The 112,372-nt window shown below is 42.3% G+C and overlaps 3 protein-coding genes across 4 annotated transcripts; 2 read left to right on the top strand and 1 right to left on the bottom strand.

The window, feature by feature from the left end:
* Positions 1 to 2,623: 2,623 nt before the first annotated feature.
* Positions 2,624 to 65,268, bottom strand: LOC144599952 (transcription factor SOX-30-like). 2 transcript variants are annotated; one of them, XM_078411231.1, is made up of 6 exons: positions 65,184 to 65,268; positions 36,074 to 36,491; positions 24,878 to 25,117; positions 19,816 to 20,001; positions 9,241 to 9,742; positions 2,624 to 3,386 (listed from the first exon to the last, which is right to left on the bottom strand). In XM_078411231.1, exons 1-6 carry the CDS (start codon positions 65,220 to 65,222, stop codon positions 3,011 to 3,013), a joined length of 1,761 nt encoding a protein of 586 aa, XP_078267357.1. In that variant the 5' UTR covers positions 65,223 to 65,268; the 3' UTR covers positions 2,624 to 3,010. The 2 variants fall into 2 exon arrangements, with proteins under 2 accessions (XP_078267357.1, XP_078267358.1); XM_078411232.1 differs by lacking the exon at positions 19,816 to 20,001.
* A 416-nt stretch (positions 65,269 to 65,684) lies between these two features.
* thg1l (tRNA-histidine guanylyltransferase 1-like) lies at positions 65,685 to 88,602 on the top strand. The gene is made up of 7 exons (XM_078411230.1): positions 65,685 to 65,811; positions 71,887 to 72,127; positions 76,559 to 76,735; positions 79,019 to 79,188; positions 79,813 to 79,901; positions 84,616 to 84,723; positions 86,631 to 88,602. The coding sequence occupies exons 1-7, from the start codon at positions 65,793 to 65,795 to the stop codon at positions 86,787 to 86,789; spliced, it is 963 nt and encodes a 320-aa protein (XP_078267356.1). The 5' UTR covers positions 65,685 to 65,792; the 3' UTR covers positions 86,790 to 88,602.
* A 2,461-nt stretch (positions 88,603 to 91,063) lies between these two features.
* lsm11 (LSM11, U7 small nuclear RNA associated) lies at positions 91,064 to 106,975 on the top strand. The gene is made up of 4 exons (XM_078411233.1): positions 91,064 to 91,533; positions 101,305 to 101,444; positions 105,054 to 105,137; positions 105,435 to 106,975. Exons 1-4 carry the CDS (start codon positions 91,140 to 91,142, stop codon positions 105,798 to 105,800), a joined length of 984 nt encoding a protein of 327 aa, XP_078267359.1. The 5' UTR covers positions 91,064 to 91,139; the 3' UTR covers positions 105,801 to 106,975.
* The last annotated feature ends 5,397 nt before the right edge of the window (positions 106,976 to 112,372 follow it).

Genomic DNA, 112,372 nt, shown 5'->3' with positions numbered 1-112,372 from the left:
GGAAGTAAGAATAGAAAGGCAGATTATTATCTGAATGGTGTCAAGTTAGGAGGAGGGGGAGTTCAACGAGATCTGGGTGTCCTAGTGCATCAGTCAATGAAAGGAAGCATGCAGGTACAGCAGGCAGTGAAGAAAGCCAATGGAATGTTGGCCTTCGTAACAAGAGGAGTTGAGTATAGGAGCAAAGAGGTCCTTCTACAGTTGTACTGGGCCCTGGTGAGACCGCACCTGGAGTACTGTGTGCAGTTTTGGTCTCCAAATTTGAGGAAGGATATTCTTGCTATGGAGGGCATGCAGCGTAGGTTCACTAGGTTAATTCCCGGAATGGCGGGACTGTCGTATGTTGAAAGGCTGGAGCGATTGGGCTTGTATACACTGGAATTTAGAAGGATGAGGGGGGGATCTTATTGAAACATATAAGATAATTAGGGGATTGGACACATTAGAGGCAGGAAACATGTTCCCAATGTTGGGGGAGTCCAGAACAAGGGGCCACAGTTTAAGAATAAGGGGTAGGCCATTTAGAACGGAGATGAGAAATAACTTTTTCAGTCAGAGAGTGGTGAAGGTGTGGAATTCTTTGCCTCAGAAGACAGTGGAGGCCAGTTCGTTGGATGCTTTCAAGAGAGAGCTGGATAGAGCTCTTAAGGATAGCGGAGTGAGGGGGTATGGGGAGAAGGCAGGAACGGGGTACTGATTGAGAGTGATCAGCCATGATCGCATTGAATGGCGGTGCTGGCTCGAAGGGCTGAATGGCCTACTCCTGCACCTATTGTCTATTGTCTATTGTCTCACAATCTTTCACCGGCTGAAGTGAATTGTCCAACCATGATCTTTGGCTCACGATGGCACAAGTGGAAATATCAGAGTGTCAGAGTGAACAGAGCCCCAACAGAAGTGACGGTGCCTCAATGGTGAAATACAAGCCCAAAGAATACACATACCCAAAATTTACCTGCTTATAATAGCCTGTATTATAGCTTATAGCTTATAGCTTATAATAGCTTATAATAGCCTGTATTTCTCCAGACTGGCAAATGGGTTTTTCAAGAAACCTTAAGACAGTAAAAAGGTTACTTTAAGAATAGTAGCAAAAGTAGTAGCCTCCACTATTGAAAACATTTACAAAGTGATTAAACTGATTGAAAGTAGCGGTGAAAACAATATATAAACACTGGTATGCAAAGAAAGAGCTACAAAGTGGGTATATGGAATGAGCTGCCAGAGGAAGCAGTTGAAGCAATTACAATAACAACATTTAAAAGACATTTGGACAGGTGCATGGATTGAAAAGGTTTCGAAGGTTATGGACCACATAAGGTTATGAACCAGGTACAGCAGCAGTAGAGTTGCTGCCTTACAGTGAAAGAGGTTCAAGCCTGACTACTGGTTCTGACCTTATGTAGTTTGTACTTTCTCGCTATGACTGCGTGGGTTTTCTCCGGGTGTTCTGGTTTCCTCCCACACTACGACGTACAGGTTTGTAGGTTAATTAGCTTTGGTAAAAATTGTAAATTGTGCATCGTGTGTAGGATAGTGTTCGTGTGATTGTAGGTCAGTGCAGACACAGTGGGTCGATGGTCATGTTTCCACTCTGCATCTCTAAAGTCTAACATAAAGCCAAACCTTGGGCAAATGGCTATGGCTTAGTTGGTCCTTCTGAGTTAGCATGAACGAGTTGGGATGTAGGGCCTGTTTCCATGCTGTATGACTCTATGAAATAAAAATAGAAATTACAGGACTTGCATAATCGGTCAGTCTGCATCTGGAAAGAGAACAAAGCAGGTTAATATAAGCATGAAAACCACAGCATGACGATAACTCATAGCTTAGAATCCCCAAATCATCTTTAATCAGGCAATAAAAACACATGAGAGGTGGACTGCAATAAATAGAAATATTTATTAAAACAATATATATGAATATGTGATAATGTTACAAATTAGGGATGGCAAATTGATTCCCTTCCCTTGATCACCATCAATTCAGGAATGTTCTGAACTACCACTACTCTTTCAAAAAGATTCAATAAAACAAATTGGTTTATACCACAGAATTTATAATACTGTTAAACTTCCATGCAATATGCTGAATTAAGAAAGCTCCCTCTAATCAAAAATACAGCAATTTGAAGGCTAGGCAGTCCTTGATGGCTTATAATAAATTATGTAACAAAATTAAAAATTGCTGGGATTAAATGAATACAGAAACTAAAATCGGCCTCTTTCGGTAAAATGTCCTCCCTCTCTTTAGACCTCTCTGTCTACCACTCTCCGTGGCACAGGGTTTTGGGGGGGGGGGGTGGAAGGTCACCTCACTGTTTGGGCACTCTGCTAGTTCTACTCTCTAACCTGTTGCTTGGAGTTGTGGAAGAAGAACTCAGGGAGCAATTGGCATCAGACCTCCCGTCTCCCTGCCTCTGATGGAACTGCTTTTGTTGGAAAGGTAACCATGCAGGAGAATCATGAGTCATGGACAGTCATACGACGTGGCATTCTGGGCACATCAAGAAGCATAATGGTATGGGCAGATTTTTAAAATAAGCCATAATGAACTGCAACTTTATCAAACGTGACAAGGGAGCTATTAAGAAAAACAATTGTTTAAAAAAATGTAGGTTTAACGTTAGTTTATTAAAATATAACTCAAAAAGAAACTATAACAATATGAACAACACTTACAGAAGTTGATGTGCAAAAACCAGAATCACGAGCACTAACTAGCAGTTAGGTGTGTTTCAACTGAATTTGGAAACTAAATCATAAGGTTCCTGAAGGTATTTTTAAATGTGTCAATAACAACATGTAACACCAACAATTTTTTCTTTTTTATATTTTTTGTGTGCGAAAGTTATATATCATGCATAGATGTTATAAACATCAATTGCTCCCATGTGGAGACAAAACTGTGAATTCTCAGTTTGGTTTATTATAAATAAAAGAATCATCATTCCATAGAGATACTTTTTATGATGGTAGGTTTAAAACAAATTGAATAGATTTGTTTTTAGCTACAGGCTTTTTAAAACTTTGCCTTCTTGTTCGTCATCACTGTGGACCATCTCCACTCTTTGAGGCTGTGAAGGGGCAGACATTGGGGTTGTGAATACATTCTCCAGTGCTCCAACGTCCAGCTGTGGCACGGAGTTCAGATACTCTTCTCCTCCCAGGCTGTTGGAGTGGGGCCCTTCCTCGATGCTGCTATTGCTCCTGGAGTCTGCATTGCGCTGACAATCATCTGGGTACTCCCTGAAAGGATAGTCTCTATTCAGTGCGGAGAACATTGCCTCGTGCTTCTGGTATCGGTCTTCGTAGTAGCCGAGGCATTCAGACATGCTGTTTGCAAAATCACCGTAGCCATAGGGTGGTCTGCTATACGGACAAGTACTGTTGTGGAAGAACAGATGAAATCAGTTCAGTGTTTGAAAATCGTTTGTGGAAACTGAATATCAGATAACAGACAGTTGGAACAGAGAGTGTGCTCTCAAGGGGCAACGGAGTTTTGGAGTACATTATAAACTGCAAGGGAAAAGCTTAACAGCATCAAATACTCCTACATTTGTAAACTCCAAACCCATCCCACAATTTATGCTCAAGGCTTTCCAGATCTTTTATGTAACGGTTATATAGCATCCGTAGCGCAGATGAGACTTCCTTGTGTTGTTCTATTCTGTTGCAGACCCAGCTTAAGCTTACAGCCAACAACTCATCACATCATGCTATTGCTCTCTGGCCTCTGCCTGCTCTGACTCCAGGAGCAGAGCTGAAAGGGTTGCAGCTGGCATCACATAATTCAATGAAGCCAGAGGGCCAATAGGAGTAGGCCATTCAGCCCTTCGAGCCAGCACCGCCATTTACTGTGATCATGGCTGATCATCCACAATCAGTACCCGCTTCCTGCCTTCTCCCCACATCCCTCGGTCTGCACACAAGTATTTAAACCCATTTTGAATCATTTTCACCTGCCTCTGATTATCAGAAACATTTTTTTTTAAATCTTTTTTTTTAGAGATACAGCGCGGAAACAGGCCCTTCAGCCCACTGGGTCCGCACCGCCCAGCGATCCCCACACATTAACACTATCCTACACACACTAGGGACAATTCTTTTTTTACATTTGCCCAGCCAATTAACCTACATACCTGTACGTCTTTGGAGTGTGGGAGGAAACCGAAGATCTCGGAGAAAACCCACGCAGGTCACGGGGAGAACGTACAAACTCCGTACAGACGGCGCCCGTAGTCAGGATCGAACCTGAGTCTCCGGCGCTGCATTCGCTGTAAGGCAGCAACTCTACTGCTGCGCCAACGTGCCGCCCATTTATAAATAATTGAAAGGATTTCAACAGATGACGACAGCAGCCAGCTGACAAAAGGTCTTCAGTGTGCTCTGGAGAGGAAGTCTCGTGATCTGCTGCATTGTCACCGGTGGTGTCTTGGTTCATATTGTGCTATTAACTATGCAACTCAGTCATCCACATCAATCAATGCCCAAAGATCGCTAAAGGTAAAGGTTCCACCAATGATTACCTGGCCACTGTCATCCAAGCCAAAATGCATCACCTCACATTTGTCTGGATTAAACTCCATCTGCCACTTTTCTCACCTTTTCATCTAAACATCAATATCACTCAGAAGCCTATGACCAGCTTCCAACTCTGCCAATCTTCATGTCCTCCGCAAATGTACAGATCTTGTCTCCCACATCCACAAACAAGTGAAAGGTAGACACAAAACGCTGGAGTAACTCAACGGGCCAGGCAGCATCTCGGGAGAGAAGGAATGGGTGACGTTTCTTCATCAGACTGAAGAAGGTTCTCGACCCAAAACGTCACCCATTCCTTCTCTCCCGAGATGCTGCCTGGCCCGCTGAGTTACTCCAGCATTTTGTGTCTACCTTCGATTTTAACCAGCATCTGCAGTTTTTTTCCTCCCCATACACGTCATTCACCGATGTTACAACAACAAGCATTGCAGCGCCATAATCCTTGTGGGATGTGACTGACACAAGCATTCAAACGCACCAAAAAAATCTATCATTACCCTCTATCTCCCATACCCAGCCAATGTTGGTCCAATCTGCCTTGATCCTTGCAGCCAGTTTCCCATTTGGGCCTACTCAACGGCTTTACTATAGCTATTGTAAACCATATCTACTACCCTGACCTTGTTACCTCTTGAAAGAATACAATCAAATAGGCCCAGCAGGATCGGCCCTTGACCCATGCCATATTGACTATCTCTGATTAACCCTTGGTTTTCCAAGTGATCGTTAATCCTTTCCCTCAGAATATTTTCTTTAGCATTTTCCCTATGATTGATGTTTGGCTCACAAGTCTATGGTTACCAAGATTTTTCCCTGCTGCCCTTTTTGAAAAGGGAGACCATGTTTGCAGCCTCCAGTCATTTGTATCTCACTTGTTTACTTGTATCCAGCAAGGCTTTAAAAATCTCAGCTCGAGCCTCAGTAATCTCTTCCCTTGCCCCCCAAACCCCCTCCCCCCAAGCAGACTGGGATAAATACCTCCCAGTCCTGCAGACTTATGCACCTTTACACCATAGCTAAAATCAAACCATTCCTACAATTTGACGACATTGAAAAAATCATCCACGCATTCATTTCCTCCCGCCTAGACTACTGCAACTCCCTATACACTGGGATCAGCCAATCATCCCTGTCCCACCTGCAATTGGTCCAAAACGCCGCAGCGAGACTCCTGACGGGTTCCCGTAAAAGGGACCACATCACCCCGATTCTGGCCTCTCTCCACTGGCTCCCAGTACAGTATAGAATCAACTTCAAGCTCCTCCTATTCACATACAAAGCCCTAAACGAGCTTGCCCCACCTTATATCAAAAATCTTCTAACCCACCACTCTATCTCCAGGTCCCTCAGGTCGGCTGACTTGGGGGCTACTGACTATCCCGCGGTCTAGGCTTAAGCTCAGGGGTGACCGCACTTTTGCGGTTGCAGCTCGTAGACTGTGGAACAGCATCCCTCTGCTGGCTTTTACTCTTAAAGGAACATATTGGTCTTAAACCTTTGCCAACTTTCCTTGAAAGTTTCCCTCTATGCAGATATATGCTTACCTGCAAATAGGTGCTCCCAAACTACCTTTACCAGGTCCTCCCTTATGTTAATGAAATTGGCCTTACTCTAATTTAAGACCTAACCTGCTGGTATATGTATATCTTTTTCTATATCCACTTTAAAATACACAGACGTATGGACACTATCTCCAAAATCTTTCTCTACTGACACTCCATCCACTTGACTGCCAACATTCCCCAAGATAAGGTCCAGCAATGTTCCTTCACTTAATTGGTCTATCTACTCACTACATCAAAAAACTCTGCTTGACACACCTCAAAATGTCCACCCCTTCGATGCTAAGACAATCTCAGTAAATATTTTGGAAACTGAAAGTCCACAGTATGAGAACGCTATTTTAATTACAACTATCTGATATCTATCTACATAGCTGTTTTTCTTTACCTCCTATTGACTGTTGGGAGACCTTAAATACATTCCAGGCAGCGTCAACACCCTTTTTCAGAGTGAGGCCCAGTGCAAATTTGAGGAACAGCACCTCATATTTCGCTTGGGTTGCTTACACCTCAGTGGAATGAATATTGACTTCTAACTTCAAGAAACCCTTTCTCTCCTCTCGCCATCCCTCCCCCTTCACAGTTCTCCAACCAGTCTGACTGTCCCCCTGATTACATATTATCTCTTTTGCTTTGTTGTCACCTTCTCCTAGCTAATAATGATCTATTCTACATTTTCCTTGATCGCATCTCTTTTGATGTCTCATTTTCACACCTTACCCTTCCTTATCTCTGTGTCTCCCTCTCCCCTGACTCTCAGGCTGAAGAAGGATCTCGATCCGAAACGTCGCCCATTCCTTCTATCCAGAGATGCAGCATGTCCTGCAGAGTTACTCCAGCATTTTGTGTCTTTTTGGTGCAAATCAGCATCTGAAGTTCCTTCCAACCCTTTTTCTTTCAAATCTCTACCCAAATAACCTAATTTGAGGAGCTTTCTGGGATACCTTACCTCAATAGTGAAGTAAAGCAATGTTTGACTAACCTCATCCCCTTTTACTTTACCCTCCCATCTTACCCAAAAATACTTGATCCATTTGTGAAGGTAGACACAAAATGCTGGAGTAACTCAGCGGGACAGGCAGCATCTCTGGAAAGAAGGAATGGGTGACGTTTCGGGTCGAGACTCTGTGACCGCTTGTAGTAACCAACCCAGTTTGACACTGATGAGCTAGGTGCTTGTGATCATCATCACGAGGTGCTATACTGAACTCATGTTATTAGATTCGGGGCAAAAGAGTAAATTAAGGACAGAATAGAGGGCAACAAGATTGATTATGTGTGGAGGCACAACAGATGACTGAGGAGTTATATTAATATTTTTTGTCTACATTTACTGTGGAGAAATATATGGATGCAGGGGATCTCAGGCAAGGCAATAGTGAGCCCAAATTGCATTAGAGAAAGTGTAGGAAGTCTTAAACACATTAAGCTGGATAAAACTTTGGGACCCAATCAAATGTAGCCTAGGACATCATAGGAAGCTAGGGAAGAAATTGCAAGGCCAGTAGCAGAAATATCTGTTTGATTGATAGTCATGGGTGAGATGCCAGAAGATTGAAGGGTAGCTAATGCCACACCTTTATTTAACAAAGGCTGCAAGGAAAAGCATGGTAACCACAGATTGGTGAGCTTAACATCAGTGGTGGTTAAATTATTGATGGGGATTCTGAGAGACAGGATCTACATGCATTTGAAAAGACAACAACTGATTAGGAAGTCGTCAGCATGGCTTTGTGCATGGAAAATTGTGTCTCCCATCTCACCCCACCCCCCACCAAATTTGATTTGTTAGACCAAGAAGGATGATGAGAGCAATGCAGTAGTTGTTGTCTACATGGACCTTCAGCAAAGCTTTGCAGTTCGGCTGGTCTGGAAGGATAGACCCAGGGTGAGCTGGCCAATTGGATACAAAGTTAGCAGTTGTTTTTCAGATTGGAGGCCTGTGACAAATGGCGTACCACAAGGTTCGATACTGGGTCTACTGATGTTCATTGTTTATACTAAATGTAGGTGGCAAGGTGGCACAGTTAGTAAGTTTGCGGATGAGCCTAAATTAATAATTATCTATAATTACAATGGGATCTTGATCAACTGGGCCAATAGGGTGAGGAATGGCAGATGGAGTTTAATTCACATAATACGCAAGGTGTTATTTTTTGGTGGACGAACTAGGGCAGAATTTATGCAGTAAATGGTACGGCTCGAGGAGTGTTCTGGAACCGACAGACCACGGAGTGCAGATACATAGTTCCATGAAGATAGCAAAGCAGGTGGTGAGGAAGGTGTTCAGCATCCTTGCCTTCATTGCTCAGGGTATTGAGTACTGGAGTTAGGATGTCATGTTACAGCTGTACAAGACATTGGCAAGGCCACATTTGGAATACTAGGTCCAGTTCTGGTTGGATTGCTATGAAGTGTTATTAAACTGTAAAGGGAGCAAAAAGGATTTACAAGATGTTACCAGGTCTGGTGGATTTGAGTAATAAGGAGAGACTGGAAAGGTTGGCTCTTTTTTCCCCCCTGGAGCATAGGTGGCTCCAGGGATGACTTTATGGAAGTTTATAAAATCATTAGGGGCATAGATAAGACAGAGCGCCGCAATCATTGCCCCAGTGAAGGTGAGTCAAAAATTAGAGAACACAGGTTTAATGTGAGAATGGAAAGAAAGTTTTGAAAGGGACCCGAGAGGCAGATTTTTCACGGAGAAGGAGGCATAAATGGAATGAGCAGCCAGAGGAAGTGGTACAGGTGGGTACAATTAGGACATTTAACAGACACTATAAGAAAGGTTTGGAAGGATATGAGCCAGATGCAGGCAAGCAGGACAGGCTTGGTTAGGCAACAGTTAACATGATTGAGTGAGCCAAAGTGTTGTTTCAGTGCTGTATGACTCTCAAAAAAACATTTGCAAAAAATAGAAACAGGGTTAACTGTTTCCCTCTCCACAGATCCTGTCTGACTGGTTATTTCCGGCAATATCTCTATTTTTTAAAAAACAATTTGACACTCTTGGCACACTTGGTTATTTCTGACAACAAAGTAAAACAAACGTTTCAAGCTTCTACAATGCAAAATGTTTGCAAATCATATTCTAAGTACAAAGATAATGAAGCTTCCAATCTAATCCCACGTACCTTGAAGGAAAGTAGGGTGGTCCAGGCAAGAAATAAGGGTGGTGAAATGGAAATCGGGCAGCAGCTCCAAACAGATTAGCAGCATGTCCCATCGGTGGATGCTGGTAGGCATGTGGGTGGGGAAGAGTTGCTGAAGGTATTGATGGTGCATTTCTGGGGCAGTTGGGCACTGTGGGGATCTCCTTTTGTGGTTGGACTTCAGGCATTGCACCTCTGTTATGGGTGTTGTTCATTTCGCTGGAAGAATTTCGTTTGCCAACATCCACTGACATTGTAGGTATCCTTTGCTCTGCACAATTTGATACTGCACTGGGACCCGGGACCTCGTGATGCACCTCATTCCTACTGTGTCCTGGAGGACAGGTAACTGGCACAGCGGTGTGGCTGGAAATATTTTGAGTAGGCAGACCAACCTGGACGGGATTTGTTTGTGGATAAAGTATAATTGAATTTGGACGAGGACCTTGAGTAACTGGCATGCGTAAAGTCTGGCTCTGACCTGCTGGAAAACCAGGTTATCACCATTATAGGACAAGGCGTTATTAAGATTCATTCAATTCTAAATATTAACAAACAAACATTCTTTTGAAACAGCATTTATAAGAAAAAATATAAAACACTTAGCATTTCTTGACTTGAATACTTATGCTTTTCAATACCATTCTACTTCATTCACTCATTCACCCAAACTGGTTTTTGCTTAATAGGCTAGTGAAGTTGGAACTTGAGGCAACTTTTACTTTTATTCCATTACAAGTTACATTATCAATTTGAATTTATGGATAACCTCCACTGATCAGCCGGCATGCTGGCCGAAATCCCTTATAAAAGTTAGGTTTTTATTGAAAGGAACTAACCTAACCTTGTTTTGTCAAAGAACATCACAATGCAACATTGGTAAATCAAAAAACTATGCAACATTCAATCGGATCACTGCAGCAGACAGCGACAGAGCAACTAATGAATCACCATGAATTAGTTGCTAATGAATTAGTAGCTAATGAACAGTGTAAAGCTGACACTTCATTATACTCTAATGAAAGATTCACAACATTTACTATTTAGTGTACAATGCCTAAATGTTACTGTTATTATATTAATTAATACCATTGTATCTACATATGCATCTCAATAAAAACACATACTTATGTTTATCTCACTGGCCCCCTCATAAATACTTCCACTTTCTCACCCATTTCAGAGCTTTATTTACATCCTCATGTATATACAGTTTTCCCCATTGAGGTCCATTTACATGAATATCCACATAATCCCTAAATGTGACAAAAGTAAATATCCCACCAAATCACAGATACAGAGGCTGGTAAAACAGCTTCACAACAGGTAAAGTTAGTATATTTGAACACAATCCAGTGTATTGGCTCAGTGAGAGGCTTCAATGTGCTGCTTATAATGGAGGATTTAAAAATACTATTTATTCAGCCTTTCACTTTAGGATGCTGTCTGATCTACAGTGAAATGCAAACATTTTCATAATTTCATTTTTGAATTCTACAATTTGTGATTTTTCAATTCATCACTGCTCCTGCTTTCTTGAAATTTCAAACAGCCTTTCGGAAGTGCAATGCTTTCAAACTACATTTGCCTTAAATAATGAATTGCTATATACACCGATCAGCCAAAACAGTATGACCGTTGACAGGCAAAATGAATAACATTGATTATCTTGTTACAACGGCACCTGTCAAGGGGTGGGATATATTAGGCAGCAAGTGAACAGTCAGTTCTTGAAGTTGATGTGTTGGATTCAGGAGAAATGGGCAGAAGTAAAGACCTGAGCGACTTTGACAAGGGCCAAATTGTTATGGCCAGACGACTGGGACAGAGCATCTCGGAAACGACAAGGCTTGTGGGGTGCTCCCGGTCAGCAGTGGTGAGTACCTACCGACAGTGGTCCGAGGAGGGACAAACCACAAACCGGCAACAGGATGTTGGGCGCCCAAGGCTCATTGACGCGCGAGGGCAACGACAGAAGGTCTACTGTGGCACAAGTCACAGAAAATGTTAATGGTGGTCGCGGGAGGAATGTGTCACAATATACAGTGAATCGCACCCTGCTGCGTATGGGGCTGCACACGGAGGACCAACAGCATATCGGGCAGGTGGTCATAACGTTTTGCCTCATCAGGTCATAATGTTTCGGCTGATCGGTGTATATGCAGGGTGTACTCTGACAAAAATTCTTGATTCTGAAATATTTCTTTGTTTCTCCTTCTGCATATGTTGTCTGGCCCGCTGAGTGTTTCCAGCATTTCCTGTTTTTATTTCAGATCTGCAGCAGCTGAATGTTTTGATTTTCAGTTAATGCAGGAATTTAACTATGACCACTGTTGAAGAAGAATGTCAAGCGCATGTGGTGGTGGTGCTGTGGTATGAAACTAAAGACAAGAGCTCAAATTCCAACAATGGAACTCTTGATTTAGATTCAGTGGCTAGTTTGGATTTTTTTTTAAAGTGTGATTAGTAATGATGAGCACAAAACTACTGGTTTGGCACAAAGCCCGTCATGTTTAATATTGCCCTACCATCCCGACCCACCCTGGCCTTTATGTGACTCCAGACTCAACAATTTGGTTAACTCTCAAATAACCAAGCAACCCACAGTGGATTGGAACCAAATATACTAGAGGAGCAAGATAGACCACTCGACACTAAAAACCGTAGTATGCCATGGTGCCATTTTAGTAGGCAGAAACTTGCAGCAACATTTAAAAAGAAAAACAAAAATCTGTGAATTGATAGATGAGATATATTCTGCATTTTAATGGTATCATCACACATACTGTTCCCCCAAAACACTGATTACACTGCGAGAGGCATAGCGAACGGCGGGTTTTGCCTACTAAAATGGCTCCTTTGCGTACTACACTTCAGCATAGGCGATTTCAACAGTGGTCCATCTTGTTCCTCTAGTATCTTTGATTGGAACAGAAAAGGTAAATTCAGATGTCGTAAAGTCTCTCTTGTCCAAGTCAATTTTGCGAAGTCATTCTCGCAAACACTGGGAGCTTGGTGTCGAAGAGTGGAAAGCTGGCATGCAGGCAAGTCACATTCACTGAATGATACCTTAAGAATTGAATAGGTCTTGGTTTATTATTTTCATGTATATCGACGTCTGTGTGCTATCCAAACAAATCAGGCAACACTGTACATAAATACACTCCAGCCAAATATAAATACACCAGGTAGAGCAAAGAGAAAAAACCCGCTAGAATGCAGAATAGTTTCTCAGCATTGTTGCATAACATTTCCAGAGAAAATATCCAATGCTCGCAAGGTTGGAAAATCGGGACAGTACCCCGGCTAATGGAAGAACCGTTCAGAAACCTGATAACCGAGGAGAAGAAGTTGTTCCTGATTCTGGTGGTATCAACATTGCTGTCCCTGGATACTGTCTCTCCTGTGCACATTCCATCAGAGGGAGTGACAGAAAGGTATACAAGTTGGAGGGAATAGCCCTGGGAATCTTCAGTATGGACTCCAAATTCACTGCTAGCTGAGATGCACAAAGGAAGCAGCTGCCTTATTGGATATGTGGCAGAAAGTGAGTGAGGCAACATGTGGACTACTTAACTTTATTCTCACCAGTGTACACCCGGGATGAGCTCATGACTGTATTGGTTGGTGAATATGTAATCTAGCTATCTGTCTACTCCCCACCATTAGCGGGATGACGGAAAATGTGACTGACAGTGCCTTCGAGCAATTTGTACACCTATTCACAATACCAAACCTCAAAGAAGTAACAACATTAGTCATGAACCACGAAGCTGAATTCCAAAGATGAGGTGAGAGTGACTGGCCTTGACATCAAGGGCATCATTTGACAGAGTGTGGGATCAAGGAGCCCTGGTAATATTGATGTAAATGGACATCAAGGGGGTCCACTGGAGTCCATATTGATGTAAATGGACTCCAGTGGTATTGTGCCATATCTCAAAGAGATAAGTATGATTATTGGAAATCTGTCACCCCATTCTCAGGATATCACTGCAGGAGTTCTTCAAGACCCAACCATTCTTTATCATTAGGTCAGAAATGGGGATGTCTGCTGGAGTTTGCACAATGTTCAACATTTATAGCTCCTCGACACATGAAGCAGGCCACACTTGCATGGAGCATGACCTAGACCACATTCAGACATTGGGCTGAATAGCACCAGTAATGCCATGAAAATGCTAGAGAATGCTAGGCAATTGACTGAGTGCCTACCCCTGACATTGCCAATCTCCTGACTTGCCGACTCTGACAACATCTTTCAAACTCGCAATGTCTGCCACCAGGAAGGAGTGTTTCAGGCGCGAGGATACCACCTCTTTCAGCATCCGTCACATAATCATCCTGACTTGGAAATATATACTATGAAGGGTCTCGACCCATTCCTTCTCTCCAGAGATGCTGCCTGTCCTGCTGAGTTACTCCAGCATTTTGTGTGTATCTTTTCCTTCATTGTTACTTTGTCTAAATCCTGTAACTTGCTTGCCAAACAGAACTATAGAAATACATTCATTAGATTTAAGAAGGTGGCTTGGAACAATAATTCATAAATATTAACGTTCAACGAAAATGAATTCATAAATTAGTAGTACAATAAATGTTAGCCCTGTCAGATTCCAAATAGAAATAAATATAAAACAAGATATACGTACAGGACTACACATGTGCCCTTAAATTGTTTCATAATTATTGCAAATCCATACTTCTTTTGTTCCCATTTTGACAAGATTCATTATCACTGCTCTGCAGAGCACAATAGATACAATGTGATATTTACATTTTTTATAACTAGTTTAATAATGTGGACACAGTTACAAATATTTACGGTTCATATTAACATAATTGCATTATCTTTCTGTATAGCATAGCATTCTTTGAAACATTACAGCTTTCACCACATAATTATATCACTCATCAATATAATTGGATTATAAAGCTTTTTGGAAACATTTTCCTCATGGAAAAATGATAGCAGCAACAGGGACTATTTCAGGAAAGATTGAATATTCTGAGGAATGTTTCTCAAATGAATAGACTAATTGAGATCCTGCAGATTATGGAAGGGTTTGATGGGCAGATGTAAGCAAGGATGTAAGAAAAGCTAAATCATACATGATTCTGATTTGGTAATATCCTCCCTCTCTTTCATCATCGCTGGGTCTAAACCCCAGAGTTCTCCTTCCAAGAATACAGTGGAACTACTTTCACCAAAACGGCTGCACTTGTTTAAGGTTGCAGCTCACCAACACCTTTTCAAGGTTTTTAAAGAGATGGCTAACAACTGTTGGTCCATCCAGTGACTCTATTATGTAAAATGGTTAAGAAAAACATATGACAAAATATGATAATGTGCAGTTTCTGTGAATATTATAAAAGATTTAAGGGGGCCAAGTAACCGTAAGGGGAAAATGAATAAATGATTTTGCTGATGGAATTCATGAAGAACATTGAAATGAGACCATGTGAAACATTATCGACCAACATAGACTTGTTGAGTCATCCCCGGACTATCTTTAATTGGATTTTACTGGCCGTTATCCTGCACTAAATATTATTCCCTTTATCCTGTATCTGTACACTATGGATGGCTTGATTGTAATCATGTATAATCTTTCCGCTGACTGGATTGGATAGCATGCACCAAAAAGCTTTCCACTGTACCTCAGGGCACATGACAATAAACTAAACTAATCAAAACATTGGGTGCTGGGGACTTGACTGTTCTATTGAAGTCCATCAGGTTCGGACAATAAACATCTATTGTGATGCAAACTTACATATATCAAGTCAAGTGAAGGATCCCCCCCCACCCCCTGCTATTGTGAATGGAGCACTCACCCAGGTCTCCTCTGTGTCCCACAGTTCTGCTCTTGCTCCACTTCACCCCAGATGTAACAAGGATATTCTTCCTCTGGCTCTCACCTTTCAACCCACCAGCCTCAGCATGCAACACATCATTCTCTGACATTTCTGCCACCTTCAAAGTGATACCACTACAAGTCACATCTTTCTGGCTCCGTCCATTTCCGTTTTCCATAGAGACCACTCCCGATGCAACTCCTTAGATCACTCATCACATCTCACCCAATATCCCTCCCCAGGCACTTACACCTGCAACTGTAGGAGATGTAATACTTATCCCTACACCTCATCTCACTCCCATCCAGGGACCCCACTTGTTCTTCTATCTCCTACCCAATGGTGACAGGAAGAAGGCAGGCCCCAGACGTTGGGAACCCCTTATGATAGATGTCACATGTCGATGCTTTCATGGAGGGTTGCACCGGTGATCGACTAGGCTGAGTCCACCACGCTTTGCTGCCTCTTGCATTCCTATGTGTCTGAATTACCATATACCAGGCCATAATGCAACCAGATGGGATACCAATCAGGATATGCACATCAGTCTAGAGTATGCACAGCACATTGGCAGACAAAAGGAAGCTTTGCTGTGCTTGCAACACTGAGCAAGTCAACTCATCCATTTCCTAATTCTTCCATAGGCTCTACTTACTCCATTTGAATAAAGGACTCCAAGCGCAGGTTTTCACATATGATGAGCTATTTCACCTTGTTCTACTTCATAACCAGGGGACAATCTTTCAAATTATCATCTTTTTTGGCAGCCCATTTTTGGCAGCAATCTACCTCTCTTCCCCAGAAAACATACCCCTTGTCATGTTCCCTTCCTTCCCCACCACTTTGTACCAACAATTCTGATTGTGTAGGAAAGAACTGCAGAGGCTGGTTTACACTGAAGATAGACACAAAATGCTGGAGTAACTCAGCGGGACAGGCAGCACCTCTGGAGAGAAGCAATGAGTGACATTTCAGGTTGTGACCCTTTTTCAGATTCCACCGAAAATAAGACACAAAATGCTGGAGAAACTCAGTGGGACAGACAGCATCTCTGGAGAGAAGGAATGGGTGACGTTTCGGGTTGAAACCTTTCTTCAAACTCTTCTGATATCCCTTTTGTTGTTCTGCTTGTTGCTCCAGGAAGAGATAATTACTGCGCCATTCCTAAATGACAGGAGTGCTGTTTTGGTGAACAATACTGCCACTGGCCTGCAACCCACAACTGATTTGATGAGGATTAGCAGCAAGGAATTGAAAGAGGACAGGGCACACCTGCAGCCAACTTGCTACTGCAGCCATTGAAACAATAAGTGCCTGGAGCTTTGAGTGAGCTCTGCAGTTGCGCATAGTGCAAAGCAGATTCCCCACCCGAGAGATCGGATTTAATACAAGGCACCTTTGACACAGTTACAAGGGAAGAATGGCTAATAAGGTTTTCCTACATCTTCCTTTCAGTTGTTGCCTTTGTTGTGCTTTCTTGTTTGAAGCAGCATCATAGGCACATAGACAGCACTCAGAACAAAAATCTGGCTGGAGGTCGAGGAAAGACACATGGCTTTAGCAGCAAGTCCTGGTTGGAACATGTATGTACAACAGGAATCACAGAGAGGGAGCAGTGAAAGAGGGTCTCACATAAATCCTATTAAGAGAAATGGAGGAGACTCAATTTTATTGCTCCTGTGCAAAATCTCCTCAAAGTATGCGTACTTTGAAGAACGTGTAGGAAGGAACTGCAGATGCTGGTTTACACAAAATACAGGAGTAACTCAGCGGGACAGGCAGCATCTCTGGATAGAAGGAATGGGTGACATTTTGGGTCGAGACCCTTCTTCAGATCTGAAAGAAGGGTCTCGGCCCGAAACGTCACCCGTTTCTTCTATCCAGGGATTCTGCCTGTCCCGATTCAGAGTTACTCCAGCATTTTGTGTCTATCTTACTTTGAAGAAGTTCTCCTCCTCTCTCCTACCGGTGTTCTGTGAGACCCACTCTCACTGCATCCCCTCTGTGAATCCTTCCACTCTCTACTTGCCCACCTTGTTCTGACCCGCGTTCGCTACTGCAGCCACATGTCTTTCCTCATCAATATCCTGTCACTTATTCCACCTATCTGCTAATCAGACCCTCCCTCACCTGCATCCACTATCACTTGCCAGGCTTTGGCCTACCCTCATCTCTCTTTTCTAGCTTTCTCCTCCCTACTCCAATCAGTGTGAAGAAGGGTTTGGACCCACAACATTGTCTGTCCATTCTCTCCACAGATACTGCCTGACCCAGAGTTCCTCCAGCACTTTTGTGCTTTGCTCAAGATTCTAGCATCTGCAGTTCTTATGTCTCGAACTCAACACATATCTGGACAACAATTCGGTATTCAGAGGTGATGCATTAGACCTTCGCACTATGGTATTGACTTGTCTGGCAAGTGATAGGTGGATACAGATAAGGGGGTGGTTTGGTTAGTAGACAGGTAGAATAAGTGAATAGTGCATGTACCCAATCTTTCTAACTCACATCATTTGAAACAGACAAAATATTGGGATGTTCAGCCATGATCACATTGAATGGCGGTGCTGGCTTGAAGGGCCGAATGGCCTCCTCCTGCACCTATTGTCTATTGTCTATTGTTCAATGTTTGATTTATTTGTTGGATTGAGATGAGAATGGGGGAGAAGAGTGGTTGTGTTTAGACTGTAGAAAGAATGACCAGTAGATATGATTGCTACATTAATCCTCTAGAGTAACTAATCCATACAGCTGAAAATAATTAATGTTCGGACAAGAGCAATAAGATTGGGCGTTACAATGATCACTATGTTCCCATCTCTCCTCACGTGAAAAGAGATGAACACGTTCTTCCTGTTCCACCTCAATCCTTGCTGCATCACATGACACTGATTCTGGAGACCCCAACTGAGGAGAATTAAATGGCGATGCGAGATCCCTAGACCATGTCAACAGTTGGCTGCACATTGACAACCAGCAGCACTTGCAGTCAGTAGTCACCTCTCCTTTCCGAGGTGCAGTCTGACGTTTGTGAGTCTCAGCTGGTGCACAGGACTTCTGAAGTTACTTTCGATTACTGTGTGCTCAAGCAAAAGGTTTGTGGATGAGGCTACATAAATGCACTGTTCACAGAGATTGCAAAATTGTGGGAACCGCACTGGGGCAGATTGAGATTGGTCCCCATGGTGCTTCATCTTATGAATGTTTACATTTCTACTTCATTATTTCGACACATAAAGACCTAGTCATACAGCACAGAAACAGGCTCTTCAGCCAATCTGCCAGCTATCAGGGATCCGTTTCATTCTCCCCACATTTTCATCCATTTGTAAATTTCCCCGGTGTGGGACAAATAAAGGGATCTATTATTATTATATTAATTCTTCCCAGATTCTACCAATCACCAAAAAAAGTGCCTATTAATTATACCAACCTGCACACCTTTGAGATGTGGGAGGAAACTAAAGCACCTTGTAGAACCCCATGTGGTAACTGGTAGAATGTGCAAACTCCACACATAAAACACTGGAGTCAGGATGGAACTCAGTTCATGGAATTTTGAGTCACCTCTATTAGGTGCACCATTGTGCTGCCTGCCCTTGGTGAACTGGCGAACAAGGGGCCCAAAAGGGTTGAAATTGGTCCCATTTATTCAAGATTTCTGTGTTAATAGTAGTAATTGGGAGATCATCATAAAAGACCCATTGTGCAAAACAAATTTAAATTTATACGCAGTGGGAAGTAAGGGAGTGGAAACGGGACCAACATGAAAAAGGGAGAGGAGAGAGAGGCGAGAGAGCAAGGTGCAAAGTGGAAAGTGACAGAGAAGAAAATGGAAAAAGGGGAGGAAAACTGAGAAAAGATGTGGGTGGAAAAGGAGATACAGGGAAAAAGTGGGAAAGGTTGTCAAATGTAGAAGAATGGAGAAGGGACAAAGTGGTATTTCTGGGCTATTTCTCATCCATAGAAAATGATTATTTTGTCCTTCGGAGATTGAGTGGTGAGATAATGGTGGCTGTTGGTTAATTAGTGGTGATTCTATTGAGCACAACACGAAGTGTTGCACAAACTCAGCGGTTTAGGTAGCATGTGGGGAAAGAATGGACGTGATCTTTCCTCACATTTACCGAGTGATTCTGTTGAACGGGGGATGGGAGAGAAGCAGAGAATTGGTAGGTTAGACAGGAAGCTGGGAGCAGAGGTGTGCAGGTTTGAGGCTGGAGTGGGGAATTTTGATTTAGGCTTACAGAGGGAGGGGCGGGGAGTGGGTGTAATGCTAGTTGAAAATGTTTACATCAGCCACAGAAATGCAGATTAATTTTGCCTGGAACTGGAATTCCAGCGATAGCTTGGTGGCTTGAGAACAGCCTGGCAGAAAAGATTCATTTTCTTTACATGCCAATTTTGGCAACTCATATTGCATTCTTGTCTCTGTTTCTTGTGAATGTCTCTGTATCCTCCTCAACTATGAATTTATTGGGGTCCCCACGCATTGATAGTGTAAACTTGGTTTTGAGCTTATGAAAGTGTGTGGAAGACACTATGTAACATAAAGTGTTGATCTTTTACTTTGAACTTGCTCCATTATGTTTAGAATGCCCTTTGCTGCTCTGGAATCATTAAACTCTATAGAGCTATAATACACTAGATCTGTGACACTACACTACCTGACACTATATCATAAATTTCACAACTTACCAATAACTGACGAACGGTTGACATTTGTCTGTAAATTTGGAATAACTACTGAGTAGGTCGCTGGTCGATAGGGATAAATTGTTGCTGGAGTTGTAGAAACAATATTTTGACTGCCAGGAAAGACATTTGAAGGGACACCCAATGCAAATCGTTTTTTTTTCCCTGGTCGTGGCTGGTACACCCAACCTATGGAACCAAATTAACACTGTAAGCGCCGATCCAGTATTAAATATCCACTTACTTAAATGCTAAATAAAATTCTTTTCACCACTGAAAGTAGGTAAAATTAAAAGCCAACCTAAGAGAGTGGTGGAAATGTATAATGTGCTTGGAAAACTGTCACAAGAACCCTCAATCGTGTGAGTTGGCTGTAGAAATAAAGTTTGGAACTGACTGACGCAGTCATCTGGTACGAGCAAGGTGTGTCTCACTCTTATTCGGTGAATATTTGGTTTAGTTTACATATTGGCAACATTTCTTTTTAATATTTTTTATATTACATTTCTTTATACAACATTTCTTTTTAATATTTTTGATGTTCTGAGGCTGCTCTTCTGTTGCTGGTTCCAGAGAGAACACCGACTGGCAATGTATGTAATGCTCTGTCGGAGAATTCAGAAGAGGACTCACCTGCTCAGTTGTGCCATCTGGTGGTTCTCTATGGGATCACCAGCAGGGGAGCAGCACAATCCCACCCAATAACATAAAAATTGAACCAACCAAAAGTAAATCTTCATTAATGAATCAGATAAAGATGCACCGCATTATCCTATACACTCAAAATGGGAGCTTAGGTGTGAGCTAGAAGTTGCTAAATGCACTTTGCATCTGGTTTCTCAGATTTATGGCAAGGCTAGGTGATCCATGTGGTGTGATCCCATTGAAATGAGTAGATAATTGTCTAGTCCTTGTAATTTTAATTAATTTTTCTGAATATAAATATGTTTTTGATCAATATATTAATTCTTCATTTTTTAGTTATTTGAATCTATTTCAACTGTTATAAATTTCTGTGATCGGTAACTATATATAAAAGCATAGGTGGGCTATCAAATGACGATAGTTTTTATCCGCTGCAGGAGAGCTGAGGTCTTGAAGAAGACTGAATATGTTCGGCTGCAGCTAGAAAGTGCGGCTATGGGAATAATGTATGAAATGAGTATTGTGTAATGTGAGGTGTGGATAAAAAGAACTGCAGATGCTGATTTACAAAAAAAGACACAAAGTGCTGGAATGACTCAGCAAGTCAAGCAAAAATCTCTGGAGAACACGGATAGGTGATGTTTCGGGTCAGGATCTTTCTCGACCTGAAACGTCACCTATCCATGTTTTCCAGAGATGCTGCCTGACTCAGTGAGTTACTCCAGCATTCTGTGGGTTTTTTTACAGTGTAAAATTAGCCAGGTTGATCAAGCACAATGCTGTCAACTAAGATGAATCTGTTCCATTCTGGAACTTTCAAGCTTAGCGTTTAAGAGAAACTGTCTAACATATTCCGATTATATATTTTTAATATCTTTGGGAAAATCTCACTTTATTGACTCATCTGCATGGAATGTAAGAGTTACTTGCATTCATAGCGCATCCACAATGCAGGAAAGTGTCCCAAAGTGACTGAACTTGGCACTGCTACCTGAACATTGAACTGCTAACTTGAGTGGGAAAATCTTGATTTGGGGATGGATAAGTTACAAATAGCTATCTTTTACTGGCAACTTTAATGCATCACTAAAGTAGCTATGAGTATTATCTCATAAGAATTGATGCCTAGCCACATAAGGAGGCGAGATGTTCAAAAGCTTGGTTCTAAAGAGACGAGTGCCTTAAAAGAGGCAGGGGGATGAAGAGGCAGGAGACACAGACAAGGAATTTTAGAATTATGACGTAAATGGCAGAAGATATGGCTGGTAACAGTGGAGAAGTGTCATTCACAGATTCACAGATAAAATTAGAATAACCCATACAGGGAATTGAAGATAAGGATAAGAATTTTAAAACTAAGGTGTTGCATGAATAGGAGCCTGCACAGCCACAGAATGCACTAAGGTGAAGGGTGAACTAGTCTTGGTACGAGTTAGAAAATGGACATCAGATTTTTGGTGAACCTCCAGTTTAAGGATTTACAAAGTGGAAACCCAGCAGAGAGTGCAGCGTTGAAATCTAGAGGTAACAAGAGGCATGGGCAGTCAACCTTGTTACAGAGAAGATGGAAACAGAGTGTCTCACAAAACTCAGGGGGCAACATCTCTGGAGAAAAGGAACAGGTGATGTTTCGTTTTGGGTAGGAACCTAACCCGAAATGTCACCCATCCTGTTCATCCTTTTTCTCCAGAGATGCTGCCTGACTCACTGAAAGTAGGGATGGGAGGTTGCGGGGGGGGGGGGGGGGGGGGGGGGGTGGGGGGGGGTGGGAGAGGGAGGAAGGAAAAGGCCTGAACAAATCAGGGCCAACAACAGATGACCAAGGAAGGGTGGTGTCCATAATGGCTCATTATTGGCTGGAGAAGAGGTGATAACAAAAGGATACAGGGACAGTGGAATTAGTAGGATGACTAGGATTGGGGAGGGAGGGGCGGACTTGAAATTAGAGAAATCAATATTCATACTGCTAAGTTGTAAGTTGCCCAAGCAAAATATGAGGTGCTGTTCCTCCAATTTGCATGTGACCGCACTCTGACAGTGGAGGAGGCCCAGGACTGAAAGGTCAGTATGGGAATGGGAAGGGGAGTTAAAATGTTTGGTAACCAGAAGATCACGTAGGGACACGTAGACTAAGTGTAAGTATTCAGCAAAACGATCGCCCAGTCTGTGCTTGTCTCACCGATATACAGCAGCCCACATTGAGAACACCGGATACAGTAGATGAGGTTGGAGGAGGTTCAAGTTAACCTCTGCCTCACCTGAAAGGACTGTTGGGGGTCCCTGGATGGAGTAGGGAGAGGAGAAATAAGGACAAGTGTTGCATCTTCTGCGGTTGCAGGAGGACGTTCCTGGTGGGGGGAGCGGTTTCAGTGGGAGGGATGATTGAACCGTGGAGTTGCGGAGGGAATAGTCTCTGAGGAAAGCTGAAAGGGTTGGAGACGGGAAGATGTGACTGGTGGTTGGAACCCTGTTGGAGGAGGTGAAAATGTTGGAGGACGATATGTTGTATGCGATGGCTGATGGGGTAAAAGGTGAGAACTAGTGGAACTCTGTCCTTGTTGCAACTGGGGGGAGGGGAAGCAAGAGCAGAACTACGGGATACAGAGGAGACACTTGTGAGGGCCTCATCTATGATAGAAGAGGGGAACCCCCATTCCCTAAAGAATGAGGGCATCTTTGATGTCCTGGTACGGAACACCTCATCTTGGGAGCAGATGTGGTGGAGACGGAGGAATTAGGAGAAGGGGATAGAGTCTTTGCAGGAGGTAGGGTAGGAAACATAGAAACATATAAAATAGGTGCAGGAGTAGGCCATTCCTCCCTCAGCCCTCCGAGCCAGCACCATCATTCAATATGATCGTGGCTGATCATCCAAAATCAGTTCCCCGTACTTCTGGGAAGAAATGTAGTTGAGATAGCAGTAGGTTTGTAATAGATGTCAGTTGGTCGTCTATCTCCTGTGATGGAGACGATAAGTTCAAGAAAGGGGAGGGAGGTGAGGAAGATGGTCCAGGTGAATTTGGGTGCGGGGTGGAAATTAGTAGTGAAGTTAATAAAGTCCATGAGTTTGCAAGGGGTGCAGGAGGTAGCCCTGACACAGTTGTCAATGTAGCAGAGATAGAGTTCGGGGACAGGGCCAGTGAACGCCTGGAATAGGGATTGTTCGACGTACCCAACAAAAAGGCAGGCATAGCTGGGACCCATGTGAGTGCCAATGGCTGCATCTTTGACTTGAAGGAAGTGGGAGGCTTTGAAGGAAACATTGTTAAGGGTGGGGACCAGCTCCACTAGACAGAGGAGAGTGCTTATAGAAGGATATTGGTGGGTCTGTGGTCAAAGAAGAAATGGAGGGCTTTAAGGCCTTCCGGGTGGGGGATTGAAGCTTAGAGCAACTGAATGTCCATAGTCATGATGAGGGAATGGAGGCCTGGAAACCGAAAGTCATTGAAGAGTTGAAGGGTGTGTGAGGTGTCTTGGACATAGGTGGGAAGGGATTGGACCAGGGGAGGTAGAATGGAATGGAGGAATGTAGAAATAATTTCAGTGGGGCAGGAGCAGGTGGAAACAATGGGTCTGCTCGGGCAGTTTTTCTTAAGGATTTTGGGGAGAAGATAAAAATGGGTCCTGCGGGACTGGGGGAACGACAAGGCTGGAGGCAATGGACGGCAGACAGCCAGACATGATAAAATCAGAGATGGTCTGCCAGATCATGGCTTGGTGCAACCATGGTATAGAGTTGGTTAGGGCATTCTTAAATACAGCACAAATAACTATGATTAGGCACGACATCACACGTATGAACCATGTTGTTCAGATTCCGACTTCTGCCAGTGCAAGGGATGGTGTCAGTAACTAGAGAATAGATTTTGTGATAAAGACTTTCTTCAGTCTTGCTAATATTTAGTTGGGCGGAATTTTTTGATTGTCCGGAACTGTGCGGCAGACCAAGAAATCACGGAGGAGTCGCGAAAAATAGTGCTGTGTTGAATTCTTCCATGTGAAAGGTGACAAAATGCCCTGGGATGACGTGACTGAGCATGAAGGTGGAGATGAGAAATAGGAAGGGCAGAGGAGAAATTCTGGGAGACAGTGGGGGCAATGGTGTGAACAAGAGAAGAGAAATCATTGTTAGATTTTAAAACTATTTTAAGTCACATCATACAATAAAAACCATACACGGAAATTTCCAGGTGGTATGGCATTTTGTACATTATTGGAGTATTCAGAACCAATGTGGCGATTCTTCATCAAACAGAAATTTTCATTAGGAAAGAAAGGAATGCATTTCCAACTGTACTTTATCCAGACACTGGAAGAACCTTTTTTTTTTTAATGATGAACACTCCTGGAGCTCTGCTTCCGGTTTTGCTCCTTGATATTGAGGAAAATTGATTATCATCCTGAATAGCATTGAACTTACCAGGAAATTCTTCCCTGTGTTTCTCTTTTATCTTTTGTGCCTCATCATAATAAGGTTTCTTCTGTTCTTCAGTCAGTTTATTCCACTCCAGGCCAAGTTGGACACTAATTTCAGCGTTATTAGCATTGGGGTTCGCCTTGGCTAATGATGGTCTATGAATCCGTGCCCAAACCATGAACGCATTCATTGGGCGTTTTATGTGCCCGCTTCTGTCCTTGGAAGGTGGCATATCATTGATTTCTAAAATCAGAACAAAATAAGGACAATCAGGTGAATGTGTAATGGTAAAGAAGATTGAATGAAATAGTATCTTCAGAGTGCTGCAATATATTAAAAGCACTGTGAAAGGTTCCACAGATTTAAGCTGCTAAATTGAAATTAAATTTAGCTCCAAGATTTGAAACAATGACACTGAAATGGAGTGGCAAGGAAAGGTAAATATCCCAATAGATACACTGTATCTAAGGGTAAATATCCCAATAGATACACTGTATCTAAGGGTAAATATCCCAATAGATACACTGTATCTAAGGGTAAATATCCCAATAGATACACTGTATCTAAGGATAAATATCCCAATAGATACTACAGAAAATATAATGCAACAATATATTTTTTAATATTCATGTACCTGTCCAAATGTTTCTCAAACTTTGTAATAGTACCTGCCTCACCAACTCCTCTGGCAGCCCATTCCATATACCTACCATGCTTTGTGTTAAAAAAAAAGTTGCTGCTCAGGTTCCTATTAAATCTTTCCCCTCTCACCTTAAACCTAAGTCCTCTGGTTCTTGATTTTTCGTTCCATTTTCCGATTGAAGAAGATGTTTGAAGAATCTTATCTTTCCAAAGAATATTATTTGCAGGAATAAGTAGAATAGATACACAATCATGTTTACGCAAGAATATTGATCATAATCAGTCTCAATCTTGAAAAAATATATTTAAATCAGTGCTTTTACTGGTTTTCATCACTATCTTGTTAGAAATTACAGCATCTGTTTAGACAGTGGGAAAAAGATAACATTAATCTGGATTTTGAATCCAGTGTTCCAACAATAAAACATTGTTCATTCTTTAACAATTAGAGTTATAGTTGATGATTATATGTTTGGACAAGATAACTGTAGCCAGTCCATCCATCTGGATCCTTACAGGAATTAGATAAAAAGAGACAGGAAAATTGGGAAGGGAACCATTGTTTATAAGGCACAATCTAAAGGTTATATTTATCTATTCATTATTGGCTGGAATCCAGTGACGGAATTCATTACGAGATATTTATCATGACTATAATAACTTGCAATGTTTGCTGACACAATTCTCTCTCTCTTTTACAGAAATAGCTAATAGACAATCGGAAACTAATCAGAGGGGACGTGGGGCAAATGCAGTTTCTAATTCCTTGAAAGAGATGGTATTAGCTATTGGAAAGACTGTTGAGCGGGTAGAAACATTCAATGTAATAACACCCTCCTTCATAATCTTTTTCCCAGCATTTTGCTCACTCATACCTAACTCTTTCCTAATTTACAAACTACATACGATGTACGCATGCATTTCTTCCTCCTTGCAATTTCACCGCAAACCATGCTCCTTTTTCCATCTTAGATGCCCCAAACTGCAACCTGTCCATGGAATGGTGGGAAAACAGGAAGGCAGTGCAGAGACAAGTGCAACTACATTGATTTCACATTCCCAATCAATAGTTCTGATACTGCTGCAGTCTTAGTTTAGAGGACAACACAGGAGGAGGAATGCATTTAGTGAGATGCTGCAGCACGAATGGCCACCCGGAGAAGTGGGAAAAGAACAGTGTAGATGCCAGTTCATTAGAGTGCAAAATAACACTTGGTTTCTTCCGCAGATGACCACGATGTTTCAATGGGGCAAGCTACAGATAAAGATTGACAACCATATGTACCCAAGTGCTTGGTGGGTTGGGAATCCAGCAAGGAAACTGTCAGCGAGAAGCATAGAGTTTAGCACTGCCATTCGGCTCATTGAGTCTAGCTCTTCCTCATACCTAGCCAGCTCTCAAAGCATTCCCACATCTGCCCCCCTCCCCCCAATTTTCCTGCAATCTATTATTTTTCATAAACTCATCAACTCCCTGTATTCTCCTGTCACCAACCTACACTAGGTTAGTTTAGTGGAGGCAATTGACCTATTCTAACAGCTTGTCTTTGGATGGGTGAGGAAACTGAAGCACTCATAGAATTTCTATTGGCTTCACAACAGGAGCGCCCAACATCAGGATGTAATCATTTTTGCTGGAGCTGTGTGGCATCTGTGCTAAATACTGTCCCAATGTGCTACCCATGATGCAGATCTTTAAAGAGGGGAAGGTAAGCTTAAGTGGGAGCAGCCCAGCCTGAAATAAGCAGTGACAGTCCAATATGAAACTATGATATTTCCCAAATCAAGGCAAATCAGCTATATTTATAAACTTTAAATTGCTATCTCTTGTGCAAGGATGAACTGTCTGTCGTCCTACGGTTTGCCTCAGAGCTTAGGCAAAATCTGGGCGTCACTGGCTCTTTGTGAGATGACATTACTTAGTTATTGACTCTTCTGAGCTTGAACCATAATTTAGTAGGTGCCACATAAACTGTAGCTGGCAATTGGTTGGTGAATGTCATGGCATGGCCTATACATCACAAGGCCTTTCCCCGAGCTGCTTTGCGACTTGACAGTTGACAGGATCTTGCCCGAAGTCTCGTCAGATGGCAGGACTGGGAACCCGCCTGAAGGCTCGTTGGGACTCGCCCGAAGGCTCGTTGGGACTCGCCCAAAGGCTCGTTGGTCGGCGGGACCGAGACCCAAAACATCAACCATTCCTTCTCTCCAGATATGCCGCCTGTCCCGCTGAGTTACTCTAGCATGTTTTGTCTATCTTCTGCTTTAGTTCTCTATGTGTCTATTTAAGAATCTGTGAATCCTAGAGTCTCATATGCTTTACAAGTCAAATTCTCAACATGCCATGCCCGTTTCAGTTGAATTCTCTCATAGGATAGCCCACTTATTAAAGTGTAACCCATTGTGAGGAGAAAGGCAGAAGACTGTAATGGGTGTATTGTGGAAACCTGACAGAGATGGAAAGTCAGAAAAATATGACTTCCCAGCTTCAGCAGAGGAAAGGAAAGGTCCAGTGTCCATAGGAAACCGCTAAGATATGTGATGTCAGATAGAGGATGCGTGAAAACACAAAGATGGGAAGCATGGAAAAATGTAGTCAGAATTTTTCATTATTGGTCTGCGATATTTGGAAGCATTTTGAAAACAATAATTGTAATCACTGTGGTGGTTAATGGCTGAACTGGTTTTAATTATACAAATGTATTACATGGAACAGCCAGCACAGAAACGGGCCCTTCAGCCTATAATGTTAGTGCCAAACATGATGTCAAATTAAACTGATCTCATCTGCTTGTCCATGATTCATACCCCTTTATTTCCTGCACTTCCATGTGCTTATCCAAAAGCTTCTTAAATGCCATTATCATATCTACCTCCACCCATACCCTTGGCAATGTGTTTCAGACCCATCACTCTTCTGTGTAAAAAACTAGTTCTGCACATCTCCATTATATTTTCCCCTCCGACCTTACAGTTATGCCCCTAGTGTTGGATATTTCCACCCTGAGAAAAATGTTCTGTCTATCCTCTCTATGCCTCATAATTTTATATACTTCGATCAAGTTCCCCCTCAACTTCCAATGTTCCAGAGAAAACAATCCAAGCCTATCCAACCTCTCCCTGTAGCTGAAACCCTCTAATCCAGGCAGCATTCTGGAAAACCTCCTCTGCACCCTCTCCAAAGCCGCCACATCTTTCCTGTGATTGTCAAAGATTTCAGTGTGGATCTGCGATCTGTTATAATTGAAGCCTATTGTAGGCTGGGTTGTTTAACAAATCCGGCTGTGCACACAACTCTCTGAAATGTTTTGCAGTCTAGGGCAGACCAGTTGCCAAATTGACCAGTGTTGCATCCCGATAGGATACTATCTATGGTGCATCTATAGAAATCGGTAGAAGTCATTTGAGACATGCTAAATTTCTTTAGTCTTTTGAAGCTTTGAACTAATCTGTGCTGGGTCTCCTTTATCAGCTCAAAACTCTCCAAATGCCCATGAATGTTTTCCATGATCATTGTTTTACAAGCTTCCCCACAACTGTGTTAAAGGGGTTGCATGTCTATCCCTGCATTTGTTTTTGCACTGGGGTGTTGCATTTACCATTTTCCAGTCCTCTGGCATCTTCCCTGTAACTAGAGAGTATTAGGCCGAAAAGGCCTGTTTCCGGCTGTATATATATGATATGATATGATATGATAGGCAATTAGGGAGTCAAATGTAGCTCATTACATTCTCACCGATCAGTGGACACCCATCCAAATTAATTCCATCTTCCAGCACTTGGTGCATGGCCTTCAATTCCCAACTGATTCAAGCGCTCATCTAAACAATTCCTAAATGCTGTCAATGACTTTATTACCACCACTCTCTGAGTGAAAAGGCAAAAGTTTGCCTTATAGACTTGATATATATATATATATATATATATATATACATTTATATCTATGTCTCCTCTTGGCTTCCTCCACTCAAGGGGAAGCAGATCAGGCCTTTCCATCCTCTCGTGATTACTGAACTGCTCCATCACAGGAAACATCATAAATGAATTTTCTTTGCACCCTGACAAGTGCTATCATATCCTTCCTCGAGTGTGATGACTGGAACTGCAGGCAGTAAGTACCCCATTGAAGTGTGACCAATGTTTTATAGAACTGGAGCATAACCTCCCTGCTTTTGTACTCAGTGCCTCAACTATTGGAGATTGACTTCTTAACATTTGACTTCCTAACATTTGTCACCCCCAAGCATGTTTGGTTGTACATCAAGCTCTCGCTGTTCCACAATCCTCCCTAAGTCCCGCCATTTATGGTGTTTGTCCGAGCCTCATCAGTATTCCGAAAATTCATCACCTCACAGTTATCACAATTAAAATCCATCTGCCATTTTCCTGCGTATTTCACTAGCACTTCAATAACACCCTGTAGTCCTATGTTTATTCTTCATATGATCGATGGCTCCATCAATTTTCACATCTACTACTTTGCAACCTCAGTACTCATTTCCCACAGCAAACTAGTTTAACTCGATCTGGGCTAGGAGATGTTTATTTTAAGTATGGCTAACCATTTTAGTATCTCTGCTTGTTAGTTTTTACCCCATCCTTCTACAGAGATCATGGCACAATTCTCTTGGCAAAGATTCATACAAAGTAATCATTTCATATTCCAGCTGTGCCTTGTGCTAATTTTATATAGATCACCTTCTTTATCCCTAATTGCTCCCAGCCCTCCTCATACTGAACTACATAAAATGATTTTTTTTAAATGAAATGTGTAAATAAATGTGAAATTCTGTGCGAGATTATCATTGGTATTGACAATCTTAGTGTATAGTGAAAGGATTTTTTTCTACTTTTCAGAAGTCTGCAAAGAAATACAAAGTCTTGTTTGTTCAAATCTTTTTTTTTTAAAACCTAAGTATCTTAAAGATTGAATTTATATATAATTATCCTGCAGGGATCCTTTTCTGCTAACTGTGGGACTTTCAAGTTTCTATGAGCATTTCCCACGAAACAAAATAAACATAAATTCGTAAAATTAACTTAATGTAGCACATTCTTGCAATGGGTCAAAGGTAATGGACATCATTGTGCCTGTCTGTGAGAATCACATGAGTGTTGACATTATTTAGCACTTGAATACAAGGTGTTGGCTTTAAGATTATAGCTATATAAGTGAGGGAATTCTAAAAGTGCTTAAAGCTTTTATTCAAAAGCCAACTGATTTGTAAAATGCTTGTAATTATCTTTTTCCCATTCTGAATAATGGTTTTCAGGTTTTCTCGCACAAGAAACATATGAAATGAATAACTATTGTCTAAAATATTGGAGGATTTTAACTCAAACGCAAACATAATCCATGGTATGGACCTAGCCATAGAATAGTATCTGTTTAGAATGGAAAGTGTGGTGTCCTCAGCTAACTTTACAAAAAGAAACTCTAAGAGATAAAGGCCTCTGTTTGCATTATTCATATTTATTCCTCAAAAACAGCTGAATTTAGGACATAATATAAATCAAGATTTATATTGCCAGCAAGGCTCATAGAATCATATGGTATGGACACAGGTCCTTTGACCAACTGAGACCACGCTAATCATGAAGTATTCATTTACGCTAACTCTAAAATAATCCCATTATTATTATTATTACTACCACATTCAATTCCCCTAAAATTCTACTACTCATCTGCACACTAAGGTGTGATTTACAACATGGGTTGTTTTTAAATGTGCTATACAAATAAAATTGACTTGACTTGACATTGACTAATCAATATCTCAACCAACACATCTTTGGGATGTGGGAAGAAACAGGAGCACCTGGAAAAAACCCTCGAGGTCACAGGAATAATCCGGAAACTTCAGCCAGCACTTAAAGTTCAGGACTGAACCCAGATCACTGGGACTGTGAACCAACAGCTCTGCTTGCTGCCCCACTGTGTCTTCCACTTATTTTGAGTAAATTAAGTAGAAACAAGGTATCAGCACATCTACCTTCAAATGCAGAATTCTAGAAATTGCAGTAAAGTATAACCTTTTTCTTCGCTAAAATTAATCTCTCACTAAAGTCAAAATAAGGATACTTACTTGTATTAACCCAATGAACATACCAGAAAATTTTAGGCATTGAATTTCTAATTGAAAAATTGGTAATTATGGTCATAGATCTTCTCTAGTCTGGAAAATGTAATTCTAACACAGTGGATTCACATTCTTTTAGAAGTTAATAAGCATCAGAGATTTAAAAGGATATAAAAATATGACACATTTTCCTTTCATTTTTCTGATTTTATTTCCCTCCCTTTATTCCTTCCTGTTTTTGTTTACTTTTTACAAGATTTAGGTGTAATTTATACTTTCTGGTTTTGACTGTGAAAACATCAGTGAAAATTCTTCAGTCTGACTAGTTGAAGAAATGCTCTGCATGAGGCATGATTCTGGATAATGGGTCATTGCTTAAAACATGAAAACATCAAGGCAGACATGTACAATGCCACCAACACTCCCTAATTAACGGAGAGTGCTAATGGCTTGAAGAAGGCTGCATCATTTGAAGTTGAATCAGGAGATAAAATTGGCGTGTCAAAAATGTAATGCTACGGTGGTTATGGGAGATTTCAACATGCAGGTAGACTGGGAAAATCAGGTTGGAAATGGACCCCAGGAAAGAGAGTTTGTAGAGTGCCTTCGAGATGGATTCTTAGAACAGCTTGTACTGGAGCCTACCAGGGAGAAGGCAATTCTGGATTTAGTGTTGTGTAATGATCCTGATCTGATAAGGGGACTAGAGGTAAAAGAGCCATTAGGAGGCAGTGATCACAACATGATAAGTTTTACTCTGCAAATGGAAAGGCAGAAGGGAAAATCGGAAGTGTCGGTATTACAGTATAGCAAAGGGGATTACAGAGGCATGAGGCGGGAGCTGGCCAAAATTGACTGGAAGGAGGCCCTAGCAGGGAAGACGGTAGAACAGCAATGGCAGGTATTCCTGGGAATAATGCAGAGGTTGCAGGATCAATTTATTCCAAAGAGGCAGAAAGACTCTAAGGGGAGTAAGAGACACCTGTGGCTGACAAGGGAAGTCAGGGACAGCATAAAAATTAAGGAGAGGAAGTATAACATAGCAAAGAAGAGTGGGAAGACAGAGGATTGGGACTCTTTTAAAGAGCAACAAAAGTTAACTAAAAAGGCAATACGGGGAGAAAAGATGAGGTACGAGGGTAAACTAGCCAATAATATAAAGGAGGATAGCAAAAGTTTTTTTAGGTACGTGAAGAGGAAAAAAATAGACAAGGCAAATGTGGGTCCCTTGAAGACAGAAGCAGGGGAATTTATTATGGGGAACAAAGAAATGGCAGACGAGTTAAACCGTTACTTTGGATCTGTCTTCACTGAGGAAGATACACACAATCTCCCAAATGTTCTAGGGGCCGGAGAACCTAGGGTGATGGAGGAACTGAAGGAAATCCACATTAGGCAGGAAATGGTTTTGGGTAGACTGATGGGACTGAAGGCTGATAAATCCCCAGGGCCTGATGGTCTGCATCCCAGGGTACTTAAGGAGGTGGCTCTAGAAATAGTGGAAGCATTGGAGATCATTTTTCAATGTTCTATAGATTCAGGATCAGTTCCTGTGGATTGGAGGATAGCAAATGTTATCCCACTTTTTAAGAAAGGAGGGAGAGAGAAAACGGGTAATTATAGACCAGTTAGTCTGACATCAGTGGTGGGGGAGATGCTGGAGTCGATTATAAAAGACGAAATTGCTGAGCATTTGGATAGCAGTAACGGGATCATTCCGAGTCAGCATGGATTTACGAAGGGGAAATCATGCTTGACAAATCTACTGGAATTTTTTGAGGATGTAACTAGGAAAATTGACAGGGGAGAGTCGGTGGATGTGGTGTACCTCGACTTTCAGAAAGCCTTCGACAAGGTCCCACATAGGAGATTAGTGGGCAATATTAGGGCACATGGTATTGGGGGTAGGGTACTGACATGGATAGAAAATTGGTTGACAGACAGAAAGCAAAGAGTGGGGATAAATGGGTCCCTTTCGGAATGGCAGGCAGTGACCAGTGGGGTACCGCAAGGTTCGGTGCTGGGACCCCAGCTATTTACGATATACATTAATGACTTAGACGAAGGGATTAAAAGTACCATTAGCAAATTTGCAGATGATACTAAGCTGGGGGGTAGTGTGAATTGTGAGGAAGATGCAATAAGGCTGCAGGGTGACTTGGACAGGTTGTGTGAGTGGGCGGATACATGGCAGATGCAGTTTAATGTAGATAAGTGTGAGGTTATTCACTTTGGAAGTAAGAATAGAAAGGCAGATTATTATCTGAATGGTGTCAAGTTAGGAGGAGGGGGAGTTCAACGAGATCTGGGTGTCCTAGTGCATCAGTCAATGAAAGGAAGCATGCAGGTACAGCGGGCAGTGAAGAAAGCCAATGGAATGTTGGCCTTCGTAACAAGAGGAGTTGAGTATAGGAGCAAAGAGGTCCTTCTACAGTTGTACCGGGCCCTGGTGATCCGCACCTGGAGTACTGTGTGCAGTTTTGGTCTCCAAATTTGAGGAAGGATATTCTTGCTATTGAGGGCGTGCAGCGTAGGTTCACTAGGTTAATTCCCGGAATGGCGGGACTGTCGTATGTTGAAAGGCTGGAGCGATTGGGCTTGTATACACTGGAATTTAGAAGGATGAGGGGGGATCTTATTGAAACGTATAAGATAATTAGGGGATTGGACACATTAGAGGCAGGAAACATGTTCCCAATGTTGGGGGAGTCCAGAACAAGGGGCCACAGTTTAAGAATAAGGGGTAGGCCATTTAGAACGGAGATGAGGAAGAACTTTTTCAGTCAGAGAGTGGTGAAGGTGTGGAATTCTCTGCCTCAGAAGGCAGTGGAGGCCAGTTCGTTGGATGCTTTCAAGAGAGAGCTGGATAGAGCTCTTAAGGATAGCGGAGTGAGGGGGTATGGGGAGAAGGCAGGAACGGGGTACTGATTGAGAGTGATCAGCCATGATCGCATTGAATGGCGGTGCTGGCTCGAAGGGCTGAATGGCATACTCCTGCACCTATTGTCTATTGTCTATTGTCTATTATCATTTCTCCCTCATGAGGGGAGTTCACTCACAGTTTCAGTCAGGACTGTCTTTCACTCAAGGTTTTTCTTTCCCCCCAATACCTTCACAGTGTATCTTAATCAAGATCTTAAACAAACTGCCCCTTCTAACTTGCACATTAATTTTCCCCTTCTTCCATCTTGAGCAAATTATATTGCAAACTGCAGAGCACCATACTCTGTTTGCTGAACACTCCAGGGCAGTGGGAGAAAGCTTATTTCCAGCAGCCCTAATGTGGTCTTCACTAAGGTCCTTGATAGTGGTGAAGTTGTCCTTGAACAGCTGCTCAGTTGGTGAGTTTGGAACTCTGAGCAGAGTAAGCAAGGATAGTATGGTTCATGAAAGGCAAGGGGATCACCATTAATTTGGTGATTTTGCTTGATGTGCCTACGTTTTTTATGACTATTCAGCAAAGGTCATAATTGGACTAAAAAACTAATTAGTTTAGTTAGGGAAGAAACACACGCTGTATATTGTGATGTCCCATTAGGCTTGCAATTGAAGCCAGGAAATATGTGAGTGGGTGAACTAGACAGAAATCGTGGACATAGAAGTCCATTCCAATCTCCTGGTTAGCATGATTCCACCTTAAAATGATCACTAGCATGATCTCTCTTGGGCAAAAAAGGCAAAGAACTGGAGTAACTCAGCGGGTCAGGCAACATCTCTGGAGAACATGGATGGGTGATGTTTTGGGTTGGGACTCTTCTTTAAAATGATTGTGGTGCAGTGGAGGTGAAGAAAGCTGGAAGGGAAGAGGCCCAGAAAAAAGCCTGACAAGGTTTAGGTGGGTTCAAGTGAGGGTTTTATTTAGGCAGATAGTTGGAATAAGGCCAGAGACGAAAAGGCAGATGGTATTAAAGATTCGGACAAAAGGATTTAAGCTCAAGAAGCTTGAGAAAGGAATGTAAATGGAACGGGAAGGAAGAAATAGGTGCAAGTCCAGGTGGGGCACGGGGGAGAAAACTTGGGCAAAGTTATTTTTATATGCAATTTACTCATGAATCTTGGGCACTGATGAAACAGTTTTTTTGGCTTGTGTGGTCTCCAACATGTTTGGTCCCTTCAAAGAATCAACACGTTGGAAAGCAATCTTTCTCTTAAATATTTTTAATTGTTTAAATAAATATTGGTATGTCACCAGCAAAACAATTTTTTTAAATATTTGTTAAATAAGGGTCTTGGTGTAATTATTGTCTATGTGTCTTAAAATTACCAAATCAAACCCTGCAACGCTTAAAAAAATTGACATTGTAGTGCAATACAATAGCCACTGTTACAGGTCGCATGGAGATTTACTGTTGAAAATATGTTGCTTAGCAAAATGCTATTTAGGTATATAAATAATACCAGGACTACACTAAACTCAAATAGGGTTTGTCAGAAGACAAATTATTTTTTTCTTAAATATAGATAAAGACAGAAGTACCTGCTTCAGTAGGAGGTACAGTAAGAGGAACATTGATAGTGTTGATCTTCAAGGATGGGTCCACTTGTGTCTGTAGCCTAATGTCGCCCAAATTGTTTGATGCTAGTGATCCAGATAATTTGGCAAATTTGACCACTTCGCAAGTGGAAGATGAACCTTGAAGCTGAAGTTTAATTCCAGGTGGAAGTGGGTGCAAAGTTATTGGAAGTTTCAGATCTGTATGTTGTGACCCATCAGTTCCATTCAGATCCTTTAAGAACAATAAATCTTTAGTCTGCTGAGTTCCCCTGTTGGAACCAGAAGGTTTATAATGCTCATCATCTTCTATTTTTATCTTTTCAGTCACATGTTGGCCAGCAATATTTTGATCACCATAATCCTTTCTTGAGCTTAACCCTGAAACATATTTATTTTCACTCTGAAAAAGAAATGGAAAATGTTAAGGAGAAAATCTGAATGGTTATAATTATTTTTATGTTATCTTATTACTTAATGTCGTCTTATTACTTGATTTGTAAAAACCTTTTCTCTGGAGTAGAGAGCATTGATGACTTCCCTGATCAGAAGCTTATGGATTTTAATCCTTGGCTGTATTGTAGGAGCTAAGTGAGTAAATAGGGGTTGATATCAAAATTGCAGGTTTCAACAGGAAAAAACTTAAATCGGAATCCGTCCTCCTGATTATTTTTCTTGGAAGCTGCAAATGCATAGATGTTTTGATCAGAGCACAAACAGACCCAGCTAATGAAATGACTCACGGTTGAATCATTTCCTAAGATTCACAGTTGACATTTGCACATTCAGAATATCCATGGAACAGTTTTCCAGCATGAGGTGGTACTATCAGGAAGGGAAAAAGCACATAGAACATCATAAAACAGGAAATCTCTCTTTCCTGTTAGCTAAAACAATCAATCTAATAAGGGAAGCAATGGTAGTTGACCCCAAAGGGGCAAAATCTATTTTCCTGATGAGTTATACGACATTCACAATATCTTAAAAGAGGGAACAAAATTTGGTATTGGTCAGATGCGTCATTTTTATTGCTTTTACTTACATATATGTCAACACTGGAGAAAAAAGAGTCTGATTATTTCAAAAGTGATGACCAAAATTTTCGGAACTACATCTTATCCACTATCTTGTTCGTTATAATCATCAATATCAAAGTCCAGCGATGCTTTAAGGGATGCTAATACATGAGGTATGAACACAATTTAAATTTTCTTTATAAAACAAAATTCAAGGCCGTCTTTTATGAAAGCTTTTTGTTTTCTTTAACCAAGTTAGTTTCACTGTCCAAAAGCTAATCAAGCACGGCCTATCTGACCCTAATCAAACATTTGTGCTTTACTGTTATTGACATGATGATTTCACATTGATTTACTAATAATCTTTTACCACATAAGACTTTACCCTATTCCTAAATGAATATTAGTTGAACTTTTTAAGGGGGTTAATCAACTTTGTAGTAATATTCATTAACTATTTGTTGACCCCATAGAATTCAAGAAACAATAGAAATCTATTTAAGTATTATTAGGGAAGAGTTTGAGTTTCTTTGTGCTTTTTATGTTAGAAATATCAGCATTCAGAAATGGTCAACTTAATTTTGCTCTAACAAAGACAGTGTGAAAAAATTATTCACACGAGTTGAAAAATAGACGTGGTCTATTTTTAAATGCTGTGAGATTGAAAGGTGTTGGTGTTCAGAGGGCTGGGATATCTGTGTATATGAATCTTTAAATATTAGTGTGGAAGTGCAGCAGGCATAAGGAAAGAACACGTTAGTTAATCATTGCTGCAAAAGGATTTAAGTACAAGAAGCCTTACTACATTTTACATAGTTTAGTTAAGTTACAGTGCCCTCCATAATGTTTGAGCAAAGACCCGTCATTTATTAATTTGCCTCCGTACTCCACAATTTGAGATTTGTAATAGAAAAAATCACGTGTGGTTAAAGTGCACATTGTTTGATTTTATTATAGGCCATTTTTATGAATTTTGGTTTCATCATGTAGAAATTACAGCAGTGTTTATACATAATCCCCCCATTTCAGGGCACCATAATGTTTGGGACACAGCAATGTCATGTAAATGAAAGTAGTCATGTTTAGTATTTTGTTGCATATCCTTTGCATGTAATGACTGCTTGAAGTCTGCGATTCATGGACATCACCAGTTGCTGGGTGTCTTCTCTGGTAATGCTCTTCCAGGCCTGTATTGCAGCCATCTTTAGCTTATGCTTGTTTTTGTGGCTAGTCCCTTTCAGTTTTCTCTTCAGCATATAAAAGGCATGCTCAGTTGGGTTCAGATCGGGGGATTGACGGCCACTTAAGAATTGACCATTTTTTAGCTTTGAAAAACTCCTTTGGTGCTTTAGCAGTATGTTTGGGATCATTGTCTTGCTGTAGGATAAGCTGCAGGCCAATGAGTTTTGAGGCATTTGTTTGCACTTGAGCAGATAGGATGTGTCTATGCACTTCAGAATTCATTATGCTACTGCCATCAGCAGTCATATCATCAATGAAGATAAGTGAGCCAGTACCTTCAGCAGCCATACATGCCCAGGCCATAACACCCCCACCAACATGTTTCACAGATGAGGCAGTATGCTTTGGATCTTGGGCAGTTCCTTCTCTCCTCCATACTTTGCTCTTGCCATCAGTCTGATGTAAGTTAATCTTCATGTCATCTGTCTACAAGACCTATTTCCAGAACTGTGGTTGCTCTTTTAAGTACTTCTTGGCAAACTGTAACCCGACCATCCTATTTTTGCAGCTAACCAGTGATTTGCATCTTGCAGTGTAGCCTCTGTACATCTGTTCACGAAGTCTTCTGCGGACAGCGTTTATTGACAAATCCACGCCTAACTCCTGAAGAGTGTTTCTGATCTGTTGGACAGGTGTTTGGGGATTTTTCTTTATTATAGAGAGAATTCTTCTGTCATCAGCTGTGGAGGTCTTCCTTGGCCTGCCAGTCCCTTTGCAATTAGTAAGCTCACTAGTGCTCTCTTTCTTCTTAATGATGTTCCAAACAGTTGATTTTGGTAAGCCTAAGGTTTGGCTGATGTCTTTAACAGTTTTATTCTTGTTTCTCAGTCTCATAATGGCTTCTTTGACTTTCATTGGCACAACTTTGGTCCTCATGTTGATAAACAGCAATAAAAGTTTCGAAAGGTGACGGAAAGACTGGAGGAAAGACTAGGTGCTGAGAGCTCTCTTATACCTGCATTAAGGAGCCAATTAAACACACCTGAGCAATCACAAACACCTGTGAAGCCATGTGTCCCAAACAATATGGTGCCCTGAAATGGGGGGACTATGTATAAACACAGCTGTAATTTCTACATCGTGTAACCTAAATGTATAAAAATACTGTAACAAAATCTGACAATGTGCACTTTAACCACATGTGATTTTTTTCTATGACAAATCTGAAATTGTGGAGTACAGAGGCAAATAAATAAATGATGGGTCTTTGTCCCAAACATTATGGAGGGCACTGTACATCTAGAGCCTCTGGAAGTGAAACAAATGTTCACCAGACTGCACCCAAAAGGAGAATAGCAGGGAGCAAGTTTGTCTTTGGACAAACAATGAAGACTGGGCCTGTATTTGATTTAGTTTTGAAGGATGACTGATGATCTCCCTGAAACACTCAAAATTCTTACATGCTTGTCAAGGTACACAAAGGAATGTTTCCACTGGCAGGAATGTCCAGAACTAGGGTCTCTGGCTCAAAATAAGGGGTTGGCCACTCTGAACTGAAAATAAATCTTCACGCAGATGGTGGTATATCCTTTGAATTCTCTATCTAAGAGGGTTATAGACCAGTCGCTGAGTATTTAAGGCAGAGATTAATATATTATTGATATTAAGATAATAAAGAAAAGTAGTGCAGAGATTAATATATTATTGATATTAAGATAATAAAGAAAAGTAGTGCTTAATAATCCACAATCTGTATGGAATGTGAGTATTATAGTGTTCACTTGCTTCTCAATGTTATGTTCCTATGTACTGGAGAACTCTATATATCAGTGGGAAAATACTTCCATATTCATAAAACAAGGTGCAGTGGGAACACAGAAGGACACACTGCATCTGTGGAGGGAAATGGACAGATGACGTTTTGAATTGGGACCCTTCTTCAGAGTAGAGGAGATATAGCTGGCAAAGGGAGGTGAAGGGAAGGGGTAAGGCAAGAACTGGCAATTGATAGGTGATAAGCAAGGAATACTTTCACAAAAGTCATTATCATCAAGCAAAAGCAGGAAATATACAGGCAATAGAAGTGGTGAATAATGTAATACAACGAATTCTACAATGGATTCCAAAAAATTCTTGTTGATCAATGCTCTAGTGTGTAGACACAGACTAGCAGGCCAATGCAATGCATTGTCATGAAGGTCTAAAAGGTGCAGGCCTTGCATTGCATCTTGTATATTTAAATAAGGCTTCACATGAACACCACCTTGGAATTCAATCTAAACCATACCTCAGAACTTCAGGAATTAACTAGAGTTGGGGTTTTTTTGTTTTGAAACTTGCCCTGAAATTTGTTAAAGGTCATTTTGTGTAAAAATTAGTAACGGTTCCAATTCCTATACCTGTTAACTCTCCATGAGAAAGTAGTGTAATTGGAGATTGCAAGTGTAAAAGCTATGTACTACATCTGCTGTGTGTGACATATACAGGCTCTTCAAGTGGATTAGTTTACATCATTGGGCACGTCATTGTTTACGTCATTGTCCGTCAGGACAAATCTTTTGTTTGTTTGTTTGTTTTTATGTCTTGTTTGCTCTGTAAAGCGTCTTTGAGTATCCTGAAAAGCGCTATATAAAATAAATGTATTATTATTATTATTATTATTATTATAGGCAGGCTGTAATGTCTTAAATTTAAAATCCCTTCACCGCTCATCGCATTTGCCCACAATTGCCAAAGTTTCCTCAGAACCTAAATCTAAATCTAAACCTTCAAAACGATGAATTTTACCATTTGAATATAGAAGTACTGCACCACCATCATCTTGAGGTTTCCTTCCAAGTTAAACACCACCCAAATGTGGGTCTATGTTCCTCCACTCTTAATGGGACCAAATTCTGAAATTCCCAATCTATAAACATTGTGGGAGCTCTTCACTATATGAATTGCAAAATTCAAGATGGCTTACTACCACCTTCTGATGACCAGAAGGGAATGGCAGGGAATGCTAGACTTGATAACAATCCCTTATCTACGCCAGGAATAACAGGTATAACAGGTATAACAGAGCTTTATTTGTCGTTCGGTACCGAAGTACCGAACGAAACTACATAGCAGTCATAGAAAAAAAAAAAAAGAACACAAGACACATAACCCCAACACAAACGTCCATCACAGTGACTCCAAACACCCCCTCACTGTGATGGAGGCAACAAAACTTCCACTCTCTTCCCCACGCCCACGGACAGACAGTTCGTCCCCGACCGACCCGCACAGTCCCCGCACCGGGCGCTGAAACGTCTCGCGGCCGAACCGGGCGATGAAAGGCCCGCGACCAAGCCTTGCGCAGCTAAGTCCCGTGGTCGAGCCGCACCGGGCGATGTAAAGTCCGCAGCCGAACCGCACCAGCGATGAAAAGCCCCGCAGCCGAGCTGCACCGGGCGATGTTAAGCCCCGCAGCCGAGCTGCACCGGGCACTGTTAAGTCCAGCGGCCAAGCCGCACCGGGATGTAAAGTCCAGCGGCCAAGCCGCAGCGGGCGATGTTAGGCCCCGCAGCCGAGCCGCACCCCGCGCCGTGAGGAAGAGAAAAGTTCCCCCCCCCCCCACACCCACCCACCCACACCACCACCCCCTCCCACACATACACAACCAAAAAAAAATATATAAAAACCATCCCAACACCGACACACAACAAAAAAAGGGAAAAAAAAGACGGACAGACTGCTAGTCAGCCGCTGCCGTTAGGCCAAATAGGCCATATAGACCAAATCTAAATGTCAAGGCATATGATGCATGACTGTTACATTTCAACTTATTTTATTCATTAGAATTCATGCAATCCTCAATTTAGATGCAAGTATTGGTAATTATAGATAAGCCAGCGGTAGTGCAGTATATAACATAGTATATATGGTGCCGTTTTTTATACTCACTTGTTATTAACTGTAATTAGTGAATAGGTGGTATTAGAACAGGAAGACTAGCCAAATAATCTTAACTCAGCCTCACCCCACCACTACCACCCCCACTACATTCACACCTCCCCCCATGGGCGGCATGGTGGCGCAGCGGTAGAGTTGCTGCCTTACAGCGAATGCAGCGCCGGAGACTCAGGTTCGATCCTGACTACGGGCGCCGTCTGTACGGAGTTTGTACGTTCTCCCCGTAACCTGCGTGGGTTTTCTCCGAGATCTTCGGTTTTCTCCCACACTCCAAAGACGTACAGGTATGTAGGTTAATTGACTGGGTTAATGTAAAAATTATCCCTAGTGTGTGTAGGATAGTGTTAATGTGCGGGGATCGCTGGGCGGCGTGGACTCGGTGGGCCGAAGGGCCTGTTTCTGCGCTGTATCTCTAAATCTAAAAAATCAAATATTTCTATCAGTGTAGAAAATGATTTTTAGTAAAAATAATCTGCAGACATTTGTTATGGAACATATTCTTTAAAAAAAATAAACAAAGTAGGCATTAAAGGAAGAATATTTGCATGGTTATAAAATAGAATAATATTCAACTTCATGGAACTTCATTGAATATGGTATTAGGTCATCTTATCCAACTAGATTCCATAACTTTACAATGCCAACTACTTCTGCCACAAATATACAATAACCATTACAATATTTTATAAACAAGACCCCATAAATGCAAGCAAATGTTATTAACCTCCATAACCTGGCCCCATCCTACCTGACCGACCTCCTCCACAGGCACACTCCCACCTGCACCCTCTGCTCTGCCGCTGCCAATCTCCTATCCCCCCACATCCGGACCAAACTCAGATCCTGGGGGGACAGGGCTTTCTCCATCGCTGCTCCCACCCTATGGAACTCACTACCCCAAACCGTTAGAGACTCCTCCACACTCACCACATTCAAAACATCGCTGAAGTCTCACCTGTTCAGTACTGCCTTCAACCACTGAAGGTCACCTCACCTTCTGTCTCCTTTCTCTGTTCATTTATTTATTTACTTATTTATCTATTTATTCATTTCCCTATGTTCTCAAAATCTCTGTAAAGCGTCTTTGAGTATATGAAAAGCGCTATATAAATAAAATGCATTATTATTATTATTATTATTAATCCATGAAGATTCATGTTTTCATGAATTTAATGTGCATGCTAATCCTAATTCTTGAAAGGCATTTGTTAAAAAGTTCTCACAAATTGCATAATTCAAACCAATTTACGCCAAATCTTAAGCATCTGCACAGATGATACTTTCACTTTATTATGTAGATTCTATTGTGATCTTAGATAAAGGAATAGTAGCAGTCACTGATACTGTAATGGTTAAGTAAACATTCAAAATGTAAGCATTAACTGAAAAAAGGACATGATATTTCAGTTTAAACTCAAGTATTCAAGAGAAAATCTCTCAAATGGAGGTACCTTCCACAGGATTGACACAAACAAAATAAAAGTAAATGGTTTGCCTTCACTTGCCTGACCACAATCAGAGACTATGAAGGTTGAATATAGTCACTTGTGCCAAATATAGTTTAAAAAGGAGGTTGCATAGACTAAACCAAAAATACTGACAGGAGTAAACTGCGATTTCTTTTTGCAACCTGACTTGGCTGCCTTATCAGACAACTGAGCCAATGATATGCTGAGTGCAAGTGCAAATCCAGAACTCCTGCTCTACATCATGCCAAGATGTCGCCATTTCTATCTCCATAGAGCCAACTGAAGGTTACCTTCAGAGAAATGTAGGGGCACCATCCCGTGGCACTCTGATCGTTGTGCCATTCATCCTGAAAATGATCCTGTGGAGGGTATCTCTAATGAAGATTTCTCCCAAAGTTCCACAGATTGGTGCAAATGTAATCTGTAAATAAAGAAGCACGGAATGAGAAAAGGCCCTTCTGGCCATCAATGCTGTTTCTTTTCCACAAGCCAATTGCAGTGCTTTCTATCATGGATCCCAAATGCAATTGCTTCAAGGAGTGTTCTGCTAATCTCTCTGTGGATTCCAACACCAGTCAAGAAAACCTCAAGATAATTTGTCTACAAATCTACAAATTTCAATCCAACCTCTGGTCGGATATTGATCTAGCATACTTTCAAGTTAATTACTAAGATATTAACTACTTGTATTAGAAATCAGTTCCACATATTCTCTAATTTTTAGAAAAGCAATTTTCCTTTAATTTAGCATTTGCTAAATCCACATTAGGTAGCCTGCTATCCTATAATTTGGACACCAATCTTTATTTCTCCAGGATCTAATTGTTGCAATTATCCTTGTTACTATTCCTTGAATTCTTCCCAATGTATCAATGTCCACTTGAATATAGCGTAGCATGTAATAGTAAACTCAGAAGGTCCCTCACGGTAGGCTAATCCAGAAAAATAAGAAGCATGGAGTCCACAGTGACTTGTACCTTTGGATTCAGAATTGGCCCTTTCATAGGGTTGTGGTGGAAATATGTTTGACTGGAGGTCAATGACCTGTAGAGTTCCATAGGGATCTGTGCTGGGACATCTGTTATTTGTTATATATGCAAACAACATAAATGTAGACTGGTTGGTTAATAACTTTGCAAATGATACCAATATGAACAGAGCTGTCTTCTTCTTGCGTTTGAGGCAGCAGAAGTTATGTAATGCCCTCCAGGCGCTGTAGCCAGTGCAATGTGCTATTGTCGAGGGCCGTGAGGTCTACCCCTCCACCAGGGGGACGGAGGACAGCACAGTCGAAAATGACGCGCTGCGCTGTTTGCTGGTCTTCTCCACACATGCAGGCTGCTGATGGACGCAACCCCCAACGATGCATGTTGGCGTTGAACCGGCCGACCCCTGTGCGGAACCGGTTCAGGGCGACCTACTCTTTGCGGGGCATGTCCGAGCCGGGTGGGGCTGTGGTGTTCAACAGAGCCGTGGACAGTGAGGAAGGATGCCAAAATATACAATGGGATGTCGAGCAGCTACAGAAATGGGTGGAGAAATGGCAGATGGAGTTTAATCTGAGTAAGTGTGAGGCATTGCACTTTGGGAGGTTGAATGTAAGTTGGAAGTACATAGTTAATGGGAGACCTTAACAGCATTGATGTGCATAAGGATCTTGGGATCCAAGTCCATAGCTCCATGAAAGTGGCAACAAAAGTAGTGGTAAAGAAGGCGTGTGGTATACTTGACTTCATAGGTTGGAGCACTGAGTATGAGAATCAGGAAGTCACATTGCAGCTTTATATGACTTTGGTTAAGGAGCATTTGGAGCACCGTGTTCAGTTCCAGTCACTCCATTATGGAAAGTTACTCCATTATGCATTATATGTGGAGGCTTTGGAGAGGGGGTACAGAGGTTTACTAAAAGGCTGCCTGGATTAGAGAATATTAGCTAGAAGGAGAGGTTGGACAAATCTACATTGTTTTCTCTGGAAAATTGGAGGAAGAAGGAAGATCTGATGGAAGTATATGAAATTATGACAGGCAAAGATAGGGTAGACAGTCAGAACCTTTTTGCCAGGATTGAAATGTCAAAGACTAGAGGGTATAGCTTTCTAAACGTTCTCACAGGTGATAGGGGCAAAGTTTAGGGGAGATGTGTGAGGTTCATTTTTCTTTACACAGATAATGGTGGGTGCCTGGTACATGCTGCCAGGGGTGGTGGTGGAGGCAGATAGGATAGTGGCATTTAAGAGGCTTTTGGATAGGCACATGCACATGCAGGGAATGGTGGGATATGGATAACATGCAGGCAAAGAAGATTACTTCAATCATGTTTGGTATGGACATTGTGGGGCAAAGGGCCTGTTCCTGTGATGCTCTGTTCTATGTAACTCAGTGAATACAGAGTTAAAATAATTTCATAATCAATTTAAACCCCCATGTGCTGGGATATTCTATTAATAACAATCTGACATTGACTGAAATGATTATTAATCATACTCAAGTGCAGCTAAACTTACATTTCACTAATGGAAACCCATTTCTTGGCCATTTTATGTTTCTTGTTTTCCATTGCACATTACCTTATGCCTCATCGTGTAAAACCTATTACCCATTAGCTTAACCAATTCTAGTTGCACAGTTATCAATCACTTACTCCAGTTTTTTTGCATACATTAACAAAGCTAAAGGCAAAGTACACAAGGTACAATATTGAATTTGAAAATTGCTGGAGAGGAGATATGATAAATCAAGTAGTTGTCTGATTGTGGAAAAAAATTGTTTCAAAAATGGCCTGTGCATGGAAAGAGCACAGAAGGGAAGGGATTTGATTCCTCTGATGTCCTGAGAAAGAATAAATTGTGAAATTGTTTGCATTAGTATGAAGTTGTTGAGAGGAGAAAGTCCTCTTCCGGGTATCATGGTGGGAAGGCGGCTTACTTTTTTATCACAACTCTGGAAGCAAGTTGGGGGACAAAACGGATAAAGGGATGAGTTTATGGAGGTGGGGGAAAGGAGACTGGGGCGGTGAGACACAGTGGGAGAAATGTGTGTGCATGAACCAAGTCTGCATTTCCAGAATTGGGCAGGTCAGGACTTTATAAGAGATGGTAGTTGTTTTAAACAAAAAAATAAATGTTTAGCACATTGTTCTTTTGCTGACAATTAAATCATTGAAAGAGATTGAGAGTTGAGAGTTGGAGTCAGTTCAGATGACAACATTTGCTAGAAGAGATTCTCAAGTTGGATTGTCAAGCGACATAAAGAAATTGCTTTTTTATCAAACTAAAAGAAAAGTGTGTGTAGGTCACTAATAGGAGTGGAGGTAAGCAAAGTGGTTTCATGATAAAACTGCAAGAATTATGTTTGCACAAAGATTATACAATTTAAGGGGCATGATAAAGTGGAATAACAATACCATCAGTAAAATAGATTAGAAAATCTCCAATACACAGGAAGAGAATGAGACTGAAAATATAATGGAACCATTGACACTACAAAATGATATGAAGTACTTGACGAAAATACAATCTAAGAGAGATATTGAGAACACTTAGCCAACAAGATTAGAATGGGGACACAATAAACTGCAGATGCTAGAATCTTGAATAAAAGGCAAAATGCTGGAGGAACTCAGTCAAACAGGCAACATCTTTGGAGAAAATGGACCGGTGACATGTTGGATCTGGATCCTTCCTCAGGGAAGAGAAAACTAGAAAAAAGAGATAGGGTTGGGGCAAAGCCTGGCATGATAGGTGGATACGAGGTGATTAATGGATGGGTGGAATAAGTGACCAGGGCTAGGGTGAAAAGGAGACAAAACGGTGTTAGATAAGGAAAGAATGTGTGGAGTGAAATGTAAAGCCAGAGGGGCGGATATGGATGGAAGGAGTCAGGGAGGAGGGGAAAGAGGAGGGATAAAAGGAAAATATGAGACTTTGGGATGAGTTATGACTCCCCCACCCCGGTGAATTCTCCAACTTCAAGTAGTACCCCTGCTGCTATCCCCCACCCTTTCCCTGCTCCTTCATCTCCACCTGTCATGCACACGTTTCTCACACCATCTCTCACCATCCAATTCACCCAGCTCCTACCCCCTCCTTCATATGCTCACCTCCCACCTTGTACCCCATGTTTCTCGGTCATCCCGACACTTTCTTCTCCCCCCTGCTTCCTTCCATCCATATCCCTCCCTCCAGCCTTACTTTTCACTCCTCTCCTTTACGTTTCTGACAGCATTTTGCAACCTATTCACCTCGAGCCTTTGGCAGTTACCACACCCATCTGCCAGTCCTCCCCCTCTCCGGTATCAAACTATCACTTGCCACGCTTTATCCCACCACACCACTCTTTTCCAGCTGTTTCCTCCCTCAGTGCGGCCCTAACCTCACATCTATCTCAGTGGAGACCTTTGAACTGTCTTTAATCAAACTTTATCTTGCACTAAATGTTGTACCCTTTATCCTTTACCCAGGCACTGTGCACAGATTGATTGTAATCATGTATAATCTTTTCTTTGACTGAATAGCAAGTAAACAAAAGCTTTTCACTGTACCTCAGTACACATGATTATAATAAACTAAACTACTCCATTGGCCTGGAGAAGGGTCCCGACTCAAAGTGCCATCTGTCCATTCCCTCCACAGATGCTGCCTGACCCATAGAGTTACTCCAGCACTTTGCTTCTTTTAAACAAGATTAGAACTTCTGCCAACAACCCTGTGGTAAATTATTTAACAGCAAATGATGTCAGACTGTCAAAGGGTTTAATAATGTCCGTGGTGAAACCAAACCAAATCATAGAAGTTCTTCAGAAGAGCAAATGAGGCATGATAATAAAACAACATAGTGTTTCAAAATCCAGAGCATGTACCAAGTCCTACTTTGATTCAAATTTATTTTTTGTCCAATGTCCAATGCATAGCCTGTCTACACCAAACCCAAACCTATCAGGAGTAGTCGAGGGCATTTGATTCAATTTGAGATACCAGCTATCAAGACAGATGTGTATAGCAATTCATTCTTCCCTCGCATAATTAAAGCATGGAATAGTCTTCACCCTACTATAGTTATTCAACCAGACGCAACTAAATTTAAGGCAGTTCTTCTACAAGAAGCCCTTCTTGCTTAAGTCCATACTCCGCCACCTCCAGTTTAAATTCCATTTGGAATATTTTGGACCAAGAACCAAGAACAGAAACACAGTGCATTCAGAAAGTATTCAGACCCCTTTACTTCTTCCACATTTTGCTATGTTACAGCCTTATTTTTAAATGGATTAAATTCATTTTTTTAATCATCAATCTACACACAATACCCCATAATAAAAAAGCAAAAACAGGTGTTTAGAAATTTTTGCAAAGTAATTACAAAGAAATAACTGAAATCTCACATTTACATAAGTATTCAGACCCTTTGCTATGACACTCAAAATTGAGCTTATGTTCATCCTGTTTCCATTGATTATCCTTGAGATGTTTCTACAACTTGCTTGGAGTCCATCAGTGGTAAATTAAATTGATTGGACATGATTTAGAAAGGCATACACCTGTCTACATAAGATCCTACAATTGACAGTGCATGTCAGAGCAAAAACCAAGCCATGAAGACGAAGGAATTGCTGTAGACCTCCGGGACAGGATTGTGTCGAGACACAGATCTGGGGAAGGGTATAAAACAATTTCTGCAGCATTGCTGGTCCCAAAGAGCACAGTGGTCTCCGCCATTCCTAAATGGAAGAACTTTGGAAGCACCAGGACTCTTCATAGAGCGGGCCGCCCGGCCAAACTTAGCACTCGGGGGAGAAGGGCCTTGGTCAGGGAGGTGACCAAGAACCCGATGGTCAATCTGACAGAGCTCCAGAGTTCCTCTGTGAAAATGGGAGAACCTTCCAGAAGGACAACTGTATCCGCAGTACTCCACCAATCAAGCCTTTATGGTAAAGTGACCAGACGGAAGCCACTCCTCAGTAAAAGGCACATGACAGCCCGCTTGGAGTTTGCCAAAAGGCACCTAAAGGACTCTCAGACCATGAGAAACAATATTCTCGGGTCTGATGAAACCAAGAATGAACTCTTTGGCCTGAATGCCAAGCAGCACCACTCATCAACTGGCTAATACCATACCTACGGTGAAGCATGGTGGTGGCAGCATCATGCTGTGGGGATGTTTTTCAGCGACAGGAACTGGGAGACTAGTCAGGATTGAGAGAAAGATGAATAGAGTACAGAGAGATCCTTGATGAAAACCTGCTCCAGAGCTTTCTGGATCTCAGACTGGGACGGAGGTTCACCTTCCAACAGGACAATGACCCTAAGCACACAGCCAAGACAACGCAGGAGTGGCTTCGTGACAAGTCTGTGAATGTCCTTGAGTGGCCCAGCCAGAGCCCAGACTTGAACCCAATCGAACATCTCTGGAGGAACCTGAAAATAGCTGTGCATCGACGCTCCCCATCCAACCTGACAGAGCTTGAGAGGATCTGCTGTGAAGAATGGGAGAAATTACCCAAATACAGGTGTGCCAAGCTTGTAGCGTCATACCCAAGAAGACTTGAGGCTGTAATCGCTGCCAAAGGTGCCTCAAGAAAGTACTGAGTAAAGGGTCTGAATACTTATGTAAATCTGATATTTCAGATTTTTTTTAATTACTTTGCAAAAATTTCTAAACATCTGTTTTGGCTTTTTTATTATGGGGTATTGTGTGTAGGTTGATGATTAAAAAAATGAATTTAATCCATTTTAAAATAAGGTAGTAACGTAGCAAATGTGGAAAAAGTGAAGGGGTCTGAATACTTTCTGAATGCACTGTATATGTGTATGACATTATTTCTGTGATGATTGTGTTTTCTTTTGCCTCATGTATTTTCAATTGTCACTCGTATGGGTGACCACATCTTTCTGCTTTAAATATTTTGTCACCACTGTTTTGTTTTCTCAATAAATTCAATTTTTATCGCTTCATCTCTGCTTTAGAATCTCCAGAAATGGCATCCTCTTCAATCATCACCTCCTCATCGTTAACAGACTGTTATTTTGTGTCCCCCAAGGATTTTGGGCTTCCTTTCCAACACATGCTTTTTTTGGAAGTACATTGACAGATGCAGGATCATTTCCACATGTAAGTTGTTGACATTACGTTCTGCATTAGGCATCTCTTTGCCCAATTTCTCTTGATTTTAGGTATCCAATCTTTGACAAGAAACCATTTCCTACAAATAAATCGTGCCTGAACTAAATGTGTCATCTTTGCTGCTCGCTATAAATTTCAACTATAATCACTTTCTCCACCACACATCCAGTAAATAAAGTACATGATCTGAGCTAAGCTCCTGATTGCAAATCCCCCTTTTGTAGATTGGGTTCTGCCATCAGTGTAACATCTCCACTCCAAATTATGCCCATCATTTTATCTTTAAAATGTACATATTTGACTATTCTCATACTTATTATCTTCTCATCTCCACAAAAGTCAGCAAAAATGCTTTTCATGTGCAAGTCCTGCTTTGACTATCATTCCTGTTCTTGCTGTTTTCCAGCTGCCTGTAATATGATATTCTCATCTTTGTCTTTGAAATCTTCTATAGCCCACTTGGGCAATTAACAAAAATCCCTCACTCTAGGCCCATGATATGCTTCTATTCTACATATGTTTCTTACCTTTTCTCTACTATCCATGTACATACTTCAGACAGTATAGATACAGTATAGATACTGGCCATTTGGCCCAATTCATCCATGCCTATCAAGATGCCAGTCCAATTTGCCCGCATTTGACCCATATCCCTCTAAATCTTTTATCTATGTAAGTGTCCAAAGTTTAAAAAATGTTACATTTGTATCGTATTTGTCATGATCGCTTCCTCTGGCAGCTCATTCCATATATGTACCATCCTCAGTATGAAAAAGTTGCCCTCAACTCCCTATTAAATCTTTTCCTTCTCATCTTCAACCCCTGCCCTCTAGTTTTTAATTCTCTGACCCTGGGTAAAATACAGTATGTATTCGCCCTGTCTATGCCCACCATGATTTTAAGATCAGTAAGATCACCCTTATTATCCAAGGAATAAAGCCCTAGCCTGCCTAATCCCTCCCGATAACTCAGCCTCTCAAGTTGTGGGACCATTCCCGAAAATCTTTTCTGCACGCTTACCAGTTCACTGGCATCTTTCCTGCAGCAGAATGGCCAAAACTGAATGTAATACTCTCAGTGATACCCACATAAAAGCTGAGAAGTTACCACCGTAGATCTTACATCCTCTTCAATGCATTTTAATAACTCATCCAGCTTTGTTAAACCATCTTATATCTCCTTCTTTGGATCAATGTCCATTTTTTGCTTTTGTCCCTGTGAAATGCCTCTGGATGCTATTGAGACAATGGTGTTGTTGGACTAACAATTTAAATCATGTAATAAAAGGGGACCAAAACTGACTATTAGTGCAGCAATGTCACCACTTGCAGTGGCGCTTCCCTTCTGTAAATAAACCCAATTAAATGTAAAAGATATTTAAAAATATTTCTCATAATATAAATACGTAATACTGCTCTGTCAGTTCTATTCTTTCCCTACATTCTCACAGTATGAAATTATGGTAGCTGTTCTGCAAAGAATATATGTGTTTCTTTAGTTCTCATGTAGTAATTTTCAAATTACTGTTTTACATAATCTGGAGAGAAACAATGTTGTTTGGTTTGCTATTCCAAATTATGCATTATTCTGGCTAGTTAAGTTGACATTCTTTCCTTTTTGTTTCCTTTTGCCTTTTTCCTGACACCCATGTCAAACTTTAATCTTCATATTTGCTTTCTTTGTCGTGGTTACTTCAGGGATTTGCTAACACAGGTGGCATTCATTGATTCTTTATGTCCTACTACTACATAAACATTCACATTTAATAGAATAATTAAGTTTTTGTACCTAAGAGAATAAAATATGCTTTTCCAACAAGATATATCGCACTTTTATCTTTGCACATGATGAATATATTTAGAAAGGCGGCACGGTGGCGCAGCGGTAGAGTTGCTGTCTTACAGCGAATGCAGCGCCGGAGACTCAGGTTCGATCCTGACTACGGGCGCCGTCTGTACGGAGTTTGTACGTTCTCCCCGTGACCTGCGTGGGTTTTCTCCGAGATCTTCGGTTTCCTCCCACACTCCAAAGACGTACAGGTATGTAGGTTAATTGACTGGGTAAATGTAAAAATTGTCCTTAGTGTGTGTAGGATAGTGTTAATGTGCGGGGATCGCTGGGCGGCGCGGACTTGGTGGGCCGAAGGGCCTGTTTCCGCGCTGTATCTCTAAAAAAAAATGCATTAGTCCACAAGGAGTTCATTGCAACATATGAAAATCATGGCTGGAGATTCCTCTGTCAGTGTCAGCATAGTGGACAACAACATAGATTTTTGTTGTGTTATTTATGACTTCAGATGCACATCAGATCATTATGTAGAAAATGAAATATTACCAAACCTAATTGAATACAGTCCTTGCTCTTAAACTAATGGGTGCTAAATTGCTGAGATTACAATGAGGCGTTCATGTCTATTATTCATTTGTAAAATGTACAGAAAATTTTGTAAATAAGACATAAACAGCATGTATTTTCAACAAATTGCAATATCACTTATGTTATTTTGCCACTGGTATGTATTGTCGTAAGCAGTTAATGTACCAAAAGGTTCAATATTGAAGTTAACAGCCCTGATGACATTGTTGGATTAATACAAATTGAGTATAGAACCGAAAGCAGAGTTGGGCTTAAGGGTTACACATTAGACAGACAAATGAAAGGAAATGGTGTTATATGTAGATCAATTATGTGACAGTTACACTGCATGATTTACATGAATGATTTTGACTCAGGTATTAAAGATACAAATTCAAAATTTGCAATGTCAATAATGCTGGATATAGTAACTATTGGTAAAAATTACATTAATATATGCAGATAGGGGAAATCAAATTTTAGATAGTGAGAGGTTACATTTTGGTAGGAACAAGAGGGAACCACATGATGCTTGTTTAACCATAGAGAAAATTGATCTGGAGTACAGTTGAACAAATCACAAAAGCAATTACATTTTAATGGCATTACAAAAGACATACTATGCACCAGAGATCATATTTGAAGGAATAAAAATGAAAAGTAGGAAGTTATGTTCAACTGGTATGGACTACATGTTATAAATAGAGCTAAAAAGGTCAGGGCATTTTGCAGACAGGTCGTTATACATACCATAATTGAGAGCAATTCCAGGTGAGACAAAGGTTCACCTGCACCTCCTCCAACCTCATCTATTGCATCCGCTGCTCTAGATGTCAACTTATTTACATCGGCGAAACCAAGCGCAGGCTCGGCGATCGCTTCGCTCAACACCTGCGCTCGGTCCGCGTTAACCAATCTGATCTCCCGGTGGCCGAGCACTTCAACTCCCCCTCCCATTCCCAGTCTGACCTTTCTGTCATGGGCCTCCTCCAGTGCCATAGTGCCATAGTGAGGCCCACCGGAAATTGGAGGAACAGCACCTCATATTTCGCCTGGGCAGCTTGCAGCCCAGTGGTATGAACATCGACTTCCCCAACTTTAGATAGTTCCTCTGTCCCTCTCTTCACCTCCTCCTTCCCAGATCTCCCTCTATCTTCCTGTCTCCACCTATATCCTTCCTTTGTCCCGCCCCCCTGACATCAGTCTGAAGAAGGGTCTCGACCCGAAACGTCACCCATTCCTTCTCTCCTGAGATGCTGCCTGACCTGCTGAGTTACTCCAGCATTTTGTGAATAAATACCTTCGATTTGTACCAGCACCTGCAGTTATTTTCTTATAATAATTGAGAGCATACATCTTTCAAGAAAGGCTGTACAAACTGGTGTGTTGTTTTTCTTCTAGGCAGTGAAGAATGAGGCATGACCTAGTAAGATTTTTTTTTAATGCGAAGAGGCTTTCTAGGGATACATGTAGAGATATTTTCATTGAGGGAGACCAAAGGTAGGAGCCGTGAAAATAAGAAGAGAAATTTGGTTGAAAAAAATCTGTATTTGAACAATGATAAGAAAGTGAATCTCACAACCATAAAGCCTGAAATAAAGGGAGCAAAAAGGGAGAATGGTACAAAGGGATCAGCTGAGAGTGTCAAATGAAACTGTATGGGAAGAGGTTCTTGTCCATCCTGCATTCCAGTAGATACCAGATGGTGTCAATTGATTTTTTTTCTATGTTGAACTACTCCTGCTCCTATTCCTATTCCTGTTGAACTATTCCTGTGAACTACTCCTGCTCCAGCTACTAGGGCGCAATAATGAACACTGTTGAGGAGGACCCCTTTAATGGCATTCAAACTTGGAAGCCCATGAAAGACGAGGAAAGTTATGGAGCCTCACCCCAGATGACGTGAATTGTTCCAAGACATTTTATTTAAACATCTTTCAACAATTTATGTAATCCAAAATTCATTTGAACATCAAACGATAACAAATTTTCACTTGAAATCTATTTTTAAAAATGCAAGTAATGTGGATTTCATGTAGAAAGTAACATTTCAGGATACAATGTATATGAATAATTTGAGATATGGTATGGTAAGTATAATATGCGGAAATGAAAAGGAGAATTTGACTTATGATTCCTGAAACCTTCCACAGCCAGGGTTTTCTTCATGTTATTTATTAATTTATTAAGAAAAAAGAATTGAAATTATTTGCTATGATTAGTCAATTACTCTATCATTGGAGATATTTTGTGCTTGGTCTCGCCGATATATAGGAATCCACACCTGGAACAGCGGATACAGTAGATGAGGTTGAGATGGTGCAAGTGAATCTCTGCCAAACCTGAAAGGACTGTTGGGGTCCCTGGACAGAGTTGAGGGAGGAGATAGGTGTTGCATCTCCTGCGGTTGCTGGGGAAGGTACCTGGAGAGGGGGTGGTTTGGGTGGGAAGGGATGAGTTTTTGGAGGGAACGGTCTCCGCGGAAAGTGGAAAGGGTGGAGATGGGAAGATGTGACTAGTGGTGGGATCCGTTGGAGGTGGCAAAAATGTCGGAAGATTATATGTTGTACGTGACAGCTGATAGGGCGTGAGTTGAGGACTAGGACTCTGTCCATGTTGCGACTGGGGGGAGGGGGAGCAAGAGCGGAGTTGCAGGGTACCGAGGAGACACGTGTGAGCTACCATAGAGCCTCATCTATGGTAGAAGAGTTCCCTGAGGACATCTCGGATGTCCTGGTATGGAACACCTCAATTTAGGCGCAAATGCTGCGCAGACTGAGGAATTGGGAGTATTAGAAGTAGGGGATAAAGTCTTTGCAGGAGGCAGGGTGGGAAGAAGTGTAGTCTAGATAGTTGTGGGAGTCAGTAGGCTTATAATAGATTTATTATAATAGGTTTTTAATACTGTAGTTTATAATAGATGCTGGTTTACGATGAAAAAGGGTCTCAGAACTGAAACGTCACCAAACTATGTTCTCGAGGGATGCTGTCTGGCCCGTTGAGTTACTCCAGCATTTTGTGTCTGTAAGTATCTTCTTTGGATGGAACGTAGAACAGAGCACCTTGTTGGTAGTATGGTGTCAGGCATGCAGATCATATAGTCCATCCAGTTGAGCTACTTGAGTGTGATGAAAGCCTCAATGGTGAGAATGCTGGGAGCACATGGAAGCAATGCATAAACAATGAAGCAGTTCCTAATTATTAACCCATCAAACCCTTCAAAATCCACTTGCTCCACCTGTGGCAGTCTGTGTAGAATTCTTAAGCCAGCCAGCACCCACAAGGCTGGAATAGAAACATACTTCCGATACTGCTTGAGAAAGTAGGAATATTTTCTAGTGTAAATCTGATTGAGGCAATGCCTGCGGAATTATTTCCAGTGAAAAGTTCCATAAAAGCAAACAATAACTATTACAGAAAAAGGCATAGGAAGTTCGTGAATGGGAATTGCGCTGCCAATGGACAGAAGTTCTCAATGTTTCTCTAATTCATATAAACATTCCCAACACAGTCATGGCCAATTCCTCAACTATGCCATTTCATGTGACACTTTACTCCTTTTACCTCAAAACTTCCTTGAATCTTCATTAACCACCTCTCGTTCCAACCTATTTTGTTCTGTATGAACCCCTGTACAAACCTTTCCACCTAGCCAAGCTCTTCCTGTTGGTACAATGGCATCTACTTGACAAAATGGAATATTCCCTAAATATATTTTGCCTACAAAAAGCATATCTAACATAGTTATTACCATCCAATCAGTCCCACCTGAATAATTAGCTCGGTGGCAGAATTCTTCAAAAGTGGTATCAAGTTATTTGACTCTCCAGTAACTTAGAAACAAAGAACTGCAGATACCAAAGATAGACTCAAAGTGCTGGAGTAACTCAGTGGGTCAGCCAGCATCGCTGGAGAAAAAGGATGGGTGACATTTTGGGTTTGAGACCCTTCTTCAGACTGGAAAAAGGTCCCAACCTGAAATGTCACGCCTGAATTTTCTCCAGAGATGTTGCCTGATCCGCTGAGTTACCCCAGCATTTTGTGTCTATCTCCAGTAACTTACTAGCTTAGTCCCATAGTTTGGATTTTGTCCAGACCACAGACTCCACATCTCAACATATCCTCACCAAAGAGTTTAATTCCAGAGATGAGATGAGAGTGACTGTACCTAACATCAAATGTAGTATTATGAGACCCTGCTCAAACTGAAGTCAATGGCATCACGGGCTTCAATAGCTGGAGTTATATCTCACACAGAGGAAGAGTGTTGCAGTTAATGGATGTCAAGTATCCCAGGAACAAAACCTAGGCCCCACCCATTTTTGTAAGTGGGGTTGTTCACGGATGACCTACAAAATGTCCATACACAGACTGACAGATGCAAGTAACATTTGTACCACTAAAGTGCCAGGAAATGAATGTCCCCAACAAGGAAGAGTCTAAAAGCCTAACCTCAACAGTTGGTGACATTACCATCTCTCAAAACCCCATCCTCAACATCTTGCAGTTTACCATGGACTAGAATTTAAACTGAAACAGCAGTATAAATTCTGTGGCTAGCAACAGGACATTCTGCAGCTAGTGACACTCCTCACACCACAAAACAAGGCACATCAGCAGCATGATCAAATACTCTCCACCAACTTGGATGATTGTAGCTTCAATAATATCCTCATTAATAAATACTGCCACAAAGCACTCAAGTATTCCAATCTTCCCGATATAGGCATATCTTCTTGGTCCCCAATGGGCCTTACCGCTTCTTGTACTACCAGCTCCTATTTGTAACACTATGTGTACATATTGCACTTCAGAATTTAACAATATTTTGGGAGCTTGTTTGGTTATAGGGTGCCCGTAAGTCTGACATTCGGAACCTGGGAATAGCCTGCACTTTTTCACCTCCTCTCTCACCTTAATATATTCCGTCTACCACTCACCACAATTATCATTTGCTTCTTCATATTCCCCCTTTAAATTTGATATTGAGGAGCTGTTGCTGGCACAATAGGCCTGACGATCTCGTATTGTGATTTAAGAGTGAATTATTCTGAGACCTATTATACTGTCAAACAGCATCTGGGTGAAATCGTTGACGTATCTGTTGACTATTACTTTCATCATTTGCTCACCTGAAGATCCCATTCATTTCTCACAACTTATAAGATAAGTTTTCATGATGCTTCAAGTCCTGTAAGTTATGGTTCACTCTAATGCATCTCCTTGCTTTTCAAGTCCTTATCAAGCTACGATCTGGAAAGACAACCTCAAAATTCTGTCTTTTACTGCAATGGTGAGGATATGTGCAGGAATGAATGTGTTTTTATACAGTTTGATGCCTACAATTTCCCAACTGCGTTGTGCTTGTCTGGTGATCCTGCTTTGTCTCAGACATTCATCCAAAGTTTTCCTAATAGCACAAAGTCCCTTGGCTCAGTAATCTGTCAGATCCCTACAATGATTGTGGCTCCTCTAGATCTGGTCCAATTGCACAGTATGTTGAGTACAGTAGGATTGTAATTACAGAAAACATTTTTCATGAGAATGGTAACTGTAAATTTAATTGCTGCTATTGAATTTCAAGTGGCGGCATATTAACTACAGCAATTGCCTGAAAGAGTCCTTATTATATTAGTTTCATTGAAATTTGAAAGACATTATTGTAGTGAATGAATTTTATTTGTTTGCTGTGGGCTGACCTTAGCCACCGATTACATGGTTAAGTAATACATCCTCAGTACATTGACTATAACATACTAGCAAACCTAACTTATTGAGGCAAGGGAATCTTTAAAAGATAAAAATGTTCTACATGCTCTCCCCTCTTTTTGGAGAGGGGGTGCCCATAACACTCACATTGGAAGTGCCCCTCATTTATTTTGTAAGGTCGTGGTAAACTTTTATCTCGTGACAAGGTTGGACCTACAGCAGTGTTCGAAAATGAGGGCGATTGTATTGAAGGGATTAGACACTGAGGATACAGTTGAGAAGACATGTCTTTATCCAGAGAGTGGTCATTTATTTGGAATTCATTCCACGATGGCTGTGGAGTATATTCAAGATAGAGATCAATCGTTTTTCATATTTTAAGGAAACCGAGATACATGGGATTGATGCAAGAAAGTGGTACTGCCGATTGCTGAGGAGGCAGCAGCTGATCACAAGCTATGAAACCTAGTACAGTGAGTACTGGAAAGTGCCCCTTGGAGTTGCAACTTAAGTATCCCAGTGGCACTACACACTAGGTTCCCTGTGCTGCCATGCTTATACAATACAGCGCTCTGAATTCACTAAATTCTGGAGAAATCAAAAGCCAAGGATGGTAAAAATAGTTTGATGACTCAGCCATCAGGGTTTGAAATATGGGAGGCAATGCAGACCTCCAATAAAAAGTCACACAAGCTCTGATTAGGCAAAAGCTTTTCAGATGGTTGGTCTAACTTATTTATGTAGGGTATGGTCCCCCTTGTGTGTCATGAAACATCATCACTGGAGTTGACCACAGTTTGAGTTTCTTATAATGTTCATGAAACTGAACACTCCCTCAGCCTGATGGTCTCTAGCAAGGAAAAAGAAGGCATCCCTGATGGTGTAATGAGCCATAATGATGCTGTAATAAAGTGAGTGGAGCCCACCTAAAGATGCTGAGGTCAATTAAAGCAGGGTTCAAAATTAAATTCCAGTGTGTTCAGCAACATACTGAATCATATCATATCATATCATATCATATATCTACAGCCGGAAACAGGCCTTTTCGGCCCTCCAAGTCCGTGCCGCCCAGTGATCCCCGTACATTAACACTATCCTACACCCACTAGGGACAATTTTTACATTTACCCAGCCAATTAACCTACATACCTGTACATCTTTGGAGTGTGGGAGGAAACCGAAGATCTCGGAGATACATTTAGTAATTTCATAAAATCCGTAAATTTTAGTGAAGCAGAAACAGTTTCTTCCCAGCTGTTATCAGGCAACTGAACCATATTACCAACAATCGAAGAACAGTCCTGAGCTACCAGCTACCTCATTGGAGACCATCGGGCTATCTTTAGTCAGACTTTACTGGACGTTATCTTGCACTAAACATTCCTTTGTTTCGGGTCTCGACCCGAAACATCATCCATTCCTTCTCTCCTGAGATGCTGCCTGACCTGCTGAGTTACTCCAGCATTTTGTGAATAAATACCTTCGATTTGTACCAGCATCTGCAGTTATTTTCTTATACTTCCTTTAACATATATCTGTACACTGTGAATGGCTCGATTGTAATCATGTATAGTTTTTCCGCTGACTGGTTTGCACGCAGCAAAAGCTTTTCACTGTACCTCGGTACACGTGACAATAAACGAAACTAAATTCATTGAGTAGTTATTTCAACATTGCTCCATGGAATACAATGCTTCTATTGTGGCTGACCAATGCTTGCAGCATAAGATTCACACCATGCAGTGTTTATTCTTGAACAAACGGGTCACTACACAAACCACTCCATGTATGGAAATTCATGCTCCAATTCAGGTGCAGTTTAGGTACATTTATTGTCATATACACCAGGGTGCAATGAAATTCCTTGTTCACATGAAGCTGACAGATTAAACAGTGCACAGTATGATAAATACAATAAATACACAACGGAACGGTGCAAGATGCTAGTGCAATTCAAAGTAGGGCAAAATATATTAAAGTACAATAATGGAGTAACCGAATGAGTTAAGAGCAGGAGTACATCGCAACACTTCTGCTAAAGGGGTTACAAAGAGATGATTGGTGCAGGAATGTGATGCAGTGGGGAAGAAGCTGTTTTAAAATCTGATGTCCGTGCTTTCAAGCTCCTGCCAATTTTAAGGATGAGCTTATTCGGTACTATGCTGTTTGAAGGCTGCGATGTAGTCAATGAATGGCATAGATGTTTTTATTTTCAAGGTGGTCCAGAACCAAGTATTGTGCATGAGAGAATGCATCCTCTGTAGACTATCGCAATGTCTAGATTGTCCAGAAGACAGGTGCAGATCTGAGCCTTTACTGGTCTAGCAAACAACCTATGGTCGATATTAGAGCCACTGGGCTGTAGTCATTGAGCCAACTCATTGGGGAGTGGCTCCACTAGGGAGTGGAATGATGAAAGTTTCCTCAAAGCAAACAGGGACAGTAGACTGTTGAAGTGAGAGGTTGAAGATGTTGGCGAAAACTGTGGTCTGTTAATTGGTACGCAATTTTATTGCTGCCTGTCCAGGACTCTATGCAGGCCAGCCGCCTTCCGAGAGTTTAACCTCGAGAAAGCAGATCTGACTACTGCCTCTGAGGTGTAAGGGACAGAGCCAGCTGAAGATGCAGGGATGTGCCTAGGTAAACCTCTGTTTGCTTGCTCCAAAACGGGTGTAAAAACCGTTGAGCCCATCCGATAAAGATGCCGGATATCGGCCGTGATGGTATTTATGGAGTACATGATTGAAGTGACGGGCGATGATGAAAATAGGGCATCAGGGCGTGCTGTATCAAGAATGTAACAGCTGAACATGATTTTCCCAGTGTCACATTGTCATTGGCCTGAGGTGGAATGTACACAGTTGACGAGATGGCAGAGGTGAATTCCCTCGGTTAATAAAAGGACAACATTTTACTAACAAGTATTCCAGATCAGGGAAGCAGAATTGAGCTAAGACTGACCTGCACGTGACACAGCAGTCCCTGATCTCTCCTTGAAATACCAGCCTTGCTCTAAGCTCTTCACATTTGCTCCTAAGTGACTGAAAGTTAGCTGAAGTTACGCTGGGGAAGGGGAGCAAGGATCGCTGTCATTTCAGCTGAACCTGAAGCCTCGGGTTAAAGAAAGATTGTAAGTTCTGAGAATTAGGGTGGCACTGTGGCACAGTGATAGAGTTACTGCTGATAAACACCAGAGATCTGGGTTCGACCTTGACAATGGACGGACCTTGACATATATTCTCCCTATGACCACGTGGGTTTTTCCGGGTGCTCCAGTTTCCTCCCACACGACAAAAACGTACATGTTTGTAGGTTAATTGGCATAGTAAAATTGTCCCTAGTGATAATGTAAGTGTAGGGGGTGATCGCTGGTTGGCTTGGGCTCAGTGGACCTAAGGGTTTGTTTCCACGGTGTATCTCTAAAGTCTAAAGTTCCCTTGAAATAGCAATAATAAAGAAAAAACGTTCAGCGCTGGAACCAATGAGAGATAATGAGAAATGATTACAAAAGGCTGCTTAAATTCACGTAAAATGTCACCACTCCACGGCACAAGCTTGTATTTTCATGTGAGCATAATTTTCACTGAAATGCCATATTGTCATATTACATTTCCAAAAAGATTTTTCCCCCATGCACATGGCTGAAAAATATAGCACTACTTGAAACCATTTCTCGGTAAGCTTTTCTCACATTTATTTCAGGATTCTCCTAGTAATAAAGTATAAAACACTTTCGATTCTTGAACCTACAAATGTCAGGCAGAAGCAAGCTTGGCACAGCTAAAGAAAGCAGATTAAAATCGATGCATTTCAAAAGTACTGTGCTTTTGCGAAAAGAGCAATGTGAAAGGAATTGGAAGCCTGACTACTACTCAAAACTATTGAAATTTCAGAATTCAGGCTTCAATTCTTCAACATGATCTGAATTATACTGTAACATAAAATACATGCCTTTAAAAGCATTCATAACTTTACCTTGACAGTTCTTATGTGCCGTTCAAGTCTCATCTGCACCTCTTTTCCACACAAAATACAAGAATGTCAGCAATATGAAATGATAAATTGCCACACTGACTGTCCGATTTTCTGGTAATCACGTATAGATTATCACTCAATAAATTTGCAATGCTTACATCACAATTGATTATCCCTCAGTAAGCATGTCATCCCACCTAAACTGTTTGGATTATCCTGACTGACTGATGATGCCAATAGGATATCCAGTACAGCAAAAAAGCAACAATACTATTGTCAAGAGTCTTGAGTGTTTAATTGTCATATGTCCCAAAACCGTACAATTAAATCCTTACTTGCAGCAGCACAACCAGTTTGTAAACACAGGACACAATAGATAACATTATAAAAAATACAAAAAAAGTTCAATAAATTTTAAAAATCCTGATATAATGCAAACCAAAACAAAACCCCAAAGTCCCTGGTCCAACCAGGCCACTTTGCAGTTCAAAGTTCAGTTGGTGTTTGTAGTGCTCAATAGCTCAATGGTTCTTGGGAAGGAACTGTTTCTGAACCTAGAGGCCATGATTTTCAAAGTCCTGTAACTTCTTTCTGATGGCATAAATGAAATGAGTACATGGCCTGGGGGAGGTGTGGGTCTTTGATGATATTGGCTGTCTTTTTAAGACCGCGTTTCCTCTAGATCTCTTCAATAGTGCGGAGGTCCGTACCTCTGATGGATGCGGCAGTGTCCACAACTTTTTGAAATCTCCTCCATTTGTAGGTTTTCGAGTTGGCTAACAAAGTCATGACGCAATCATACATATGCTCTCTATCATACAGCTGTAGAAGTTCAAGAGAGTATTTGTCGACATACCAAATCTCTTCAAACCTCTAAGGAAGCAGATGTTGATGGGCTTTCTTTACGATTGCATCAATGTGCTGACTCTCTCTTCACCACCAACCCATCGATAAAGTCAGGTTTGGAGGTCCTCAGCCTTCTTCTTCTAAACAATCAGCTCCTTGGTTTAACTGACATTGAGAGCAAGGTCGTAGGAAAATAACTGCAGATGCTGGCACAAATCGAAGGTATCACAAAATGCTGGAGTAACTCAGCAGGTCAGGCAGCATCTTGGAGAGAAGGAATGGGTGACGTTTCGGGTCGAGACCCTTCTTCAGACTGGTCACCCATTCCTTCTCTCCAAGATGCTGCCTGACCTGCTGAGTTATTCCAGCATTTTTGTGATACCTTGAGAGCAAGGGTCGTTGTTCTGGCACCATTCAATCAGCCGATCGATCTTCCTCCTATAACTCATTATTACTGTGATTCATCCAACAACAGTGGCATTGTTGGTGAATTGAAAGACGGAGTTGAAACTGTGTCCAGTATCGTCATGGGTATCGAGCAGGTATAGAGCACACAGCCTTGAGGTACGTACTCCAGTGCTGATGGTCATCGAGGAGAAAGTAGTATTTTCAATTCATACTGATTGTGTTCTGTTGATGGGGAAGTTGAGAATCCAGTTGCAAATCCAGGCATAATTCTCGTGATTGACAATCGACACTAATTGAGTCATTATTTCTCCACATGATTCAGATACCTAATAAACCTATTAAACTTGCATCTGCGTGTTTAAGGAACCTTCAGGGCTTTTTGATGAGACTAAGTTTTTTGCAAGCATGAATTCTCTGTTGGTCTGGTGCAGGTTTATCATCTGACAAGATTTAACATTATCTAAACAATGCATTCATCCTTTCCAATGATACTTCCAATTAAACAATGCTAAACCTTTCTTTTGTATAGAAACGATGGTTGCAGTAGCTCTCTAGACGGTACCGATATGCACACTGTGGAGCAACACGTTGTGTTTACAACCTTGCCACACAATTCTCCCCCTCCATTAAATCCTCGGGGAGGAGCAGTCAGAACAATGACAGAACAATTCCTGTGAAAGTAACGAGCAGACATCCAATGCACAAAATTAAAAACGTTATCTTGTTAATTATCCTGTAATAATTCATGGCTAAAATGCAAAAATACAGAGAGGACGCATTTGATCAGGCAAAAAATGGTTTGAGACCACTATGTCATCTTTGGACAACGTTTTAGTTGACCCTTCATCCAAGATGTCACCACCAAATGTTAGGTTTACAAACTGTTATTTCAACTAAGAGGGGGGGGGGGGGGGAGATCAGATGTTGTATTGGGTACCAGCCCTTCAGGATGAGGTGGCTGGGATAAATTTCCCTCACTTTACCCTCCTTTCTTTCCAAAAGGTTAATGTTGTGCCTGCCAACGCTTGTCACTGCCGTTTTTCACCTGCAATGTCTCCTCTTTTGCCTCCCTTGTTTTACCTGGATTGTTTTATTCAGAGATGCCTCCATTGTGATCATTATTTTATTGTGATCTCAGTCAATGGGGGGGTCCTCCTTCACTCCACACTTCACTCACTCGCCCTTTTGTTGGGTTTGTTTCGTTGGTAACAAACGGATCGAACCTTTTTGAAAATCATTGGCCCGGCACGTGCCCCGGCCGCGCGTCACAATCGCCGGGGGAGTGACGTCGACCCTGGGGCGGGGCCAGCGCCCCCTGACGTCCGCCGTGGGGGCGGGGCGACGTCGCCCCTGGTTACCGGTCCGTGCCACCCGGCGAGAGGCACGGGGGGGGGGGATAACATTTACACGTGAGGGGAAGGGGAAAGAAATACAGCGAAAATAAATAACTCACGTCGTGCAATGTCGGAAAGGGGGATAAATGTTGGATTTAGCTGATCTGTGTTGGTGGTTGAGATGATGGTTTTGGTATTGATTGGATTTGTTTGGTGTGTCAGGGGGTAGGTCTACCTTTTGTGGGCGTGGTAGCGCCCGGGGTGCTCTGGCGGCGACGTCCATCCATCCGCCGCATGAATGAATGAGCGGCCGGCAGACAGACAGAGCGGGCGGGTGCCGCTAATCAATCAATGAATGACCGGCCGACCCACCGGTACGGCGGGGACTGACTGACCGACCAACCGTCCGGTTCAAGCGGTGCGGCCGTCACTAACCAGAGCGGGTGGAAGTGCGGCCCGGGGCCGGGTGATCGGGGTGCGTGTGTGTGGACGGCAGGGCAGGCGGAATGGCCCAGACCCGGGTTTCTGTCCCTCACTGACGGCGGGCAGGGCAAGGCAGAGAGCGGGCGAGCGGGCGGGCGGGCGGGGGGGCAGGTCAAGGGTGTCTGCGACTTCCCACATGCGGCTGCCATCGGGGTGGAGGCGACAGATGGAGGGGATGGGGGAGAGTGGGCCGGCCTGAGAAGGGGGGGGGGAGAGAGAGGGGGAGAGAGAGAGAGAGAGAGAGAGAGAGAGAGAGAGAGAGAGAGAGAGAGAGAGAGAGGGGGGGGGGGGGAGAGAGAGGGGGGGATGGAGAGAGAGAGAGAGAGGTAAAGGGAGAGAGAGAGAGAGGGGTGTATAGGAGAGGGGGTGTGTATAGGAGGGGGGGGGGGTGGAGAGAAGCAGTCTGGCCTGAGGGAAGAAAGGGGGGAGGGATTGAGGCAGACTAGCCTAAGTCTGGCAAGAGGGAGGGAGAGAGGGTGAGGTGGTCTGGCGTGAGAGGGAAGAGGCAGTCTGACCTGGGGGTGTGTTAGGTGAGGCAGTCTTGCCTGAAGGAGGGGTGGGAGTGGTTAGCCTACGGGGGGGGGGGGGGGGGGCCTGCTGGGGGCAGTTCAGCCTGATTGGGGGGGGGGGGGGGGGGCTGCTGGGGGCAGTTCAGCCTGATTGGGGGGGGGGGGCTGCTGGGGGCAGTTCAGCCTGATTGGGGGGGGGAGGGGGTCTGGCCGAAGAGGAGGGGTTTGTGAGGCGGCCTTGGGGTGAGTGATACCGTGCTGGGGAGATTGCTGTGGGTGGGTATGTTAAGGCAATAGACAATAGACAATAGGTGCAGGAGTAGGCCATTCAGCCCTTCGAGCCAGCACCGCCATTCAATGCGATCATGGCTGATCACTCTCAATCAGTACCCCGTTCCTGCCTTCTCCCCATACCCCCTCACTCCGCTATCCTTAAGAGCTCTATCCAGCTCTCTCTTGAAAGCATCCAATGAACTGGCCTCCACTGCCTTCTGAGGCAGAGAATTCCACACCTTCACCACCCTCTGACTGAAAAAGTTCTTCCTCATCTCCGTTCTAAATGGCCTACCCCTTATTCTTAAACTGTGGCCCCTTGTTCTGGACTCCCCCAACATTGGGAACATGTTATCTGCCTCTAATGTGTCCAATCCCCTAATTATCTTATATGTTTCAATAAGATCCCCCCTCATCCTTCTAAATTCCAGTGTATACAAGCCCAATCGCTCCAGCCTTTCAACATACGACAGTCCCGCCATTCCGGGAATTAACCTAGTGAACCTACGCTGCACGCCCTCCATAGCAAGAATATCCTTCCTCAAATTTGGAGACCAAAACTGCACACAGTACTCCAGGTGCGGTCTCACCAGGGCCCGGTACAACTGTAGAAGGACCTCTTTGCTCCTATACTCAACTCCTCTTGTTACGAAGGCCAACATTCCATTGGCTTTCTTCACTGCCTGCTGTACCTGCATGCTTCCTTTCATTGACTGATGCACTAGGACACCCAGATCTCGTTGAACTCCCCCTCCTCCTAACTTGACACCATTCAGATAATAATCTGCCTTTCTATTCTTACTTCCAAAGTGAATAACCTCACACTTATCTACATTAAACTGCATCTGCCATGTATCCGCCCACTCACACAACCTGTCCAAGTCACCCTGCAGCCTTATTGCATCTTCCTCACAATTCACACTACCCCCCCAACTTAGTATCATCTGCAAATTTGCTAATGGTACTTTTAATCCCTTCGTCTAAGTCATTAATGTATATCGTAAATAGCTGGGGTCCCAGCACCGAACCTTGCGGTACCCCACTGGTCACTGCCTGACATTCCGAAAGGGACCCATTTATCCCCACTCTTTGCTTTCTGTCTGTCAACCAATTTTCTATCCATGTCAGTACCCTACCCCCAATACCATGTGCCCTAATTTTGCCCACTAATCTCCTATGTGGGACCTTGTCGAAGGCTTTCTGAAAGTCGAGGTACACCACATCCACTGACTCTCCCTTGTCAATTTTCCTAGTTACATCCTCAAAAAATTCCAGTAGATTTGTCAAGCATGATTTCCCCTTCGTAAATCCATGCTGACTCGGAATGATCCCGTTACTGCTATCCAAATGCTCAGCAATTTCGTCTTTTATAATTGACTCCAGCATCTTCCCCACCACTGGGCCCACGGAGATTGTTGCTGGATGGGTGTATTGAGGCTTTTTGCTGGGAATGGATAGGTATAAGTGGAGACTTTGGGCCGGGCAATCTATCTTGGGGTTGGGCATATTGCTCACTGGGTGTCGGATCAGGGTGCAATTTTTTAGTCGCCAAGTTTGACTATCAAAGGTATCAAAATGCTGGAGTAACTCAGCAGGTCAGGCAGCATCTTGGAGAGAAGGAATGGGTAACGTTTTGGGTCGAGACCCTTCTTCAGACTGATGTGGACTTCAGACTTCCTACACAAGTTTGATTATCAAACTCTGGGTAGGGTAGATGCAAAGTAAACTCTGTCTGTTTTCAGTCAAAGTTTTCATTGAAAATGGTTTCAGAATCCAAGTTGTTCTGCTGCTGCAAATATTCCCATAGCACAAATTGTGGAATATTATTTGCATTACATGGGGTAATTAGTTATAATGCAATTTAGATTGGCAATTAGAGTACTGCATGAAGTTGCATGAACAACAACAAGTTGTTAACTTCAAGCTAAGTTTAATGACCATGAGGATGCAAGGTTACAGACAAAACCTTTGGGATTTGGCTTGCTGACACGACCTGAGCATGTTCTGTACAGACCCTCAGTGGTGTTCAAAGGCAGCTTAGCCACAGGCACCTGAACCTGAAACTGCTCAGTGTCCATTATTTCTTGTCCGTCTCTTGTGAGAGTGAATGCATTCAAGAGAGAGCTAGATAGAGCTCTTAAGGATAGCGGAGTCAGGGGGTATGGGGAGAAGGCAGGAACGGGGTACTGATTGAGAATGATCAGCCATGATCACATTGAATGGCGGTGCTGGCTCGAAGGGCCGAATGGCCTCCTCCTGCACCTATTGTCTATTGTTATGGTTGCTTGACCCAAGTCCAGTATCCTTAGCTTGAAGTTAATAACTTCTTGTTATTCATCCCACTTCTGACACCATGTATGAAGTTGCATGAATAACAACAAGTTGTTAACTTCAAGCTAAGTTTAATGACCAAGAGGATGCAAGGTTACAGACAAAACCGCAGCTCCCAAACAAGATAACTCCCCCGGGTAACACGCATGCGCAAGATAACTTCTTGCAAGAATGGCGTCTGCAAACACCCGACATGGACTATGAATACAGTGACTGATCTACAAATTGACAAACAGAAAAAAACCCGTTTCAATGTGGGGTGGGGATCTTGATGTAACCTTCTCACAGTTATCAGGCACCATTCACTCAAGAACACAGCTGCTACTTTAACAGTGGCGTATTGACACTTGTGTAACAATATTGTATCAAGCAATGTAACATACAGGCTTTAGTGTTATTGACAAGATCTTCAGTTTTGTAATTCCCAGGGGAGAAATAACTTTGTTATTGAGAACCTGAAACATTCTAGCCCCTAATCCCCTTTCTCCCTTAATACAATTGCCTGTACTTAACATGATTTTTCTATAACACGTTTTCGTAGGAAGCAACTATAATGTTACAGCAGAACCACTGACACAACTAATATGGTTTACTTCCAGCAGCAGCCATCCCATGAGCACACTTTCTTTTGCCAATTTGTTACATTGAAAGTATCCGTTGAAGTCAAGTCAAGTCAAGTCAATTTATTTGTATAGCACATTTAAAAACAACCCACGTTGACCAAAGTGCTGCACATCTGACTAGGAAAAAAAGAAACATACAGTGGCATACAGTTGAAAGTATGCCTCTTTGTTGCAATATGGCTGCCTCTCTCATCTTGACTTCTGTCTCAAGCTGTATTTTGTTTTGTTTTTTAAATTTAAAGATAGAGCACAGAAACAGGTCCTTCAGCCCACCAAGTCTGCGTCGACCAGCGATCCCCATATACTAGCACTATCCTACACACTGTGGTCAATTTACAATCTTTACTGAAGCTAATTACCCTATACATCTTTGGAATGTGGGAGGAAACTGGAGCACCTGGGGAAAACTCCTGCGGTCATGGGGGGAACGTACAAACTCCGTACAGACAGCACCCATAGTCAGGATCAAACCCAGGTCGCTGGCGCTGTAAGGCAGCAACTCTAGCGCTGCGCCAAGGTGCCGTTTATTTACTGCAAAGTGTGGTCTCCGCAAAGCGGGAAATTTTAGCCTTCACATTTAAGGAATATCAAGGAAAGGGTATGGAGATAATTTACCTGTTGAGATTGACATAGTTGACATTATTTTGCACAGATCGACACCTCAAGGAAGATGTAATATTCAGTTAATGAAATGTAATGGTTTTTAACAGTAGACAAGGGAGAATTTGGTTCCACCATTCTGTGTTAGTATAGAGAAAAATTAAAATTGCCCTAGCTATTAAATTGATTGAACTTTAGGTGTGGAGTTTTTACAGCTGTTTTCAGCTGTTATTATGGGACAGTGCATAATTGAATGAACCAATGAACTATTTATTCTTCACCAGAGTCGTACAGCAAGGAAACAGGCCCTTCATCCCATTTGCCTGTTTGGCCCATATCCCACTAAGCCTCTCCTATCCAGGAGAAGGCCCACCCATCAACTTCCCTCCACCCCTCCCCCTCTCCCAGATTATTCATTTTAGTGATTCATTTTGAAGAGAAAAATATGCACACCATAGGGTAGTCTTAGCTGTATATTTTAGTTATATAATCATAGGGAGCACAGAAACAAGGCTCTTTGACCCAGCAAGTTCATGCTAGCTTTTTTTAACCATTTACCTGCATTGGGTCCCTATTTATTATGACTTGCCTGTTTAAGTGCCTGTCTAAATGTCTCTTGCTTATTGTTGGTATCTGATTCCACCACCACCTATGGCAATGAGTTTCCGGTGTCGACTTGTATTTCAAAATAAACGCTTCTTGTAACACCTTTAAACCTGCTTGCTCTCATGCTAAACGTAAGTCTTATTTTTGATGCCCCTTACCAGAGGGAATATGTCCCAGCTATTTTGCTGGGGGACCCAAACTGATTGATAAATTTAATTAACAGACTTGAACCTAAAATCATATCTGCAAACAAGAGGAATCAAAAATCAACTGAGTTGAAATAAGACCAAAATCTGCTGGAAACACTCAGTATGGAAGTGTTTATGGAAATTAGTTAAAGTGACAAAGTATCTTCAATCTGAAACATTACATCTTTTCCCATTGATGCTGCCATTTGAGTATTTCCAGCATGTTTTTGTTTCATATTTCCATGATTGAGCTACTTTTAATTTTGTCACTTGAGTTGTTACAAAAGAATGTTTCAGTAATTGTTTTCTGTTCCCACTTGTGGAAAGTGGTTTACAGCTGCTTATTTGTTAATGAAATAAGTTTTATCCTTCAACAATTTATTCTACAAATAGTTTGCTGGTGACTGATTTGGACCATGAGCCATTAGCTTGCACTGAAACATGGGCATTGAAAAAGTAACATATGCAATCTCATCCATTCTGCTGTTGACTAACGTTTATTTACACAAGTTCATGTTTGATTTTATCATTATTTCAGATACAGCGCGGATATATATAGTAGCAACATCTACAACTACTTTTCATCTATGATCCCTGAACAAATTCTTGCTATATTTCATCTAGCTCTTTCGCATTTGTATATAGTTTATTTTTGTTCAGTGACAATAAGCCAAAAGAATGTGTTTAAGAACCTGACATTTCCCCTCCCCTTATGGAGGATTAAAATAATTTGACTCTGATGTTTGTGGAAGGGATTTTGTACAAGTAGTGTGGTGTATAAATCTGGGCAATACTATGACCTCTGAAACTTGACAATATATTTCTTTACCATGCAGGGTGCCCAATGCAGTATAGTTCTTTGGGTCGACTATCAAGAGCTGGTGTTCAAGTTGGTCTTTTCAGGTGCATTGGGAGAACCAGTGGAGTTAAACAAATTTTCCTTAAGGTTCCACCACATACTACTTGCAGAACAATGGCTAAAAGTAAATTTGAATATGTTCGTAACTTTGAAGCTGATGATACCTGTCTGCAAAACTGCTGGGTTGTGGTTCGACTGGATGGCCGAAATTTTCACAAGTGAGTTGACAACAAATTGTTATATAATAGACTAAATATTAGACTCTTGGTAATCTTCACTCTGGTACCTACTTGTGAAAGGATGGCTCACTCTGTTTAATTTTTCATCCCATTTCACTTTACTCCCTCTTAATCAGTTATAATAATAATAATAATAATAATATATTCCTTTATTCGTCCCACACCGGGGACATTTACAGTGTTACAGCAGCAAAGTGGATAGCAAGAGAGCAAGAGATCATTATAAATAAAAGATACATAAATTGTCATCAGTTTTCTGTGTGTTCTTAGCTGTTATTGTTGACTCGTCTGCTGGGAGCAGTGCTGGTTGTGCAGTCTCACAGCAGCGGGAAGGAAGGACCTCCTATATCTCTCCTTCATGCACTTGGGGTGAAGGAGTCTGTCACTGAAGGAGCTGCTCAGTGCAGTGACAGTGTCCTGCATGGGGTGGGAGTCATTGTCCAGCAGCAATGTTAGCTTTGCCATCATCCTCCTCTCTCCCACCACCTGCACTGAGTCGAGGGGGTAACCCAGGACAGAGCTGGCCTTCCTGACCAGCTTGTCGAGTCTCTTCCCTTCCGCTGCTGAGATACTACTGCTCCAGCAGACCACTCCATAAAAAATGGCTGATGCAACCATCGTGTTGTAGAAGGTCCTTAGGAGAGCCCCCTGCACCTGAGTCTCCTTAGCAGATAAAGTCTGCTCTAGCCCTTTCTGTGTAGCGCATCGGTGTTTTCATTCCAGTCCAGTTTATTGTTGAGGTAGACACCCAGGTACTTATAAGAATCCACCCTCTCGATGTCCATTCCCTGGATGTTCACCGGTGTCGGGGGGACCTGGCTGCACCTCGGAAATCTACCACCATCTTTCTGGTTTTCCCCGCGTTGATCCGGGGGCGGTTCTGCTGACACCAGTCCACAAACTCCTTGATCAGTTCTCTGTACGCCCTGTCCTCATCACCCGTGATGAGGCCGACGATGGCAGGGTCGTCAGAGAACTTCTGTAGATAGGAGTCTGCAGAGCTGTGCCTGAAGTCCGCAGTGTACAGGGTGAACAAGAATGGAACCCCAGTGCTGCAGACCACCCTGTCCGAGACCAGGTCCTTTGTCCTTATTGAAAAAAATATTTTAATATGCAATTTTATGATGCTGGAATATTTAATTCTCTTTTAACCTGATATCCTTGTCTCATAAATTATGATCCCAAACCATTTCCAGTGGAGTTCTTGTTTCTCAAATACTTACAGAAACATATAGAACAATACAGCACATGCCCTTTAGCCCATAATGTCTGTGTTGAACACAATATCTATTTCAACTAATCCCTTCTGCTTGTATGTGTTGCATTGCACTCTATTTCCTGCATATTTGTGTGTCTATCTAAAAGCCTTTTAAATACTACCATTGTACCTGCTTCCACAACCATACCTTTTAGGGTATTCCAGGCATCCACCACTGTGCATAAAAGAAACTTGTATCATGCATCTTTAAATATTACCCCCCTCAGACTTATAGCTGTGTACACTAGTATTTTGCATTTCCACCTAGGGAGGGACAATAGTTCTGACCGACAATCTCATCTGTGCCACATAATTTTGCAAACTTCTATCAGATCTCCCATCAATGTCCCATGCTCCAGAGAAAACAATCCAAGTTTGTCTAACCTTATAGCTAGGTATCAAAAAACGTTGGAGTAACTCAGCAGGTCAGGCAGCATCTCAGGAGAGAAGGAATGGGTGATGTTTTGGGTCGAGACCCTTCTTCAGTCTGAAGAAGCGTCTCGACCCGAAATGTCACCTAATCCTTCTCTCCTGAGATGCTGCCTGACCCGCTGAGTTACCCCAGCATTTTGTGATACCTTCGATTTGTACCAGCATCTGCAGTTATTTTCCTATACATATTTTTATAGCTAAAACCCTCTAATCCTGACAGCATCTGGCAACTTATTTCTATACCCTCTCAAAAGACTCCACACCCTTCCTTTATTGGGGCAAATACTTTTGTTGAAGAATTTTCAATATATGTAATTGCTCACCTGTAACATTTTTAACTTAAATGTCCCAGTCTGGTTCCCATACCTATGTAATGGACCTTGTTTTTTTTTGGCATTACAAAGCATTCTCAATCTTATTGCATTTAGATCAATCTCCTGGAAAAGGGGATTCTTTACCATAAGATTACCAATTAATTTATATTGCACAATACAAACATCTAAGTGACACGTTCTCTAGCTTGTTCCCTTTTTGAACCATTTACTTTTTATTTGTGCTGTCAACTTAGAAACCTATCCATTTTCTTATGACTGCCATTGTGCATTTGATTAAAAGCCTTTGCTTTCCAGCATTTCATTCTTACTCTGCCTCTATCCGTCAGTACATTGTACACTTTTATTCTCTTCTCCTTATCAAAGCATTCCAGGTTATTGTTACATGTCATTGTCCTATTCTGTTACTTTTTTATTTTGCCTTCCTAAATACTACTCTCCTGAACCCAAAACTATCTCCAACTCCCTTCTGGATGTATCCTGTTTTCCACCCTGCCAAAATAATTTAAACCTTCCCCAACGATATTACCAAATACCACTCCTTTATAAGTACATTTTTATTAACTTTATATCAATATTTACTGATGTTTACTGGCAACAATATTAGGATGGAGTTCCGGAGGGAAAAAATGGTCAGTGCTGTAAACCTCAAACAAATTATTTTACCATCCATTATAAAAATTCACCTGTTGCTGAATTTGTGTTTCTCTCTATAGAGTCATAGAAACATAGAAACATAGAAAATAGGTGCAGGAGTAGGCCATTCGACCCTTCGAGCCTGCACCGCCATTCAATATGATCATGGCTGATCATCCAGCTCAGTAACCTGCACCTGCCTTCTCTCCATACCCCCTGATCCCTTTAGCCACAAGGGCCACATCTAACTCCCTCTTAAATATAGCCAATGAACTGGCCTCAACTACCCTCTGTGGCAGAGAATTCCACAGACTCACCACTCTGTGTGAAGAAATGTTTTCTCACCTCGGTCCTAAAAGACCTCCCCCTTATCCTTAAGCTGTGACCCCTGGTTCTGGACTCCCCCAACATCGGGAACAATTTTCCCGCATCTAGCCTCTCCAACCCCTTAAGAATTTTATATGTTTCTGTAAGATCCCCCCTCAGTCTTCTAAATTCCAGCGAGTACAAGCCTAGTCTATCCAGTCTTTCTTCATATGAAAGTCCCGCCATCCCAGGGATCAATCTGGTGAACCTTCTCTGTACTCCCTCTAAGGCAAGAACGTCTTTCCTCAGATTAGGAGACCAAAACTGCACACAATACTCCAGGTGCGGTCTCACCAATGCCCTGTACAACTGCAGTAGAACCTCCCTGCTCCTAAACTCAAATCCTCTTGCTATGAATGCCAACATACCATTCGCTTTCTTCACTGCCTGCTGCACCTGCATGCTTGCTTTCAATGACTGGTGCACCATGACACCCAGGTCACGTTGCATCTCCCCCTCTCCTAATCGGTCACCATTCAGGTAATACTCTGCTTTCCTGTTCTTGCCGCCAAAGTGGATAACCTCACATTTATCCACATTATATTGCATCTGCCATGCATTTGCCCACTCGCCCAATCTATCCAAATCGCTCTGCAGCCTCCTAGCATCCTCCTCGCAGCTAACACTGCCACCCAGCTTCGTGTCATCCGCAATCTTTGAGATGTTGCATTCAATTCCCTCGTCCAAATCATTAATATACACTGTAAATAACTGGGGTCCCAGCACTGAGCCTTGCGGTACCCCACTAGTCACTGCCTGCCATTCCGAAAAGGACCCGTTTATTCCTACTCTTTGCTTCCTGTCCGCCAACCAATTTTCTATCCACCTCAACACTGAACCCTCAATACCATGTGCTTTAAGTTTGTACACCAATCTCCTATGTGGGACCTTGTCTAAGGCCTTCTGAAAGTCCAGATACAACACATCGACTGGTTCTCCCTTATCCACTCTACTAGTTACATCTTCGAAAAATTCTATAAGATTCGTCAGACATGATTTGCCTTTTGTAAATCCATGCTTACTTTGTCCGATGATTTCACCACTTTCCAAATGTGATGCTATCACATCTTTAATAACTGACTCTAGCATTTTCCCCACTACCGATGTTAGGCTAACTGGTCTATAATTCCCCGTTTTCTCTCTCCCTCCCTTTTTAAAAAGTGGGGTTACATTAGCTACCATCCAGTCCTCAGGAACTACTCCAGAATCTAAAGAGTTTTGAAAAATTATCACTAATTCTGAGGCTACTTCCTTAAGCACTCTGGGATACAGTCAAAGGTTTTGCACTGTTCACAACTGTGTTTGTTTTATATCTTTAGTCCAATGTATGAGGATTGCTGCTTCAAACCCAGTATTCAAACATTTTTATTTGTTTCATGGTTTTAGGTTTACCGATCAGCACAGTTTCAAAAAGCCCAATGATGAGCGGGCCCTTCATTTGATGACCAAGTGTGCATTGACTGTCATGGAAGAACTGAGTGACATTGTAATTGCATATGGCCAAAGCGATGAATATAGCTTTGTCTTCAAAAAGAGAAGTAACTGGTTCAAGAGGAGAGCAAGGTACAATTTAGAGGCGAGGCCTTCTAGCTTCATTTACAGCATCAAAAAGGTTAAGGGTATACAGGGGCCTTGTGTTTTACGCAAGGGTTACAGGCTTGAAAAGCAGTGCATAATATGCCAGCCTCCACACGCGATCACCCCGCCAATTGAAATAAATGAGGGTAGATCACATCATACAACTTTATAAAGGTTTCCCTGCCTTGAGTACAATGGTTTACCTGAAACGCATGATGTTAACTGTCAGAGTATAGAGCTGAGAAAATTACCTGTCTATGCTGCCTAACTGGAAAAAATATTCCAAAGGCAGATACAGTTAATCATATAACTTAAAAGTAAATAAACAGTGACAGGCAATCATTTGCGTTTTCTGTTTGTCAACCTGTTCAGTGTTGCCCCGATTATACTCTGGTCTTGGCCAATAGTAAAAGAAAACTTGGCAGTGAACAGGTTATCAAAACTGAACTTGAATGATAACTATGAAAGCTGATGTGTAAGTATGCCAGGCACAAATTTGAGTGTTTTTCTAAAAATAGGAGTGTGTAAATTAAACTTTGGTAGTAATTAGACAAGCACTTTATTCCAAAAACATGTAAATCAAGCATGTGGAAAACGCGAGATGCCTGTGTAATCCCATGTAGGGAAAAACTAGAGAGATTTTCAAGGAAGATTGTAATGGTCTGATGGTACTGATTGCATTTTTGATGAGTTTAGTTTCTATTAGTTACAAATTAGAAGAAATATCTGTCAGATTATCCAATGACGATCAGGAATTATCATTAGAATAGTAGGATAAGTCAACCTCTTGAATCAGATGCAGGGTTTTGACCCGAGAAGTTGACAATTTATTTCCCTTCATCATTGCTTCTCAACCTGCTGATGAGTTGATGGGACTACAAATTTCAGCATCTGTTGACTCTTGTTTGTTTATCTCTTGAGCCTGTTTCCTTTGATCCATCCTCAATCTATATTTATTTTGATCCTTAATAATGAATCTATTTTCAAGATACCTTGAAGTTCAATATATTTAAACTGTTCTTGGGTGTAGATGTGCTTCCTAACATCAATCCCGAATATCCATCATTAATCTGTCTGTTTATAGCATACAGGAAGATTAGAGTATCAAGAAAAAATTGTGAAATCATTTGATCCTCTTGTGTCCAGCTTAGTCTATTTAGGTGAATATGAGCCTAATCTATTCAATCTGTCCTTGTAACCAAATAATTTGATAACAGAGATATGACTGACAGCTGGACAGATGAGTTGTTTCCTTTGCAACAAATCACTTTTCAGAAGCTCTTTTGTTATGCTTGAGCGTGTGTATTGGGTTATGAAAGGATATGATATTTACGATGCAGAGTTAAATGAATTCAATCGCCACCAGAGACATTTGCCACGTGATCTTCCCCCAAGTCTATTCTGAAACATTGAGCATCAGCAGGCTATTTAACTATACCTATTGGTCAGTCACCCTTTCCTAGCACAGATTACTGTGCAGTTACTGGAGCATTTTCTTTTTGCCCTTATCTTTGAGACATACTGAATCCACCAAAACAAGAATCAGATAGCTCTGCATCAGCTGGGCATCTAACTTGGGATCTACCTGCAGAGCACAGCGGTAGAGCTCCTGCCGTACAGCGCCAAAGACCCAGGTTCAATCCTGACTACGAGTGCTGTCTGACAGTGTTTGTACATTCTCCCTGTGACCATGTGTGTTTTCTCCGGATACTCCGGTTTTCTCCCACACTCCAAAGAGTGTGTAGGTTAATTGGCTTTGGTAAAATTGGCCTCTGTGTAGGATAGTGTTAGTGTATCGGTGATCACTGGTCAGCGTGGACTCGGTGGGCCAAAGGACCTATTTCCGTACTGTATCTCTAAAGTCTACCTGATTCAAATTGCAAAGCATTTGGAGCATAGAAAGAAGCCAATTGACTTTACAGTGTCTTTGAGTTAGTTATACAGCATGGAAACTTATTGATTTAAGGTAGTATTTATTGTCCACCAATTCACCTCTCAGCTTGCGCCATTCAACTCCATTATCATTTTCTTCTGCTCCTTTCTTCCTCGTTTACTTCTCCAAATTCCTCTGAAAGGCATCCCTTGCCTGGTTGCTCCATGAGACAGCAAACTCCATGTGCTGACAACAGTGGACTCGCCGGTCTACATCTATCTACTGAGATACTAGGGGTATCTAATCTTTTCAAATAATCCCATGTAATCTAAAACCGATAACAAATAAAAGTTAACTTTTGTTATGTTTAATCTCCCTCTTTCCTCTCCCAACAGCAAATTCATAAGCCATGTGGTCTCCCAGTTTTCTTCCAGCTTTGTTTTCTACTGGAAAGATTTCTTTAAAGATCAATCTCTCTTATTTCCTCCTGGATTTGATGGGAGAGTAGTTCTATATCCCAGCAACCAGAACCTCCGGGACTACCTCAGTTGGAGACAGGCTGACTGTAAGAGGCTTACTATTTTTTTATTTGTATTTTAATGTACTTTTTCGTATGCTCCTACAAATTGTTTTGCCCAACAATTTGAAGCAAAATGTATAATTTGATAAATCTACAATACTTTTATTGTCCTGTGATGCTGCTTAAAGGCCATGCAAATAAGCAGCACATGCAAAAGGACTAGGCCCTCTGATGTCTTGCCATTGAGCCATGGTTAATGCTTGTGAATGAATAAATGAACTGGGATGGTAGTTCTGGAATTGAGGATGTTGAAGTCTAGAGCTGTTTGTACTGAAGTCTGGTGATACAGCAAGTCTGGGCAGACCTGCCTTCACAGTAGATGCTGTAAAGCATTTGGAGTAGGCAGTTTATTGACCTAACTGCTGGCCCAACAGACAAGACACCACTGTACCGATGGGGAGACTTTTTTTGTTTTCAGCTTGATTGCCCATAATGGTAAAATTGAACAGGGTCTCAAATTGGTAGGTTGGCACAAGGCAGGTCTACTCTCTGGAGTGTTTGTAAACTTTTTTTTAAAAACTTTTTTTTTCTACCTGTTGGGTTCTTACAAGACTGTACAATATCAATATTTACATTGAATTCAATTAACTCTAAGTCTTTCATCAATAGGTCACATCAATAATCTTTATAACACAACATTCTGGGCCCTTGTGCAGCAAGGTGGTTTATCCAATAGTGAAGCTGAAGAGAGGCTGAAGGTATGAAACGCTGGCGGATGGTGTGGGCTGGAACCAAGTGTGGTTTTCAAACTTTTGTACCTACATTTTGATGTAGCTTATGGGATATATGCTTGTAAAAGTGTATTTCTGGATTGGGTTTCACCATGGGCAGTGTTAAAGAATAATAAGTAAAGTAGAATAGCTATCATGGTAGGCAGCAGGCCTTTCAGTTGTTGTAAGCAGAATGTCAGACCTTTTAATTTTAAGGATGTAGTAGTGGATCTACTGAAATGATGATTCAAGTACAAGCAGACAGAAAATGAAAAGTTGGAAGTTACTGACCCTCAAAGTTGCTGCAACCTTTCAAATGTGTGGAGAACAATAAATAATGGGTTGGAACATAAAATTGTCCACATAATCACCCATATACTTGTGCATTAATGTTGGAGACATAATTGTGAACTAATCTGTGCCATTCAGTGCACTTGCTGGAAAATTCTGGGCCATGATAAATTTGTGCGTATTGGCTGAAGATGATCTTGCCTTGGTTGTGTGCATGAACACTCCAACTTTATGCGGCACGGTGGTGCAGCGGTAGAGTTGCTGCCTTACAACGCAAGGGACCCGGGTTCGCTTGTACAGAGTGGTACAGAGTTTGCATGTTCTCCCAGTGACCACGTGCGTTTTGTCCGGGTGCTCCGGTTTCTTTCGACGCTTGGCCTCTGTAAATTGTCCCTAGTGTGCAGGATGGAACTAGTGTATAGGTGATTGTTGGTTGGCGTAGACTTGGTGGGCCGAAGGGCCCGTTTCCATGCTGTATCTCTAAACTAAACTAAAATTACGAGGTAGAAACTGGAAAAAGACCCAGAGTGCTGGAGTAGCACAGTAGGACAGACAGCATATCTGGAGAACATGGTGATGTTTTGGGTCGGGCCCCTTCTTCAGACTGCCTAATTTTTACACAAGTTTCATAACTTGGTCTCCTAATTTGAGGAAGGACATTCTTGTAATTGAGGTAGTGCAGCGTAGGTTCACGAGATTGATCCCTGGGATGGCGGGACTGACATATGAGGAAAGATTGAAAAAACTGGGCTTGTATTCACTGGAGTTTAGAAGGATGAGAGGGGATCTTATAGAAACATATAAAATTATAAAAGGACTGGACAAACTAGATGCAGGAAAAATGTTCCCAATCTTGGGCGAGTCCAGAACCAGGGGCCACAGTCTTAGAATAAAGGGGCCATTTAAAACTGAGGTGAGAAAAAACTTTTTCACCCAGAGAGTTGTGAATTTATGGAATTCTTTGCCACAGAGGGCAGTGAAGGCCAAATCACTGGATGGATTTAAGAGAGTTAGATAGAGCTCTAGGGGCTAGTGGAATCAAGGGATATGGGGAGAAGGCAGGCACAGGTTATTGATTGGGGACGATCAGCCATGATCACAATGAATGGCGGTGCTGGCTCGAAGGGCCGAATGGTCTCCTCCTGCACCTATTTTCTATGTTTCTACTTGTATAAAATAAAACACATTATCAAACTTTTTCAAAATTAGAGATGATAGAGCTACTGCCTCACAGCACCAGAGACCCAGGTTCAGTCCTGGTAGGATGCTGTCTGTGTGGAGTTTGCACATTCTTCTTCTGACCACATGGGTTTCCTCTGGGTGCACTGGTTTCCCTCCGCATCCCAAAGGTTTATAGTAGGTTGGTTACCCCCACTATGTTGGGAGTGGATGATAAAGTGGCATAACACAGAACTCATGTGAACAGGTGATCAATGTGGGCTTGGAGGACCAAAGGGCCTGTTTCCTGTAATATCTTTCAATCAATTTAGTTCAATTTAATCCGTACAGAGCACTTAAAACAATTAAATATTATTTAACTCAAATCAAAAAGAGGCAAAGTATTTACAAATACTCCACTTCTTGTAGTGTTGTTGGAGTTGAACCAGATCTGAATTAGACCAGTTTAGCAGGCAGATTCCTCACGTTAACTAGCTGGATTCGCATGGATTTCCAACAGGAGAGCACAGTTGGTACATCAGCTACAAAGAAGTTAGAAAACTATACACCAATGTAATCTTAAATACTTACAGTTCTAGGTAAGATTTGGCATATTTCACATGAATGATCCATTTCTTGAAGAAGGGGCTCCAGTTCCTTCCGGTACTCTAATACTACTTGTCATGTTTATGGCCTTTGATAAATATTGTTGAGAACAAATCTACCAAGTTCATGTATCTGTTTTGAGTTAGCTGCTATCTGTGGAACAACCAGAATGTAGATTCCTACTGTCTGGCCATTGATATTAAGGCTACTGTTTTTAACTGCTGTTTCTAGGTTAAGGCCAATACTCTTGAGGTGTGAATTTTGTTCCTTTCGCTTCAGTTGAGGGTGTTGGGGAAGATGCTGGAGTCAATTATAAAAGACGAAATTGCGGAGCATTTGGATCGCAGTAACAGGATCGTTCCGAGTCAGCATGGATTTACGAAGGGGAAATCGTGCTTGACTAATCTACTGGAATTTTTTGAGGATGTAACTAGGAAAATTGACAGGGGAGAGCCGGTGGATGTGGTGTACCTCGACTTTCAGAAAGCCTTCGACAAGGTCCCACATCGGAGATTGGTAGGCAAAATTAGAGCACATGGTATTGGAGGTAGGGTACTGACATGGATAGAAAGTTGGTTGACAGACAGAAAGCAAAGAGTGGGGATAAATGGGTCCCTTTCAGAATGGCAGGCAGTGACTAGTGGGGTACCGCAAGGCTCGGTGTTGGGACCGCAGCTATTTACAATATACATAAATGACTTGGATGAAGGGATTAAAAGTACCATTAGCAAATTTGCCGATGATACAAAGCTAGGTGGCAGTGTGAACTGTGAGGAAGATGCTATGAGGTTGCAGGGTGACTTGGACAGGTTGTGTGAGTGGGCGGATGCATGGCAGATGCAGTTTAATGTGGATAAGTGTGAGGTTATCCACTTTGGTGGTAAGAATAGGAAGGCAGATTATTATTTGAATGGTGTCAAGTTAGGAAAAGGGGATGTACAACGTGATCTGGGTGTCTTAGTGCATCAGTCACTGAAAGGAAGCATGCAGGTACAGCAGGCAGTGAAGAAAGCCAATGGAATGTTGGCATTCATAATGAGAGGAGTTGAGTATAGGGGCAAAGAGGTCCTTCTGCAGTTGTACAGGGCCCTAGTGAGACCGCACCTGGAGTACTGTGTGCAGTTTTGGTCTCCAAATTTGAGGAAGAATATTCTTGCTATTGAGGGCGTGCAGCGTAGGTTTACTAGGTTAATTCCCGGAATGGCGGGACTGTCATATGTTGAAAGACTCGAGCGACTAGGTTTGTATACACTGGAATTTAGAAGGATGAGAGGGGATCTTATCGAAACGTATAAGATTATTAAGGGGTTGGACATGTTAGAGGCAGGAAACATGTTCCCAATGTTGGGGGAGTCCAGAACCAGGGGCCACAGTTTAAGAATAAGGGGTAGGACATTTAGAACAGAGATGAGGAAAAACTTTTTTAGTCAGAGAGTTGTGAATCTCTGGAATTCTCTGCCTCAGAGGGCAGTGGAGGTCAATTCTCTGAATACATTCAAGAGAGAGCTAGATAGAGCTCTTAAGGATAGCGGAGTCAGGGGGTATGGGGAGAAGGCAGGAACGGGGTACTGATTGAGAATGATCAGCCATGATCACATTGAATGGCGGTGCTGGCTCGAAGGGCCGAATGGCCTACTCCTGCATCTATTGTCTATTGTTGTGGGAACTGTGCAATCTGGAATGGGAAAAGCTACTTTGAAAGTTTTTTAGGAAAAAGTCTTGGCTGAAGTGCAGTTATCTATTTCTCCAGATTTCTCCTGTATAATTTGAGATTTCCTCAACTGAGAATTCTTCTCCACTCCAGGTGACGGAGCTTTAATTAGTGTCCATCCCATATCCTGCACTGCTCTCATGCTGCTTGTACTTCTTTCAGGGTCACGATAGGATTTCAGTCGTATTTGGCACTTCCCAGCATCACATACTTAACCAATCTTTAGCATTTAGAAAGAACTGTTTCCTCAGTAACACTCTGGTTTACTTCTCTATTGTTGCCAACAGTTGTGACATGGAGCTTTGAATCATCTATCATTTTAATACTCTGTGCCACATTTACTCTAACCTCTCTGTTCTTGGTTTCATGGGTAGAGTAAACTAAGCCATTGTTAACTAGTGGATCTTAATATTAGGGATGTTGCTTTGAGTGTAATAATTTCAGGGTATAATTCTGTTGATTATTATACTTTCTACTAACACTCGTGTTTATTTGTCCCATTAATGTTTCTTTTCCCCTTCAACCAAATTTTGAAATGAACTTACTGCGCATCTTGAAGGTTTATTAAACTTCAAACATTTTTCAATTGTGTTAGCAGATAATTAGCCTGAATTAAGTTTACCTCTCTACAGATGCTGCCTGGCTTACTATGTAGATTTAGTATTTCTATTTTAATTTGTTTCTTAACATTGCAGTATTTTGCTTTGGTAAAACCTTGTGGTGTGGAGCACAGCAGGATATTCTCCTGTTGCCATTGATAGCACCTTGTCTTCAATAATCATCATCACCAACAGCAGCTGTTTTTTCATTTGTGTGATTCTTCGGTAAAATAGCTCATTTGTACTAGCAAGAAACTTATTACGTAAAGTATGTTATGTGCTATGTATGTATAAAACTGCTTTTAAAATTGTAACTCAGATATTTTTTTGTGTGCAGGGCACTCTTGCAGGAGACAAAAATGAAATTTTATTTTCGGAGTTCAATATTAATTATAATAACGAACCTGCAATGTTTAGGAAAGGAACTATACTGTTAGGACAAAAGGTGAGGACTGTAATGTTAATCTAAATTACAACATTATTGAAAAACAGTTTCAGTATCATTCCAAGGTTGACTACTCAACTATTTCATTGGTTTACGTTTATGAGATCAAATCAAGTGGTGATTTAAAAAAAAAATCTGTTTTCCACTAGCAAGGATGGAATAGTATGACTCGTGCTAGGTTTGGGCAAATACTTTTTTTTTTAATATATCAAAAAATACTTTATTCAAGTAATAAATATTTACAAAACATCTTCTTTTCAACAACTCCATCCGACATTTCCGGAGGTTACACATTCAATGCAGATATTCATTTCCAAATTTACACAGAATCTCTTATTTGGAGGGGCGTCTCCACCACACCCTGCCCCCCATGTCCAGCAGTGGAAGGACCCTAGACTGTGGTCCTCCCCCACAGAGCCTTGGCGTTGGCTGCACCGAGCTTCAGTGCGTCCCTCAGCACGTACTCTTGCAGTCTGCAGCGGGCCAGTCAGCAGCATTTTGTGATGGGACTTTCTCTGTATATTAGAGGCTTGTCAGCACAGAACATTGCACCACTGAATACGATTATGGTTAATCTGATCTTTGGTCAACTCTACTTTCTTAGCTGAAGCCCAAAACATCTGATCTCCCCAAGACTTAAGTCTAACTTTCAGCAGATGCAGCTCTAGGCTGCAAATTCAAGAGACTCACAACCCTTGGGTTGAAAGGTTTCTTCCCAAAATGGGCAACTCCTTATCCTGAGGCTTGCGTCCGCCCTATTATCCAGATTCCTATTTGTGCTACCATTTTTTAAAGTAATAGGCTGTGTATCAAGGTTCCACAAAAACAGTCTGGTAATTGTACTGGAAAGAAAACTGCAGATGCTGGTTTAAATCGAAGGTAGACACAAAATGCTGGAGTAACTCAGCGGGTCAGGCAGCAACTCAGGAGAGAAGGAATGGGTGGCGTTTCGGGTCGCGATCCTTCTTCAGACTGATGTCAGGGAATGGGTGACGTTTCGGGTCGAGACCCTTCTTCAACCTGACATCAATCTGAAGAAAGGGTCTTGACCCGAAATGTCACCCATTCCTTCTCTCCTGAGATGCTGCCTGACCTGCTGAGTTACTGCAGCATTTTGTGTCTACATGGTAATTGTATTTATATGTGAGTGTAGTGACAATACTTACAAATAAAAACAATTAATTAATTTCAGTTAGACTAAGGTCATGGAGGCATGTCATAAACACAAAGGAAATGTTATATTGAGACTTATTTGTTCTGTTGCCTCTCGATTTTCATTGTTCATGAGGGTTTGCCGTGTGTAAATGAGCTACGGTGGTTTCTACATTAAATTGATGATTGCACTTCAAAGATAATTAACTGAATCATCAAACTCTTGAAGAATTCTTTTGATTGTGAAACCTACCACTTCAGTGAAAGTCTTTCCTCTCTTGAAGTTGATTATGTAAGAAATAGACTACCATCCTATGCAACAAGTACTGTGTTTGCAATACCATTCCAAATAGTTGAATTGAATCCTGATTCAATTTGATTGATTTCAATTATTATGGTTTACAAGAAGGAAAGGCTGGGTCGATCATTTTCATCCAGATTATCGTGAGCTGTAATAAGGGTTCCAAGCGAAAGCTTTCAAAACAGGTAGTTTCAGTTGTTACGAGGCAAATTAATGGTCTTTGCGATGCGTTCAAACCTGACCCCCGCTGAGTTACTCCAGCTATTTGTGTCTACCTTTGATCAAACCAATCTTGGGTCGAAAGATCCTTTACTTGTTTGGTGTTATATATTTATTATAAAATTAAAACATGGTCAGATTATGATTAAAGTCTTAGGATTTTATCGTTGCTTAGCTACAGTGGTACTTTCAGAAATTAATTTTATTTTGATTTTTCTTCCTCCTCGTCCTGAAGGTTGAAGAAGCTATTGATAAACAGACCACAACTGATGCACCGGAGGGAATAAACGTCATGGTTAAAAGGACTCGCAAAAAGATTCTCCCACTACATGTTGATGTTATTGGAGATGGGTTCTGGGAGGAACATTTGGAGATTCTTGCTGATAACAACTAGTCAGAATGGTTTACTACGTTTTTCTCCCAACCCACAACTCTTGAGTGTTGCTATATGTTCATGAGTACAGATCAGCAAGCACTAATGGATTTCGGGGCATCTTGTCGAGGCACTCAAGAAGGGTCTTGACCTGAAACGTCGCCTATTCCTTTTCTCCAGAGATGCTGCCTGACCCGCTGAGTTGGTCCAGCTTTTTGTGTATCTTTGGTTTAAACCAGCATCTGCAGTTCCTTCCTACACAGTCATTTTCAACATTGGACTGCTGCAGGTGGGAATTTATCAGGAACGGAGGGGTGCATCATACAAGGACTGCCTCCAGAATCTATGTGTATGGACCTCCCAATGAAGTTCAGTGGATGACCTGCAAACAGATTTTGTTTTGTTTTATTTCCTCGGTCATTGAGTGCTATGGCTGGATAATGTTAGACGAGACTGTAGAACTTGGGCTGGTGCCCCGATTCCAAAAACAGTCGAATTTGCAGATGGCCTTTTTGAAGATTTAACATTTTGGATTGAGAATGCTTTTGACAATTTTCATAAAAAGAAATATGTTGCTTATTTTTGCATCCTGAAAATTGGTTAATAATTTGTTAATTATCAGTAACGTAGTTTGAGTATAACTTCTGGCATAAATACTGATATGCAGTATTTGTTATTAATCAGTTGGAATTGTCTGATCTCAATTTGGTCTGGCTTGAAGCTTGTGAACCATTTCTTTATTAGCTGTGCAGTTAATCTGATTATTAACAATATGAATACATAATTTTAATCACTTTTTTAACACCATGGTGCTGTTGAAATTCTCTTTGAATAATTATAAGATCTGCAATCGATTTTGAAGTGGGGATAGTGGAGAGTAAAATCATTCTGATATGGGCATACAGAGGCAGTATTGACCAATGGTGGGTGAACTAAACTCTAGTGATTAACCAATACATGGTATATAAATGCGCACCTGTCATGATTCTAAACACACTCTGACTCGGCCAGTGACGGTCAAGTTGAACTGTATGGTTTAAAGGAGGAATGAGTGATGAAGAGATTTGGAAGGGGAATTCTTAGGTTGGGAGGTCAAAGCAGCTGATTGGCCACCAGTACAAGAGTGAGGAAAAGCAGGGATATGCACTGCACCAAAAATTTAAGATTTGTTAAAGATCTTCAGAAATAAAAATGGATTTTTTAATAAAATGCATTTTTTTAAAGAATTAAACCACTGTCAGGCTTGGAAGTGTGCTGTCAATGTCTTAACACATTATGAACACATCTTTCAATTCCATACTAGATTTCGATCAATCAGAGCAGATATTAAAAGTCTGGTCCCTCTGGTCCTTTCACAGTGTATGTGAAAGAGCACATAACAGTATTTAAAGAGCACGGGTAATCCATTTAAAGTTACAAAAGTTGTTAACTCTCTGTTGGTGGGCCTTTGGTGCAGACCTTTTGGCTAATACATTTCCAATATTACAAAGGTGACTACATTTTAAATGGTTATCTAAAACTCAGACTGTAATACAAGAACATAACCAGCAAGAGTAGGTAATTTTCCCCAATGAATCTACTCAGAATAAGATCATCAGTGGGACAGGCAGCATCTCTGGATAGAAGGCATGGATGACATTTCAGATCAAGACCCTTCTACAGTCTGAAGAAGGGTCTGGACCCGAAACGTCACTCATGCCTTCTATCCAGACATGCTGCCTGTCCCTCTGAGTTATTCCAGCATTTTCTTTTCTATCTTCGATACACCAGCATCTGCAGTTTCTTCCTACACTGAATAAAATCATGACTGATACACCTTATCTTGTGTTCTTACTTTGTTCCCATGTCTTGATTCCGTAGATGTCCAGAAATCTATTCATCTGTCTTGGACACAGTCGGTAATTAAGCCTCTATGCCCTTTGGGATGGAGAATACCAAAGATTCATCTCCTGTTGAGTAAAGAACTTTCTCATTTCAGCCTTAAAATACCTAGTTTATTTTGAAACTGCAGCCCCTAATTCTACACTGATGCAAGGGAAAACATTCTTCCTGTATAAAATTGCAAGGAACATCCCCTCCCCAATTTCCCCCTCTGCCTTCATGAGCCCTCACCTCCCCACACCCATTTCTCCCATTCCCTCCTCTTGTATCCAACCACCAATATCCCTCCCTTTGGCTTTATATTTCACTCCTCTTCTCTCCATCTCTAGCCTTTGTCCATTGGCTGCCAACAAATATCCCTACCCCATCGAATCACTTGCCACCTATCACTTGCCAGGCTTTGTCCTGCCCTTGCCTTTCCTTCCCAGCTTTCACTCCCCCACCCCACACTCCAATCAGTCTGAAGAAGAATCCCAACCTGAAATGTTGCCTGTCCATTCCCTCCACAGAGGCTGCCTGACCTGCTGAGTTACCCCCAAACTTTGTGTTTTGCTCAAGATTCCAATAATACTTCCCTGTGTTTACCTGTAACTTCCATGTTTAAATCTTACAAAACAATTGGTTGCTTCAGTGCGGCTCCATTTTTAAATTCTTAACTTCAAAGAAAAGCAGCACAGCCTACTCAAATAATCCTCATAGGCCAGATCCGACATTCCAAGAACCAGACTAGTGCATCGTCGCTGCAATTCCTTTACGACAAGTACAATATATCATTTTTTAGGTAGAATGAAAATTGAAAGCAATACTGTGCTTGGTTTCTCCAAGGGTTAAAAGCAGTAAAACAGCAGATGCTAGAAGTCCAAAACAATACCAGAAAATGCAGGATAAACTCAGCAACTCAATCTGTCGTTGTCACACATTGCCCTTCCATATTTCGAATCTCCCTCTCCCCGACTCAGTCTGAAGAAGGGTTTTGACCTGAAACACCACCCATTCCGTCTCTCCAGAGATGATGCTTCTCATCAGTGAGTGAGGAAGCTTCCTGCTTCCTCACTAGCTAACAATGAACCATTCTCCATTTCCTTATCATCGCCTGCATTAATCTGTTTTTTTCACACCTTGCCCTTCCTTATTTCTAGATTCCCAGGCTCTCATTGTGAAGGGGTCTCGACCCGGAAAGTCACCCATTCTGTCCAGAGATGCTACCTGTCCTATCTGGTGTAAACCAGCATCTGCAGATCCTTCCTTCACACAGTTAATTATAAATATATTGGTTTGCAGAACTTGTAAAAGTGCCAACCATATGTTGGAAAGATACAAGCATCCCTTATGTAGGTCCTGCAGATGCTGGTTTACACCGAAGATAGACACAAAATGCTGGAGTATCAGGCAGCATCTCTGGAGGGGAGGAATGTGTGACATTTTGGGTCGAGAACCTTTTTCAGACAGTCAGGGGAGAGGGAGTCTGGAGATATGGAAGAGAGTAGAGATATAAAGAGCGGTTCAATGTATGCCCCCTTATCATCTTCCTCTCAGCCAAAAATCAATCAGGACAGTGAAATTGATTTCCCTTCAGTTTACAATCAGTAAAATCAACTTCACTGTGCTCCTGATTAATTTTACTGATCATATGCCTCCATGTCAACCTCCCCTCAGCCAACAATGAACAATTCTACATTTCCTTGAACAGCGTCTGCTTTGATCCGTAATTTTCACACCTTACACTTCCATATCTCTAGTCTCTCTCCCCTGGTCTGAAGAAGGGTCTTGACCCAGAACGTCACCCATTCCTTCTCCCCAGAGATGCTGCCTGTCCCGCTGAGTTACTCCAGCATTTTGTGTCATAAGGTCATGTGACAGGAACAGAATTAGGCCATTCGGCCCATCAGGTCTGCTCTGCCCCTCAATCATGGCTGATCTATCTCTTAACCTCATTCTCCTGCCTCCGTACTAATCAAGCATCACAGTGAGGAGGTGACTGGAGGAGACTCACTGTGATGGATGTTTCTTTTTTTTTGTTCTGTGTTGGTTTGTGGTTGTGTAATTGCTTATTTTATTGCTCTTACTGTTGGACTGTGGGTGACGAAATCTCGTCCAAAAGACGTTTTTTTGGATGACAAAGGTAATTCTGATTCTGATCGCTGCCTTAAAAATATCCATTGACTTGGCCTCGAGATGTGTAGGAAGGAACTGCAGGTGCTGGTTTAAACCGAAGATGGACACAAAAAGCTAGTGTTACTCAGCGGGACAGGCAGCATCTCTGAAGAGAAGGGTCTGGACCTGAAACGCCACCCATTCCTTCTCTCCAGAGATGCTGCCTGTCCCGCTGAGTTACTCCAGCATTTTGTGTCCGTCATTGACTTGGCCTCCACAGCCTTCAGTGTCCATCCCATGATGCGCTGCGGTGCCAAGATGGCGGCCTGGCAAGTGGTCTATCTCGGGCAGCGGCGGACGGCCCCGGATGCCGAGTGAGGGAGCCGTTGCTGCGACATGGCGGAGGCCGCGGGAGGTGACGCCGACCCTCTGCCGGAGCTGGACATCAGCTCGCCGCGCTTCGACCCGTACCTGGCGCTGTACAGCCCGCAGCCGCCGCCGCTGCCCTACCCCAGCGTCCGCACCTTCAACAACGTGGCCGAGTACGAGTCGTTCCTGACGCGGCGGCCCGGCTGCGGCTCCGGCTGCCGCTCCCGGGGCCCAGGCCGGGCCTCGACCAAAGGCCGCAGCAGCAGCAGCCGCCGCCGCCGCCGCGAAGCAGCCGCCGCCCCCGACCCCGAACGCATCGAGCGCCTCAAAAAACTGATGGTGGCCGAGACGAGCGACGACGAGAAGCCGCGGCCCCGCCGCAGGGACCGCGCCCCCAAAAACGTGATGACCAGGATGGCCCGTGAGTAGAGGCGGCAAGGCCGGGCAGGGGGGCAGGGCAGGGGGGCAGGGCAGGGGGGCCGGGCAGGGCAGGGGGGCCGGGCAGGGCAGGGGGGCAGGGCAGGGGGGCAGGGCAGGGGGGCCGAACTGGGTCAACCAACCGGGTTGCTCAGCCCGCCTAAACCAAACCAACCTGGTCTCCCTGCTGCTGAACGCTTTAACTCCGACCCCCCCCCCCCTCACATCCCCACACTGACCTCTCTGGCCCGGCCCGGCCCGGCTCGGCCTCCTCCACTGTCACAGTGAGTGAGGCCCAGCGTAAATTGGAGGAGTAGCACCTCATATTTCACTTGGCCAGCTTGCACCCCAGCGGCAACACGCAAATTACTGGAGTAACTCAGCAGGTCAGGTGGCATCTCTGGAGAGAAGGAATGGGTGACGTTTCGGGTCTACACCCTTCTTCAGACTTTCACCACAGCGGAATGAATGAATGTTGACCTCTAACTTCAAGTAACCCTTACTTTCCCTATCTCTCCATCCCCTCCTCCCTCCTAGTTCTCCAACCAGTTTGATTGTGCCCCTGATTACATTCTATCTCTGTGTGCTTCATTGTCACCTTCTAGCTAACAATGATCTGTTCTACTTTTTCCTTGAGCCGCATCTCCTTTGATGTCTCGTTTTCACACCTAACACTTCCTTATCTTTGCGTCTCCTTCTCCCCTGACTCTCAGTTTGAAGAAGGGTCTCGGCCCGAAACATCATCCATTCCTTCTATCCAGGGATGCTGCCTGTCCTGCTGAGTTACTCCAGCATTTTGTGTCTATCCATGGGTTGGCACGTCGTCAGAAAGCACTGGGATAGTGCCTTCCCCTGCATCGGGGTGTAGAGTTAGGGGTCAACGTCTAATTAAAGTGTAGATAAGCACAAAATGTTGGAGCAACTCAGCAGATCAGGCAGCATCTGGAGATAAGGAATGGTCGAGACCCTTCTTCAGACTGAGAGTCAGAGGAGAGGGAAAACTAGAGCTTTGGAAGGGTAACGCGTGAAAACGACAGATCAACACAGATGTAGGAAATGTAGAATGGTTCATTGTTAACTGAGGGGAAGGTGACAGCCAGGCATACCATCAGTAAAATTAATCAGGAGGACCATGAAACTAGTGAGAGAACTAGGGTGGGGGAGGGAAAGCAAGGGTTACTGGGTCATTTAAAACTGAAATTAGAAATTCCTTCACTCTCTGGCATTGAGAGTTCCAAAGATTTAGCACCCAAAGGCTGTGGAGGTTCGGTCACTGATAGTGTCCAAGAAATCAATGGATTTCTGGACACTCCAGGAATCCAGGAATCAAGAGATGGGAACAAGGCAAGCAAATAATTACAAGGTGCATCATTCACATTCTTATTGAATAGCTGAGCAGGCTTGGCCAAATGACCTATTCCCACAACTTCTTCCATCACAGACACCTCACAGTTAAGAAATCACAACCTGATATGTATATCACTGTTTGAAAAGTCGTCACCTGCGTAATATGGCAGAGGTGGCAGCCAAAAAGTGCAGAGGAGGTAACAAGTGTTGCAACATTTTAGGAGAAAGTTATTAAAGCAAATTTATAATAACGTGAGTGATGAATTAGGGACCAGTATCGACCTTTTATGGGCCTAATTGATTACAGTATAACGCTATTTAGATCAGGCACCAGACGACCATTAAAAAATTACGTTGGAAACTGACAAGCAGAAAAATAAATGTGTAGGAAGGAACTGCAGGAAGGAATGTGTGGGAAGAAACTGCGGATTACTCCAGAATTTTGTATCTTCTAAGCAGAAAAATAAAGCTGTCTTTTTTTTTAGGGTGGGGAGTGTTTCCACATAACCTACCTGCAGTAAACACGGACATTATTAAACAATGTAACATACAGAAGTTAGTATTTCTAATTTTCACTAATAAAATTAAACTTATTCCCACTGAAAACACCTCTATTTATGAAAACCCTGTGGGGAATGTAACGTTATTAATGCAAGTCTGAAAGCACTAGTCCGTAACCTCCTTACCCTATTGACACAATAGTTTTAACATGCAACGTTTCTTAGGAATACAACCATTGCGTGATAGCAGTCCTACCTGTTTTGGTTCATAATTGTCATATGTATTGAGAAGCAGTGAAAAAACATTGCAATCAAGGCAAAATGTACCGTACATGAATACATTAGGTAGTGTAGAAGACAAATGAAATTATGCAAAATATAATGTTTTTCCTGTGAAAGTGCAGATAAAAAAGGGCTGCAATTGGAGGATGGAAATTCATTTTTAGCATAAAAGAGGAATGTTCCAGAGTGTGATAATAGCGAGGAAGAACCTTTTCTTGAATCTGGTGGAGAGAAGAGGATGTGTGTGCTGTTTGGTTATGTTGGCTGCTTTTCCAAGGCAGCGTGAACAGTCGATTGAGAGGAGATTAGACAGACTAAGCTCTATTCATGGTGCTCTGCAATTTATTTGTCTTGAACATAGCAAGTTGGGATGCATCTGATAGGGTCCATTCTCTGGTGCATCTGTAGAAATTTGTAAGAGACATTGGGGACAGCCCCAATTTCCTTAGACTTCTAGTCTTAGTAGAGGTGTTGGTGTGCTTTCTTAGTTTAGTTTAGAGATACAGTGTGAGTCCACGCTGACCAGCAATCATCCGTACACTAGTTCTATCCAATATGGTAGGGACAATACGACAGGGGCCAATTAACCTACAAACCTGCACGTCTTTGGAATGTGGGAGGAAAAGTGAGCACCCTCGAGAAAATCCATGCAGTCACAGTGAGAACCTACAAACTCCATACAGACCGCACCTGTAGTCAGGATTGAACCCGGGGTTTCTGATGTAACTCTACCACTGTACCACTCTTGGCTGTTGTATACCATAATGGTTAGACCAGGACAAATTATTGGTGATATTTACACTTTGGAATTTGAATCTCTCGACCATCTCCACTTCAGTCCCATTGATATAGAGGCATGTACTCCACCCTGCTTCCTGAAATTGATAACCAGTTCCGCTATATTATTGACATTGAGAAAGAGTTTGTGGAAGGCAAATTGGTGGAAGAAGGATGCTTAGTACATAGGGAATGTCCCTGGTAGGCTGAAGCCAGGGTTGATGTAATAATAAACTGTGGATTAAGTCATCTGGTTGATTGGTGAGGGTGAGAAGAAAGGGAGAGAACACAAACAAAGGTAAATGCAATAAATTCAAAGAATTCCCTGCCCTCTGGTTTAAGAAATTTCTTTTCATCTCTGGCTTTATTTTGGGCAATGAACGCTAGTTCTAGATACATAAACTCGGAAGGATTTCAATATTTTCGTGCAACTTGGAAGTAGAGTTGAAGAGTATGGTGAGATACAGGTTTAAAGAAAATCTGGCTTCCAGCATCACACTAACATGAACTCAGATAACACACAAAAACATAAATTATGTGCAAATATCACAGTGAAAAAGAAAAAAGACTAGTGCAAAACATAATTAGAAAATAAGTCATGGTGGTGCATAGGTGGTCCATAGAGATACAAGGAACTGCAGATGCTGGTTTACAAAAACAAAGTGCTGGAGCAATTCAGTGGGTCAGGCAACATTCCTGGAGAAATGTCACCTAACCATATTCTCCAGAGATGTAGGAATGTAACTTCCTGAACCTGGTGGTGTGGGTCTTCATGTTTGAGTATCTCCTGATTGATGTGACTGTAAGAGATTGGGGGGGGGGGGATGTTTGACAAATGTTGCATGGAGCCATGGGATTTGTGCTTCTCTGTAAAGACTATAGAACATTTATAATTGCAATGATAATATGCTGTTCATTTTGTCATTGTGTGTAGTGTACCTATAATGAGATGATAAACCCGCATTTTTATCAAGTACAGTTTTTAATAAAGTTGTCATTCGGCACAGAGGTGATATATGGCTATCAAACTTATGCATTATAATAATACAGGCAATTGCTTTTCAGATATATAATAAACCAGTTCTGAACTCGCATGACCTTTAGTGAGAATGGGAACATTGGGAAATAAGTATTTATATAAAACTTCCAAAGATTATTTTGAATTCACTGAGTACATTTATCAGTTTAATACCTGTTGGTGAACGTGACTGAATACATTGCACTGCTCTTGGTAGGAGTTCAACAGTATTGTTTATCCTTTTAACACTGAATTGCTTTTCACACTATTTTCAATTGCCATGACTTTCAAATCCATATTCGTGGAACGCTTTGTCATGTATCGGGCCTCTGGGTGTAATCTTCCCACCAGCTTCCAGACCATCAGAGAGGCTAAGGCAGGTCTGTGGGCTTTACTGCACAAGATCAGGGATACGTTATCTGATATAATCCCAGTAGTAAACTTAATGAGTAAGAGGTTCCCATCCAAGACCGATAGACAGTCATGGGGAAATCCACCAACCTATTGTGTATCATGAGTAGGATAGTCTTGGGCTACAGAAAGATTGATCTGTAGGAGACAGCTGAGTAACATGGTGCCATGACAATAACCTCTCTCAATGTCACCAAGATGAAGGAGCTGGTTATTGACTTCAGCAAGTGCTCCTGTCAGCATCAATGATGCAGAAGGGGAGGTGGTCGAGAACTTCAAGTCCATAGACATAAATATCACCATCAACTTGTCCTAGACCAACACATTGAAGCTATCGGTCAAGAAAGCGCAGCAATGCCTCTACTTCCTCAAAAGACTAAGAAAGTTAGGCATGTCTCCAACTTATCACCATCTACAGGTGCATCCTATCGGAATGCATCACAACTTGGTTTGGCAACAACTCTGCCCGTTCACAAGACATTGAAGAGTTCTGGATGTAGCCCAACCTATGTCACCAGCTGCGCCCCACCCCCTGCCCCATCGACTCCACCTACACTCCGTTATTCCTTAGGGAAGCAGACAACATAATAAAGGACCATTTCCACCTGAGACATTCCCTCTTCTCCTCTTTCCAGTCGGACAGAAGGTACAAAAGCTTGAAAACACATGGCAGCACATTCAGGAACCGTTTCTTCCCTGCTGTTATCAGACTACTGAACAGTCCTGTCATGAGTTAAGACGGCAATTCTGATCTCATTACGGCGCTTGCATTTTTTAAATCTGCACTTATTTCTGTGGTGTTCCTGTTTCTGGAGTCTGATGTCGGGCTCGATGAAGTGTCCTGCCCACTGGAGCTGGTTGAGTCTGATGACAGCCTTGATGCCAGGACATTGGCCTGGGAGAGGATGCTGATGTTGGTTCATTTTTCCAGTTAGTGCATTTGCAGGATTTTACTGAAGCACACAGTTGATGCGGTTGGGAAGAGTGCTAGATTGATGGTGTGGTTGGGTTCTATGTGCGTAGAGCATTAAAGTCTCATGGACAGATAGAGAAATTCCATCTATTGGTGGTTGACTTTTTCCAACTTGTGTCCCAATCTTCAGTCTAGCTGCAGTAATGCAAGAGCCTGAGCATTGAGCGGATTTGGGACCACACCTTGGGTAGGATGTATTGGCCTTGGAGGGAGTCCAGTATATGTTATCCAAATGCTATCTGCATTTGATGGGATAAATTATGGGCAGATGATGTTGTTTAAATTGTGGTTTGATTTAAGTGTGAGATACTAAGGGAAATCCGTAAGGTAGATTGAGGGTGATTACTTTAGATAGTTCCTCTGTCCCTCTCTTCCCCTTCCCCTTCCCAGATCTCCCTCTATCTTCCTGTCTCCACCTATATCCTTCCTTTGTCCCGCCCCCCCTGACATCAGTCTGAAGAAGGGTCTCGACCCGAAACATCGCCCATTCTCTCCTGAGATGCTGCCTGACGTGCTGTTATCCAGCATTTTGGGAATAAATACCTTCGATTTGTACCAGCATCTGCAGTTATTTTCTTATACTAGGTAGATTGAGGGTGATTGTTTCTGCTTGTTGCAGAGAGTTGGGGCTAGGCTGGGGCCATGGGCTAAAAGGTTAAATATTTCTGGAGTTAGCTTAGAATGCAATTTGCTGTTGGGTGGCAGAAATTTGAAACATTTCAGCAAATGACAATAGTTTATTGTCACATGTACTAAGGTACAGTGAGAGGCTTTTGTTGCGTGCTGTCCAGTCAGCGGAATAGCACGCAAGAAAAGCTTCTCACTATACCTCGGTACACATGACAATAAACTAAAAGTCTAGGCAGTTAATTTGAGATTGAAAGATTTTATAAACCAACGTTAGGAAATGATAAGGGCTGGTTAAAGGGTGTTGGTTCGCATTTACCAAATTCCCTTGGTGGGGAACAGGTTTTAATAGCTTCATAATCATTCTTAGCTCACGAGCACATGCAAGAGAAGTGGACTTTGAATGAGGATAAGTTCTCGCCACCTGAGCAGGTAATTTCAGTAAGTGGGGCAGCACTGGCAGCTTTAGGGGGGAAAGTGAAGCAGATGAACTGAGAGGAACGCTAACACTTGGTGCTTTGCCAATGTGGGGCCTGAAAGTGGATGCAATGGGCCTGTGAGTGATGGAATTAGGTCGAGTGTGTGAGTGGGAGATGTCTCGATCTCGACGCCCTGATCTTTGCTTTTTGTTTCCCTGTAGGGGCAGCTCGCCTCCTCCAGCCAGGAGCGCGTTATGGTGTGGGCCATGGACATCTCCATGACCGGCTTCAGGGCTGCTTCAATATTGGTCAACATGAGGTACGCATGCAGCAGGGCGGGCGAGATAGCATCCTCGCTTTAGTGACATTCCCATCTCACATCTCCTTAACCGTTTATTTTTAAAGTTATTTTAGTCAACTAATTCTACATCACAGGTCATCTTTGTGTTTGACTGTGTCACCTTGACTCACTTGATAGCCTTACTAAAAGAGATGATTTTGTCAATTATCTCAGCTGATTCTGGGGTTTTCTTAAGAAGAAGAGACCAATTAGCTGTTGGGTTTGCCTGCAGAACAGTGGTGATTGCACTTTGAAAGTGAGTGGCTGTGCTTCACTTTCAGTTAGTTCCAGAGATTAGATGCTATGTGAATGCAACTTCTGATTTTGAAATACTTTAGTCTTTGCCTTCCCTCCTCTCCAGCCTGAAGAATCTAGAATCACAGAGTGATACAGCACAGGAACAGGTCCTTTGGACTGAGTCTGTGCTTCTATCTACTCATTTACTCTAATCCTACATTAATCCTATTTTTAGTCTTCCCACTCTTTCATCAACTCCCCCAGATTCTACCACTTGCCCCTTTTAGGGGTGAAATACCGTTCAGCCCATTGAGTGAATTGACAGCGGGCCAATTAACGTACCAACCACACATCTTTAGGATGCAGGTGAGTACTGGGACTCTCAGAGTAAACCCACATGGTCACAGGAGGACATGCAGACTGTGTCAGGATTGAACGCGTGTTTCTGGTCCTGTGACACAACAGCTCACCCAACTGTGCCACTGTCATCCTAGCTTTCATTTATTATCCATATTCTCATTAGAAAATAAACCCATTATATCCAGCATTATAGTGCTGTGACTTGCAGCCTTAGCAAAGCGGGTTCAAACCTGACCTTGGGGTCTGTCCGTGTGGAATTTGCACTTTCTCCCTGTGACTGCATGGGGTTTTTCCCGGGTGCACTGGTTTTCACCCACACCCTCAATGCCTTTGCATTGTTAATTGGCTTGATGTAGAGAGTGGTGGTAAAATCAAGAGGGTGAGGGAATAGTTACAGGGAAATACAACGAGCTGACATAACTTAATGGGCTGAACGGCATCCCTCTATATTGTTTAGAAATGTGAGGAAACATTTGTTATGGGTGATAGACACCAAATGCTGGAGTAACTCAGCGGGTCAGGCAGCATCTCTGGAGAAAAGGATTAGGTGACGTTTCGGGTCGAGATCCTTCTTCAGACAGAGTCAGGGGAGAGGGAAAGGGAAAGGAGTGACATGAACTGGTACATAGAATAAATGAATGAAAGGTATGCAAAAGGACAATTCAAAGCAAGCAACAATGATCAAGGAAAGGTGGAGCCCACAATGGTCCATTGTTGGCTGTGGGAAGGTGGTAACGAGTGATACAAACAGTGAAACTCAGCAGGATGACAGTGAAACTAATACGACAACTAGGGTAGGGGAGGGACGGAGAGAGAGGGGATAAAAGGGTTACAAGAAGTTAGAGAAACCAATATTCATACTGCTGGGGTGTAAGCTGCCCAAGTGAGGCGCTGTTCCTCCAATTTGCATTTGGCCTCGCAGTGACAGTGGAGGAGGCCCAGGACAGATAGGTCAGTATGGGAAGGGGAGTTAAAGTGTTTGGCAACCGAGAGATCGTGTAGGCCAAGGCGAACTGAGCGAAGGTGTTCAGCGAAGCAATAGCCCAGTCTGCGCCTGGTCTCGCCGATATATAGGAGTGCCCACCTGGAACAGCAGATACAGTTGATAAGGTTGGAGGAGGTGCAAGTGAACCTCTGCTTCACCTGAAAGGATTGTCAGGGTCCCTGGATAGATTCGAGGAAGGAGGTATAGGGACAGGTGTTGCACCTCCTGCGGTTGCAGGGGAAAGTGCCTGGGTAGGGGGTGGCTTGGGTGGGAAGGGATGAGTTAACCAGGGGGTTGTGGACGGAACGGTCTCTGTGGAAAGCGGAAAGGGGTGGAGATGTGACTAGTGGTGGAATCCCATTGGACGTGACAAAAATGTCGGAGGATTATGTGCTGTATAGATGGCAGATGGGGTGAAAGGTGAGGACTAGGGGGTGAAAGGTGAGGACTAGGGGGTCCCTGTTGCGACTTGGGGGAGGGAGAGCAAGAGTGAAACTTTGGGGTACCGAAGGCCTCATCTACGATAGAAGAGGGGAACCCTTGTTCCCTAAGGAATGAGGACATCTCGGATGCCCTGGTATGGAACACCTCACCTTAGGCGCAGATGCGGTGTAGTCTTTTCTATCATCAGCTTTCCACAGTGCAAAAATATTTATGCCCAAGTAGTCTAGAATATTTCAGAAAAGATATAATAAAGACAAATCTATCTCAGTTGTCCTCTTTTTCACAGGGCAGCTTGCTCAGAATCTGCTATCTTCAGAGCAAGAATGGTTTTCGACTGAATATTTGCGCTTGTGGGCAGATAGTCAAAATCTGAAATGAGAGATGGTATAATCTGGTGCAAGAGTATTGGAGGAACTCATTGGGTCAGATAGCTTCTGTGGAGGTAGAGGAGGAATCTGGAACTCTTCCCTTTTAAAAGCTGAAACTTTCAAGAGTGAAGATAGACACAAAATGCTGGAGTAACTCAGTGATGGAGTAATCCCTGCCGAGTTACTCCAGCATTTTGTGTCTATCTTTGGTGTAAACCAACATCTGCAGTTCCTTCCTACACTTTCAGTAGTGAGGTGGATAGACTTGGATAGGTTTGCCAGGTTTAGAAGAGATGAAGTGTAGATGGGCCCTGATCCATTTGGATGACAGTGAATGCCAAGCCTTTCCTGTTGATTGGTTTTGTTCAGTGGAGGAACATTGTTTTACCTGTAACTTAACCAGTAGAGCTGAGACCATTTGTAGTTTTGTTATTATTCTAGCTAACTGAAGTTGTGAAGCAAGGGTCATACTGGTTTGTGTGATTCAACAAATGGGACCTTTGTTGGATTCATTGATTAGTTTAAATGTGAGAGTAATTTTGCAATGTGGCTGGATGGGTGGAATAATGAAAGTGCATCCACAGTGACCTCCAGTGGAAGAAAGTGGTGGTGTGTTTTTTAAATGTTTGTTTCCCAGTTGCATGCTCTGCTGTGGTTCACACTGTTTCTGTTTCATTTTTCTCACAGTTCATGCAGGCAGTCCTCTGGGCGAACTCTATCGGAGTGTGCAGGACAGAATAAAGATTAGCGTGCACATCCGGACTTTTAAAGGGTTGCGGGGCGTCTGCTCAGGATTCCTGGTTGCATTTGACAAGTTCTGGAACATGGTAATGTTTGCTATTTAACCAATCGACTTGTTATATTAAATCAAGGCTATCATATTCACAAACGTTTATTTGTTGTGCTTCACCCTATTCTTCACATATTACACAAAACCTCCCATAAACCTCAACCAGTATTGCCAGGCCTTTTATCTGAGTGTCACCACAGCAGGGTCTGGATGGGCCTGGTGCAATGTCAGTGTAACTTTGGCTTTCTCCTCACTTGTTCATGGGGTGAAGGAGGGGTTGAGTCATAGTCATAGAGTGAAACAGCGTGGAAACTGGCCCTTCGGCCCAACTTGCCCACATCGGCCAACATGGTGGCGATGGCAGCCTCGCCAACAATCTGTCTATCTTTCCGTCTTTTTTGTTATTTTTGCATGTTTTAAAAGTACGTTCTCTGGTTTATGTTATGTGGGGGAAGGGGGAAACTTTTTTCAATCTCTTACCTTGCCGGAGATGTGATTTTTTTTTTCTTCCCCGGATCGTATTTTCAGTCGCTCTGCGGCCTAACATCATCGAGACTGACTTTGAGCCCCACCAAGGGGCCGTGGAGTTACCATCGGAGCCTGCGATCTTTTGCCTGAGACTGATGTCAGGAAGCTCCAAGCCGTAGGAAGTTCGATCAGCCCCAACCCGCGGTCCGATCGCCCGTCACAGGGAGCTGAGATCTCCCCCCGATGCGGGAGCTTGATCACCCCCATGCGGAGGGCTCGACTGCCGGCTGTGGGAGCCAAGAGCGCCCCGACAACGGAAGGTTCGAGGACCCCATCCGCGGGAGAACAAAGAAGGGAAGAAGATTGAACTTTTTTTTCCTTCCATCACCGTGAGGAATGTGGGAGAGTCGCTGTGCTGGATGTTCATGTTAAAAATTTATTTGGGTTTCTTGTTGCTCTTTATTGGTATGACTGTATGGCAAATCAAATTCCTTGTATGTTGGTAAACATACTTGGCTAATAAATTACAATTATGATTATGATGATGATGATGTCCCACCTGCCTGTGTTTGGCCCATATCCCTACAAACCTGTCCTATCCATGTACCTGTCTAACTGTTTCTTAAACGTTGGGATAGTCCCAGCCTCAACTACCTCCTCTGGCAGCTTGATCCATACACCTACCACCTTTTGTGTGAAATAGTTACTGCTCAGATTCCTATTAAATCTTTTCCCCATTACCTTAAATCTACACTGCTGTAATTTCTACATGGTGAAACCAAAATATATAAAAATTGCCTTTATTAAAATCTGACAATATGCATTTTAACCACATGTGATTTTTTTCTATTACAAATCTCAAATTGTGAAGTACAGTGGCAAATAAATAAATGATAGGTCTTTGTCCCAAACATTATGGAGGGCACTGTATTCCTCTGGTCCTCGATTCACCTACTCTAGGTTGGTGAGGCCCGCAGTTCCAGCCCACTCCAAATTATCCCTCAAACAGACAGTAGCTTCAGAGAGCAATGCACGGGCCTCTGGTAACACACTAGCTAGATTGGGAGTAGCTCATTTACATTTCATTAAAGATCAAAGATTTTTATTCCAGACTTATTTAACCCCGAGGATTTAACCCCAAGGAACAAAAAGGGAGCAGAAGAATGAGCATGTATAAAATTGAGAGAGGGTCGATATTACGATTTTTAGGCAATGATTTCTGAGATGATGGAGGGATTTTTCGGTTTGATCTGCACCCTGAATCTGGGTCAATTGCTTTCTCGATTATGACTCCGATTGGGACAGTACCTGGTGAAAATCTCATACTACTATGATCAGTTTTTTGAACAGGTCAGTTTATTCTGGACGTCACAGTATGCTAGGGGAGCACTTGGACAGAAGACTCAAAGATAATCCTCTGACTCAAAACATCCAGCAAATTATACTATTCATGTTATAATGGTTACATGTGGATTTAACATTTTTTACAATAATTTGCCACTTTTCTTTGATCCTCGTTTTCTCTGCGGAATTTGCCTTTACCTATGTAGGAAGGAACTGCAGATGCTGGTTTACACGAAAGATAGACACAAAATGCTGGAGTAACTCAGCGGGTCAGGCAGCATCTCCAGAGAAGGAATGGGTGACGTTTCAGGTCGAGACCCTTCTTCAGGGCTTCAGACTGAGGCTTCACTCCAGAGATGCTGCCAGTCCTACTGATTTACACCAGCATTTTGTGTCTATCTTAGATGCCTTTACCTGTCTGACAACTGGGGCTTGATTGTCAAATTTTATTGCAGGTTTAGAAACATTCTGTGTTTATCTTTGCTCTGGCAAACTGCGGCTGACAATCTAGACACTTCCCTAATCTGATTACTGCCTTTTCTAACGTGACCTTTAAATTACCTTCAGATGGCCTAATTTCCCATTATCCTATTCCAGCCGATTATCGCAATTTGGAGGAATAGCACCTCATATTCCGCTTGGGTAGCTTACGACCCAACGGTGTGAACAGTAAATTCTCCAATTTTAAGTAACTAACTAACCCACAACATCCCCTTCCCCCTGAACACTTGCTGACCTTGCATCGAGTTCTACTCTCCCACACCACTGTTTCCAATAGCTACACAATCTGCAACTTTTCTATCCCCGAACTTAACAATTCTTAACTCTTTATCCTTTGACCTCTCACCTGTCTCTTTATCCCTGGCCTTTGTCCGACAATCTGCCGATCAAAAAAAACCCTTGCTTGTCGTCAACTATTACTGGCCAGGCCCTGTCCTGCCCCATCCCTTTTCCAGCGTTCTTTCCTGCTCCCCTGCAATCAAAATGAATGAGGATTCTAACCCGAAACGTCACCTATCCATATTCTCCAGGGAAGCTGCCTGACCTGTTGAGTTACTCCGGCATTTTGTGTTGTCTCAAGAAGGGTCTCGACCCGAAACGTCACCCATTCCTTCTCTCCAGAGATGCTGCCTGTCCCGCTGAGTTACTCCAGCATTTTGTGTCTGTCTTTGGTGTAAACCAGCATCTACAGATCCTTGTTATTCCTAACTCCACCCTTCTCTCCCCCATCTGTCTGGTGTCAGCCAATCTACCTCTCTTCGCCTGATCAGCCTATCGCTTGCTAGCTGTTGACCCATCCCTCCCCTCATTTGTTTATACAGGCCACATCCCCTCTCCTCTTTCAGTCAAGATGAAGGGTCCAGTCCACTGTCCATTTGTCCCCATCCACAGATGCTGCCGGACCTGCTAAGGTCCTCCAGCTGATCTTTTGTTTTGCAACTGACAGTGGAATATCTGCTTTGCGTTTAGCTTGGCAAATGGTCTCGGTCACAAGCTGTAATCAGGAGTGAAAGATGTATCTGAAAATCAATGGGGTCTGATATCAGAAGGCCTTTCCTCATACCTTGAGCTTTGCCACTTTGGATTACATTATCAGCTCTACATTAATGAGAATCCAAAGATTTATTGCATTGACTGACTGGAACTATGATGCAGGGCTGGTGTAACTGACTGTAACTAATGCTGGTGGGCTGGTGTTACGGACTGTTACCACGGTTGGAGGTTGGGTTTGTCTAACTGGCTGTAACTTCATTCTGGCTCCAACCCACTGCCAAAATAACAGAATGGTGGTGTTTTCACAACTTCGTAAACATATCTTCCACTGTTATTTCAGGCACTTGTTGACGTGGATGAGACCTTCAGGAAACCGATCCTCGGGAAAGCTTTTTACAATGAACCAGTGCTAACTGTTGGCAGGGTAAGCAGTGTTTTTTTAAAGAACAAAAACTATCCTCTTTTGTTTCAAGTCTCCACTTTTTCCTTCTCCCCTCGTTTTGATCCCTGAACTGTCTTCCTAGTTTGTGACCCATTGCTAGCATTATGAATGACCCGGGTACAGCTGTTTTTCTCACCTTTTCTGCAACTCACTGACTCTAGTCTGCTCTCTATCTATCCTATGCTGCATTTTGTCTAGTATTTGGCACTACTAAAAAATCATTTATTGCACGTAAATAGATTATGTAGTCTTCACTGGATCTGTTTTTTTTACCTGCAGCTTTTTGATCGGCTAAGGCTTCAAGAAGAATCCAAAGTAACGGAACCTGTTTCCAAGCTTACAGAACAAACGGGCTGTTTACCCAAAAGGTTTGTGGATAGTGGAGCGGGATCGGGTGACAGCGGAAGTTTGAGCTGTGCTACTACGCAAGAAACGTCCAACTCTGCAAACCCGCCTGGAGGTTGTGACCAGTCGAAGAGGAGTTTCAAACATACGGGCTTGGAGGCTGGATCTCGTGCAGGGGAGAAACAGAAAAGGAAAACGAGAGGCAGGCCCAAGGTGGATTATCAGCAGGTTTCTCAAAGACATGTGAAACAACTCTTTATCCGAGGTGAAAGTATCCTGCTCGTCAGTTTGAGGCAATGATGAATACAACCAATCCCAACAGCATTATGGGCCTCAGAGGGCATTGTATTGAGCAGGCGAGAAGTGGCAAATGTATAGATTGATCTTGTAATGCTTCAAGTGCCTGAAATTTGGTTGCTAACTTCCATTAGCAGGAAAAACCTCTGAATTAGTGGTGTATTTGAACAGAATTTCTTCGAAATGGATTTGTTAGTGAATCTCTTGTTTCCTGCACTGAACTGGTTTGAGGTTAGATTACCTCAATGGGAATCCGGATACTGAATCTGACAGTGCAGTGCTGGTAGATGCAGATTTTTGATGAAACAAATGCATTTACCTGACCATAATTTTTGCTATTTTAATGCCCGTGTTGATGGATTGAAGTGTGTTTGATAAACTTTCCAGTTGTAAATGACTTGTTTCAAAGTTTTGAGAAAAATTAGAACTAGTGTTTCTGTATTTCTTGAATTCCTTCAGCACTCTTTTGCCTCTTATAGTTTTATTTTTAAGATTACTTTAGAAAGAAGTGCTCTCTTTTTTAAAAAAAAACCCAGGTTAGGAATACTGAAATAAAAGGCATAGTTGTTTCACGGAAAGAAATGTTGTTTTGTGTTGAGGGAACTTAAGATTTTGTTACACTGCAGGTTCTCTGCAGATATCGACAGGGTTCTGTTCCTGAGAACTGTTCGTAACCCAGTCTACACGTGGGGACTGTAGTTGGGCACAGTGTTCCCACAAGGCAGAAGATGTCTGCAGCTGGTAAACCCATCCTGCCATCCTGCCAAACTCTTGTTCAAATCCGCAGCAGTTGGATGCTTATTAGCTGGGGGTGACCTATATAGCACAGAAGGAGGCTTTTTGGCCTATGACACCTGTACCATCAGTTCCTTTATAATCACTTTCCAGGCTAGTTTTGTAACCTTTCTGCCCGAGGGCCAGAACATATGGGTGAAAAAGCTTCACTGAAGAATACAGGCACCAAGGAGATAATGTGGTGCCAGTTACATTGTTTATTTAGTCCATCACATGAAGTGTACTAGGGGGAATATCACTAAATTGTTCAAAGGTCAATGGTCAGTTTATTGTCACGTGTACCAATAAAGGCACAGTGAAACCTGTTCACAAACATTGTGAATGAGATAACACCATTTACTGCAAAATCAATGATGGGTCTTGAACTTGTGATAGGTCATTTTTAAACATGCACCGACATAGATAGCAAATGAACACACCAAGATGGTCAATTCTCAATAGACAATAGACAATAGGTGCAGGAGTAGGCCATTCGGCCCTTCGACCCTTCGAGCCAGCACCGCCATTCAATGTGATCATGGCTGATCATTCTCAATCAGTGCCCCGTTCCTGCCTTTTCCCCATACCACCTGACTCCGCTATCCTTAAGAGCTCTATCTAGCTCTCTCCTGAATGCATTCAGAGATTTGGCCTCCACTGCCTTCTCTGTGCTTCTTGTTTAGTTCAACTCTACCACATACCCCAAGACTTGGTCTCCCTTGACAGTCAGGCTACATAACCCTTCAGCATTTTTGCAGCAGTTAATGATGCCATCACTAACTGCCCACTGTGGTGGCAGTGTGGGAGGTGACAATTCCCCAATCCCGGAGTTTAATGTTGTGTTTCATGAATGCGATGCATGCAACTTTGAGGAAGCTGTTTTTGATTCATCTCTGGGGTGAAAGAGTCATGTTAATCTGATCCCTGCCAGTCTAGTTTGGGTACCATTTGCTTTTTGGGGATGTGGGCAGTGTTTATTGCCCATGCACCTTTGTTGCCAATAGCTAGGCTAGAGTGCTTGCAAATCCATTCCAGGGCAAGTACCAGTCAACCATTGTGCTGGGGGTCAGGAGTTACATAGGCCAGATTTGGCAAGGGTGGCAGAAGTACTATAGAGAAGTAGCCATTTATTTTTAAAGACTAACTCGTTAAAAATTCCAGATTAAAAATCGAATTTCATTTCCACTAAAACCAGGGTGGAATTTAAGATGTGGTTGCTTGGATTATAGTCTGGTATCTTAAATACAGCTGCAGTAGACGCAGTTGGGCTGGGAAATGTAAAGCAGGAAGTATTGTGGCTACTCACTTTCTGACCTGCAACCCTCTTCTAGAAATCCAGAAGCATCATTTGTGGTATCTACAGCTGAGACTGTTGGTGATTTGATGTGAATTTTAATGTAAATGTTACGCAGTCTCAGAGCTTATCTATTGTTCTAAATGGCGTCCATTTAGGACTATAACTAGTTATTGTTTGAGAGTAGGAGTAGCCCCTTTCATTAAACTAATTCATCATTCAAACTAGATTCTGAAAAGCACTAGCACAAATTGGGGCAACATGCAGATGTCACCACCATCCAGTGAACTGAAACAAAAGTTGGTTGGAACTGAGATGACTCCCAACTAGACAAGTTTGGCGTGCAGAACATGCTGTTTTATGGAGCAGATGCCTGATCAGATCTCCAGCATCCAGGATGATGGGCTAAAGTAGAACCTGCACAGTTCCCACGAGGAGGGATAAGGAAGGTTCATAGCAACAGTGTGTTGAGTTCTGGGCATCGCGTTGAAGTGCACTCCACGCGGCAGCCTCACAGCAGCTGAAGAGAAGACACAGAGAGGAAAGAAAGCATGAGGTTCAGTGGGTTGCCGAGATTGTTAATGGTAGAGGCTCAACAATATTGTGTGTCGGGGTTACGCCTCTCACCTGGACCCTCCAGAACCCTGACCGATGAAATCAAGCTGCACAAGAATCATCGGCACACTACACAAACCCTCTGACTTAAGTCACATCTCTTATCCCTGCAGAGCAAGTGTATGTTTGGAAGGATTATCATCAGCTACAGTGCCCTCAATAATGTTCGGGACAAAGACCCATCATTTATTTATTTGCCTCTACTCCACAATTTGAGATTTGTAATAGAAAAAATCACACGTGGTTAAAGTGCACATTCTCAGATTTCATTAAAGGGTATTTTTATACATTTTGGTTTCACCATGTAGAAATTACAACTGTGTTTATACATAGTCCCCCCATTTCAGGGAACCCTAATGTTTGGGACACATGACTTCATAGGTGTTTGTAATTGCTCAGGTGTGTTTAATTGCCTCCTTTACGCAGGTATAAGAGAGCTCTCAGCACCTAGTCTTTCCTCCAGTCTTTCCATCACCTTTGGAAACTTATTGCTGTTTATCAACATGAAGACCAAAGTTGTGCCAATGAAAGTCAAAGAAACCAATATGAGACTGAGAAACACGAATAAAACTGTTTGAGACATCAGCCAAACCTTAGGCTTACCAAAATCAATGTTTGGAACATCATTAAGAAGAAAGAAAGCACTGGTGAGCTTACTAATCACAAAGGGACTGGCAGGCCAAGGAAGACCACCACAGCTGATGACAGAAGAATTCTCTCTTAAATATAGAAAAATCCCCAAACACCTGTCCAACAGATGAGAAACACTCTTCAGGAGTCAGATGTGGATTTGTCAATGACCACTGTCCGCAGAAGACTTCATGAACAGAAATAGAGGCTACACTGCAAGATGCAAACCACTGGTTAGCTGCAACAATAGGATGGCCGGGTTACAATTTGCCAAGAAGTACTTAAAAGAGCAACCACAGTTCTGGAAAAAGGTATTATATGAGCATATGGAATTGAGGGTAGGGTACTTACATGGATAGAAAATTGGTTGGCAGGCAGGAAAAGAGTAGGGATTAACGGGTCCCTTTCAGAATGGCAGGCAGTGACGAGTGGGGTACCGCAGCTATTTACAATATACATTAATGATTGAGATGAAGTAACATTAGCAAATTTGCAGATGACACAAAGCTGGGTGGCAAAACCGTGAGGATGATGCTATGAGGATGCAGGGTGACTTGGACAGGTTGGGCGAGTGGGCAGATGCAGTCTAATGTGGATAAATGTGAGGTTATCCACTTTGGTGGCAAGAATAGGAAGGCAGATTATTATCTGAATGGTGTCAAGTTAGGAAAAGGGGACGTACAACGAGATCTGGTTGTCCTTGTTCATCAGTGACTGAAAGTAAGCATGCAGGTACAGCAGGCAGTGAAGAAAGCTAATGGCATGTTGGCCTTCATAACACGAGGAGTTGAGCATAGGAGCAAAGAGGTCCTTCTGCAGTTGTACAGGGCGCAAATGAGACCACACCTGGAGTATTGTGTGCAGTTTTGGTCTCCAAATTTGAGAAAGGACATTCTTGCTATTGAGGGCGTGCAGCGTGGATTCACGAGGTTAGTTCCCGGGATGACGGGACTATCATATGATGAAAGAATGGAACGACTGGGCTTTTATTCACTGGAATTTAGAAGGATGAGAGGGGTTCTTATTGAAACATATAAGATTGTTAAGGGATTGGACACGCTAGAGGCAAGAAACGTGTTCCCGAATTTGGGGGAGTTCAGAACCAGGGGCTACAGTTTAAGAATAAGGCATAGGCTATTTAGAACGGAGATGAGGAAAATCTTTTTCATGCAGAGAGTTGTGAATCTATGGAATTCCCTCAGAATGCAGTGGAGGCCAATTATCTGGATGCTTTCAAGAGAGAGTTAGATAAAGCTCTTAAAGATAGCGGAGTCAAGGGATATGGGGTACTGATTGTGGATAATCAGCCATGATCACAGTGAATGGCGGTGCTGGTGCGAAGGGCCAAATGGCCTACTCCTGCACCTATTGTCTGTTTTCTATTGTCTATTATGGCAAGAGCAAAGTATGGAGGAGAGAAGGAACTGCCCAAGATCCAAAGCATACCACCTCATCTGTGAAACATGGTGGTGGGGGTGTTATGGCCTGGGCATGTATGGCTGCTGAAGGTACTGGCTCACTTATCTTCATTGATGATACAATGTCTGATGGCAGTAGCATAATGAATTCTGAAGTGTATAGACACATCCTATCTGCTCAAGTTCAAACAAATGCCTCAAAACTCATTGGCCGGCGGTTCATTCTACAGCAAGACAATGATCCCAAACATACTGCTAAAGCAACAATGGAGTTTTTCAAAGCTAAAAAATGGTCAATTCTTGAGTGGCCAAGTCAATCACCTGATCTGAACCCAATTGTGCATGTCTTTTATATGCTGAAGAGAAAACGGAAAGGGACTTGCCCCCAAAACAAGCATAAGCTAAAGATGGCTGCAATACAGGCCTGGCAGAGCATCACCAGAGAAGACACCCAGCAACTGGTGATGTCCATGAATCGCAGACTTCAAGCAGTCATTACATGCAAAGGATATGCAACAAAATACTAAACATGACTACTTTCATTTACATGACATTGCTGTGTCCCAAACATTATGGTGCCCTGAAATGGGGGGACTATGTATAAACACTGCTGTAATTTCTACATGGTGAAAACAAAATGTATAAAAATGGCCTTTATTAAAATCTGATAATGTGCACTTTAACCACATGTGATTTTTTTTTCTATTATAAATCTCAAATTGTGGAGTAGGGAGGCAAATAAATAAATGATGGGACTTTGTCCCAAACATTATGGAGGGCACTGTATAATTATCAACAGGGAAGGATGACTGACTAGGTGAACAGCAGCTCGGTTGAGCTGAATTGTGAACAGGTTTCAGCAGAATTTCCCAATGGTATTTCACTCAGAAATAACCATTAGCTGTATTGAAATGCACTACAATTACACATGAATGATGTGTGCATGTAAAATTATTTTTAATTGGGAGATTTTAAAATAAGAACTCTTAATGCATTTTAACCTCGAATGAAAAGTTATAGCAGTCTATCTGTAAATGTTTTGCACAGGAAAGAAAGCAGAATCAAATCTGATACTTAAAAGCCATTAGAGATAAAAATTTACATGTACATCAAAATAGGGCAGAAGAGTCTCGACCTGAAACGTCACCCATTCATTCTCTCCAGAGATGCTGCCTGACCTGCTGAGTTACTTCAGCATTTTGTGTCCACCTTCGATTTAAACCAGCATCTGCAGTTTTTTTTCCTACAAATTCTACAAGGTCTTTAACTAGCTTTTGCATTCTGAGCCGAGATTCACATTGAAATAAAATGTAAACATCTAAATCAACAGCTCAGCCTGTATGATAATCAAAATATGATCACTGCCCATAAGAAAAGCTGCCGTGGCCTTGGACAGGACAGAGTTAAGTTATTAACAGTTCCATGAATGAGGACTAGTTCTCTGGAAAAATTGGGAGGAGGTGGGAAATCTAAACTGTTCCAAACTTAAATATTTGTCCAGATGCTGAGCTTTAGAAAAAATCGCAGGTTATTTATACCCAACAAGCTTCCAAGAAGCACAAAGTAATATTCTAATGACTCAGACCAGATAATTTGTTTCTACCTGTTTGCTGAGGATAACTATTGCCCGATAGGATGTCTTCTCTGTGTCTAGGCTGCCGTGGAATATTTTGCGCCAGAACAGCGCAAATACACCTCAGTTTAATGCCTTATTCAATAACCAGCACTTCAACATCCCAACCTTCACCACCCACTGCCATGTCAGCCCAAGTACATGTGCAACAAAGCTGGTGTTGGACTTAAAACAGGGTCCTTCTGCTCCAGAGTTGAGGATGAGACCAACT

Source organism: Rhinoraja longicauda, chromosome 14, assembly GCF_053455715.1.
Source record: "Rhinoraja longicauda isolate Sanriku21f chromosome 14, sRhiLon1.1, whole genome shotgun sequence".
Lineage (NCBI taxonomy): Eukaryota > Metazoa > Chordata > Chondrichthyes > Rajiformes > Arhynchobatidae > Rhinoraja > Rhinoraja longicauda.
This window is presented reverse-complemented; position numbering and strand designations above follow the sequence as displayed.

What these genes read in the sequence shown, in the direction of transcription:
- lsm11 (XM_078411233.1), top strand. Translation starts at nt 91,140, where the DNA reads ATGGCGGAGGCCGCGGGAGGTGACGCCGACCCTCTGCCGGAGCTGGAC. An exon ending in TTGACAAGTTCTGGAACATG is followed by an intron (nt 101,445 to 105,053) that starts GTAATGTTTGCT and finishes CTGTTATTTCAG; the next exon opens with GCACTTGTTGACGTGGATGA. An exon ending in CAGTGCTAACTGTTGGCAGG is followed by an intron (nt 105,138 to 105,434) that starts GTAAGCAGTGTT and finishes TTTTACCTGCAG; the next exon opens with CTTTTTGATCGGCTAAGGCT.
- LOC144599952 (XM_078411231.1), bottom strand. Translation starts at nt 65,222, where the DNA reads ATGATCACAATGGAGGCATCTCTGAATAAAACAATCCAG. An exon ending in TGTACCTCCTACTGAAGCAG is followed by an intron (nt 25,118 to 36,073) that starts GTACTTCTGTCT and finishes TTCTGATTTTAG; the next exon opens with AAATCAATGATATGCCACCT. An exon ending in ACACAGGGAAGAATTTCCTG is followed by an intron (nt 20,002 to 24,877) that starts GTAAGTTCAATG and finishes TTGGTTCCATAG; the next exon opens with GTTGGGTGTACCAGCCACGA.
- thg1l (XM_078411230.1), top strand. An exon ending in TGGTTCAAGAGGAGAGCAAG is followed by an intron (nt 76,736 to 79,018) that starts GTACAATTTAGA and finishes CTCTCCCAACAG; the next exon opens with CAAATTCATAAGCCATGTGG. An exon ending in CAGTTGGAGACAGGCTGACT is followed by an intron (nt 79,189 to 79,812) that starts GTAAGAGGCTTA and finishes TTTCATCAATAG; the next exon opens with GTCACATCAATAATCTTTAT.